The sequence below is a fragment of the Mesocricetus auratus genome, unplaced genomic scaffold (assembly GCF_017639785.1).
Source record: "Mesocricetus auratus isolate SY011 unplaced genomic scaffold, BCM_Maur_2.0 Super-Scaffold_100055, whole genome shotgun sequence".
NCBI classification, from domain to species: Eukaryota; Metazoa; Chordata; class Mammalia; order Rodentia; family Cricetidae; genus Mesocricetus; species Mesocricetus auratus.
In genome coordinates, this window is record NW_024429232.1 from 3,418,406 (window position 1) to 3,520,564 (window position 102,159).

A 102,159-nucleotide genomic window follows, 5' to 3' on the forward strand; every position below is an offset into this window, starting at 1 on the left:
GGCGCCCCCGGGCCAATCGGAGGCCCAGCCCTGCCGCCTTCATTTGCCTATCCCCATGGCAACCGGGAGCCCAGCTGTCAATCTCCTGCGGGAAACAGCTGTGGGAAGGGTTGGGGCTGGGCCGCGGGCAAGAGGAGTGGGCAGGGCCCCCTGGTGGCCGCCACGTGGGACTGCACGGCGGAGGGTGCGAGACCAAGCGTCAGACTTTTGCCACCGGCCTGAGTTTTCCAGGATCGCACAGGCGGAGTGCGGTGAGGCTGAGGAGGCCCACGCCCAGGGGACTCCCTCGACGTCTCTCTCGGTTCTGCTAGGGTGGCCTAGCTAGCTGTGTCCCGCACCCAGCCCGACCGGCCTGGAGTCCCCAGAACGGGGACCTCTAACCATCCTGACACCGGTGACTCCGAGCTGCCCGGGAACGCTGGCTATTTTTATCCTGTGGTTGGGACGGGTTCAGGAATTCGGTCAACAAAGTTGCTGGCACCTCAGGCGGCGGCGGGTTGCACGGTGGAACCGCAGGCCTCTGACCCACCGGTGTGGTAGGTGGAGGGGACAGACGCCTGTGGGCCACCGTAGGGCTAGGGGAGCAGGTCTGGGGGCTAGCAGAGCAGAGGGCCCACCGAATGCCGTGTGGCTGACAGGTCTGGACACCTGCCGAAGAGTTGCCAAGCAGGGCCCACAGGAATCTCAGACCAGCAGCCCACTGCTGCAGTTGGGAGGCACCTTGCCGGGTGGTACGAGTTGGGGTGACAGGTGGAAAACAGACGGCCACTCTCAGTCCCGCTGAATGTCTCTACACACCCACTGGGAAGCAGAATCAGCACGAGAAATACAGGGAACGAGGGTGGGTGACAAGGAGAATTCCCATGACTCGGAGTGGGGTTTTCTCCTCTCGACTATCTCTATTGCTGTTATACTTAACTATTAAAAATAAAAATCTTAAATGTAAATCTTTTGGGCACAGAAATAAGCCTGGAAGGATGTTCACAGGATACCTACCCCAGGATGCCATGATGCCAGCAGCCTTGCCTGCTCCCTCTCTACAGGTGCCGGCTATTTTATTGGGGGACTGTCTGGTGGCCAGGGGCCAACAACTCCCAGCTCTTCCCACAATGTCCTGTGGTGTCCTGACTCTCCTCCCTTTCATATTCCTCTGGGCAGGAGAAAGCAAACAAGAGCATGAAGAATCCCCCCAAGAGTCTCCATTCAGCCTCCATTCAGGAGGCTTCGGGGGCACATTGGTGAAGCACATGTCTTGGGCTCTATAGTGCTGAGGTGGTAGCCTCTGCCGTTTCAGTATAATCATGTCCAATCTACAGATGAGAAGACAGTCCAAGACGACTCGTACTGGGTGAACCTGTGCAAAGCGGAGTCTCACCAAGTGAGCCAGAGTGTCACCTGCCTGTGTCTCCTGCAGCTTGGCAAAAGGCATGGGACCAGAGGACTCTGTCTGAGTCCCAGAGCTACAAACCCGGGCATTGCACCCCGTCTGGCCTTGGGAATATGGAGGAGAGCAGAGCGCAGAGGCGGGGGACTGGCATCGATGGCCTCCTCCAGGCCCCACTCCTGTGTTCCGCCTGCCACAGCAAGGCAAAGGAAAAAGAAAAGCCAGGTGTGGTGGTGCACACCTGTAGTCCCAGTACTCAGAGACAGAGACAGGCAAATCACCGAGATCAGGGCCAGCCTGGCCATCAGAGAGAGTTCCAGGACAGCCAGGGCTACACAGAGAAACCCTGTCTCAAAAACAAAACCAAAAAAATGAACAACAAGAAAAATTAAAAAACAAAAAAGGGGGGGAGGCAAAAGAAAGCTGACTCCCTCCCAGGGTGCCATGGCCATTACAAGCTCAGCACCTCAAAAGTGTGTTCAGTCACTGTTTCGGGTGTCAGGTCAGGAACACAGGCAGGGCCTGGCAGGGGCTCCTGTTGGCATTTCCCAGGCTGCAGTGAACTGTGGTCCCGTTGAGGACAGGGTATTTTTTGACTCTAGGACAGTTGCTGACTTGCTGCTGGCTGGAGGCTGCCGGGTTGGCTGAGTGAAGTGTGAGAAAAGGAGACAGGGAGCCTCAGAAGTGAACACAGGGAAGGGTGAGCCCTGCATGCAGGGGAGGGAGCCTGGACGGGGAGGGGCTGCTTGGCAGAAGAGCCAGGGCAGCTGCATCGAGGGCAGACCTGTGAGGGATACTGAGGAGTCTGGGAGACCATGTGTGGCCCAGGGATTCCTCAAGGGTTCTGCATAGAGGGGAACCTGACTGAGGAGCGATGGGGAGTTTGGGTGCCCATCATGCCACCCTGAACAGCTAGTACCGCCTACCTCCTGAGACCACCCAAGGCTGCTGATTGCTTTGGGGTTCGTGTACCCGATACTCAGCTCAACAGCTCCAATAACTACTGGATGGCACCAGATGGGGGCATGGTCATAGTGCAGGGCATGAGACACGGGTAAGGCATGAGACACGGGTAAGGCATGAGACACGGGTAGGTGGGATCTCTGAATATCACCCATTAGAAAGCGCTCTCCTATATACAAATGTGACTTTAACTCATGGGAACAGGGCCCCTGGATGAAGCAGGGACTGCCAGACTCGCAGAGCTGAAACTACACTCCCTGCCCCTTGTTAGGGAGGATCTTTCTACGTAGCACATTCTGGCCTGAAACTTCTTTCCTAGGCTAGAGATGCAGCTTAGGTGGTGAGTGCTTCTGCCGCACATGAAACCATGGGTCTGGTCTCCAGCACCTCGTCCGCTGGGCACAGGCTGTCATTTCAGCCCTCAGGATATGGAGACAGGAGGATCATCTACATACTGAGTTCAAGACCAGACTGGGATAGATGGGCCTTGTCTCCAAAGCACAGATTCCATCCCACAGGCTGCACAATCCTATGGCAGCTAAGGTGAGGAGGCCTCATTGTGACCATCAGCATTTAAAAAGAGGGACTGGGCCAGTCAGTGAAGTGTGTGTCCTGTAAACATGAGGATGTAAGTTTGGATCCCTGGAAGCCATGCAAAAAGCTACATGTGATATTATATTTGTAATCCCAGAGATGCCCAGACAGGAAATGGAGAGAGGTAGATCCCCATAAGCTTGCAGGCCAACTGGCTTGGACTACATGGTTATAGACTGAGAACAGATCCTGTCTCAAGCTAAAGGTAGAAGGCACCTGCCTTCTAACTACAATATGCAAACACCACACACACAGACACACACACACACACATCATACACAGACACACCACATCACACACACACACACACCCCACCACACACACACACACACATCCCACACCACACACACACACACACACATCCCACACCACACACACACACACACATCCCACACCACACACACACACACACATCCCACACCACACACACACACACATCCCACACCACACACACACACACATCCCACACCACACACACACACACACATATCCCACACCACACACACACACACACACACACACACACACACACACACACACACGCGCACGGCTTAAAAGACCCTGGTTTGCTTGAAGATCCCAAGCTTCCAGTGAGAGCCATTGGCCTGGCCATTGCTCTGCCCCATCCCTGGCTATAACCCAGGTACTCTTAGCGGATGCACAAGGAACAAAGGGAACCAGTTGGGGGACAGTAGCCAAACCAAGAAGCCCACTGCCAGCCCCCAGGTAGTCAGGCCAGTGACATGTCCCAACCCCCACATTCCCATCCCTGGTCTCCATGGCTTGTTCCAGATATACAGGAAATACACCTCCAGGCACTCTCTACTCTTGGGCCCTTCACTCAGAGGAAGCGGTATCTGGAAGATGGGAAGGCTCCTCAGCTAGGAGGTGGCTAGGTTGTCCTGCTAGCCTCAGGGAACCAGCTTCGGGGCTCAGAGTTCCTACTGTGCGCCTCTGTCCAGCAGGTCCTACCACCGGGAGCTGCTCAAACACACCCACGTCTCAGTTCCTTGGGACGTGAATCATGTGAGGACCAGCTGCACGCTGACCACTCTCCCATGAGGTGGAAGACCTCTGGCCCATCATCCACTGTGGGCTGCGTGAGCCTCTGTCAGGGGCTTGCGAAGTCCTGGCCATGGTAAAGAGGGTGAGGTAGGCCAGAAGAGCAGTGCCCCAGCCCATGCCAGGACTAGTACGCTCACGTGCGGGCATACTTGCCTAGAACCTGTGGAGCCTGAGCGGCTAGCCGTGTCCCTTTGCCCACCAGCGGAGAATCAGCATAGGGCGAGAGGCGTTGGGCAGGGCTGGTGAGTGCTGTAGCCTGGCATTCTGCAGCTAGGTATACCCAGGGACAGGAGGGAGGGAGACGTTTGCCAGACTTGCTTTTCAGTGTCTCACGGGAGGCCCCCTAATGGCCCTAGTTGGAGCTTCATTTCAGCGGGTCTGGCCCTGAACATCCTAGCCAAGTCCTCTGCAACTGGTCCAGCAATGCGCGCCTCTCCCATCCCTCACACCCATCTCTGCGGGTGCTCATATGGGGGCCCTGGGTAAATAACGAGGGAAGGCAAACTGAGGGCCAGTTAAGGGCCTGTCCGCTTAAGGCCAAGACTGTAGGTGGCACAGGGCAAGCCCCAATGAGGCATCTAGGGGCCAGAGTGGCACCAGGCAAGAGCACCAGGCTGGTTGGACTTGCCAACAGGAGGAAACCCACCCTGGCCCTCCAGCTCCAGGGCTGCAGTATCAGGGGACTCTGATCCATCCACTGAGGGGCGAGTCTCGGGCTTTCTTCTGGAATGGGCCAGGTTCAGAGCCCACTTTCCTACGGCACTCTCCACGGCAGGGTCTCCATAACAGCGATGGGATGGTGAGGACTACGTGGCTACTTGCCAATGCCGGACGTTTTTGTGGATAAGCAAGCTTTCTCACCGAGGCCTAGGTGAGGAAACATCTCCTTGGCAAGGGCTGTGGTGGAGTGTGAAACCGCACACCTATACTTCCTATAGCCTCGAGGGCAGAGGTCTTTACCACCTGTGTGTGGGCTGGGCACCAGGATCCTGATGGACAGACTTGGTGCAGCAAAGACTGAGGGGTTTGGGGTACTGAGTCACAGTGGGGAGCTGTAGTGTGGTCTCACACACTACACTACAGCATGGGCAGGAGTTGACCTATACAAACATTCAGTACAGACACCAGGAGGCTGCTGGCCTGCATCACTGGAGACCTGTAAGCAAATCCTTTGATGGTCCATGCCTCATCCTTGGAAGGGGCATCTGAATGACCCTGTGACCAGTTTTCCCTATTCAGCATATATGTGGATGGATCAGGATCTCAACCCAGTCTGCTGGAGACACCTGCAAAGAGGAGGCTTCCAAGAGTCATGCCCCTCCCCAGGGCAGTCAGGCCTTCTCATGCCCCTCCCCAGGGCAGTCAGGCCTTCTCATGCCCCTCCCCAGAGCAGTCAGGCCCTCTCATGCCCCTCCCCAGGGCAGTCAGGCCTTCTCATGCCCCTCCCCAGGGCAGTCAGGCCTTCTCTTCCTCTGCCTCAGTTCCAGCTTGTCCCACGCAACATCAGATTATGCCCTGCAATCCAGCAAACCCCATTTGTGTTGACTTGGCCAAGGGGAAAGGCTGCTTCCAAGCCTCTGAGCTACACTAGAGTTGGTTAGAGCAGAGGGCCCTGCTTTCCAGTAGGCCTTTCCCCTTACATGTCTAGGGTCCTGTGGTTGCGTGATAGTCAAGACAGGCCAGCCAGACACAGGATAAAACCTTTATTGCTGAACATAAAATGCCAACCGAGAAGTCTGGCCAGTAGCCTCTTCCCTGGGCAGGAGTCCTGGATAGGGAGGGCTGGGGTACAAGTCCTGTGGCTATTGCCACACCCACCACAGGAGACAGACTGGGGTGAATCTCACATGGCACCCTGATGGGTGGGGAGCCAGGGACAAGTCCTAGAGTGAGGCTGAGTGCCTTGGAACAGGGGAGGGGCAAGGAACGGGGAATGGACAGGACCTTGGCTTGAGGGAGAACAAGGCTTGGATATACAAAGGTCTCCAAATGGGAGGAGCTCTGTGTCCCTGCATGTAGCCCCAGCTGGGCTCAGTGGCAGGCTGCTTCTCCTCAGGAGCAGCGGTGGGTAGAGCCTCCATCCTCTCCAGGGGTGAGGGTCTGAGGTAGGTGCGGGTTGATCCCCAGGGAGCCTCACAGGCGAGGTTTGATGTGCAGCGGCTTCCCTATATAGAGAGCAAAGGTCAAGCACCAAGCCACTCCAGTCCAGAAAGAGCTCCCCACTCCAAGTTTCTAGCTGAGGCCCAGGACAGGGGAAAGTACCAGCCCAGGCCTGCCAGCAAGGGTCTGCCAGCAGCCCTTTGTCCTCCAGCCCTCGTCTACCTCTTCAGCCCCTGCCACCAGCCAGGCCCTGAGGAGCAGAGAGGGAAGGGGACCTGGGGACTCTGCCAGGCAGCCCCTGGACAGTGGGTGGGCCCACAGGTGGGAGCCACAGCACTCTGCAGGCTGAGCTATAAATACTGGGTGCGTGCAGACAGGCAGGCACACGCAGCACTCACACCTGGGAGCAAGGCTGCCAGACACAGACAGGCGGTGTGCTTTCCACACGGCAGTGAGGAGCGTACAAGCAGGCGGCCCCAAAGAGGTGGGGTAAGTAAGCCCGATACAAGTTGACAGGGTTGGGGGTCAGGGAACAGAGGGTCCCTGGAGCAGCACATTGTGAGGGCTCCTGCCTGGTGAGTTTTCTTTTCATAAATGTCTGTGTCACTCTCCTAGGTGACAGTGTCCTGCTGGCCACAGCAATTTCAATGTGGCTATGTGGCATGGCCACATGCCCCCTGTAAGACCTCTCATGGCGGGGTTCCTTTCTTCAGGGCTTTAATTCCATTCACTGTCCAGACAGTCAAAGACAGGAGTGAGGTCCAGCAGCTGGGCACAGGTCTTAAGATTCAACAGCCTGGGTCAGGTTAGCCCCCATTTGTCCTCTGGGTTGCTTCAACAGGCACGGCTTCCTGCCAGAGACTGTACCAGGCTCAGCTGCCCCTGCCCTGCAGCTCCCTTCCCAGCTGAACGAGCCTTGTGAGCTTTCTGGAGTCCTTTTCTGGTCGGCCCAGCCTACATACACAGTGTAAGCACCCTGTGGCTCCATTGGTCCCGGGATTAACTTTTAGGTTCATGATTTTTAAAAACACAGGGTCCCCAGCTGCTCACCAGCCAGTGGCCACCTACATGGAAGGAACTGTTGCCCCATTTAGGTTCCAGTTGGGCAGGGGCCTAGTGTCAACCACTCTGCACCCAAGAAGGACGGTGTAACCAGGAGGCAGCCCCTCCAGCAGGCGCTTCAGCGTGCTCAGTGGGGCTGTTAGAGAACCCTGCAGCAAGCATCTTCCATTAACGTTACGGCCGTGAAATATGACAATAAAATGATAGCCGTATGGTCGCAAATTTGCAGCCCGCCGAGCTGCGTGGGGTTTATCGTCACTCAAACGCGCAGAGAGCTGTAAAATGTTTACAGAAAGGGTCGTTTGCAGCCATAAAATCCTCTTTTCTCTCCTAAACAAGGCTGAGTGGAGCCATTTACCAAGCCCCAAACGCTCATTGGGGAGAGGGAACATCTGTTCTCTCCAGGAGTGTGCGGTGATCTTCCAGAACAAATTAACAGAAATGGGTGCTTTCTAATTAAATCAGCCCTCGCTGGGGTGGTCTTCAAGGCGGCCACTGCTGCGCTTGCTCCTCACCGGCCTGCCCTGGGCACCTGGTACACTGACTCCCAGGTTCACCCAGAGATGCCATGTTGAAGTGCATATTTAAAAAGACCCAGGAGGGAGGGGTTAGCATGCTCACCTGGGTCCTTGGTACGGGGGCTCCTGGGGGCCTGGGGCCCAGCCTGGCCTCCTGGGCTCAGGGAGGAATGCAGGGAGATGAAGGATGGCAGCTTGCAGAGGCTGCTGGAACCTGTTCCTGAGCCTGTCCCACCTGTCCCAGAGGTGGCTTCTTCCTGGTCCAAGGATGGGGTGGGGGAGCTAGCAGAGCAGGAGGAGGAAGGGGAGGAGGCAGCAGTGGCCTTTGAAGACAGGGTAGAAGTGGAGGCTAATACCCTTGGGGAGGGAGGTGGGGAGGCTGGGGCCTCAGTTCTGGAGGCCAGATCACTGGACATCTGTCTGGCGGGACGCTGAACAGTAGAGAGCTTCCTGCACAAAAGAGGGAACAAAAGGGAGGGTGGGTGACTTCTCCAGATATCAGAGAGGGTGCTTGTCAGTTATCTGCACGGCACCTATCCTATACAGGGCTTTTAGCCCCTTACCTCCATACCCTAGCGGCCAGGAGGCATGTCTACACAGATCTAAGCAGGTGTACAGTCCAAGGACCTCTGACCTGAGGCAGATGGAGCTTAAGCCTGTAAGATTCAGCTCCATTCCTTACCTTCTGGGGCCGAGGGTCCATCTGCAGGGAGCCCCTCAATCCACAGGAGATGGGCACAACTCCGGTACCCTGCCCTCCAGGGGCTAGTAGGGAGTGGGCTTCTGAAAGCTTCCATGCATGGGGCTGTTTGTGACTCTGTCCACATTCAGGGATCTAGAATATTTCCTCCAACTGAGATTCCCTTTTGGATCTAAAGGCCACAGTGCTGGGATGAGACTTTACCCCAAAGGGTCCTAAATGCCTTTAGAGCAGGGACGGGCCACCTCCAGGTCACACAGACTCACATATGCAGCACCCATATGATCTGTCACCTGAGTACATGGCCAGCTGAGGCCCTGCTTCTGGGGGCTCCATCACTGGGCCCTGGAGTAGAAGGTGCAGCTGTCCGCCGACCATGTCGCTTCTGGTTACGATGGAGCAGCTGGCACTGGGCACCACGGGGACAAACACCCCTGCGGGCAAAGTCAGGACACAGCAGCGTGTGCTTCTTCTTGCACTGGAGGAAGAAATAACAGTTGGTGGGCTGAGCAGATGCTACAGCTACACACAGAGAGGAGGGCCAGATGCACACGGTGAGAGTCCATGACCCTGTAAGCTGCCCATCAGGTCTCAGGGTCAAAGGCTGTTTCTGGGATGACAAGGCCACCAGGCTTGGGCTGTTCCACCTGCACCTGTACTAAGGGCAGGGCCAGGGCACCTGCCTGGGGATTCCCAGAGCCTGAGGCCAGGCCACTGCTGGGGCTCTGCCTGTCTGCTCTGTCTGTCTTTCTCTGTTCCAGTGGGTGTGTTTGGAGCAGAGAAAGGTAGGTGGGGCTTGAGGCCTCAGGGGACCTCATGGGATAGGGTTTGGGCCAGAAGCCCAGGCTAGCAGGCAAGGCAGGTCGGCTGAGGCCGGGCATCACTGGGTTAGGGCTGGGCCAGGCACTCAATCCATGACACCTGTCATGGGGCTAATTATACCAGAGTAGAGGGTAGGGGGAGGGCATGCCAGGCAGCAGGTGTCCCAGGCCAAGGTTTAGACTCAGTTCTGTCCAGCAGACTACATTAGGGACTCCAGAAGCCTCTCTGCCCAGTATACAGTGGCTAGGCCCAACCAGGGGGAGACCCAGAGATGCTGACTGGTACTCAGGGCTCCCAAGCTCTACTCTGTAACCCAGCTGCTACAAATCCTAATGCTCTCCAAGGAAAGGGTTCCTGCTCCCCCAACGTTTGGATGGGCACAGCTTGGCAGAGTGAGCCAGAGTCTAGTTAATCTTGGGTATCCAAACTATACCTCCTATTGGACCAGGAAACAAGAAGCCCCAGGTCAAAATAAGACGCCTCACTGAACTCGCAGGATTTGTCAAGGGTTAAAAACTCAAAATCAGCCTGGTACCAGAGCAGCGCATGCTAAACCGTGGCTATAGAATGGTAGGCCAGCAGGGAATAGGACTCACAGTCTTAGAGCCACATCCCCACAGGCCTTGTGACCTTCCTATTAGAGGTACCCTGTAAGAGAGGGGGTGTCCCCTGCCCTGCTTCCAGCAACTAGGACGAAGCCTGGCAGAGGGCCTTACAGAGTAGGACACACAGGTCTCAGCAGGTGGCCAGCTGCAGCTGGAAAAGCTGGAGAGAGTACGCACCCTAGTGTCACTTCCTCCTGTGATGTGGGTGCCCCACCTGCTCGGCAAGCAAGTGCAGGCAAGGTTCCTTCCTTCACAGACTCACTTACTTACTCCTACAAGGAATGGGAACTCCTGTGCACTAGGCCCAGCCAGGAACCTGGGGCTTAAACTCAGGGCAGCCTGACAAACAGAGAGACTAAAAGCCACAATGGCCAGAGAACAAAGTAAAGACCTGCTGTCAGCATGCATGTGAGCCAGGGAAGGTGTGTACAGTGTGAACAGCATCCCACAAACTTGTTTATCAAAGCCATAACAGACCAGCAGAGCTTGGCTCAGAGGCAGCCTTGACCCTACTGCTCTATACTGTGGCCCACAAGCACCCAAAATGAGATGGAATGTAACAGACACACTGCAGAAATCAAACAGGATAGACTTGGCAGGGAAAAAAATGTAAAATATGGAATTCTACTTTCCATTGATTATCTGTTAAATTTTTTTGATTGAATGAAAAACAACTTTCACTTGCCCCCCTTCCCCCAACACATGTGCATTCTTCCCAGAAAGTGCTAAGCTGGTCTAATGCTTCTGAAAAACAAAAAAAAACTTCTAGGAAGAAAGGTGAAGATCTTCCTTAGATCATCCAAGAGCTATGATGAGAAAGCATATGATGCAAGGAAATTCCTAGGTAGCAGAGATGAGGCCCACCTCACTCCCAGACCTGGACACGGGCCGCTCACTGATGCAAAGGCCTGACCAGCAATATAACCAAGGATCTGGAATTAGGCTCTCACTGTTACATAACCAGGTGAACTACAAGTAAGGAGGCATGGAGGAGCACTATGGCAGTACACCACCTTCTGTGGAGGACAGTGCAGTCCCTGGAGCCCTGGAGCCTCAGATGTTTGTGTAGGAAAGAGGAACCAAAGAAATGTGAAGGAAAGAGGTAAAACATAGCAGGAACTAAAGTCAAGAGCTCAAAAGGCTTCTCTTCGCTTAATTAACAATCAGGCAGCAGGGGACGAACACTGAGGCAATGCTAGTGCAGGAATAAAGTGAGATGCTGAGGACTCACAGAGACAGGAGATGGGGCAGGGCACAGCTCAGCGGCTCAGTGTAAGCCATGGTGTGTGAAGCCTTTGGCTCTGTCACCTGCACTCAGGGAGAAAAAGACCTATATCACATCAAGAACGAGCCTCATGCCAATCAATCTGAGTACACAGGTGACATCGACAAGTTCCAGAACGACTGACAAGGAATACAAAAGTTGGATTTTCTTATTGCCATAAAAGAATTTCAATCAGTATTTAAGAAAGTTCCAACTCAAAGAATTTAAGACACAACCCCTCCCCCCAGCTGAGGAGCAAACCCAGGGCCTTGTGTTTGCTAGGAAAGCGATCCACTACTAAGCTAAGTCCCCAACCATACATGACACAATTCCACTTCATGAACAAATCAAAGCCACAAAGGACCACAGTCTATGTGGCCAGAATGGGGGAGGGGTGTGCTTGTCATGAAGAGAACATTGAGGCCAACAGGACCTAAAGAAGCTGCATGAAGAGGCACGAAACGACCAGGACCACAAGGAAATCAACAAACAAAAACAACTAAACAAAAGACAAAAGTTAAAAGAACGACTGGGGGGTGGCAAGATGGTCCAATGAGTAAAAAGTGATTGCCCTGAAAGCCTGATGAATTGAGTTCAACTTCTGGAACCCACACAAAGGCTTGGAATGCGAGAGCTAAATCCACAGCTGTCATCTGACTTCCACACATATGCCATGACAAGTGTGGCCCCCCTCACACACACGGCAATAATAAATAAAAAAATAAAATAAAATAAAATAAAAAGATCACTAAGCATGATGGCTTAAACGTTTAACCCCAGCAATCTGAGAGCAAAAGCAAGCAGATCTCTGTGAGTTCGAGGCCAGTCTGGTGTACACAGTAAGTGCCAGGACAGCCAGGGTGGGAGATGACTTGCTGACTAACAGTGAGTACTGCTCTTAGAGAGGACCCAGCTTTGGTTTCCCAGAACTCATGCCAATCAAGTCACAACTACCTCTAACTAGGTTCTAGGGTATCTAATGCCCTCTTCTGGTCTCCGAAGACACCTGCATGCACATGGTACACTTCTCCACACATCCACAAATAAACAAATGGTTTATACAAGTTAAAAAAAATAAGAAGGTTGATTAGCAGAAATTAGTATATTACAAGGCTTACTAAGAGGACAAAGTCTTAGATCATCTCCATAGAAATGAATTATTTAGTAAAATCCAACCTTAATTCAAAGTCAAAATTAGGCAAATTAGTGAGGGAAAGAAACAAATTCTTACTAATAAAATATCTTGCAGAACTGACATGGTGGCCCACACATTTAATCCCAGGACTCAGAAGGCAGAGACAACTGTATCTCTGTGAGTCTGAGGCCAGCCTTATGTATGTAGTTGAGTCCAGGACAGCCAAGGTTACACAGTTAAGACCCGTCTCAAAACAGTAAGCATGGCCAGTGAAGTGACTCACGAGCTAAGGCGGTTGCCACCAACCACCAACCCTGATGGTCTCAGTTTAATCTCTAAGACCCACATGGTGGAAGGAACGAGAACCAGCTCCAACAAGTTGTCTCCTTACTTGCACTTGTGGCAAATACGCATGCAGGTACATACACACGTATAGGTGCACTAAATAAATACTGTAAGAAAAACCCCTTAGACTAAACCAATAAAAACAAACACATTGATCCTGAGAACGCCCACCCCAGGTCTGCCTCTCCCTGCAGTGCTCACTATGCTCTGGTCCAGCGTGGTGGCTCACTGATGCCCAAGACAGGGACTGTGCCCACTCATCTCCTCCCTCTCTCTCCAGCTTCATTTAGGATCCTCAGTGAGGTAAGAGCACTGGCTGCTCTTGCAGAGCGTCTGGGTTTGGTTCACAGTACTCACATTGAGGATCACAACTCCAGTTCCAGGGCTCCAATACTCTCTTGTGGCCTCAGCAGCCACCAGGCAAACACGTAGTATACAGGTACATACAAGCAAAACATTCAGACATAAAATAAAAATAAATACATCTGTTTTTGTTTTTTTGAGACAGGGTTTCTCTGTGTAACAACCTGGCTGTCCTGGGACTCACTCTGTAGAGCAGGCTGGCTTCGAACTCACAGAGATCCACTTGCCTCTGCCTGCCAAGTACTGGAATTAAAGATGTTCGCCACCACTGCCTAGCTACAAATAAATCTTTAAACAAGCAAACAAAAAACAAACTTCCAAAAAGCATGCTTGGTGGAGAGGAAAGGCTGGGAGCTCCCACTGCTATAATCTACGTATACTGCATTTTTTTTTGTTTTGTTTTTTTTTTTGTTTTACGAGACAAGGTTTCTCTGTATTGTTTTGGAGGCTGTCGGTCCAGCCCGACCTCGAACTCACAGAGATCCGCCTGCCTCTGGAGTGCTGGGATTAAAGACGTGTGCCACCAACGCCCGGCCTCGTATACTGCATTTTAATCAGCCTCACTGATTAAAATGCCACTGTTTAAGAAGAAATAGTTAAAACTACCATCACAGATATCATGTAGGAAGGTTGCAGGAAACAAAATCAACATAGAGACTGGTTTTTCTATACACCAGTGAATAGTGAGAAAATAAAATTTAAAAATGCTTTTGTGTGTACGTGTGTGAGTCTGGACTGAACCAGGGCTTCACGTATGTGAAGCAAGAGTTCTACCACTGAGTCATAGCACCAGCCCACTATATCCTACTTATAATAGTCACAACATCATTTTAATGGTGGAAAGTTTACCATGATAAAGTGATAAAGGCATATGTCCATTCTCACTGCCCTGACCCACAGATTCAACAATTCCAACCAGAACTCCAAGTATGCCATGTGTGATAAACCAAGTGTGCCAGGTGTGATAACCTGACCGGTGACCCCAACACTCAGCAGATCGAGACAGGAGAACCCAAAGCTTGAGGCTAGCCTGGGGTATACAGCAAGAGTCTAAACAAAAAACAAAGCACGAGGCCTGGCAGTTAAGAGAACTTGCTGAGCAATCGTGAATACAGAGTCTGGATCCCAGCAGCCATGTAAGTCAGGCATTTCACAAATGCCTGTAACTCCAGCTCCAAGGAACCAAACGCCTTGGTCTTTTCTGCCCCCATGCACATGTACCTGCTTATCAGCTGTACACATACCACTCACCAGACATATCCACACATAAATAAGTGAAATAAAAATACTAAAACAGAAAGAAAGAAATCAACAAGCAAACCGAACAACCAAGTGTCTTTTTAACTTGACAAAGTGAATCTCAACTGTACTTCCAGGCTCAGCGGCACCACGACACCTGCCCAGCCTGTGCAGAATGAGTGAGCGAGTGAACGAGGGGAGTAAAATATACTTTTAGAAGAATGAAGGTAAATAATAATAATGAAAACCAGCTGGTTGTGGTGGCACACTCCTTTAATCTCAGCACTGGGGGGGGGGGGGACGGGACGACACGGGACCAGAAGCAGGCAGATCTCTGTAGGCTCAAGGCCAGCCTGGGCTACAGAGCGAGTTTGAGGCTGGCTAGGAATACACAGTAAGACCCTGTCTCAACAGCGACAACAGCAGCAACAACAAAAGAAACAAATCTATAAACATTAAAATTAAGAATCTTTGTTCTTCAAAAACTTTCTTTAAAAAGATTTATTTATTTATTACTTATACAGTGTTCTGCCTACATACCAGAAGAGGGCACCAGATTGAATTGTAGATGGTTGTGAGCCACCATGTGGTTGCTGGGAATTGAACTCAGGACCTCTGGAAGAGCAGTCAGTGCTCTTAACCTCTGAGCCATCTCTCCAGCCCCACCACAAAAATTTTTTAAAAATGAAAAGAAATAAAGCCGGGCGTTGGTGGCACACACCTTTAATTCCAGCACTGGGCAGCAGAGGCAGGCAGATCTCTGTGAGTTCGAGGCCAGCCTGGTCTACAGAGTGAGTTCCAGGACAGCTTCCAAAGCAATACAGAGAAAACCTTGTCTCAAACAAACAAACAAACAAACAAAAAAAAAACACACAAGAAAGTAAGATTTTTTAGGAAAGAAAAATTTATTCTACTAAGGAAATGATAGATTATGATTCATGCCACAGTTATATACCTTGGATATTTTAGAGAAACTTTGGCTTTTTAGAGAGGCTTTGGATAATTTGAGAGAGAATTGGATATTTTAGAGAGGCTTTGGACTTTGAAAAAGACTTTGGATATTTAAAAGAGACTGAACCTTTAAAGTATTGAAAGTTTAAAGGCTGTGAAACTTTAAAGTTATAGTATGTTTATATTGTGATATTAATGTGAGATCTTGGAGATGAAGAATAAGATATATTATTGTTTAGTAGTATTGTATTGGTATGTCAAATTGACAGGGGGCTAATTATCCTGGCTAGTTTATGTCAATTTGATACAAGCTAGAGTCATTTAGGAGAGGGACTGATAGGGGATGTCCTTCTGCATGCTGTTAATATATGTTTTTCTTATTGACTGATAAATAAAGCTGTTTCAGTCAATAAGAGAAACGTATTCATAGCAGGCAGAAGGACATCTCCCATCAGGGACTCTCAACTGAGAAAATGTCTCTGGTAAGATTTGCCTGTAGGAGCTGGAGAGATGGCTCAGCAGTTAAGAGCACTGACTCTTCCAGAGGACCCAGGTTCAACTCCCAGCACCCACATGGCAGCCCCAGGGCTCTTGACACCCTCACACAGATATACATGTAGGCAATGAACACAAAATAAAAACAAATTTTAAGAAGATTTGCCTGTAGACAAGTCTATAATACATTTTCTTGATTAGTGATTGATGGGAGAGGCCACTGTGGGTGGTGCCACCCTGGGCAGGTGGTCCTGGGTTCTAGAACAAAGGAGGCTAAACAAGCCAGTAAACAGTGTTCCTCCACAGCCTCTGCTACAATTCCTGTCCTGATTTCCCCAAATGATAGACTACAAGCTGTATGTTGAAATAAACCTGTCTTAGGGTTTCAATTGCTATGAAGAGACACCATGACCACAGTAACTTTTAAAAGGAAACCATTTAATTGGGGTGGCTCACAGTTTCAGAAGTTCAGTCCACTATCATCGTGGCTGGTGGCACACAGGCACATGGTGGAGAAGGAGCTGGGAGTTCTAATCTTGATCCACAGGTAACAGGAAGTCAGCTATGACACTGGGCATAGCTTGAGCACAAGAGACCTCAAAGCCCACCCCCACAGTAACACACTTTCTCCAACAAGACCACACCTCCTAACAGTGCTGCTCCCTTTGGGGGCCATTTTCTTTCAAACCACCACAAAACTCTTTCTTCCCCAAATGGCTTCTGGTCATGGTGTTTCAACGCAGCAATAGACACCTAAGACAAATGCTGAGACGTGAATGTGTGCCAGCCAGGAGACAGGCGTGAGAGCCACTGCAAGGGCTTAAAGCTGCATCGCCAACGTGCTCCAAACTAATGAGACAGAAAATGTCAACAACACAGGAGGGTGCAGTCAAGCCAATAAACCTTAGAGCTGAAAGTACAATGACGGAAACAAGCTCAGCAGTGGGCAAAGGGGCATAACTGGAGTAGAGATTAACCACAGAGACAAAGTCACACCAGGGAACTTGGAACTGCTTGCTAACACCTAACTGTCACGAAGTAAGACACACAAGGAAGAGAAAACAACTTGAATTCAAGAAGCAGAGTAAACCCCAAACTGGACAGACCAAGAAATCCTCCTAGAATACATGATAATCAGACTCATAAGAGTTGAAAACAAAGAAATAACCCTGAAAGCAACCAAAAGAGAAATAGTATACTCCCATAAAGGGATGAAACTGCCACGAAGAGAGAAACTGCATAACCTTCTTTGAGATAAAAATAAAAAAAATACCACTAAGCTAGAATCCTTTTGCTTGTTTTCAAAGACAGGGTCTCATCATGTAGCTCTAGTTACTTGCAGCTTGTTATGGTAATCAGACTAGCCTACAATTCATGGAGATCAGTCTCCTGTTGCCTTCTGAGTGTTAGAATTAAAGGTGTACTCCACTATGCCCAGCTCTCTGTTTTTGCTTGAGCTTTCTACATTACACTCGAAATGAAAGTTATAGCATTTAGTGTGCTTTTAATTTTTGTTTACTTTGTTTCAGGCAGGGTTTCATTACATAGCCAAAGCTTTCTTCAAGCTAAAGGTGAGGCTCCTCGAGTGTTTCAGCCTCTTGAATGCTAAGATTTCATATTTGACCCTACACACTAAATATAAATGGCACAAATTCACTAATTAAAAAACATATTGAGCCAGGTGTTGGTGGTGCACACCTTTAATCCCAGTACTCGGGAGATAGAGGCAGGAGGATCTCTGTGAGTTCAAGGCCAACCTGGTCTATGCAGCAAATTCCAGGACAGGTTCCAAAACAATACAGAGAAACCCTGTCTCAAAAAACAAAAACAAATAAACAACAACAACAACAACAAAAACAGATATGGGCAGAATGTACTTAAAAAACAAAACATGAGTTAGCTATCTGCTGTTTACAAAAAAAAAATCACCTCAAATACAATGAATAGGTAAGTTAAAAATAAAATATGGAAGCTGGGTGTAGTGGTGCACATCATAATCCTAGCACACAGGAATTAGAAACAAGTGGATCTCTATGAGTTCAAGGCCAGACTGCTCCAAGCCAGCCAGGATTACATAGTAAGAGTGTGTCTCAATGTGTGTGTGTGTGTGTGTGTGTGTGTGTGTGTGTGTGTGTGTGTACATATCTACACAGACATATATAAATATATAGAGGAACTGGAGAAATGGTTCAGTGATTTGGAGTATGTGTTATTCTTCTAGAAGATCAGAGTTCTGTTCCCTGGCGTCCACGTTAAGTGGCTCACAACAGCCTGGAGGATCTAATGCCCTCTTCTGGCCTCAAGGATAATGTATTCATGCAAGTGATGCACAGACATACATACAGGTAAAATAGTCAACATACATACAATAAAAACAAAATTTCAATACACACACAAGCACACACATGGGAAAAGGCTAGATCATAAAGAGCTGGTCCTTCGAAGAAAGGAATGGACATAACTCAATCTGAAAAGGAGGCTGATCGCTGGGCAGTAGTGGCGCACGCCTTTAATCCCAGCACCCTGGAGGCAGAGCCAGGTGGATCTCTGTGAGTTCGAGGCCAGCCTGGTCTACAGAGCGAGTTCCAGGACAGCCTCTAAAGCCAAACAGAAACCCTGTCTCGAAGAAAAAGAAAAAAAAGAAAAGAAAAGAAAAGGAGGCTGGAGAGCAAAGAAAGCAGATGATGGGGGAGGTCCTTCTGTATATATGTTTCTCTTATTGGTTGAGGAATAAAACACTGTTGACCAATAAGGCAGGAAGATGGGTGGGACTAGGAAATGAGGAGAATTGCGGGAAAAGTAAGAGAGTCACCATGTAGAACACAAAGGAGCAGCAAGTTCAGCTCCTTCTCCAGTAAGATAAGAACACATGGAAATACACAGACTTATAGAAATGGGTTAATAGGGCTGGAGAGATGACTCAGTGGCTAAGAGTACAGGCTGCTCTTCCAGAGGTCCTGAGTTCAATTCTCAGCAACCACTTGGTGGCTCACAACCATCTATAATGAGATCTGGTGCCCTCTTCTGATGTGCATACATACATGCAGGCAGCAGAACAGTGTATACAATAATAAATAAATCTATAAAAAGTCAACTATTATAAAAAAGAAATTGGTTAATAATTAAGACAGAATTGGCCACTAAGAAGCCCTAGTCATCAGCCAAAATTTTATAGTTAATATAAGTCTCTGTGTGTTTATCTGGGGCCCAAGGGTGGCGGGACCAGCCAGGACAGAGAACTCTCATCAACAAGCAGGGTCAGAAGGCCTTATACAATGATTTAAGTTGACTGTCTAAAGGCACATGGTCCACCTGGCATGCTTGCACTTGCCTGTAATCTCAGCACTGGGAAGCAGGAGCATAAGAACCGCCACAAGTTGGAGACTAGCCTCCTCTAGATAGTAAGTTCTAGACCAACACAGACACCCTGTCTCAAAAAGCCCAACCTAATAAAGTAAAACCTAAAATGAATATATACCAAAGAACTTTTTCTTTAAAAAGAAACAAACCTATTTTATGTGTATTAGTGTTTTGCCTAAATGTATGTATACCATATGTATGCCCAGTACTTGCAGAAGTCAAAAGATGGCATCAGATCCCCTGATCTGGAGTTACAAATGATCATGTGCCAGCCTGTAGGTGCTGGGAATCGAGTCCTCCGAAGGAGCAGCAAGAGCAGCTGAGCATCTCTCCAGCCCTACAAAAGAGCCATAGAGGGGAAGACCCTGAGATGGTCCCCACAAGTTACATTAAAAAGGTGGGCACAGCAGCACGCTTGTGATCTCGGTGCTAGGAAGGCAGGGACAAGAGGATCCTCAGGGCTTACCAATGTGGCCAAGTCCTGAGCTCCAGTTTCAGTCAAAGGTGAAGAGCAACTAAGGAAGACACCTGATGTCAATCTCTGGCCTGTAAGCAAGCATGTACACACATGCACATATGCCAGAACACACATGCACGTGCATATGCATATATATAACAAGCACACAAAAATTGACTGACATGAAGGAGAGATGAACAGTCATGAAAACTTGATGCCTAGGGGCTAAGGATGTAGCTCAGGTGGCAGAATGTTTGCCTACCATGCACGAAGCCCAAGCCACACAACTCAAGGCAGGGTGGCACACACCTGTCATCCCAGCTCTCTGGAAACAAAGGCAGGAAGACCAAATGTTCAAGATCATCTTTAGCTACATAGTGAGGTAGTAGTCAGGCTGGGCTATAAAACACTGTCTCAAAAAAAGAAAAGAGAAAACTAGACAAAAACTCAGAAAGGATATAATACAGAACTCAAAAGCATCTTTAGGACTAGCAAGATAGTCAGTGGGTGAAAGAGCTTGATGACAGAAGCCCGGCCACTTCAGTTCAGTTCAGGTCCGAGAACCAATGTGAAAGAGGACAGTGAAAGAGTTGTCCTCTGGCTTGCACACATGCATCTCAGCCTGTGCACCGCCTCCACATCTTATGTGTGCATATGTGTATATGTGTACACACCTACATATATACATAGTATATGCTCATTCATACACACACACACACTAACACAATAATAATAACAAAGGAAACATTTAAAAAAAATCTTTCAATAGCAAAATCTGTTATGGAATCACAGAATGTTTGACCCAACAAAAGACAACATTTTTTACCAGGGTACCACAGCACCTCCTTTTTCCCTACATGGTGATGTTTGTTGTGGCCTAATATTCTCACACAGCATGAGAAAACTGGCACTTGTGGTCCAACATGCTTTGAAGCACAGATGGGGATAGACTGTAGCCTCACCCCTGGGAAGCAAATAAATGCAAAGTTTGAGTTTAGCCTTGGCTACCTGGCAAGATTTTGTCTCAAACAAATAAACAAACAAAAAAAAAATGTGATTTAAAACCCTTACATAGGGCTGGAGAGATGGCTCAGTCATTAAAGGCTAGGCTCACAACCAAAACATAAAACCCTTACATAAATGAAAATGTGGCTGCATTTACAGGTGTAAGTGCAAGCCGTCTCTAACTGAAGATCAGCAACAAGCCACATATTTTAGTCAGAAAACAGCAGCTAGGAAGGGAAGCTGGGTCTCAAGGCTTGCACTTTCCCATCTGGTTAAAAAAAAACGTCAGACAGACCATTCTCTGAGCCATAAAACAGGCCCAAAGAGCCAGGTTTTGGTGGCGCACGCTTTTAATCCCAGCACTCAGGAGGCAAAGGCAGTTAGATCTCTGAGTTTGAGGCCAGCCTGGTCTACAGAGTAAGTTCCAAGGCAGTCAGAGCTACCCAGAAAAATCCTGTCTCAAAAAACCCAAAACAAACAACAAACCCTTAGAGACTGAAACAGCTGGGGATGTAATGTAGCTTAGTGTAGAGCATTTGCCTAGCACGGGTTTGAGTTGAAGCTGGATGGGATAGGGGCAGAGAAAAACAATAAAATTAAACAGAGTATATTCTTTACTATGAGGGGATCCAATCAAGGTCAGACAGTCAACAAGAAACATTTCTAGATTGCTGGAAATGGAACTGCACACTTCTGAACAACCCATGAGTCAGAAAGCAATAGCCACAGAGACAGAAGCCCTGAGGGAGAGAGAGCACCTCAGTGCTAGGCACACAGCTAACTAAACATGTGTAGAAAAAGGGAACCTTCCCAGTACTCTAAGCTCCCACTATAAGAACCTAGAGGAAAGGGACAGAAATAAGAAATAAAAGTAACAAAAAGCAATGAATTTGAAAAGTGAAAAACACCACTAGAGAAAAATCAAACGAAACAGCAGAGCTGTTCTGTAAAAGGACCAAACGCACTTCCAGAAAACACACTTTCAGTATCAGGAATGAAAAGCTCACTAACACATAATTAGGAAATACTTCAATTACACACACATTTGACAACTTAGATGAAACTGATTGATTTCTAGGAACATTTTCTACTGGCACAGACTATTCCAGAGCACTTGAGTAAAAATACCTCTCCAGAAAGAGCCTCAGACTTCAGACCGTAGGCTTCACTGGTGAGTTCTACCAAACCATTTAAAAAAGAATTAGCACTGACTTGTTTTTCTCAATGCTCCTAACTGGAGAGAAGGACATATTTCTACACTTCTCCCACAAGATCAGCATCACCTTGCTAGCTACCATCATGCTCAGTGACAGAAAACTAGAGGAGGGATGCCCACTTTTATTCAGCACAGCATTGACTTTTCAGCCAGGAAAACTATAAAAAAAGATTGATATGGGAGCAGTAACATTTTGTCTGTCTTCAGATGACAGATCTTATGCTTTAAAAATCCCAAGGAACCCATTAAAAATTATCAATGTTAACAAATGAGTTCACAAGATGAGGTGGGGAAGATGCCCTGTTTATGGAAATATGAAGCTGACCAGTCACCATGGAACAGTTTGGCAGGTTTACAAAAAGACAAATATAGGATTGACATACGACCCAGCAAGAAAGTAAAAGCAGATACTTGCATGTCAGTGTTCATTATAGCATCACTCCTAACAGCCAAATGTGGCACTAACCCATGTCTTGCAGACATGCAGGGACGAACAGAAGGCACCTGCATGCATGTGATAGAATATTCCGTAGTCATAAAAAGGAATGAAGTTCTTATACATGCTGCAACACGAGCCCTGAAAACACTATGCTAAGAGGCACAGAGGAACAAACACTGCCTGACTTTGTCACATGAAAACACCTAGACAAGGCTGCCAGTAGCTGGGGACAGGAGGAGATGGCAGTTGCTTCTTAATGTCTGTGTAGCATTTCAGTTTGGATGCTGAAAAAGTTTTGAACTCCTACAGTGGTGGTGATTGCAGAGTACTGTGAATATTTCTTTACTTCTGAGACAGGTCTTGCTGTGTGACCCTGGCTGGCCTGGCACTCAGTATGTAGACCAGACTGGGCATAAACTTGTATTGACCTTCCTACCTCTGTGTCCCAAGTGCTAGGATTAAAGGCGTGTGCCCTGGCTCAATACTGTTAATTAATGACACAGGTTCTGCCTTAAGAATGGATAATAAGACAATAAGCACTGCTATATATGTTACACCACAGATGGTCCGCAGTTCTGGGATTCACACTCTGGGCCTTGCTCAATGCTAGGTAAGTGCATCACTATGCAGTCACATTCCAGCTTTATATCACATTTTTCTTTTTCATTTCATGCTAAACCAAACCAAACCAAACCAAATCCAAACGTGAGCAATTAGGGCCTATTTCTATGGTGGGGTACTTGCCTAGTATGCTCAAGCACAGGCACTCCAAAGAAACAAAACTGATACACCAAGAGCCGTGACCTTAAGCAGGTAAGCACTTCGTGAGCTATATGCATCTCAGCGGGCGCCATTTCCTCTCAGGCCTCACGTTCAGAGGGAAGGGAAGACAGGTTAGGACATCACGTGAGGAATGTCTTCACTGCATAAAGACACATGGTAAGCAAATCAACAACAGCAAGTCCAGGGAGGACATGGCGGCCTGCACAAGAGGCAGTTACCACAGGGCTCTTATTACCATCTCAGCCCCATGAGAGAAGCAAAGCCCTCATCTCTAGAAAAGGAAGTCCCTAGTGGTTAAGACCTGTGCAGGTTGTGGCTACAAGTGGCAGGGCAGGTGGGACTGGAGTCTGATCCCTTACCCACAACCACCTCAGAGGTACCAAATATGAGATCTCTGTGGCCATGGATGGAAGACAGGCCCTTCAACACGGGCAAAAGGGAAAGCTGCACACAAAAATACTGATTGAAGGATGCCTCCTCACAAGGCACAGGTAATATGTGGCAACGGGCAGGAAAGCCAAAGATGCTATGGGAGACTCAGGGTGCTTCAGTAGCCAAGGTTAGGGGACAGATTAGTTCAGACAACTGAAACCAATAGTCAGGAGTCCTAGATGGGCCTAAGCACAGCAGGGGACGGCAGAGCAAGAGGCTTCAAGTGGAGAGAGGGGAAGAAGCTGGAGCACACAATCCCCCCCCACACGCACACACACAATTCCTACACACATGCGCACACACAACCCCCCACATGCACATACAACCCACATACACACAATCTCACACACACACAATCCCCACACACAGGCACACACACAATCCCCCCACATGCACGCACACACACACAATCCCTACACACATACACACATACAACCCACACACACATACACACAATCCCCCCCCCCACGAATGGATGGTGCCCCAAAGCACACATATACCCCAAGTGCACAGGTATACACACACACAGAGAACAGATTCACCAGCTTTGTGCCCTGGGGGGGCATGTTCACAAAACCCTCATGATCTAAGGAGATACATGCTGAGGCAAAGCTGGCATCACACCAGTCAAGTGATCAAAGTGCACCCTAGGTCACAATCAAGAGCGGGAGGAAGTATCACAGGGCCACGCTTGCCACTTCCTACTCTAGTGTGAGGCTACACAAGACCCTGACAGTGAGAGGCATTCATTCTACAAAACAGCCACCAGCCTGCCATCCCCACTCCGTCCTCAAGCCAGGAGAGTTGGCCTTCCAGCTGGCAGCTGAGTGCTAAGATCGGGAGCAACCCCATAGCCCCCAGAAGAGGAAGGAGGAGAGACTCAGTCCCAGCCTAAATTATTCAAAAGGAAAGGGAACAGGCCTCTTTAACAAGCCCTGGCTTTATGAAGCAAGGTTAACAGTTTCACTTGATTCAGTGGAATATTATAAACTCTCTAGGGCCCATTTGAGGACTTCTACTTCAGGCACAAGGTGACGACTCAGCACTTTTTATATTATTTAGAGAATAAAATTAACCCTCACAGGCCCAGACTACTACCTCCCCACCCGCTGGATCTGGCCTGCTCAGCGCTTTCCCCCATATATAATTACAAGCTGCTATCCATCATGCGGCAGGGACGCAGCGCTGACACGCAGAAAGGGACACAGTAAGCACTTCCACTAATAGAAGCAGGACTTAAATATCGCTCTGATATCTTCATTTAAATTGGAATATTTTACAATAATCAGCTGCAGCCTCCACGAGGTCCTGCCCCTCACCTGGGCCAGTGCCCAGAAGTGCCCCTGCCAGGGCCTGCCAGTCCCCACCTCCCCGGAAGGGCTTCCTTGCCAGGGATGAGTGCCCTTCAAGGTGACCCGACAGCTCCTGTCAAGCTCATGTTGTCAGTAGCAATACAGAAGCATCAGTAGCTCAGGAAGTCTCAAGCCACTTTGGTGGGTGGACAGGATAAAAGACAGAAAGCATCAAAAGGTCCAAGCAATTTTCGAGGGCTGTACCAGGTAGGATGGGGCACATATACACGATATGACACTCTAGGGCCAGTCTGCCACATGGGCCTTAAGGGTTCTTGGGATAGGGGCTGGCCTTGCACCGACATAGCCCACACTGCCTGCCGGCTTTGGCTGAACTTCTCTGGCAAAGCTGGGAGTGAGGGTGGGGATCCACAGACAGGAAAGACAGCAAATGAACTTCCATGGGCCCCCGAGTTGTGTATCATGGCTTTTCTTTAGGATACCAGGGACTAAAGGACCCTCTCCAAGAGTCCCTAGCCATGGTCAGGCTCACCTCAGGCACAGACCCCAGTATAAGGAGCTCAGGCTTGGGAGGCTTAGAAAAGAGAACTAGATCCCCAGGCTCTCCTGTAGCTGTGCAGTTGGTAAGATCATGTTGGCTCAGCTATGAGGAGTTTCCCATAAGAGCCAACAGGTATGACTGAGCTGCCTGGGCAGCCAGATAGGTAGTCCTGGACATCTAGGAAGAGGCAGCATCCCAGTTACCCAGAGATATGGTGCTAGCCCTCCTAACCATCTCCTAACCCTAACTGTTCATTGGGTACCTCCAGTGGGATCTGTGATCCAGCCCTGGGTCACCCGTACCTGCGGCCCTCTACCATAGGTGAGATGCAAGTGGGAGCTGTTCACACACACACACTCACACACACACACTCTCTCTCTCTCTCACACACACACACACACACACACACACACACACACACACACACATCTCTGACATCTCTTTCAGTCACTACTGCACTTAACCCACAGCAAAGTCCACAAGCTTGCTACACTTCTGAGTCATTTGTGAGATGCATGGGATTACAGTAGTCTTACCTAAGGCTGCAAGACTACAGAAACGATGCAGAAAGTAAACTGCTCCACAGCCTGTCCCGTGCCCACCTTCAGCCTCTCACCTTTGCACCCAGTGGGCAATAGCCTTTGAGAAAGTCACTGCAGACCTCAGCCTTGCGGGACACGTACACGTGGCTGTAAGGACAGTTGCTGTTGCTGCAGATCCCCTTCAGAAAGTACGAGCACACAGGCATCTGTGGGAAGGGAGAAAGGTGAGGGCCCCAAAGTCTATACTGCACCACACCCACTTTAAAGTAAAAATACCAGGACTTGCAGGCCCACAGCTGGACCACCACCCCTCAGATCCTTCCTGAAGACCCTCTCCACAGCTTTCCGAGGGAGAAATGGACACAAAGATGGGTGTAATGGCATACACCATTAATCTCAACATTTGGGAGGGAGAGACAGATGAATCTTTGTGAGTTTCAGGTCAGCCTGGTCTACATAGTAAGCTCAAGACTAGCCAGAGCTGTATAGTGAGATTCTGGGGGGGAAAACAGAGCAAGCCAACAAACAAACAACAAAAAAACCCCACAAGGAATGAACATACAATGCCAGCCACCAGCAGCTGAGCTCCAGGAAACCACTTCCCACATCAAACCTCTGCTTCCCTTGTCTGCTCTAACTCTGCCCTAATGAAGATACAGAGCTAAGCACTCTGCAGCAGTGGCTTTTCCTAAGTGTGTTATTCCCTACACGTGCACACAGTAAACAGAGTTCCTAACCATCAACTCAAGGCCTGGTATATATTGGGAGCCCTGGGACATGGCCCTGCTGTCTAGGCAGGGCAGACGTGGAGCTGGACATCCAGTGCACCAGGTCAGGCACTGGCTACATGGTAGCACTAAGGCCTAGCCAATCAGTATGCTGGGTCCTGGAACAGGAAGTCTGGACCCACCCTGGCAGCTGTGGGTAGACTCAGGAGCTAGATACACCCCTTGCCCCTTCTCAGCCAGGAGCCCTGATGACTGCTGGCTACATCTGCTACTTGTTAGCACCTTGTGTGCCTGGAGGGGACAACGGGAACCAACCCCAAGATGACCAAAACCTACAGCACTGAACTGGGGTTGAAACCACCAGGGAAGAGGCTACCTCTGAATTCTCCAGGCAACTTTGTTCCTTCCCCTTCCATGGGTCACCCATCAGCCCTTCCTGCACTGTTTGGAGAAAGGGCACTGGCACTGCCCTTGCCTAGCACATCCTGCTCAGCCCGGGAGGTCACTCAGATCTTAAAGTGCACGTCTCAGCCTGCTGACAAATGTCCCACACTTGACTAACAGTGGTCTAAGGAGTACTTTCCTCACCCAAGGAATCCATGGCTTTACAAAGTCACTTTTTGGGGGCAAGGTGAGAGAAGGGAAGGCAGGAACCTGTCTGAGGGAGGCCAGGGAACATGAGGCTGGGGCAGCAGCTCTGGAGTAGGGAGAGGAGGGGAAATCAAAGAAACAAAGGGTGATTTACTGAGCAAGAGTTTATTTTTAATTGTCTTTTAACTGCAGTCGCAGAGGGGAGAGGGGCTGGGGGCCCTGTTTGGGCTGGCGGTGGTGAAGCTGTAGACAATTCCCTTAATGTGGTTTTTGATATAGAGCCCAAATTAGCTCTAATAAAAAGGGATAATAAAGCCAACTCTTGCACCAAACAGAGCTCCTCCTGGCTGTCAGAGCGGGGCCGTTACCAAGAGGAAACTGCGTTCTCATTTCAATTAACCTTGTTTGCACCCCGCCACGTCCACACAAATAACAATAACATTAATTCAGGGCGCTGGTGCAGCCCACACATTAGACAGCTTGGAGTGCGCACGGGATCTGGAGCTGGCGCTTAATGAACCTGAAACTCGACGTGAATTTCCAAATTGCTCACGACAGAGTTTCGAAGCTCGATTAGGGAGAAAAATGCTGATTCTCCCCAAGTTTCTCAAGGGGAAAAGCTGTCGGAGCAGCAGCAGGCCTTACCCACCCGCCTCCTCTGCACTGTGGCCTTAGCCCCGGGCCCTTCCTCACACTCGTGGCCATCTTCTCAGAGGCCAGTGGGTATAGATAAGGCCAGGTGGTCTGTGGCCCTGACTGCAGGGCTCTCCGTCCTTCCAGACTAGGGCACACCTGGGCATTGCAACCTGGGCTCTTCTGATCACTACTCAACCCATGATGGTCTTGGTCTTAGGGCAGGAGGCAGGTAAGACCTTGGCCTCTGCCTCTAGGAGCATCTATGAGGCTGACCTCCCCTGGCCATGTAGTGGAGACGGAAAGCAGCTTGGCATCATTGTAGGACTTGGGGCAGTGGTGACGGGAGAAGGGAGACTCTTGTGTGTGATATGTTGGGAGCTCAGGTTTGGGGCTGCTTCCAGCAGGAGGAAGAGGCAGCACAACACAGCCAGTACATTGGAGTAAAGGGTAAGCTGGAGGAGTTCTTGAGCTCATGGACACTGGAGGCAGGAGCTGCTAACTTAAGACCAAGGAAAACTATGCAGTACAATCTGTCTGGAGGCAGGATGGCACCCAGGAATGCCTGGAAGAGCAGGCCTGCTGACAACACAGCACTCACCTTCTCCTTGGACACATGGTGAGAGAAAGGGCAGGACCCATCTGTCTTCTTGCATGTGCCTCGGACAAATCTGCAGCATGGGATAGGAAGGTTTGTGGAGGGCTGGTGCCAGGTTTTGCCACTAACTCCCCCCAAGTTGTCAGTAAGGCTGGGCAGGGCACCTGGTGCACACGGCAACCTTCTCAGGGTCATGGATATAGGGGCAGCGCTCGCCACGGTTACACCTGCCAAAGCGGTTGTAGTACATGCAGTACTCTCTCTTCTTCTCTTTCTTCTGCTTCGCCTGCCGGATGATGGCCAGGCTTCGCTGGACGGCCCGGCTGTGCACAGGGAGAGGTTTGTGAGCCCAAGAGTGAGCAGGGAGCCCCTACCTTCCCAGTGTCAAGGGACGCACCTGGCCAAGGAACGACTGCAGCTGGTGGCAGGGTCCAGTCGTCCTGCAAGGGAAAGAACAGGTCGCATCAGGCCACAGCCCAACTGTAGCCCTACCTACCCTTCGCTGGCTGATTCACACCTTCTTCCTGACAAACCATCTTGGCAAAGCCCTTTCGATCCCCCCCCAACTTATCTCAGGCATAGATGCTCTTTCCAGGGGCCCTTTCCTCGGGGACCACAGCATCAAGAGTGGGGCACTGCTGGGCCTTGTGTGTGTCTGGGTTATCTTGAGGGTGGCAGCCTTGGATTCAGCATGCCAGGGACAAGGACTGGAACAGTCTGCCAGCCCCTGATGTCTCCTATCAGTTAGGCTCCCTAAAATCAACTTGGTGCTTGTTGGTTCCCTACTGGGTTCCCAGTTTCCTGATCCCTCTCAGTGCCCAGGTGACTCACGAGGCAGGTCCTTGGGCTGAGGTAGTGAACTGCCCATGGACATGTCTCTCTAGGCTACCAAGGAGGCTACCACACAAATGGCAAGAGGTGTAGAGCCTGTGAAGGAAACAGAGGGGGGCTGCTTATACCAGGGCAATATGGGCCTGGCTGTATAGGAGAGAAATTGGTTTTTTAGACTTAAAAGATTAAAAAGAAAGAGGAGGAGCTGGGTGTTGGTGGCGCGCACCTTTAATCCCAGCACTCGGGAGGCAGAGGCAGGCGGATCTCTGTAAGTTCGAGACCAGCCTGACAACCAAGGGAGTTCCAGGACAGCCTCCAAAGCCACAGAGAAACCCTGTCTCGAAAAAACCAAAAAAAAAAAAAAAAAAAAAGGAGGAATGTAGGAAGAAGAGAGGAGGGGAGGGAAGGGGAGACAAGAGGACGGGAGGAGTGGAAGAGAACAAGGAGGGGAGGGGAGGAGGGAAAAGAGGGGAAGACGGTGGAAGGAGGGAGAGGAAGACGGTGTCTGCAGACAACAGCGTCTGTGTCCAGCTGCAGCTTGTTACTTCAAAGCTGTAAATCTCCATCTCATAGTCCTCAAACTCCCAAACACCAAAATCTAATTGGCCTTTCTGAGGTGACCAATATGGCATGAAGACAATAGGATGGGAATGGGGCTCCCTAAGAACCTTGAGGCAGCCATGTGAGGGCTTGCCCAGGCTCACCACCACACAGTTTTGCCTGCCTTTTAAAGACACAGGCCAACCCCAGGATCACAGGATGGCAGGGCAGGGCCTGCTCAGGATGGCTTCCCTGGTTCCTCAAATACACACATGACCCTTCCCAGACCAGATCCAATTTCCTACAGAGCAGCTGCTGAAATGGATACAGCATTAAAAGGCACAAGTGACATCACTCAGAAATTCTGAGGACCTGAGGTGATGACAAAGCCATCTAGGTTTTAAAAGGGGATGTTCTAACGTGCCCGAGCCCACATGCCCAGGCCTATTATGCTCAGAATGCCCGTGACTTGCTCCTGAGTGGCACTCCTCACTTCTTGTCCCAGACCCGCCACAGCCCTTCATGCCTTACTGGTTGGAAACTCATACCCTCTCCCCGGGCACCCTGTAAGCTACTTGGCCCTGAGAGCTCCCCACACCCTTTAAAATCCTCTCTAGACAGGAGTGAATGGTAGCTGAACCTTGGTACCTTAAGGACTTTAGGCCCAAGACAAGACCAGGCCTGCTAGGGAAATCCTGTCTGCTGCTAGGAAGTGCCTGAGCTATCTGTTAAATGAGCTGCAAGGCCGGATGTTACCCACCTGGAGTTCTGTGGACTCTCTGGTCAGAGGCTGCCCCACACTTAACCTCAGTGCCCTTGGGTTTAAAAGAAGAACCCATAGGGTCCCCATGGGAAGTAGGGGATCTGTTACACAGCTATGCAGGCTCAGGCAGTTAGGGGCATAAACTGGGGCCTCGAGGTAGGGGCAGGGAGCTGAGGGCACAGGAAGGACTACAGGGTCTGAGGAGGAAGCAATAAAAGGAAACGAAGGGTGGCAAGGGCCTTAGGGTGTGAAGAAGCAAGGAAGTATTTAGGGTGGGCTTTATTTCTAGCCGAGGACACCTGTCCTTAGGGTGGCAGTGGAGTACTATCCAGGTGGCACAGACAGACACTCACACCTGCCAGTCTTTGTAACCAGTGACGTGCAATGTGATAGTCTGTCAATGAGCACTGGTTCCCGGGCTGTCGCCCAGCCTGCTGCTGACGCTGGCACCATCTGCTCCCAGCTAGGGGCACGTGGGCATCACGTGCCACCTGTCAGGACCTGGTAGGGAGCAGCTTTCTCATCTTTCCACTTTCTGCCTTTAAAAACACATCAGTGTGGGGCTCACGGTGGGAGCTTTGACAAGGATGGAGGCACCTCTCCAAACGCTCTGCAGTGTTAAAAATGCACATAAAGTAGCTGGCTTGAAAAAACAACAGCCAGAGGTGCAAAAGGCTCAACGGCACAGCCCTGACCTGGGAGCACGAGGTGCTGCTTCTGCTGTGCGCTCTGGAGCACTTTCACTTCCTGGAGTTTCCCGAAATAAACCCTGGCTCCTGCAGCTCCACCCTTGCTTAGTGTCCCGTCTGTTCCCTGGCCCTCAAAGGGAGCTCATCTTTCGGAGAGGTCAAAGCCTCCTCAGGACTCGGCTGGCACTTTGGCAGAGCCACCAAGCAGCCAAGCTCAAGTATCTGTCCCCAGGTCCACTACTGAGCTGTCTAGCTGCTCCCAGTGAGCTGGAACGAGGACTTCCTAAAAGCCAGGTCTACTCAGCTGAGAGCCTGCAGGTCCAGGCAGGGTACATTCAGCAAAGGCACCTAGAGCTGCAATCTTATAAAGAAAACCAAAATGGCAGAGGAAGTCTCAGTGAGGAACAACAATGAGTACGGTCTCCATGGCCTGGTGGCTCTGCACCCTTAGAGCGCAGCTGACAAGGCTTCCTTGCGTGCCCCTCTAATGTGACCTCCTGGTACCCAGGGAGGGGAAGGCAGGGCACAAATAACTAGTTACAAAGGGCCAGGGGTGGCACACGCCTTTCATCCCAGCACTCAGGAGACAGAGGCAGGCGGATCTCTGTGAGTTCGAGGCCAGCCTGGTCTACAGAGTGAGTTCCAGGACAGCCGGATTGATCTACATAATAGAAGGACCTGTCTCATAAAACAAACAAACAAAAGAAAAAATTACAGAGCCCTCACTTTCCTAGGAACATATAGGTGGCTAGTCAGCAACAGAAAACTACAGATCATACCTGCCTCACTTTGGCCTGGAGGCCCTCAAGAAGCCAGAGATAGATAGCCCTTTGGTCTGAGACTTTCGTCCTTCACTTAAGGGACTGTCAGGCTCTTTGTGCTCTCAGCAAGTCCAGCCAACCTAGGACACAGATCCCAGGCAAAAGTACAGGGCAAGGGTGCAGGAACTGGGCCATCTGAATAGCAGGTACACTTGGGAGAGTGGGCAGAAGCTCAGAAAGCCAAGAAAGCCATGGCTAATGCTGACTCAATCCTTGAGGGCCTGGGGGTAGGGGGTGGCCAAGAAAGGAGTTGGTGCCCCACCCCGCCTATGAAGGGGTTGTACTTTATTGTTGAAGTCAAAGGTTTGCTGACACTAGAGAAGGAAATTTATTTCTTTAATTATGACTAGTGTAAGTGGGCCAGTCAGCAGTAGTGCACTGTTGGGAGCAATCTACCTTCCTCGCTGTTGGGTGAGGTCATGGGGGGGGGGGGGGTCCAGGCAGCAGGTGATATCCAGCTCACTCATCATCTCCCCTGGCTCGGAAGAAAGGGTGTGGCCTTGGCAGCCTGTGTCTTTCAATATGCCCCACATCCCATCCCAAGGAGAGAAAAGGGCAAGTCCCAGAAGGGTCCTAGAGTAGCTGCCAAGGCGTAGGTAGGTAGGTCAGGGCCAGTGACAGTCCTGACTGGCAGCAGTTTGAAGCCTTGGCAAGAGCAAGGACAGGGGTAGAGGTGGTGGTAGAGAGGCACTGGGACTCCTACCCTGCTCTCATCACATGCTCCCTTAGACAGCTGGGTGAATGGACACAGGCTCTAGGTGGCTACTGTGGCACTGGGAAACAAGGCTGCAAGGGCTTATGGGAGCACAGATTCCCTCTCAGTTTGATCTATAGCAAAGAAAGGGGGCAAAAAGTCCAGCCCCAGAGTAGCGGCGATAGAATGTTCACCGAATGATGATGTGGAAGCTCTGTGTGTGGGAGACAGGCAGGCAGAGTCTACAGAACTTAGTACTTGGTCCCTGGATCACAGGAATAGACATACCTTCCCAGTGAGAGGTGACAGGAAAATAGCACAGCCCTCTTTGTACCTTAGAGCCCATCATCTCCCAGGGAAGGACACTTGACTATGAGAGGCCAAGATCAACACTGCTGCCTGCCTTGACAGAATTTACACCTCTCCCTCCCCCACATATGAGGGACGCAAGAAGCTCGGGTGGTTGGTATAGTCCCCTGCCCTTGGCCCACCCAGTCAGACACAGTGCAAATCAGGGCTCAGCACAAGATGACTAGTCCCAGTATCTGAGGACAGGACCGCCTGGCAGTCACTGGGTGATGGTGGTCACTTTAGGGAGACGAGAGGGCTTATTTCCCAGCCCAGGTTCAGTACTAATCCCAAGCCTGGGTGCTTAGGAGGCCTGGAATAGGAGACAGTTTTTAGAATTTGAGACAGAAAAGCCACAGGAACAGGAGACTACAGTGGGTACTGATGGGGAAGTGGAGACCCAAGGGCAGGTGAGCGTCAGGGCGGGAGCCCAGGCTACTCCCACAGCTCTCCAATGAGTTTACCAGGCTCTTCTACCCCAAAGCACTAAGTGTCAGGGACGAAGTTCTTTGGGCCTCTTGTCCAGAGCATAGCATCTGGACCTAAAGAGCGGCTCTGAAGCCCAACCTGGCAGGGACACAGAGGAGCTGGCTGTCCCAGATGGGATCATCCTTGTGTCTTCATGCCCTGGGATTGCCCTTGGCATTGCCTTCTCCCTGGTTGACTTCTTCTTTCAGCCTCTCTGCTGAGTGACTAGGGCTGCTGGGCACAGCTGAGCCTCTGAAATCCCACAGCAACCCATAATCTTGCCATGCTTTTTGATGGGCAAAGAAGAGGGTAAAATTGGACTGAAACCAAAATACTTTTCTAGTTAATTTGTACAATAAGCACATCCAAAGCATTTCCTTCTCCTCAGCCTGTCCCCAGGCTGCAGGGGCTTGCAGCAGTGGTGGTGCCTGCCTCCAGATACAGTTGGTGAGGCATCACCAATGGGATTAGGGGTGCTGTAGCCCCAGGTGTTCACTCACCCAGGCATGTTTACCATACTGGCCCATCCTTTGTCCAAAAGTAAAACAAAGGTGTTCTTGCACGGTCTCCCATAGAAAAGCTGGGCTGCTGAGCCAAGCAGGAGGCAAGCATCACTCAGACTCCCAGGGGACACTAGGGCTGCAGGGCCTCCCAACACTGCCCTCACTCTGGCTGCCCCTTCAGTTTCTCAAGAGACAGCTCCTAAAGTCCTGTGCCTATCCAGTTCTCTGGGGGCACCCACTGCTCAGACCCTGGCCTTGTCCCCTTACACGGCTATGCCCACAGCTGAGAGCCCAGACAAAGGAAGACACTCTGGCATTCAGTCAACACTCAGTGCTTATCCACCTCGCCAGCATCCCATCCCACCTGGGCGAAGGACCCTGCTGCCATCACTGGGCCGGCTGGAGGTCTTGGAGAGCTTGTTGGCAGACACCTTGTAGAGAACACCTCCTATGCAGCGGTAGCCTTTGTTGCGCCACTGAGGGGAACCAGGTGTGGCTTTCCCACCTCCAGTTGGACGCAGGCGGTTCAGTACCAGGGACCTACAGAGACAACAAACTGTTTATTAGATATGACCCAGAATAAGCTATAGATTTGATGGTCAGTGGTAAACCCAGCCCAAAGCACTTGCTGTATGGGATACATTATAGCTGGGTTTGCTAGGTGTCTATGGTCCAGCTGCCAGGAGACTTCTGTCCCCTTACCTTTCATAGAGATCCTCCCACAGCAGTAGCAAAGGACTTCTGACACGGAGTCCCAAGGCACAGTACTATACAAACTGGCTAGAAATTCACGAGCGCCCAACAGGCCACAGAGAGGACTGGCCTCTTCCAATACACACCTGTCCTTGCAGATTGTCTCCTAGCCTGGCCACTGGTGAGTGTCTCCATCCTAGGGATGGTCCCTGGAGCACACAAGAAGGCAGGTGTTTGGGCACCTGTATTTTGAAAAGCAGTGCAGGGCCCTGGCCCCTGGGCATCAGCATATGACACCCACTTGGGTTTCTGCCAAGGTTGGTACAGACTCTACCTCAGGACAAGAGAGGTCATGAGATCAACAGGGACTACTGCTCATCATACCCTCCTCTTCATCTACTGCTCAGAGAGCCTTGCACTGAGAATGTATGAGGGCAATCTTACAACCTCACCAGGCCCTCTGTGTGGGATAGTAATTGCTGTTCAAGAGGTAAAGGCAGCTGTAGGACTGGTGGCTTGGAGAACAGACCTGAGCAAGGAAGGTCTTGGGTCTCAGAGGCCACCCTACTGCTCCCCATCCTTTCAAACTTTCAGGTCTACCAGCTACCCCAGAACCCCTGGAGACTCAAGCACTATACAAGCTGAGGAAGGACCTTGATGTGACAGCCCTTGCCCAGTTGTGATTTGAGCAGATTGTGCTCAGGAAGGGCCTGGTGCCCCAGCAGCTAGGTTAAGCCCACCAGGGCTCAGCATGCAGCCAATCTTCAAGATACATTTTGGTGGTATGTAAATCAGACACCACTTATCACATGATCACAGCCTGCATGCACTGCCCTCTAGTGCCAAATGTGAGCAATGGGCACCAGTTATGTATCCAAAGAGTACACAGAGGCCTTCATAACAGAAGTCCCGCCCCCTCCAGGGGACAGCTAAAATGGAAGGTGAAGGCAACATATCCAGCCTGGTACAGGCTGTGACCCTTCTCTCCCAGATCCCACAGGGTACTCTCACTGGCTCCCATGGCCGTGTCCTAACCAAGTCTAGATCCTGAGGGAAGCAAGGTCTGAAGTCTCCTGGGATCCCAGAGCTGTAACAGACCCTTCTCCAGTCTACTAGGGCCAAGGAGGTATCCTTAGAGCTGAACTGTAGAATAACAGACAAAGGGTGTTTGCTAGCTTGCCTTGCCAAGACACCTGAAGCACTGCCCACCATGGCCTGCCCTGTCACTCGGGGAGCCACGCAGAAAGAAAAGCACTGGGGGAAGGGCAGCCGTGCACTTGGGCTCAGCTAGCATTCTAACATTCAGCACCACAGCCCCTTTGAGCCTTGGTCTCTCCTCTTGCAAGCTGGGATAACTCTTGCCAGCCAGTGGCCTCAGAGGGCTCATTAGTGAGATAATGTGAGCAAAGCGAGGCAGACATCAGGGACCAAAGCTGCGGTGTAAGTGCAAACACAGGGTAGGGAGGCCACAGAAGGCACTTAACCCAGTTTCTCTTAATTAAAATTCAAGCTCACAAACATCAATCTGGGAGGGAAGGAGTCCTGCCGAGAAGCCAGGCTGCAGTGATGGTCTGCCTGGCCCTCATTGCCCCACCGAGCACACCTTTCATCAGTCTTCTACTGGGTACTCTCTGGGTACGAGACGGGAATCCTAGGAAACTGACCTCCAGGATCTAGTCTATTCGACTTTGTACCCTTGGCTTTCACTGGGTATGAGGAAAGCCTAACCAAGAGAGATCTACTGTCAATCCTGTCAGTCCTAGAGGCTCAGTGGTATGTCCTGACCTCAGTGCCACGGCCACATCACAAAGGATGTTCGGTTTAATTGCAAATCCTCAGTTAAAATAAACTGGTACTAGAGCAGTAGCTGCTGGAGTTTGTCCAACATGAGACTGGTTCCTAACTACCCACAGGGAAGACATTCCTGCACCCACCAGTCTGGGCTCAGAATAGCACTCTGAGGAAAAGGGGGCTGGAGAGTACCATTCTGCAGCAGGGACCTCTTACCTAGCTTCTGGCCACCCTACAACTGAAGCTAGAAGCCAGCTCTGGTCCTTACCAGAAGAACTGATAAGCTCCTGACTGAGATCCATGCAGGTTCTCTTTTCATAATATTTCTCCCAAGCACTCCAAGATCTCTATCCATGTTATACAACATGAGCAAGTACACAGCCACCAGAAAGAAATATGACAGTAAGAAGACAAGAAAACAAGCACACTCATGCTCAACTACAATGTGGGGCCCAGGCCTTTGAGAGCATGCGTGATGCTCTTCCTCCAGAGGCATTGTAGGGGCTGTGTAATGCACAGTGAACTCTGGATGTGACTGCCATCCTCTTCTTCCTAGACGGAGTCACAGGTTAAAAGTGTGTTGCAGCCACAGACCTAGCCAGGCCCAATAAGAACTGCGGGGCTCCTTTACCTCTTCAAGCACTTGCCCAAGGAAGCCTGCAGCCCCTCCTTATATATGAGGGAGTCTCAAGTTGGGGACTGTCAAGGGCCTGCCTCCAGGAACCAGGAGTCAGGAGAAAGCATGGGGCTCAGGCTGGGCTCGGATGCCTCAGCCCAGACCTGGTTGTCACCGCCTTCACCCTCAGAAGAACAAGCCAGTTTTTTGTGATTGGTCATCTGTGGTTACAATTCTTCCCAAGACAGTCTTACTTATTCCACATGCTTATTTTGCCTTGCTTTTGAGACAAGGTTTCACTGTGTAGGCCAAGATGGTTTCAAACAAGAGACAGTCCTGCCTCAACCTCTTGAGTGCTGGGATTATACCGCCCCTGGCTTGAAATGTTTAAATTCTTATGATCAGGAAATACCCCTTCATCCCCTTCTTTCTTCCTTCAAAAACTACTCAATAGATGGTGACAGCAACTGTGGGCCATCTGTTCTACTTGGATAAGATGCAGGACAGCAGGCCCTCTGTTCTTATCCTAGACTGTGTGTGCAAATGCCTGTGGATCCAGGACCTGCAGAGAATGGGGACAGGTGCTACCTGCTGCTTTGCGCCTTGTGTGGAAAAGGTACATTTGGGTGTTGCTATGGATGAGAACTCTAGGAGATCTGGCTGGACCCCGGGGCTTAAGAGGTCAAGGCAAAGGCCTGTCCCTCACTCATTCACCCACAACCACTCCTGCCAGCTCCCTGGCTTTGGAAGCCGCAGCAGAGGGCGCCAGGTGGGGCCTTGTAGCTTTTTACTGCCATGGGTGTCACAGCACTCCAGTAAATTGTTACCCTAATGGAGAGGACAGCCTTTGGAAACGAACTGTACAGAAAAGAAGGGATAAAATTAATGAGATAATAGCAGGGCCAAGGACCCTGCAAGTGTCTGCCCTCACGGCACGGCTCTGTAATTCCTTTTCTGCAACGGGAGCTGCAGATCTAAAGGCTTCTCCCATCCGTCCGGCAGGCCCATGCCGCCAGGAAATTTCATTAACGCTGGAAAATAGGAAAGGTATTAAGCGTGGATAATGAAGGCCAGGGAGGGAACAGTGCCTTAAGATAGTCTTCTTTCTCGCCTTTGTAATGGGAGGCATGAACTTTCCCTTCAAATCCATTTCTAATCCATTTGAAATACTACAGCAAATTATCTTTCCTTCAGCCCGAAAGCGGCCAGCCAATTTACTCCGAATAGAAGTGACAATGCCCCAGGATTTATCACCATAACCTTGACTACACCAGGGTGAGGCTGGGCCTCCCCTCTTCCCCTTGGGGGGGGGGCCACAAAGGATGGGGAAGGGGAAGATAACATTTTAAATGAAAAGCAGTGATAATGGGGAGAAAGACACACACCTCAAAAGTAGTTCCTTTCTTCTGTCTTTTTTTTTTTTTTAAGAGAGAAAAAAAGAAGTGGTGTGTCTACTCTCTATGAGCACTGGAAACTTCTAAGCAGACAATGTCTGGGATAGCAGAGAGGCAGTGATGGGGCTGAGGGTAGTTGGATGGCTAAGCCTGGCCCTTCCCTGGCTTGTTAGGGTCTGGGCACAACAGAACGCTACAACACTTACGTCACCACCAGCAGCTCACAGCTCAATGGACAGACATCTCTTCCTAACAACTGCCCACCTGCCCCTCCGTGGGCAGTCTTCCAGGCAGCCTGGCCTCCGCAAACTAGATTCAAGGTGTCATTCTCTTGGCTCTGTAATGTCCTCATCCATGGGACCCTGACATGCAACACACCCCCTCTCTTAGAGACCAGTGTGACCAGTGTGACCAGTACAGACCCAGCACAGGTGGTAAGGGAGCAGGCACCCTGGAAAAGCAGGGACCCTGCTCTGGGCAGAGCACAGTAAGGTGGCATGCAGAGGCCCAGGCCACAGCAAGTAATTCTAAACTTGGAAGCACACATATTCTAAGTCCGATGCATCTTTGAGCCACAGAGGCTGAGATCAGAGCTGGATCTCTACAAGGACTGCTAAAGAGGGAGGAGAGTTATCCGGGCAGCTGGGGCATGGAGGTGGGACGTGAAGCCCATTTCCTCTCAGCTACCAGACAGCACAGACAGTCCACGGGCAAACTGAAGTGACGACAGTGAGAGCCCCACCCAGAACCCTCCTGTGCCTCCCAGCTCTGCTCTGGCTCTTGCTGCTATCTGTCACATGCCAGACTAGCCGGTTAAAAAGAAACAGGCAGCTGGGGAAATGCCTCCATCTGCAAAGCACCTGACATGCAAATATGAGGAGCAGAGCTTCATCTCCAGCAGGCATGTAAAAACCCAAGTGCAGAGGTGTGTACTTGTAATTCCAGTACTAGGGAGGCACAGAGGACAGATCCCAGGGGCTCACTGGCCAGCCAACTTAGATCACTTGGTGAGATCCAAACCAGTAAGAGGCCTTGACTCAAAAACAAGGTGGGCCGGGCGATGGCAGCACATGCCTTTAGTCTCAGCACTCAGGAGGCAGACAGAGGCAGGTAAAATTCTGTGAGTTCAAGGCCAGTGTGGTCTAAAAAGCAAGTTCCAGAACAGCCAGGAGTACACAGAAAAACCCATCTAGAAAAACAAAAACAAAAGCATGCGGCGGATGGCTCCTGAGGAACGACTCCTAAGAATGGTCTCTACCTTCCATGTGTATGTGCGTATGTGTACACGCTCACACCAACATACCTCTCCCCAGCGAGAAACAAACAAAAGCCCATGTCTGCCTCCCTCCTCTCATTTGTTTATATTGCTTTCTACTCTTACTGCCTGTCCCACCTCTGTCCCCCAGAACCTTCTGCCTCCCAGACCTCTCAGAAACAAAGGCCTTGCTACCTTTCCCTCCAATCCCAGGCCTCACCCATTTGTCCTCTGCTGATATCCTAGGGTCCAGTCTGGCTTCTACTGGTTCAGGTTAAGGATCCCTTCCATCTCCTCTTTCCTGTCCATTTGTTTGAAACTACACAACTGAAAGCCCCTCCAATTCTTCATCCCATGTATTTCACAAGAGGTCCATGGGGCTGGGCTCTTGAGTCCTTGCTGGTCACTGCCTCCATGTTCCACCTCTAGTCTAGAATTCCAGTTACCCTAGAAAGTATTGTGGCCCCCTGGTACCGGGTCTTTGCACATGATGTCCCTCTGCCTGAAGACATGATTGGATCTGGGTCCAAGCTCAGGCATTATGTCCTTGGGGAAGCCCCCTTCAATACCCAGTGAAGGTGAGACACTCCCAGCCTAGGAAAGGTGTGGATTCTACCTAGCCATTTGTCTGTTATTCAGGACTCGTAGAGGGCAAGGGCCATGCTCTGTGGAATGTGGGCAGCTCTAGAAATATGTACGAACGGACATATGCCAGATATGGGGAAAAAGGGTGTGGGTTCCCAAGGCCTCTCAGGAAGGGCAGGAACCAGGATGTATCTGAAAGCTCTGGTCAGTTTCAGGCACAAATAATGGGAGACAGACAAGGAGATCTGGCAAACAAGGTACCATTTGTACAACAAAGGCTGAGCCCCAAGGAAGCATGGGCTAGAGGGAAGAGGAGGCTCAGGTACACACACACGGGGGCAGAGCAGTGACCCCGACACTGCAGCCCAGAGAATGGCAGCATGTGGGGCCAGGCTGCCCACGCTGCTGGTGATGGAACAGGAGTTGGGCAGGCTGGCTGGGGAGCAGAGAAAACAACCAGGAAAGCATTTTTCAGGAAATGGAGCACGGTTTTTGAAGCTTGGAGCTGAGCAATTGAGATTGCGCAGTCAGCAGAAGAGGCAGCTTGCACGGTGAATCCCCAAGTAGGTCAGGCGGAGCTGCCGTGACAAGCACTAAACTGCTTAGCAGGGCTTTCCACCAGAAACTGACGGCCCCACCCCAGCCATTCAGCTCAGGAGAGTGAGCTAGTATGTGTGCCTGTGTGTGTGCAAGTACACGAGCACATGTGTGAGTACCAAGCAATACAAACACTCTTTCCCCCAGAGCTAGTCCTACCTAATGGTTTCAGTACCTGCACATCTTGGACAGGGCAGCACATGAAATGCTCTCAAAGAGAGAAGCCTCACTCAGCAGGCTTATCTCTATGACCTGGGCAACCCAGCATCTCTGGTTCCCAAGATGGAGACGGTCCTGGGGAGAAGACTACCAGGGCCACAAAAGACAAGCAGAGCAGTGGCATGAAGGTGGGGGTAATTAAGAAGACTTATTATTCCTGGGATACAGGTACCATGTATGAAGGAAAAGGGCAATCTTGCCCTGAAGGGCCACAGTGAGGGTTAGGATATACATGGAGAAGGCTGACCATATAAACTGTACCTAAGGAGAGAGGTCAGCCTGGGGCAGGTAAGGCCATTGGTAGGCAGGGGATGCAAATGGGTGGCTATTGGTGAAGGAGGTGAGAAAAAGTTGGCTAATTAGAGCCGGATGTTGACCCATGAACAGAACTCCAAGGAAGAACTCTGCTATGTCACCCAAAGACTTGTCAGGGTATCGCTCCTTGAGGGATCCTGCCCCCCTCCCTCCCTCCCTCTCTCTCACATTAATGAGCAACAGTGATTCAGGGGCACCCCTTGCCAGTCCAGCCCAGTGGTAGTGGGTAAAGCTAATTGCTCTGCCTCCATTACAAATGCCGCTGACCTATTATGAGGGGCTGGGCGATTTTATGTACTTTATGTGCTCACGTCTATTCAATTGGTATTTCGATCAATGGATACATTACAAGCTTTCCCTTTAAGAGCCTAATAAACAACAAGATGGAAAGTAAAATTCTCCATAAAATGACACTTTTAAAAATCCATTTCAGCTGAAGCTATTGGTGTTTTGTATGTTAGCTGCAAAAAACAGGTATTGCTAAGCCTTAATGGCCCTACTCAGAGTGCAGAGTTCAGCAACACGGGTAAAGAGGCTGGGGCCCAGTGGCCAACACAATTATCCTTGGTGGTAATGGCTGGTATATACCACAGGCAGTGCCCTCAGGTCCTCTGCAACTGGACACCAGTTTTCCTACACTGTCAGCCCAGACTCACTCAATACCAATGTGTCAGCTGCTGAGGGGAATGGCTAGGCCCTCAGGTATCCATGGGTCATACTATTTAAGTAAACTCACAACATCACTCTTCCACTAAGCCATGGTAAAACCCCTCCAAGACTGTACAGAGAATTCAGCTGGCTCCCTGTATGAGGGGAACCTCGCTAAGAAGTGGCCAATATACCAACACCAGGGAAAGACCACAAGATTCAACAACAAAAACTCATTAGAGTTAGATAGATGAACAGGTAAACGTATATGAGAATCAATATCCTTCCAAGATGCTAGCAAAGCCCAGGCGGACTAATACATATGGAAGAAAGAGTAGAGAGAACTCGGAAGAGCTTCACAGCAGATGTGTCTGCCTCACCTGTGCAGGATTTCATCCATCCCAAGGCTGAACTCCACAAACAAAGTTCTCTGTCACCTCAAGACATGTCCAACAAGGCTGAGAGCAGCTTTGTGGGCAGATGCCAAGGAGCCATTTGTCAGGAGCAAAATGGACAAGTCATGAGAGACAACGGCTGCACACAGCACCCTGTACAGCCGGAAGACTGCCTGCCCCACAGAAAGCATGGGTGTGTCAACAACAGAAACATGCTTCCTCCTGAGGCTGCGCGTCCCAGACCCAGGTGCCACTGACTGGTCTCAGGAGAGGCTTGCCTTCCTGGCTCCAGACAGTGCCTTCCCGCTGTTCTTACCTAGCTTTTCTCCAGGTGTGCAGCCGTGTCTCTTCCTTTTCTTATATGGATTAAAGCTGAACATGTATGACCCCCGTTAACTTTACGCATTCCCAGAGACCTCTTCTCCAAATAAGGTTACACAAGGGTCAGAGTTGTACCTTGTGGACTCCAATGGAACACAATCCAATCCACAGCAAGAGGCAAACAGAAAGAACTCTCTAGAGCCTGCTGCATGTTTCCATTACCAGGAGAACTTCAGGACAGAGCCTTGGAGATCAGACTGCTGTAGGTAACAGGGAAGGTAGTCTCAGGGAAGGCTGTTCTACAGAAACTGGTGCACGGAGTCTTAAGAGGGAGAGAAACTTCACAGCATAGAAAAACAGGCCCTACTGGCAAGACTGAAACTGGGTAAATGGCAAAGGTGACAGCTGAATACTCAAAGGGCCCTAGGAATCCATGAGAGATGGGCAAGCCAGAGGCAAATGAAGAGTAAGCAATGTCGAATTAAAGAACCAAACCAAAACCCAGCATTCCCATTTCTCGTGACAGTGGGCAACAAAGACAGGGAAGAGCAGCGTACAATCTCATCTGTAGGACACGCCCACCCCCAGCTCTCAAAACTAGACACAGCTCCACACCAGACCCAACAACAGCCCAGCCCATAGCACTTGCCAGAGCCAGGGCCACTGTCACCCTATGAGAGTACCCTGGGGAAGACCACAGGAACAATAATGAAGAATGGTGACCTTAAGGTCAGGCCTGAGGCAGAGCTCAGCTGCCCAACCAGCAATGGAATGGTACCTCCTTTAAGATTTCTTAGGTGCAAATATCTGAGGACAGCATGGGGTCTGGAATCAGTTGCTCCATCACTCCTAATGATGACATACAGGGGCTATTCTAGCACTCATGGCCCTGCTGGTCCACTCTGCCAGGATTACCCAGACCTGGGACAAACAACCAGGAGGGAAGAGCTAGGACAGTGTCCCTATAGCTGAGACTCGTGAGACCCATAGACTAGGACTGTCAGAGCTGTCCCTCCAGCTTCTGCTCAGGCTCCTGCTCAGGCTCTATGGTTAAGCCCTTGCCCGGCCCAGGCCCGACCTCCCTGACCCAAACAAGGAGGGGAGGAGGGACCATAATTTACACTCCCCACCTATGCTTTATGGCTTTCTTAATTCAGCTCCTGCTACTATTAATGTAGTTAATGCTGAGATTATATCTATTTTCTGGCGTCAGGCAGAGATTTATTCAAGCCATTTTTCCGGTGGAGGCTCCCACGCTGTTAAATCAAGCACCTTGCCAATTAAGTGCTGACTTGGGAAGTGGACGCAATCTTAACAGACATCCCACTGCAAATTATACAAGGGACTACAGCTCTAGGGAGGGGCAGGCAGACACAGGCACCTTGCTGACTTGAGGAAAGCCCCTCAAGAGCCTGGACCTGATGTAGGCAGTGGCTTGGCAGGAGCTGGGGTCCCAACATGCCCACCACCTGCAGACTAACCAGGGTACCTGGGCCTGCTCCTGGTACAAGGAGGTCTCTCAAACTTCAACTCCGATTTACACACTAGGTCAAGGGTCACCAGCAAAACACACATCAGGTCTCCATGAGCCTCAGGGGCCCAGGCAACATGTGAAGGAAGCACTGAGACTTCCACAGCCATAGCAAATGCCAGGCAGAGAAGGATGGGGTGGAAGACAGAAACCAAAGGACCGAGGAGAAGGCAGCTCCCACTGGAGGTCTGTTACCTAGGCTCGGGGTAGAGACAGACTGTCTCCCACACCCACATCTGAGAACAGAGCATTACAGGGGTAGATGTAGATGAGAGGCTGGGAGGCAGGTGAAAGAGATAGGACAAAGGAGGGCCTCACCCCGACCTGACAGCCCATGGCCCCTATGGAAGCATCTGTCCTCCTGAAACTACTGTAATGACAGAGATGCTTGCCCTGGCCACCTTTCTCCCCAGCATGACAGACACAGTGGGGTCCTAGGGTGAGCCTACCCGGATCCTAAGTGAGCACCTGGCAGGGAGCCCTTCAGATAGCAGCTATCATGGGAGGGAACCTATCCCTAAAAGTGCCATGTTTCTCAAGTTCTAAGGCAAGGAAGGCCATCACTACCCACCATCCCAACACCAGGCCCAACCCTGAGGTAAGATCAGCTAGAGGATTGATATATAGGAAGTTAGATAAGGTATTGATTATTTGAATGACATTTTACTACCACCTCTAAAACCAGGATAAAAGAGGTATTTAAAACAGCATTTAATGATGTAAGGCACCCAGGTAGCACTGAGTGACAAAGATACTTAGTTTCTCCACTTCCTTCTGTCATGCACATGCAGGACTGCTCATGAGCCCAGGCACCACCTGCAGTGGCACACGGGCTAGCACAAGTGCTCACTAAAGTGAAGGAAGAGCCTTCAGGGTTTCTTAGTGTCCCTTCTTACCAACCATCCTCGGACAGAAGGATGAGCCTTCCAGCTCTGTCATTAAACCCTTCACGGTGTGGTCTGTGGTTATGCTGTGGCAGAGTCTTACCGAGGCCCTCTGGTCCTGCCCCTTCAGGGTTCACCCAAAACATGTAGAGGGACACGCATCCACAAACCAGGACGAGGTAAGGTCATAGCTGTGTGATTGTGACATTCTTTATCATAGGCCTATCACACTAGACAGAACTGTCACACAGGCCAACAAGAGGATAAGGAGGTCAGTCACCTTTATACCCTCTAAATCAGATTCTGCCACATGGGGCTCAGGAACAGGACCAACATCCAGTGCCTTGGAAACTAGCCTTGATCTGGGGCCCACATGTTTCTTAATTGGTACAAAGAAGATACTATTATCCCCCAAACCCTAGCCTTGTGCCACCATCCTAAGGAGTCTGTCCATGTGCAATAGCTCTGTAGTAGACTAGTCCATTGGAAGGGAAAGCACTGAGCTGCAAAGGTTTCTCCAGAAGGCTTGAGTCCAGGGCAGTTGAGCTATCCCTCAGGCCTGCATTCAAGGAAGCAGTATCTGGGGCTACAGAATCCATTCATGACAATTACCCTCTGCTGGAAGGCCTCTCGCTCCTTGTGGCTCCTCGTGCCGGGTAGCAAACTCTGGAGAGCACCTATCTCTCACTCACACATGGAGCCTCAGGGTCAAGGACAGTCTCACACAAAGAGGCAAGAGTGAAGGCAGAGACAGCACATCACAGAGGGACAAGAGCCATGGAAGAAAGGACAGCACACGGAACTCGCAGGCTGTCACAGAGCACACCAGACTGAGACTGCCTCAGGAGACAGACATCACAAACGCCAGCAAGACACAGAACCCACGAGAGACACCCGTGCAGAGTCCTGACCCGGCAGAGCGGATGTGCAGGTACTGCTTTTGGATGGCTCGCTGTCCTATCAGAGGGAAAAAGAGACCATGGGTAATCCAGTGAGGCAGACAGATGACTGCTGCCTGCCCTGCCCTCCTTTGGCCCCACAGGGCACCACAGGGCTCACAATGGGGCCTGCATATTCAGAAGCCTCTTGGTGCTGGCCTGTACCCTTCCCTGTCTCCCCTCAGACAGTCTCATCACACTCTAGCCATCGCTTTAGTTTCATGCCAGGAGCCCTGAAAGCCTGGTAAAGCAGCAGTGACAGTGTTGGAAGAGGCTGTCAGAGGGGTGTGTGACTCTGGAAAGGGAATCCTGTAGACCACAGCCCTGTCCTGCTCTTCCAGAATTTGAGAGGCAGCTGAAGGACAACTCAGGCTCTACTCTTACGTGGGAACACAGGGGCACTGATGTCTCTGAGGGAACTCTCAGTCCACAACATTCTTGCTCTGGTCCTTGGGCCATTCTGGAGCTCACCCAGAAGCTATCAACTTAGATGTAGAGTGGCCAGGCAAAGGAACAAAGCTGTGTGCAGAAGCTCCAGCTGGCTTCCTGCTCTGAGGCCAGAATCTCAGAAGGATACCTGCTAGCAAAGCATGGCATGCATGCACTGCCTGTAAGAACAACAGTAACCAATTCAGCCAGCAGCACCAGCTGGGGGCCCTGGCACCCAAGAGCTTCCTCCTCAGGAGCTCAGTCTCAGTCTTGGATCTGTCCCACCAGTTAGCAAGGGCTGGGTTTAAAGATCTCTGAGAAGGGAGAGATGGCTCGTAGTTGAAACCTTGTTGCTCTTGTAGAGGACTGCAGTTCAATTTCCAGCACCTACAGGGTGGCTCACGATGGTCTATAACATCCAGTTCCAGAAGATCTGATGCCCCCTTCTGGTCTCTACAGCACCAAACATGCAACTGATAAACAGACATGTAGCAAAGCACCTTGCACGTAAATTAAATAAAGTAACAATAAATAAAAAGATCTCTGAGAAAGTATCCTCCCTTCCTGAGAGTCCCATACCCTCAGGTATATCGCAGCCTGTGTTGTTCAGAGGCTAGCTGCGGCCCTTACAAGATGGCTCTCCCGCCCATCCCTCCCTCAATGGCCTTGAGAGCATGGGCCTCAGTTTTAGTTGAAGCAGCAGGTGTCTGGCTCAGGGTGCCACTCAGCCTGGCAGCCCAGCACCACAGAGGACCCAAGCTCAAAGGTCTGCTTGCCTCAAACTCAAATAAGTAACCAAGGCATGCTTTGAAATGACTTCCAAATTAAGAGTTGCATCCACGCTGTCAAGCCCCTGCTAGCAACTTCTGTGGCACCTTCCGTGCAAAAACGTATCTCAGCCCATTTATTAGAATGATGAAGGCAAAGGGATCTAAAAATTGCACTCCTTCCTTAATGAGCAGCCGAAGGGATCGGTAAGCATAATTTCAGAAGCCAGTAATATTTTATATAATCGCCGAGTGGTTTAAATTGAAAACCCCCAACTGAATCAATATTTACTGCATTGAAACGAAATGAATAGTAATAAGTCACTAAGCTCCCTGTCCTGTTTCATAAAATAAAAAATTATAAAAATGAGCACAGGCGCAGGGAGGCCATCACATTAACTTTTACAGCACTTGGGGAGCTGTAACTGCCTGTTCTCATAAAATAAAATTCTAAAAAACCTGCCAGAAGAGGTCTCCTACAACACCACGTGGGCAAGTTTGGGGGGTGGGCAGAGCGGGAGGAATGAAGGCTCCAGGACTCATCCTCGAGAGCCCTGCCCTGGGCAGAGAGACCTCTTGAGCTCTCCTGCTGCAGCTGACACCACCTGCTGCTGCTTAGTTCCTTCTGCACGGGGACAGAGGGGCCACCTTGAACGCAGCTCCTGTTCCCCACAGGCAATACCCTGCTTTGGTTTCTTTACCCGCTCCTCAGACTTAAGACTATGTGAGTGTGAGGGAGCCACCTGGCAGTGGTGCAGACAGGCTCCAATCAGACTCACTCAGGCCTGCATCTCTGACCAGGCTAGGCAGGGACAGAGGGAGCTGGCGGGGAATGGGATCCAGTAAACGTTCCCTGAGACATAAGCATGGGACTAGGGCTTGGAGCACAGCGGTGTTAGCAGACGGCCTGCTTGAAAGGGGAGTGTGTGAGGTACACTTTATGTGAGTGGGCATGGAACAGGTGACAAACGGGGGCAGGTGGGACACACAGAGGAGGGCAAGCACCAGAGCACCAGAATGAGGTCCCTAACGTCATAACCTTCTAGTTTCCTGAGCCCCAACCAATCCATGAGGCTGAGTCATAAAGGAAACAGCAGGGGGAAGGGGAGACATAGTATTGTAAAAAACCTAAATGTACCCCACAGCTCAAGAGTGAAAAGACAATGGGCCTTGACCAAGCTGTGAATAAGTGCTCAACATCATGGTCACCAAGAGATACAGTGAGACTCTGCCACACACTGAGAGTAGAAATTAAAAAATAAAAACAAAACCTAGTAACATCAGGTATAAGGCGAACAGAAAGAATCCTCCCCTTTGCAAGGAAGACTAGGCAATTTCATGTAACCCTGAATGTGTGTCTTCTCCACATTCCAGTGATCCCCCACTAGAGGAAAAGGAAACTCAGGTGTGCACAGGTGCTTGGCAGCCTTCATTCTCACCTCTCAAACGAGAATCAGCTCAAACGTTCACCCACGGAAAATTCACATCCATATGGAATAAGCGAAAGAGATGCCACAGGATAAGTGTAAATGGGCCGGGCAGTGGTGGCGCACGCCTTTAATCCCACCTCGGGAGGCAGAGGCAGGCAGATCTCTGTGAGTTCGAGGCCAGCCTGATAAACAGAGTGAGTTCCAGGACAGCCTCCAAAGCTACAGAGAAACCCTGTCTCAAGAATCCAAGCCAAGAATACATTCCTGACCAATAGCAAATTTATACCTGATTCCAAAAAGACATCCATTCCACACAACACCTGGGACCTTTACCCTCCAAGTACCTAACGACAGAGATCAAGTTGGACCTCAGATGTCCCTCCTGCCTAGAGACTTGTGCAGGATCATAAAGACAGGTCCTCAAGAACGAGTTCTGCTGGCAGCCTTTATCATTATTACAGAAGCACCGATTAATATTCTAGGTATCAACTCCAGAGTAGCCCTCACTACTGTTCAAAAGGCACAAAGGCAATGCAGTAGAAATGGGCAACATGAAAACAATTGGTAGGCTTAGGTAAAGAATATATTAGAGCTCTATATTATTTTTGCACTTTTTCTCTAAATACAAAGTATATCAAAATAAAAAAGTTATTCAAAGAAATTAAAAGTAAGAAACTAGTTAGGAAAGGGAACACATGAGCTATGAACCAAAAGCAACTTCTCCCTTCCTTTGCTGGGCACTACTGACATAGAACAAGGAGGCAGCCTGTGAACCAGAGCCAAGGAACAGATTCAGAAAAACTCCAGTCCTAGATCAATGCCCAGCCCAGCTTTTGGACCTGCTGGCAGCCATTTATAGCCACCTCACCTATGGGCAGTGCACAGGTGTCAGCAAGGGCCCTGCACGGGACAGCAGCTGCATAACCCCATCCACAGATATTATACACACCACGTCACCCTACAGCAAGAGTTGCTGCCACTCCAGGGCCCCATATTTATCCTCTAAGGCCAGACTCCTCTGCTACTGACCCAGCTGAGCACCTGCATTGTTACTTCCCTGGCCTCCCACAAGGGTTTCCTAGGATCTACCAATCTAGACTGTGCCATTTCCCCTACCAAGAAGTCTCTGCTATACCTATGACCTTCCACTCACCAACAGGCATCACAGCTTCAGAGAAGTCCTGAGAACTATACCTAGGTCCGGCTGTTCCTCTCAGCCTAGGGACAATGGCATGCTCGTGCTGGCCTCTCCTGGGCTGTAGCTTCCAGGTAGACAGGGCCCTTCAATAATTACAGAGTGAGGGAGCCCACAAGTGATGATGAAACAAAAGAGCAAGAAAGAAGCCACCTGGGCTGTTAAGTCAGGCTGGCAGGCACTTCAGTCTCCGAGCAGGAAGGAAAGCCTCATTCACCTGTGGCCTGCCTACAAAAATCCATTTGAGGGGTCTTAAAAGAAAAGGTCAAACATCCACAAAGTCAAAAGTAAAATATGGGTGCCAATCAGGTGAACAATCCAAACCACATGATCACCATTCTATGCTACTCACCAAAGACCCCGTTCCCTCAGAAACCACATTACTGGACACTCCTCTCCTGTCATCCTGGCCTTGGTGAATCAGGAAACCTCTATACTTAGGGATGCTTACACCCGAGATCTCCTGACCTAGGGTAACAACGCTTGCATTCTGCCTGTGTCTGTGTGTCTGTGTGTGTGTGTGGTGTGTGTGTGTGTGTGTGTGGTGTGTGTGTGTGTGGTGTGTATGTGTGTGTGGTGTGTGTGTGTGTGTGGTGTGTGGTGTATGTGGTGCGTGGTGTATGTGGTGTGTGGTGTATGTGGTGTGTGGTGTATGTGGTGTGTGGTGTATGTGGTGTGTGTGTGTGTGTGGTGTGTGTGTGGTGTGTGTGTGTGTGTGGTGTGTGTGGTGTGTGTGGTGTGTGTGTGTGTGGTGTGTGTGTGTGTGGTGTGTGGTGTGTGTGTGTGTTTGTGGTATGTGTGTGTGTGGTGTGTGGTGTGTGTGGTGTGTGTGTGTGTGTGGTGTGTGTGGTGTGTGTGTGTGTGTGAGTGTGTGTGTGGTGTGTGGTGTGTGTGGTGTGTGTGTGTGTGGTGTGTGGTGTGTGTGGTGTGTGTGTGTGTGAGTGTGTGTGTGGTGTGTGTGTGTGGTGTGTGTGTGTGGTGTGTGTGGTGTGTGTGTGTGTGGTGTGTGTGGTGTGTGTGGTGTGTGTGTGTGGTGTGTGTGTGGTGTGTGTGTGGTGTGTGTGTGTGGTGTGTGTGTGTTTGTGGTATGTGTGTGTGTGTGTTTGTGGTGTGTGTGTGTGGTGTGTGTGTGGTGTGTGTGTGTGGTGTGTGTGTGTGTGGTGTGTGTGTGGTGTGTGTGTGTGGTGTGTGTGTGTGTGGTGTGTGTGTGGTGTGGGATGTGTGTGTGTGTGTGTGTGGTGTGTGTGTGTGTGGTGTGTGTGTTTGTGGTATGTGTGTGTGGTGTGTGGTGTGTGTGGTTGGTGTGTGTGTGTGTGTGTGTGTGTGTGTGTGTGTGTGTGTGTGTGTGTGTGTGTGTGTGTAGGGGTCTTGTCTCACATCCCAGTACTAAGGTGAGGAAAGGGCTTCAGGAGGCTGCAGTGGCTCCAGATGGACAGCAATGCTTCCTGCAACCACTGCATTCACTATACGCAGCGCCACCCTAGGTATCCTCCGTCTTCTTTCCTTACAACCCTACTAACCACCCCCTCCTTCACAGGGACTGGGCACTCATACAGGAGTGTCAGGCACAGAGTGAGGCTCAGAGCTACAGCCCAAATGTAAGCCACTCACCCTACTGACAACACGCAAGCCACCCGGGTGAGGTCCTCACAGTCAGGTCCACCCTGAAGTCCAAAAGCTGCAAACGCTGAGGGACCCAGCCGAGAAAGCTCCTGGTCATAGGGAAGGACGCCTGGCAGTAGAAGACTTGGTCACCCTGAGACAGGGGGACAAGGTGGTCTGCTGGTCAGTGGCACTGTAGTAGCATCAGACCCTAAGGCCAAAGCAAGGCCTAGACTTCCATAACAGTTAGTTAGAGAGGCCCAGTTCTGCCCTTGGGGGAGGTGGGCTATCTTGAGGGAGCCTACCTTTTTCTCCACCACAGCCCAGAACTGGAGACACCTTTCATCTGCAGGGGGGGGGGGCAACCCCCAAGGAGGGCTTGCAGCAGTGCTGCCTCACTAGCAAGTTGCTCCTCACCTGGAGGGAATAATGTCTATCCTAATACCCCACTATGTCCCACACTGGGCTGACCCTTGGAAGCCAGCTTCTTTCCTCTTAGCAGATATTCTAAACTCTTTTCCAGGCCACAGAAAGGTCCTCCTGCTGCTTCCTGACTGCCATCCCTACTAAGACTAGGTCCCAACAGGCCTCTAACCTAATATACCCTTAGCCCCCTGGCATCTAAGGCCATCAGTGTCAACAGAAGCCCGTACTGAGCTGAGCTAGGGCCTTTGCAAACTGCCCTAGTGTATACATAGTGAACCATACATCTGTCTGCTGCCATGGATGGAACATTGCAGCCCTAGCTCTAAGAAATATTATTTGGAGTAGGACATTTGGGAGGCTATTAAAAGTCAGATTGGGTGCTGAGGACCGAGTCCTCAGGATGGGATGAATGTCCCTTAAGTAAAGACTAAATGTTCATGAGCTGTCTTCTTCTCCCCTTATATGAAGATGTCCCCCAGTAAACCAACAGTAAGCCCTCCCCGGCCCCCACTATCTGTCTTCACCCTGATCTCAGACTTTGGCCTCCAGAAGTGAGAGGCAAATTCCTGCTTCTGAGCAATTCACATGGTGACACTTTGTTGTGGCAGCCCTGGCAGTCACAAGACAGACCCCTGCACAGAGAGCAGGCAGGAGGCGGAGCAGGCTGGTCGCTGGCAGCCAGGCTAGGGTGCCCCTGCTCATTAAGGAAACACATGGAGACAGCACAGGAGCCAGCCGTGCAGCGGAGCTGCCTCCCACCCTTGGCTGAATCCTCTTTAATGAGACGTCACTTTGGGAGACGCGTTTCAGAGTCTTTCAGAATCTTGGCCTAAACCTCGTCAAACTGCAGAGATTACTTAAGATTTACAGCACGGGCACAAAATAAAATAAAATAAGGCAGCCAGCAAGCAGCAGCTCTGTGACAGGACCATTTGTAGTTGAGCTGGAAAAGCCTCTCGATTCATCTACTTAAGCACAGTGGCTTCTGTTTATTTCACACTTTCATGTCAAATGAATTTGCAGGGAAAAAAAAAGTGACAGGCAGTTTAGGGATATAAGTCACATTTCAGCTTCAGTTCAGATTAATGAACTTGCTGAAAGCCACAAGGACACAGCAAATCTACAAATCTCAGGGGAAAACCACCCACCATGCTGTTGTGTGCCTCTGTTCTGGGATGGCTCCTCTCTGAGGCCCAATTCCATTTCTGCCCCTGTGGCTCAGAAGCTGGGCCTGCACTCAAGGAAGACAGAGATTGGTACCACAGATACTACCCTCAAAGTCAGAGTCCTGTGCCAGAATGGACTGTGGTCCTTTCTCCTTCTGTCACAGGCCTCTCTGCATTCACCTAGCCAGGGCAACAGATGAGTTTGCCAACCACAGGCTCGATGGGCATGCCCATCCTCAGACACCCAGAATGGGAGGACCTCAAAAGTCCTACGGGTACCTCAGCAGCCTCCCAGTCTTCTGCCTAGACAGAGTCAAGCATTAACCAACCAAAAGAGTCTGAGGCCACTAGCTGACTTCCAGCATGTCCAGCCCAGATTGCATCAACAGCAGGAGGACCCACATCCCCTGTGAGTACTGTCAGCACATTCCTGCCAGTTTCTCATGACCTTAAAGGAAGATCACCTCACAGCATAAAGTGTGTCCAGAGAAAACAGATGGTGACAGCTCCCTTACACTGCCACCTTAGGCTTCAAAGAAGGAATGTATAGAACTTCCCAGAAGGGAACAAGATGGTCACCCCTGCCTTTTCCCCAGAACAGTAGCAGTGCTAACAGCCCAAGGTGCCCAAGGCTTTCTGCCTCCCCAGGAAAGCAGGGAGGAAAGAACACAGGCAGGAGGCTCCAGGATGCAGCAGGGAGGCCTCACACAAGTTATGGTGTTCTGGTCACTGGCAAGCTCTGCTTAGGATGAGGCAAACAGCCTGGTTTCTGGGCTTCTGAGGGCCCACCGCCACCCTGGAGCCTCCCTGCCACTCACTATCCAAGTCTTCTATACCTGCTATTCCATTTCTGACATGCCAGAATGAATAATGTCATTTCAAGAGCATATTAGGAAACTAAGACTTCAAGCAAGAAGTGGCTTACCCAACCAATGTCATTTAGCAAGCTACCCTCTCTAGAGTGACCAAATCTCTAACCATAGTATCTGCAAAGAGTGAGAAGAGACCATCTCCCACCCATGCTGAACCACCCCACGTATGCTTCACCAGTCTCCAACTCTGTCCATTGGAACTCCCAAGATTGCTAGGGCTACCCACCAGGCCCTCCAGGGACGTCTTCCCTCTCTGGGTAGGAGGCAACTCTGGGTCACGGTGAGTCCCAGTAAACATCACTGCTTTCTCTTTACTGCAGCAGTCCTTGGTCTGTGGTGAAATGAATTCGACACCATGCCAATCCCTCCCATGGCACAAGGAGACCTGAGAAACCTTCAGAGTTAGCTACACTGAAGCAAGCCTACCAAATAATCACTGTGGCCCCTGGCTGTGACAGGGCACAGGCAGCAGAGAAGCAGACACCAGTTTCCCCACTGGCCCTAGAGACAGGATCTTTCTACTGCTTCAATAAACCAAGCCTAAGCGTATGCGGTGGACAATAGCAGGTCAAATAACTAGCTGGCAGCCACTCTGCTGAGCAGGCAGCCTCGCCAGGGCGTGGGTGACCTTGGGTAAGGATCTGCTGGCCATCACTCTTTCCAGGGTCTCATAAGAAGAGAACCGTACCCCTAAGCTTAGTTCCTTCCCCAGAAGAGTTCCAAATATCTGACAACGGCTTAGAAATGACTAGGGTGAGTGGTCAAGAAAGAGTGGAAGGCCCCTCTACACACCCTCAACAACTGCATCCACCCTGGTAAGCTGAACTGTATCTCTGAGTACACTGAGGCCTGGAGCCCACATAAATTCAGACACCTATGGCTATGGGACCTGAGCCACCAAAAGGCAATATCCACCCCACCTCCTGCCCACCCACACACAGTTGAACACTACCAGGTACCACCTTTGCAGGATAGGAAGTTTATATAGGAGAGAGAGCCCAGCTGACAGGGCTGCTCTTTATCTCCTAGTCTCCACAGGAGACTGTACACCCATAGATCTACAACAAACAGCTCCCTTTATAGGACTCTCTTAGCCCACCGGAGTCTGTTTCTACACAGTGACTCCTTTAGGTCCCTCCTAGGAAGCCCTGCTGAACTTAAACCTGGAGCCTGCTTAGCTCTCCAAGGTTGGAGGGAGACGATGGCTGGGTCCCCAAGGAGCATTACCTTGTGCCCCATCCATGCCCCATGAAAGGAGGAATGCAGACCTAATACTAGTTGCAGGAGGGGGAGGTTCTCACTAGCTGAGAATCAATAAATCTGAACCTCATTCACGATGATCTGGGGCTCTTATTAAGTAAATTAATTTAAGTTAATTTAGCTCGATCATGACTCCCGATCACAGTGATTTAGTGAGGGGGAAATTGCATTAGGAAAGGCCATGCTCACCAGATAGAGGAACGGAAGAAAATTAGATCCACTTAGCAATGTGAATTAATATGGAAATAGCAGGTGTAAATTTAACCTTATCGTGAGAGTAAAAATTATCTTCATAAATTTGTAGAAACAGCCCCCAAGATACGTATAAATCTATTTAAAACAAAAATATTACAAAAGTGCAGTAAAATTAATTTAAAATATACTTCCAGCTATTGCCTCCAGAAAAGTCAGCAACAGCGCCAAGCCTGGTGTGGCCAGGAGTAAGAGAGGAAGAAGCCAGTGGGCTTACCCGCCATAGGCCCTAGAGCCAGGCAGGGCTGTCCACATGGTATGATGCACCTCTGGTATCAGCCTTAGCCCTCGAATCCTCTGGGTAGCCACAGGGACAATGACAAAGCAGCACTATAGGCAGACCCTGGAATGTACTGTTCTACAAGTAGCCTGCCCAGAGTCTCTAGACCCAAATCTCCCCCAGGGCAAGGCTTTGGCACCCCTTGCTCCCCACCTATCTCACTGTGTCTGGAGGTAGGACACTTTCACCTAAACAAAAGAAATAGGTGGGGAACAATGTCCCAAAAGACCCAACCTCCTCCTGGGACCAGAGGGAAACCCAAGAATGCCATATTCGGTGTCCCCACCCTGCAGTCTGACACAGTAGCTACAGCAAGGCCAGCGCACCCTGTGAGAAGACCTACATAGGGCAATGGGAAACCCTACATCACCAAGGTTCACAGTTAACACGTTGGTAGTTTTCAGACAGGCAGTTCAGGGCCTGGCTTCTCTCACTCACCAGAGATTTTTCAGCAAGGACACCCATGGGCAGCTTATGGGCAGCTCATTGAAAAGGGCCCAAATATGTTGGGGCAGTTGTATCCATGGTGCATGAGGTCCCACAAATTAGACATATGTACACATGTATCTGTGAGCATGCAGTATTAACAAGCTGGCCATGGATACGGTATACAAATTGCTAAACTGAAAAAAATTTAGGCTGTTTGCCAACCAAGATGCTGTACTCTATGCAGGTCCTTGAGGAAGCTGAGGTCCCAGAGGCCCTAGGCTTCAGTCTTCCTCCTTCAATGCCTAGATAGTAAGCTAGTACCTGACGGGAGATGTCCTTCTGTACATATGTTTCGGAAGCTCTAGCAACAAGTACTCGGGTTTGAGGAAGCCTAGATAAGGTCCTCCTACCTGGATAGTGAGATTCGCCGGGCCCGCCAGGAGGGTAGAGATGAGGGGAATGATGGAGCATTGAGGGGAGAAGCCGGGGTCTTCTTGACAATGCGGTATCGGGTCTTGATCACCTTACTGGAGGGTGGAGTCCTCAGGGGCACACTGGAAGCTGCAAAGAAACCCCAGGGTTAGCATGGATCAGCAGGGAGTCAACAGGGGCAGGGGCAGGAAGAAGCCCAAAGGACCCCAGACTATGTTCTGAGTTAATGGAATCTCTGTCGCCTCCTGCCTCCAGCCTCCAGCCTCACTCCTTGCACACACACAGGTGTCCCCAAAGAGCCTGGCAACTAAGGCTTTCTTTCTGGGGTAGCTGGTATGGCCTCCAGGAGAGCCTAGAACATCCGTCACAGCCATCCTAACAGGATGTGAATACTGCATGACTGTTCTCAGTAAGAGCAGAAGCCCAGCAAGCGGATTCCCAGGCAACAGGGAGACCTCACAGTAAGAGTCCATACCAGGAACCCCAGACTCAAAACGCCAGGGTTGGTCCCAGAGGCTGGAATAGACAAAGTCCTGCCCCTGTGCATGGGAGGGGCCCCAGAAAACTCACATTCTCTCCAGCACCTCCCAACACCATGCCCAAACAGATTTATGTACTTAATCACTGTTTTCATAACATTCTGTGGGGTGACATCCACGATGGCTTCTTCTTGCTGAATGTTTCTTGCAATTAGCAGGGATCTGTTTTGCCCGAGTTCCCTTCCACTTGATAGCCAGCAATTTCTACATAGCTTCAAGGAATGCGCCTAATTGCCCGACTTTCATAATGTACAGCTCTAACTGCCCAGATAATTAAAGCTAACACGGCCGCCTCTCATGGCTGCTCCCCTCTGGCATGAGACACAGGGCCCTAAGCAGAGCTAAGTCAAACATACCCAGGTGGTCTGACTCCCTTCACTCTGTGCTTAGCTTCCTCCTGCTCCAGGAACACTCAAACACACGTGTCTGTGCCTGCTCTGTATTCAGACTGTGAGTAGTTCTGAGTGACCCAGCAACTGTGACAGTTGCTGAAAGAAGTCTGCTGGAGACCAGAGACCTCCCACAATTCAGTTTCCTGAAGCGCATAGCCACATGGCCCTAGAAAGGCCAAGGAAAAGATGAGCTCACACTCCCACAGTGCCCACATCTCAACTGTCCTTCCTCATTTAGAGGTCAGCAAAAGCCCCTCCCTCAGGCACTGACTGCCTCACTTGCATCAGCTACAGATTCAACCAGGGCTTCCGTCAGCACATATACAGAGTGTCTCAGGGTTACCTGGTCCAACCTTCTGGGTTGTGTTGGGCTTGAGTGACCCTCAGAGTGACAGTGCAAGAGCTATCTGGTCCCAAGAAACAGAGGCAAGATGCCAGCCAAAGTGATGCCATAGCAATATCTAGATGATTCATCCCAGCTACTCCCTCCACCTGTCATCATACCCTACTCAACAAGTTCTCGTTTTCTTTTCTATTAAAAAAATCAGTAAGAATGTATCACATTTATGTGTAGGTGAATATGCACAAGCATATGTGTCAAATCAGTCACGTGGAGGTCAGAAAACAATTTATGGGATTCTCCTTACACCAGATGGGCCCCAGGGATCAAATTCAGGTCCTCATACTTAGCAGCAAGGGCCTTTACCCACTGAGTCATCTCACCAACCCTCCCCACCTCTCTCTCTCTCTCTCTCTCTCTCTCTCTCTCTCTCTCTCTCTCTCTCTCTCTCTCTCTCTCTCTCTCTCTCTCTCTCTCTCTCTCTCTCTCTCTCTCTCTCTCTCACACACACACACAGAGTTTTTAAATTTTTATTCTTTTTCTGATTTTCTATTTTTTTCTCCCTGTCTGGTTCTCAGTGTTCCATTTTGTCTGTCACAATCTTTCTCTTCTTCGTGTCTACCCTATTTCCCATCTCATAGTCTGTCTCCCCCAAGTCTCTAAGAACAGCAAGTTCTGAGCAAGGAGAAAACAGGAGTTCAGGAACCAAAGCAAGAAGCTACATTAGAGGTGGAAAGATGACTCAGCAATTAACAATACATCTGCTCTTGCAGAGGACCTAAGTTTGGTCCCCAGCACCCATATCAGGAGCTCATAACCACCTATAACTCCAGGAAAAAAGCACTTTCCTGGCCTCTTTAAGCACCTACACACTTACGTGCACATACTCAAACACGGACACACAAAAAAAATATATGCTTTTAATCCTTGCACTCAGGAGGCAGAGGCAAGCAGATCTCTGAATTCAAGGACACCCTGGTCTACATAGTGAGTTCTAGACCAACCAGAGCTACGTAAGTGAGACCATGTCTCAAAAAACCTAAATAATACATCTAGCCAGGCAGGAGTAGCGCACAGCTTTAATCCCAGCACTTGGGAGGCAGAGACAGACAGAACTCTGTGAGTTTGAGGCCAGCCTCAACAGAGGGAGTTCCAGGACAGCCATGGCTGTTACACAGAGAAACCCTGACTCAAAATTAACTAACTAATTAATTAATTAATTGTGATGCATCTAAGAGAAGTTGTCTACAGAGGGAGTTCCAGGACAGCCATGGCTGTTACACAGAGAAACCCTGACTCAAAATTAACTAACTAATTAATTAATTAATTGTGATGCATCTAAGAGAAGTTGTCTTATCTGTTATTCTGTGATCCTCACTGAATTACCAAAGTGAATCTGCAAACTGGAGCACTGCCCCTATAACCTAACATGTTTAGGACGCAGGGGACAGCCTGATATACACAGTGGGTATCAATACATAAATGTTTGTTGAATTGAATTTTCAAGGTCTTAGAAGCAAGGAGAGGCCAACAATCAATATGACTTGTTCTGACTAAGAGCTCAAGAACACGGGCATCTTGTTGTCAATAACCCAGAGATGACCTCACTGCCTGCAAGCCAGCTCCAGGCTCCTTGCTTCTTCCTGGCATGAGAATGTGGCCTACTGGAACATCCCTTTCCTACACGGGAAGTCTACAGTTAGGCTATCTGAGGCCAGCATTCCCAATAGCCAGGGGCATGTCAGCCAGAGCAATGCTCAGGGATCAACCTGCTTGTTCCCATGCTAAGGTCAGTACACAGAAGGCTCCAGGGCTCCCAATAACTAACAGCAACCTCTTTGTCCAAGCTCTGCTCATGGGTCTCCTAAGTCTGGGCATTGCTACTGAGATACAAGTCCTAAACCGCACCCACAGCTTTGAGCTACAAAGCTCAGTTCTACAGCCCAGCATACGCCATGGCAGAAGCTAGGACTGGACTATGTTGGAACCATAGCCTGACAGCCTACACCAGGTCAAAACGGGCTCTGCTCCTGTTCCCTGGCTATCTTTTCAGTTAACATTAACTTTCCCTTACCCAGCAGATGTTACCTCCTCTAGGGACTGAATTCTAGGAAGGCTCTCCCCCATGCAGCAGCTCAAACAGTCAGCACTTGAGTGGTAGCACCCAGGCTGAGGTCTCTGCTATTCTCATTCCTCCTGCTAGCAAGTCTAGGATCAAATTTCTTAACTAACTTCCTATAGTTCACTTATTAGTGCCCAACTGTCACATGAAGAAAATACAAAGTACTCAGGCCCCCTGACTTCATAATACTGTAAAGCAAGGTAGGGTATTTTCACATAACATCACCCCTACCCCACTCCCAAGAGACAGACCTCTCATGAGAGTGAAATGGTTTGGGGGGTTCACAGGGAGGATTATGAAGCCAGTCCACCTAATAAACGGAGCTGCATGCCCCTAGTCTGGTCCCAAACTACTCACAGTTCCTAGCCTTTTCCACATAGACAGCTTAGATATATTCATGACAATGACCCTAGGGATATAGGGCAAATTGTCAGACAGATGGGCTGCAAGAATGAAAAAAACAAAACAAACAAACAAAACATCACGAAAAAAAATCCCGGATGCAGTAGCCAGCAGGAGCAAGATCAGCTTAAAGGAGGATGGGCCCCACCCGAGTAGATTGGGGATAAAGACTTAGAGCCACTGGGCAGTCAGACTCACTGTCAGAAAACAGCTTGGGTCCTCCTCCCTGAGAACACAGGTGGGGGCAGCCCACCCCGCCTTGCTGGCTGAAGGGTTTTGTGTAGATAATCATGTTATTTAGATAGGATGTTGGTTTAATTCCCTTCATTACAGACTCCCAGGGCTGTAATTTTTTTCTCCGCATGATGTATCCCCGTGGCACGCTTCACTCAAATCAAGCCCCTTGCGTCTTTATTGCCTACGCTGCCCTAGCTGTGTTATCAGGCTCACACATGCAGCCCTCTCCGCCCGCCGTCCAGAGGTCACTTCTAATGACTAATCGAACTCATTAGCTTTCCTAATTAAAAACTTTACTACCGCAATGGAAGACAAACTACAAAAAAACTGCTGGCGTCATATTTGAATGGGATATGAGTCCCATCTATCAGCAGGGCTCCAGCTCCTGTCCGAGGCTGAACTCTCTGGCTCTGAGATTGAACACCCTTACTCCCAGGCTGGGGGCTGGCCAGGAGCAGCTCAAGGGTACCCACCCTTAAGAGCCTGGCTGTACCCTCACCCAAGGGCATACTATCAGGAGGGAAGAAGGGAGACCACTCAGCCTGGGTTGTCAGTTCCTGTCCAGCAGCAGCACTGCTCTCTGTGTGGCTCCACCACAGACTGCAGAGTGCTCTGATGGTGTTACGAACCTTCAAAGGGAAATGACTAGGAAGAAAAGTTGCTAACTTTACAACCAGCTCATAAATAGGATGATATGGGAACTAGCACTTTGTGCCAAGAAACGCCTAGGGCAACCCAGGAAAAAGCTGCTTCCACGCCTCTTGCTCTAGCCAGCTGAAGATCCAAGGCAAGCATCCTGGGCACATAAGCTAAACAAGCTCCCTCAGGAAAGCAAAGGACACTGAGGTGGAATCTTGTCCCATTCACTGGAGCGGAGAGCCAAAAGACTTCTGACCATGCTCAAGAGTGGTATCCATCCATCCTAGCTGGCGCCCCACAAACAGGCAGTGAGACAGCAGCAAGCTTCTGTTGAGGTGGCTAGCACAAGACAGTAGGGTCTTCAGCAGAATGAGTTCTGCCTTAAGAAAACATCACTCCATTCCAGCCAGGTCAGCTAGGAAGGAGGCCAGAGACTGGCACCCAAGCGCAGAATGTGCTAGGGTCAACCATCAGGCAGAGATGCCCCTGGAACAGAGGCGGGGCCTAAGGGTGTGACCTGCCTGATAGGACTCTGAAAATCACTCCAAGTTGTTGGCAATGAAGATGCCAAGGAACAGGCAGGCAGGGGTCAGATCAACACAGAGGAAGACTCCAACACTCCAGGATGTATGAGAGAGGGCAGAGACAGGAAGCAACATGGAACTGGCTTCTCAGAGCTGTTATAGTACCACCTGGATTGAGGACTCTTCATGGTTGAGGACAGGGGACCAAGCCACAGATCTACAGGGCTGAGAGTATCCTGCCCAATCAGACTCGCTATCCCTAATTCTGTATGATTCAACTTCCTTTGTATATTGCCTAATCTGCTCTTTATCAATAGCTATCCTGATACTTTTTCAATATCTTCAAACTGTCGATACCCTTCACTGGCAAAGACAACTCTAAGATGTCATCATGTATCATCAGCTCTCCCAGAAGCCTCATGGATTTCTACTCTGCTCCATAAACCACGCTTCCTTCCCACTCCACTCATAGGCTAGCTGTCCCGTCTGTCCATCAATAGCATCTTCTTCCATTGTCCCCACCTCATGACCAGCATGGGCAGTCCCTCACCAGCTCACAGTGGCACTGGCTAAATTTCCACATCCAACTCTCTTGTTAGTGACAGTGGTCTAGGGCGTTGGTGGCGCACGCCTTTAATCCCAGCACTTGGGAGGCAGAGGCAGGCGGATCTCTGTGAGTTCGAGGCTAGGCTGGTCTACAGAGCGAGTTCCAGGACAGGCTCCAAGACAATACAGGGAAACCCTGTCTCGAAAAACAAAAAACAAACAAACAAACAAAAAAAAAGACTACTAGTGACAGTGGTCTAAAGGGTCTCCCCCCTCTTATCATAGTTTCTGATGAGATGCAGCTCTAGGCCACCTCAGGATCTGTCCTGGTGCAACTGGCCTTGGAGAAGAAGCATGAGGTACAGAGCAGCAACCAACAGGAAGCAGTCTGACCCCCTTCACTGGCACAGACAAGTGGTAGTGAGCTACAGCACACAGAGCCTGCAGGAACACGCTGACAGAGATGGGGCCATGTCTTTCACCTTGGCCTGGCAAGTGCTCCCTTAATTATCTGACCCAAGACTGCCACACGCCTTCATGCTCACCCACCTTCCCAGTAAGTCCTTCTGGAAGCGTCTGTCTACCTTCCACACTATTCCTGCCACCCCATACCTCAAGAGCTGTGCCTAAGTCCCCACAGCTGCAGAAGGGCTCCAGGGTCAAGGCAGAGTCATTCCCCCATGAGAGTAGACTTCTCACAATTAATTGCCTAATTAGTTGTGTTACAATAGATGGTGGTCTGGTGCCATACGTACACACAGTGGGCAAGACAGAAGACATCATTTCAGACATTCTAGAGCAACTTTCCAGAGAGCCTGGTTCTGAAGGAGCAGAAATGGTCACAGACTACAGCTACAGGCCAGGAGCAGAGAGGCTTCAAGAAGCAGGAAGTCTCGACGGGGGTACCCTATTCCCTGGTAGAAATGGAGAGATAAACTAGAGGTTGCCAAGAATCAGGGCATACTGGCCAGGTACTTAGCAAGTACCTGACAAGTCAGGCCCATTCTCAAGCCTGGATGTTGAACTCATGTAGGAAAAGGGCTGGAGGGCAGGTCCAGCAGTAGAGGGGCAAGAATGGGCCCATTGCCTATCTGGGATGAGCACAATCCAGAGAGCAGTGGCAGTGAGAAGTCCTTTGTGCTCAGTGGCTTCTGGGCAGACTCTCAGCAGCTGAGACAGCACATGGGAGTGGGATATCGTCTTATTCCATCCAATTCCCACATCCCAGAGGCCCTTGTCTCTTCTGCTGCAGTCAGCAGGTGCTCTGGGGGACACTAGTCCTGTCCAGACTCCTGCAGAAGGACTGCATGTCACCTATAGACAGGCATACGAGGCCAGCACTCAGGTCTGTCTCTGTAGAGCCAGCGTGGTGTACTCCACCAGCACAAGGCCCTGTCAGACAGCCTCTTCCCCACAACTACTGAAGTGTACTCTTGGGAAAATGGCCACGAGATTCTAAACAGAACATGCAGCAACATTTCTGAAAGGCCTCTGCTCCTCCACTTAAAACTATGACGCACATCTGAGCTCTCTGCAAACCCCATGAGCCTATAAAGAATATAGTCCCCACTAGTGCAGCAGGAGGAAGCAGAGGCCATGTCAGCAGGGCTTTCTGTCTCTCACAGAAAGTAGGGTGAGCAAGAGCTGCCCCTGGGTGAGAAGGTTCTTCCTGACTCGAACAGGATACCCTACCCTATGAGGCCTGGGGGTGGGACCTGAGATATTTTATGTTGTAGTCCATATTGTGGCCAGGTGGCATAGTCAAGAGTGACCAGAGATTAGAACCATGGCAAGACCTAAGCAAAGTGAGGACTGTGGAATCATCCACGTCATGACCACAGCAGCCACCTCAGCCCACAGCTCATCACTCTTGAGGAACATAGGTGTGTGTGACCATTAGTCTCTGAGGTAATTGAGAGGAAAGTCAAACAAGGTGGGCTCTAACACTCATGTGTCATAATGGAGGAGAAAGGATCTAAAAGAGACTATTCTACATGGGGATCCCTAAGCCATCTAAACCCATCCTGTTCTTCCCATAACACTGTGGGACCTTCCCTGTCAGGTCCATTTCTCTCCTTGTCTGCCATACCAAAGCTTGCTCAGAGTCAGATGTCCCTGCCCCAGGCGCTGCCTGACTGTAACTGTACATATTGACTGCCTCCTGAATAGACATGCAAAATACACACACACACACACACACACACACACACACACACACACACAAACACCATATAATTTCCATAGCTCAGTGACTAGCTTTCCAAGAATGATACCAATAACTCCTATACAAGGCTCCAGACTTCATCCTACCAGCCTCCTCAGTTCTGCATCAGACCAAGTTATGTGTAACTCTATACTAGAGCTGGGACATTCTGCCCCAGGGCTAGTCAAAGGAAATAACAGCTTCTGCAGAAGCCAGCCTTGAAGCCCTAAGCTTGTGAGCAGACCTGGGGAGGAACATCTGTGTCTGGCACCAACAGTCAGGTTCCTACTGACACCAGGTAAAGGCAAAGACTGACCACACATTCTCCCAGGCCAGAGGCACAGAGGTTCCTTTGTGTGTGTCTCTCAATCTTTCTTCTCTCTGACCATCTCCATCATCACCTCTTGTCCGTGTAAGAAAGTATGCAGGTAAGCTTGGCTGCTTCAGGGTATGGCATCTGCTTCTAGAGAACTGAGGCACATTACCAGGCCCCATCCTCTCCACCCAGCAATAACACACACACACACACACACACACACACACACACACACACACACACACACACACACACACACACCATGGATATACTGCTTCCTACCTACTACTTCATACCACTATATACCCAGACAGAAGAAGGGTCGGTTCTTGGAGGGTCCCATGAAGAAGCAATATCAAAGCAAAGCTAAAGGCCTGCCCCTTCCCCTGCCCCCCAGCTTCCCAGGTGCCCTAGACCCTCAACTATTTAGGGAGGCAACAGCCAAATGATCAGACATCCCTGTCACTAGAAGCAGAGTTCTCTGCCTTTTACACTCACAAAAAACAATGCCAATCATATGGCAGAACTGAAGGTCATGGAAGCCCTTCAACATACTGATAAGACGACAGCAACATTTACAAGTACTGAGAGCAGCCTGCCTATACCACCTAGCAGAGGCTCAGCACACAGGTCCAGCTCAGGCCATGTGGGCACCAGACCAAACAGCCTTTGCAGGAGCCTCTAAAAGATACATAGGGCACTCTTTTACTCTTCCTCTCCATCTCATCTTCTCTCTTACTCGCGTCTCTCTCTCTTTTACTTACTTTCTCTTACTCTCATCATCTCATCCTCTCTCTCTCTCTCTCTCTCTCTCTCTCTCTCTCTCTCTCTCTCTCTCTCTCTCTCTCTCTCTCTCTCTCTCTCTCTCTCTCTCTCTCTCTCTCTCAGCTCTGCATGGGTTGGTTACCTCTCACCCCCCTTTCCTTCCCTGTCCACCAATAAAACTCCACGTAGAAAAGAAAAAAAAAGATACATAGGGCTCCTACTATTGCCAGCCTGTCAGTAATTACAGAGGCATTGCATCCTCTGTCCATGACAACTGCTAGGATCATGCCTGCCCGCTTGAACTTGGCCTCCTATACCCATCAACACACTTACACCTATGCTCACGTCTCCATCTACGCCAACAAACTACAGGAGAATTGCTGTCTGTCTGCACACAGGTGTAATGCCAACCTAAACTAGCCCCACAGACTACTCGTACTTAGCGCTCCAATACCTGAGCAGTTTCAGCCCAGGTCTTTAGAGAAAGGAGCTCTACTCACCTACTCTCACCCGTAAGGACACAGTGCATAAGGTTATAGATGTATTATCACAACAAATCCCTGCCCTCCCAACCATCCTCCTTTGAGAAAGAGTCATTCATGTGCTTCCGGAGCCTGTCTGTCCGTTTTCTAAATAAGACAGGATGGCAGCTAAGGCAGGGAGAGACTGGTGAACCCTCCCCGTTGCCACACTGGCACGGCAGGAACTGCCAGAGACCATGCTCTAACAAGCTTCAGATGTGGGATGACTAGAATCTCCAAGTATGAATTTTTATGAGCCTAATAAATCACTCTACTTTTCCTGTGTTTGATGGTTCCCCGCAAATCAAAAGGGAAAAGACATGCCACAAGCAGCCAGATCCTCGGGTCTGGGGGTGGGCACAAGCAGCATGAGGAGGCATCTCAGGCCCTGTACTCTGAGGACAAGGCCAATATGTCCAGCAAGCCCCTTGGGAACAGCAGCAAGACAACGTGCAGGTACAAGTTCATTAGCCTCTAAAAAGTCCCTGCCAGAATCCCAGAATAGTAGAAAAGCATGCCTCAATTCCTTACCAGCAGAGGAGGACTTTACAGTCATATGGCAGCTATAGCAACAGGCCTTCTAGTTTCCAGTCAGAATCTGTACAAGAGACAGGGACACATGTGTACATACACACACACATATGCTCACCCAACACAAAAATAGCAGGAAGACCCAGCCCTGTGAGAGAAGGAGGCTCTCTGATATCACATCCTGGGCCCAGCTCAGGTACTGGGGCTATTTGGTCCCTCAGGTGAACATGGTCAAGTGGCTGTCCAAATCCTCGGGCTCACAGCTTTCATTGCAGCACCATGGAAACAAGAAATCCATCTTTGACAAACATTTACAGATTATCAAATCACAACAGCAGCCCCAGACAGGGCCATAAGTCACCCTAAGCAGCCACTCGCACTGCAGTCTAAGGAGTGGGGCAGCTCGGTGGTGACAGATAACTGCTGTCAGCCACCCTGTCCCCTGTGCAAGATCCGTGTTCTCTGTTGTTCCACACTACCTGGTGTTTAATGACAACACTGTCAGCCCAACACTCAGCCACCAAAGCTGCTGCCGCCTCAGTCTGTCAGAGCCCTATTAGAGGGAAGATTGAGACCCTATTCTTCCTAAAGTCACTCAAGCAACACAAGCTGCTAGTTCCTGTAATTATTGTGCGCTAGTCATCGATCGTGCACGACACCTGACCTGCCTGTATGAAATGGGAGTAGTTTGCTGTGTGACAGTCGCTATAGATTATGGGGGGGGGACCTCCCCTCCCCTTCTAACCATCACTCTATCCGACCTTAAAGGCTGGTGAAGCAAGAAGGGAAGACAGAGCCACCCACCATCAGAGAGGTGCTACCGGCAGGGTAGAAGTAGGCTGCCCTGCACCTCAGGCGGCCTCCCAGGTAGCCCCTGACTGGCTTGCAGTTAACTTCAGGTCCCAGGCTGACTAGAGAATAGGTTTTTCCACTTCAATATTCTACAGGGCCCTGGCCCCAAACACATATAGAAAAGGATCTTCCTTGGTGAAGTCCTGTCTGGATCGTGGATCATGATGACTCCACCTTGTTGATCTGCTGTGACACAAGCTCTAAGTATGCAGAGGCACAATGCTCCCCTGTGCCACAGGACCACCTATAGCCCAAAAACTACAATGTAGCACACACCAAAGATGAAAACCAGCTCCTAACCCTGATGCCCCATCCCTAAGGACATTTATAGTCCCAACTCCTCTCTCTGCCATCCTTGTGATCCTCCCCTCTTCCTTAAGATGCTTATGGCCCCAAGCCCTCTAGAGACCATGCCTGCACATGGACGCCAGTCAGACTCCCAAATATGCATGGGCATAAGCACACCAGAGGACAGGGCCTGCCTGTGTCAGCACAGTGCCTCCAGGCTCTGAGTGAGGTACAGGCAGAATGCTCAGGCCCTCCTCAATTTCAGGGGACAGGCCATAGTGACCTTTTAATGCAGATTCAGGTCCCCTCAATTTCTGTTGGTCACAGCTAGCTACATCCCCAGAACTCCAGGTCCTGTTATGTAAACACCAGCATGATGTTCATGGCAAGGTGGGAGGGGAGGCCAAAGGCCAGGCTACATCTCTGAGACCCCCAAGAATCTGAGCTGCTTAAGTTATTAAATGATTCTACTGGAAGGCCAGGTAAGGAAACAGTCTCAGCTTATCCTAAAGAACCATAGATTGAACCATCACTCAGCTCGTTGTGAGCTGCATGTGACCTTCCCACCAGAGAAGCCTGGCTAGACTCCAAAGTCAAGAGGGTAAATCACAAGCTGTTTGGCTGCTGCCAGATGGCCTGAGGTCCTAACTCCATCTTATCAACTCCCCCCAGAGGGCATGAGCCTCCTGCTCACCACAGCCTGGCCTTCCCTTGGCATCGCTTCTTACTCCCCAAGTCAGAGCCAGGAAAAGATGCTCTAAAAAGAAGACAGGGAACCACACTATAAATCAGCCACAACTAAGGGGGAGCTGTATTCCTCTTTTTAACACTGGGTGACCAGGTCCTTCTTGGCCACTCTTGAGTTTCCTTCTGGCCACCCTGACCTTTTACTACGGAGCAGTGAGTCAGCTGCAAGAGGGGAACCCTTGGAGCTAGGCCTCACCGCCAGGGCCTTTGGGAGTCAGTCACTGAGCCTACACTGTGATCAGCACCAAGGACAGACCCATTAAGCAAGTCAAAGATGACAGGGTGAAGACTACACTCACCAGAAAGCTCTAGATCATGTCACAGCTTCCAGAAAGCATGTTCACCTGTGCTTCTGCACACATACTTGCACACAGATGCACACATGCAAGGCCTGCCCACAGAGCTGACAGTGCAGATTGGGGCCTTGAGAAATCAGCAAGAACTACCCTCAGTCCAGTGAAGACCCCAGCAGACATCAGGGCTCCCTCTCTGACCTCAAATGAAGCCCACTGGTAAGACAGAATACATTCTTTTCTCTGGAGTCTCCCAGCCAATAGCAATGACACCATCTGCCTCAACATCTCCTGGTAATGTCCCCAGGAGCAAAGACAGAACCTCCTAGGGCCTAAGGCCAGGAAACAAAAGAGGCCAGCAAAGAGTGTCCTGGAGAAGAAGGGTAATCAATATGGCACAGTACAGCACCTGTGAAAGCCAGGAATCACTTCTGACCACAGGGCCCTCCAACAACGTAGGAACAGGAAGAGAAGGAGAAAGCATGCTGTGGGCTGGGGAAGGGCTGAGGGGTACAAAGCCCACCAGGTGGCAGTCAACTAGAATCAGGGCAGACAGCTGCAGTGGCAGACTGGATAGATCTTCAAACATACTGACCCACCCCCAGGTGCAGCCCTCAAACACACCCACAGCAACCAAGGGCTGAGTGCTCTAGGGTGATGCCTCCTCTGGGTTAAGGTCACCACAGAGGAGCTGCATAAGTAGCAGCTAATCCTGAACCATCCCAAATCAGTATCAACAACCCAAGCCTTGCCCCCATAGCCCACCTGGCCATGAGACCCAAAGAAGGAACCCCACCCTGGGATCTGAAGCCTAGATAAGGGCAGCACTACCACTGCCCCTGCCCGTCTAGAAGGCAGAGTCTGAAGCCAGGGGTGCTTCTTCCTGGAGAAGTTCCCAAAGAGAAGCCTATAGGAGACAGACAGATGTGACACAGACAGGGCAGGTGAGGTCCTAAAAGGAGTGGAAGGAGTGAGTATTCTAGAATGTATCTCACAGGAGGCAGACACAGCATGAGCTCCTCTGTCTGGGCCTGGAAAACAAGTCTCAGGAGAAAATCCCTAAAACTTATTTCAAGCTTCTTTTTTTTTTTTGGTTTTACGAGACAGGGTTTCTCTGTATTTTTGAGGCTGTCAGTCCAGCCTGGCCTCAAACTCACAGAGATCCACCTGCCTCTGCCTCCCGAGTGCTGGGATTAAAGGCGTGTGCCACCACTGCCCGGCTATTTCAAGCTTCTATACACAGGACTAGACTCTGTAGCATGGCCACAGCTCAGACAGACTTGGTGAACCACTCAGCACTCCAGGGCATTGTGAGAGATAAAACATGAGGTTCTGCTGCCAGATGCTAGATTGCCCAGCCCTTTCCAAAAAATCTTCTCAGGTGGCTAGGGCTCCAGAAAGTGGCCAATGCCACGACATGGGACTTACCCTCTGTTAGGTTACCAGCCCACTGCCGGAGACAGAGTCTCTACCAGAGACTCGCACCCCACCACTTACATGCTCTGCTACTGATGCAGAAAGGGCAATTAAGAGAAAAGCTGCCAGATCCCATCATAGCCCATGCAGCTTTGAATGACTGTAAAAAGGAAACACATAGCTTTAGCACTAATTTACATGATCAGAGCACAAAGAATGACGAGAGAGGCTGGAGGACCTAACCACGGGACCCTCTGCAACCTGAAGTTCCTTCACAGCCCTGGCTATAAGAGCCTGGGCTCTCTGGATGACTATCCCATAGGAAAGGCATCCGGGACAGCAGCGTATCTCATTGGTCCCCCAACCACACTTTAAGGTAAGAGGGGCACATGTGCCAAGGACACAGATCTTTGGCACACCACTTTATCCAATGATTATGTGACACTGGGTTCCCTCGGCATGTCCCAAGTGGGCCCTGGAGCAGGGAAGCTGACACTGAGTAGGTCCAGGGGGAACTCTGAAATCTACTCCCTCAGCACAGCTATGGAAGGTGAAGGGCAACTCCCAAGAATCTGTCATCTACTGAGCCCCAGCAAGCTTCCCGTACTTGGCTGAGACTGTCAGAGCCTCAAGGGAGTTACTCATATAAGCCACTCAGAACTTCAGGGCACACTGTGAGACACACGAGGATTCTGCTGCCAGCTACCAGAATGCTCAATCCTTTCCAAAAACTTTTTTCTCAGGTGGCTAGAACTCAGAAAGCAGCCAAGGAATTATTCACTGTAGGTGACAGGACAGTGGGCTACTTACCAGAATTCTGGTGTCCCAGTTAGATGTCATACTCTCCAAGGAAGAGGAAGAAAGGACACAGGTAAGATCTAGTCAGGCCCTATGTTGAACTACATCAGCCAGATTTACCTGGCTGAGAGATCCAAATGAGACAGGAAGCCCAGAACCAGCCCTCCTCACACCAGCAGAAGGCCAGGCAGCAGTCTGTGACTGATGTGACAGGTGCCTATCCATGGCAGCCTGTGCATTAGCCCCAGGAGATAAGACTAGCCCCTCTGAGTGTTTGCATACAGTCAGCATCTCCACCTGGGCATAACCTCCATCAGAGCAAGCGGGGGCAGAGGAAGCTATGCCCCCTTGCTCAGGGCTGGGCAGCTGTGGGGCTCAGTACTGTGGAAGAGAATAGGAAAGACAGTGACCTGCCAGTCTGCCTGAATTAGATACTTTGTCTTGACTCTGCAGGGACCAGTCAACAGTGGAAATAAGCATGCAGATCATGCACAGGTGCTGGACCCTGAGGAAGCCCCAGAAGCTCCACGGATCAAAGGCATCATAACGGAGATTGGGACCCAGAGCCTGATCTCTAAGGCCAGAGTTCCTTCCTGCCAGGCCTGAGAGACAGACATGCAAACAAAGCCACAAATAACTGAACACTTAATGATCACAAGCTGCTGGATTTACAGTCATCATACCTAGCTATAGATTTTCTTTGTAAATTCCATCAATTTCTATGCATTTAGACTAAATCTTCAATTTAGAAGGTGATGAGCCCCGAAAACCCCCAGCTCTGTGACTGTGGTGCTTTCTTGAACTCTCCTGGCCCTGAAGGTTCTGCCTAATCCTCCTCTTCCTCCTGGCAAGGCCCTAGCCTCCTTTGGAGAATGAGAGCCCTTTACAGCAAACAAGCTATTGTTGGCAATACTATGCCACTACCTTGTCCATGGACACAAGAGAAGGGATGAGCAATCAGAAAATCCACGAAAAGTAGAAGGCCACCATGAATGTCCTCTCCTCTCCAGGGATTCCTATGATGTCTAGATGCTCTGACAGCAGAAAAGGCCCATAGAGCCACACCCACAGATGCTGTATCAACAGATCTTCTCTTGGTAGAACCACCAGAGGGATCCCAGCAACAAGGGAGAGGAAGGCATTCAGTTCCAGATTCCAGGGGGGAAGGTATCATGAGAGGGTGGTCTCCATCTAGGCCACATGTTCCCAAAGAGGATGTGGGCCAGGAGGACTGCAGTTGTCAAAAGGAAGGCCAGCAAGGGGCTCAGTCTGGGGAGTTCCAACCAAGAGTACCACAAATGGCTTTCCAGACAGCCTAATCTAGACTCTGATTGCAGTAACTCTTCAATGAGCAAGTACCCAAAGAGAAGAGAAGAACCAAAGCTGCAGGATCTCCATGACACAGGGCAACAACAGGGCATCTGAAGAGGAGTCCCTGTGAGAATCCAGTATTGGTAGTGTAGCAGAAGCCAGAGGCCTTGAGTCATTCCAATGACTCATTGCAATAAATACTTTCAAATAAAGCTGTTTGGGCAAAAGGGTATACTGTATGACACACCACAGCTTCCACAGGAGGGTGCAAGGGTGGAGGGCAGACATGGAAGGACAGGGAAATGGGTAGGATTGGAGTGCATGATGTGAAATTCACAAAGAATCAATAAAAAGTTAAAAAAAAAAAAAGTACAGTGGCAGACTGAGTGCTCCACTCAGTGCTACAGAGCATGAAAAACAGTTGTGGGGTTCCGGGTTCAACCTGCAGTATAAAGGGTTAAAGTAGTATTAGCATGCTTTCTCCCAGACTTGGACTGGGAGAGTATGACTATATGAAAGCAGGTGAGGTTGTGCATACCTTTGATCCTAGCATTCAGTACTCAGGAGGCAAAGCCAGGTGGATTTCTGTGAGTTTTAGGCCAGCCAAAATAACACTCTTTTCAAATGCAATTTACCAAAACCCCAAGTTGAGCCACAAATCTGCACAAACATCAAATGGTCTGAAATCTAATTGCACACACAAATTGAAGTAAGAAAATCATTAGTTAAAATAATTTTAAAATACCACTTTTGGAGCTGGGCGTTGGTGGTGCATGCCTTTAATCCCAGCACTTAGGAGGCAGAGGCAGGCGGATTTCTGTGAGTTCGAGGCCAGCCTGGTCTACAGAGTGAGTTCCAGGACAGCCTCCAAAACAATACAGAGGAAACCCTGTCTCGGAAAAAAAACATACCACTTTTGCAAATTAAGAAGTATCTTTTATAAACCATGGGTCAAAGGGAAAAAGTCATGTGAAAACTACAAAGTATTTGGAGAAAAACAAAATTAATTAATTTATGAAAAACAGCTAAAGCAGGTCAACAAGACGGCTCAGCAGATAAAAGCTTTTGTTATCAAGCCTGATAACCTGAGGTATCATATGGTGGAAGGCATCCTCTGACCTCCATATGAATGGTATGGTACATGTGTGCACGCTACATACTCACCCCCTTCTCTTCTCTCTCTCTCTCTCTCTCTCTCTCTCTCTCTCTCTCTCTCTCTCTCTCTCTCTCTCTCTCTCTCTCTCACACACACACACACACACACACACACACACAAATGACATGTAATAATTTTGAAAAGCTACAACTAGAATAAAATTATAACAGACTGCACATTTTAGACATCTAAATGGCCTCCATCCCACCCACTGCTTCCTCAGATACCCAGGTTGACTAGATTCTGTGGTAGGTGAGGTCCTAACATGAGCCCCTCCCTATCTGGTCTCATTGCTTACTGACTTTCTAGCCCTGTTAACCCATCCTCATTCTCAGGGCAGACCAGGCTCCCTGGCATGGGAGGCAGAGTGACTTACAGCCTTGCCTTCAGGTACTCATCAGTCATGCCCAGTAGCCATAATGCCCAAATGGAGTTGTGGGGATAGGAAGCCATCCTGAGTTAGAACCAGATGAATCCCACCCAGACATGTGTTTCCCTTTAAAAATAAGAAGACCAGGCATAAAGGAAAGAGCAGAAGAATGTTTCTAGAGACTCTGAGTAAAGCACACCCTTAGAGAGCCTAATCACAGCTGTCAGTCCTAAGGCCCAGATCTACTGGCTAAGCTGAGGAGCAGGAGCAGGTTCAGCTGGCTGCTCATGTCGGAGACACCTTGGCTATAGATTTCAGAAAGTCAGTGTAGGGCTCCAGCACAGGCGCAGGACAGGGTCTCTGTACATCCCTCAAGCAGCAATGGCAGCCTGACCTCTAGCGCCTCACCACACACACAGCCAGCCCAGAGAGTGAGAGGGGCTCCCCACTCAACTGCCTATGCCCGCAGCCCTCAGCAGGCACCAGCGATCCCCATAGGCCTGGCTGTCCCTCAGCCCCCTAGCTGGGGCACTGCCTGAGGAGCCCCCAGTGCAGCTCTGCAGGGAATAATAAATACCATTTCTATTTAGGGTCCTTGGTCAGGTCAGGTCCTTTCATTTCCTGGCAAGAAGACAACAGGAACCCTACCCATCCTAAAACACTGTGTTCCAACTACCCAGCTGTCTTCCATGCCCAGCTGTCTCAGCAGGAAAAAATTCCACGTGGAATGCTCTCAGGCCCATCATGGGCACACCCTTCTAAGCCAGGCAGCTTCCAACATCATTCCATAGAACTCAAGTCTCTCAGCACCAATCCCAGTGCTGCTGCCTCTGCCCCCTGCCCCAGCCTCTGCCTCTGCATGGTTCCAGAGGGAAGACTTCCCCATCTTAGGACAAGTGGGCCTGAGAGAGCCCTTGAGCAGCCTAAGTCATGAACTGGTGGCCAAAGCCAAGTTGTCTGCACATTGTGCCATCACTGTTCTTCACCGGGTGAGACATCTGTACTCGGGGATTTAGAGGAATTGTCTGGGTCCTTACAGCATGGTCTGCCAAACCCATGCAGGATACCCAGGTTCTAGCCCCAAACCCTGAAGAAGAAATAAATACCAGGCAGGGACCCACTGAAGACACAGTACCACAGACAAAACTGCACTCACAGGAACAAGCTGGGGTGGGACTCATCAAGTGCCTCTCCCCACCAGAGGAGAGTGCTCCAGGCTCAGAGCTCTGTCACCTGCCCCATTACAATGAAACTGATGACCTTCCTAAGACCACCCTCCACCTAACTGGGGACTAGCCAACACGAAAAGGTTCCTGGAAAGCTGCCCACCATCAGAGCACAGTCCAGCACTAGAGAGCTATACACAAAAGCTGGCTCGTGGGCTGTGCTGTGACCCCTGAATCTAACCTACACTCATAATACAGGTTTGGGTACGGGCCCCTTTCTTGGTCTACCTAGAACCCTGTCACTGTGTCCTGAAGTCTGCAACACACCACACACAAACTGGTTCTAAGTCCACATTAGGGGCATTTACCTGCAGCTGGCACCCCCTCCACTGGCAGGTAGCAAACGTCGGATGAATACGATACATTGCATCTACATGCTGCCTCTAGGCCTTGCTGACTGTGCTTGAGGACAGACCAGGCCATGGGGGATGACATCCAGGGCAGTTCTTATGCCATGGTCCCTGGGAAAACCCCTGGGTGCTCCATAGTGTATCCTCATGGGAGTCTGAAGCTTCCGTGGGCCCTGACAGCCCAGCAAGAGGCAGCTGGACAAAGCTTAACTCTGCAGCCCAGCAGCCAGTGTGAAGTTAAGCTCCTGAGATCATTAAGCCAGTCTATGCTCAGTGGCAAAGTCATTTAGAACATATAGTAGACAGGCAATTCTTCAACCAGGAGGAAAGTGACAAGAGAACTATTCTCACTTCAGTTTATAGAGCCAAACTGTCCTAAGCCAGAGGGTGAGGAGGCCTGCTGTCTTAGATATATATACAAACTCTAGCCACCCTGATAATACCATCCTTCCCAAGCCAGGAGTCAGAAGGGGCAAGCTCACATGTGTGTTCATGCCAATTCTTATGGAAGAATTAATTAGCATGGTTTCGACAAACGTAAAATTGGAGGCCTCCATCGTGCCTGATAATTTATGCAAGATCCAAGGATCGCTGCGGATGCCTTTCCCAGAGCCTAATTCAGCATTTTCTTTTTTCCCTTATGAAAGCAGGACTACAGATTTAACTGTTCTCACGCCCTTTAACAGTGTTTGCTGTAAAATAGAACAGTCCAGCTGCGCCAGTAAACAACAATGGATCACAGACCCCTGAAGCATTGGGCAGGGCTGCCCAGGCAGCAGCGGCAGTGGCGGCGGCGGCAGCAGCCACACAGCTCAGAGGAACACCACACTGGTCTGAAACACCTGAAGGCTCCTTGATGTGCATAGAAACCCTAGGACCAGTCAACTCTCATTTTTCAGGTAAAAAAAGACAGCAGTGCAAAGGACAAGAAGCTCCAAATGCCCTCAGCAAGACAATGACACCAACCAGCCCAGATAGACTGAGCTACTTTATGTGCACAGTATCTCAAACAAGTTCTAGAATTTGTGGCTAATGTAGCTAATCGCAGCACCCAGCATTAAATGGTGTCTTATCAAGCCTGGCCTCTCATATCCAAATCCCTGGCCCTGAGCCCTTCCCTGTGAGGTGCAGCAAGCTTTCCCTGAGCACCCCGACAAGTACCCTTGGCTCCAATGTGCTTCCATAGCCCTCGTCACAGCCTCTCTGGCCGCCTCAGCTGGGCCCTATGACTAGAGAGAAAGCAGCGTGCATCCTCACTGTCTATCCTGGGTCCTGACTGCAACTCTCTGCTCCCCTACAAGATAAGACCCATGCCTTGGGCTGTGTTGGAGAAAGCAGCCAGCCAAGGCCACCAAGGGCTACTGCCCAAGCCTAGGTCAGGTAGGAAAAGATGCTGTCACAACCAAGCTGTCACTCCTAAAGCTCTGTGCCACCAGTCTGAGCTCTCTGGCTGAACTCCATTCAAAGTCAGCTCTCCAGAAGCCACACAAGCAGAGGACTGGGCACCTGAGAGACTACAGCTCACAGTGCTGCTGTACAGCCAGTCTGTGAGTCCTCTCCATCTGCCACACTCCTGCTCCTAGATTTCCTCAACTGCCCTCAGTGACACAATGGTGAGACACTGCCATCCCACAGCCAGCCAGTGCTATGGAATGTTCACGGACCCTCTACTGGTCCTGACTCACAATGCACACTTGACACGGGAAAGAACAGCACCCCAACAGGTAGACCTACTGTTGCTACTGGCAGGGCAGCTCCTCGCAGACTCTCTCATCCTCAGTTGCTAAATATCACGATGCTCCAACAGTCCTGGGCCTTGGAAAGACCTGAGATCTCCCAAGGGAGCAGCGCCGCTCTCAACAGCTATCAAACACACCACAATGCAACATTTCTGCCATACATAGAGCAAACCCTGCCCAGCCTAAGTCAGATGAGACAGGCAGCCCCAGATAAGCAGGGCTTGCTCACCCAACAAGAGCTCTGAGTTGAGGCCAGGAATTGGCTTCCAACATATGTGGTGGCAGGACTAGAGAGAACTACCTCACAGAGAAGAGAAGTCAGGCTGGAGATGGGCAAGGCCTTCAGAGGCAAGACCTACTGAAGTGGCAAAGTCTAGTGTCTTGCCAGAGTAGGTGGGGTCTGGCAAGGGAGCGGTGGGATCTGGCCATGAATGAACAGGTCCTGGCAAAGGAGTGAGGCCTTCAAAAAGGGGCAGGGCTTTTAAAATACCAAACCTAGTCAAAGAAAAGGCAAGCCTAATCAGAGGCAAGAGCTCCGCAGTACTTTGGCTAAAGAGAAGTGACAGCCAGGATGGTGGCTCATGCCTATAATCCCAGCACAGGGAGGCAGAGGCAGAAGGTTCAAGAGCATCCTTAACTATGGATTTAGCCTAGGCCACATATATAACCTAGGCTTTAAAAGTAAACAGGTGAAGCAAGAAGGGTGACTGAAGCTGAGCACCAGTCTAGGCCTCTCTGGGTGACAGCATGAGTCCTAGGCCGACCTGGAAAACTTAGTAACTAATACACTGTCTCAAAATAAAAAGCAAAGAGATCTGAAGATGGAACTCAGTAGCAGAGCATTTGCTTGGATATGTTCATGGCCCTGAGTTCAATTCCCAGTACCACAGGTCAGTGGACAAACTAAGTGTGAAGCTAAGGAGGGTGTGGATGACCTCCCCCTAAGCCCAAAACTACCTGGCAAGTTGCCTCTTCCCCAGAATAGCTGAAAAAAGTGATTCTGAAAGGACCCATATAAATCGGAAATGCCCATGTGGGAACTCTGTCAGGGGCAGGGAACACAAGGTGCTTTAAGGGGTCAAAGAAGGAAGTTGATGGGCAGGCCCTAAAAAAGGCACAGGAGATCAAGCAGGTCATCAGGCTTGAGCACATTTGTCTACACTGCCAGGAGGGACAATGGAGAAGCTCTCCTATCACAGTATAAAGACAGGCCTCACCCAGACTCTGAGAAAGATTTGTCAGAGCTCTGAGGAGGCTGTCTTCAGGACGGCTAGAAGCTAGAAGGTAGGATCAGCTCCAGAGAACACTGAGCGTCTGAGGGGTTCCCAACCCTCCACAGGTGCCAGCTGTAGGCTGAGGATGATCAAGAGCAGCCCAGTTTGCAGTGAGTTGTGGACAGAATGGGGACTGGGCTGGAAAGAGGCTAATAGTGCTTACACTGGGAGGACTTCCTGAGCATTTCCTTAAAACCTTTGAATCTGGGAATGAGCACCCACCCCAGCAGATTCTCACCCTAGGCAGGACAAGAGCCTTCTGTTGGTGACTCCAAGTAAGTGGTCACTCTGCTTCTTACCTATAAACATTAATAGTGGTTCCTTTTTACCACAAGGTTACCACAGCGGTAAAGAACTCAGCACTAGAGGCAGGTAACTATGCCCAGGAGGTTCATGTAAAAGCCTAGGAGGCGGGTGGGTCTCAGGTCAGCCCACCATCTACACAATATCACAGTGAAAATTCACCTACTCCTTATTATCCAGCCCTCTAGCAAGGCCCAGCAGAGAACCTACCAGACTAACTCTTTACCTAAGAAAGCTCTATTTCCATGGCAAGGACAAAGTTTGTTTGCTGGTTTTTGTTTTATGAGACAGGTTTTCTGTGTAACAGTTCTGGCTGTTCTTGAACTCACTTTGTAGACCAGGCTGGCCTCGAATTCACAGGGATTCGCCTGCCTCTGCCTCCCAAGTGCTGGAATTAAAGGTGTGTACCACCACCACCCAATTTAAAAGGATTTCTTTAATTTATTTCACTATTTATTTATTTTGGTTTTCTCCGTGTAGCCATGGCGGTCCTGGAACTCGCTCTCTAGACCAGGCTGCCCTTAAACTTAGATCAACCGGTCTCTGCCTCCAGAGTGCTGGGATTGAAGGCATGCACCACCACTGCCCAGCTCATTTTACGTGTGTGTGTGTGTGTGTGTGTGTGTGTGTGTGTGTGTGTGTGTGTGTATGTGCGCGCATGCGCCTGGAAGCTGGAGGTGTCAGATCCCCTACAACTGGAGTTATAAGTAGTTGTGAGCCTGACATGGGTGCTGGGAATCAAACTGGGTTACTCTAGAAATACATGCTCTTAACTGCTAAGCCATTGTTCCAGCCCTGCTTTTTAAAGTACTTTTTAATTTTATTTTATTTTAAGTGATTTTTATATGTGTGCAGATATGCACAGAGTCCAAAAGAGAGTGATAGGTCCCCTGGAGCTAAAGTTATAAACAGTTGTGAACCGAACTTGGGTCCTTTGCAAGAGCAGTAAGTCCCAAGACCAAAAATTTAAAACATTCTGTGAGTTCGAGGCCAGCCTGGTCTACAGAGCTAGTTCCAGGACAGCCTCCAAAACAATAGAGAAACCCTGTCTCGAAAAAAAAAATTTAAAACATAGTTATAAGCACCTCTGACAGGTGATGACACACAGCCTGTCTATCCACAATGGCTCTTTCTAGGCAGTGAACAGCTTCGTTAAAAGCCCACAACTTACTGATACTAAGAAGCAACCTAACTTAGGGCAGCAGGCGAAAAGTTGGCTGGTATGTCAGATTAAACAACACCCTATGCACACAGCTGGGAGAGCCAAGCCACATCCTGGGCCTGGGCCATGCCCTTAGGTAAGTAACCCTGGGGGCTCACTCCAAGACTCCCAGGTCCTATACCCCGCACTGACTAAAGGCAGAGCCTCACACAGTAACTACCAGTTGCCACATCCCTCCCCAAATGCCTTTTCTAGAGTCTGTCCATGGAGGCAGAGAACGCACACATGCCTCCCTTGCTCCTTCAGGGCTCTCTCTGGGGTCCCCCCCCCCACCCAACAGCCAAAGGCTGTCCACCAGGGAGACATCACATCAGACTGGAACCTTCCTGACATCCTCAGTCCCCAGGCATGAGCAGCCCCATAGCTGTTGCTGAACAATGCAGTTTTGAATTCAATTAAAGCGATTATCTGTTGTGCCAAATAAATTGTGTACAGCATATATCCTGCGGCACTTTACACCTCCAGGCTCATTATTCCCTAACTGTTTCCTCCTGTTTATGCGCTCTCAAATTAAATTGCTGATAATACGCGCCAAAATAAAAAATGAGCACACCTTGTCCCAAGAAAATTGATTCTCCTTCTCCTGAACTGGCGATTGCCAGGTTTTATATACTCAGTTCCTGGTGATCATTAGTAATTCAATTTTCTTTTTATTAGCCCCCTTATCTGCTGAGCAATATAGTGGCAGCGCTGACCTCTTTCGCACGGGTAAATGTTTAAAATCTTTTCCCTGATTAATTTTGCCAGTTAAGAAAAAGAGGAGAAATGGCCCGGCTCTTAGCCATCACAATGAATAAAGCTTAATGTTGATTGTGATGGAATTTCTAATGCCAGGGAAATTGATTGAACGCGGCAATTACACTGCAAGAGTAACTCGAGGGAGATGGGATCGCTTTCTTCTGGCCGTAGCCTTTTGGTTATTTAAAACAATCCAATTTGCAAGGATAATTATGTATTAGTGTTTTATCTGCCACTTGAAATGAACAGGGGAGTTTCGATACTGGCCCAGCATTAGCAGGTTATTGCTGCAAATTACTTGATATCTGCTTTCTTTCACATAAAGAGGAAATTAGGCAATCAATTACCAGAAAAAGGTGGATGGAGGGATAAGAGGGGCAAGTGCGCCCTCTGCTGGCTGGAGAAGGGGTGGGCCAGAAGTACTCCTGGGCACCCAAAGCCTACTGAGCAGTCAGGGGCCTAGACACCAGGGTTCTGGCATAAAGAGGAGATCTGGAACTAGGGCTAAGCATTTTCTTGGAGGGAAGCAGAAAGAAAAGACCCAGGCACTAGAAAAAGGGGCAGCCCTTATCCACTGACCCCATGTACTAACAGTCACATGAGCTTGGGGGCTGTACCCACTTGGAGAAAGAAAAGTTCCACTCAGCAATGTGGCAAGACCCCAGCCCAGGGAATTAGACTGGCCAGAGCCTTGAACATCATTCAGACTGGGGTTCCTGGACAAACAAGGAAAGGAGACAGACAATAAGTCTTGCAGGAGGGAACTAAGGAAACCACAAGCCAGTTCCTAGAACAAGCCAAATCCATCCAGGCTCCAGCCTAGAGAAATTACTCTTGTCACTCTCATCTCCTTGACCAAAATCCTGGCCAGGCCTACCTCCTGTAGACAGCCTACCCATGTGTCCTCGGCTTATCTGGAGTTGCGTAGTAGTCGTCTCTGGGACCGCAGGCTCAGTATCTCATTTCCATAGCTTTCTGCTTAGATGATGACCCTCCCTTAATCTCATGTGCAAAGCCTTGCATATTAGTCATCCTGACTCACTGTCTACTCCAACCCACTAGCCCAACCCTGCCACCCGATGTTTCCGAGAGCAACAGCACAAGCTGTCTCCTGGCTCCCTCATCTATCCCCTCCCTGACATCACAATCAGAACCCATTCTTTTTCCTTACTGTGGCATAAAAGACCCGCCCTCATGACTTAAGTGTCCTTTCCACGAGGGCCACCTCTTTTCCGACCCTGTGGAGTCTACTGACTGTGTGGCCTTCCTTCTGCTCTGTGTCCCACTGCTGCCTTCACACGCATACCTGAGACATGCTTCCTCTCCTCACTTCAGGCTCCTCAGGAAGCACTTCCAATACCTGCCTAGTGTTTACACCCTACTCTTCTGCTTTCTTGTTCTCGGAACACCTTTACTACCCAAAACTAACTGTCCAGACTGTCCACAAGGGCAGGCAGTCATCCAGCGGAATGTGGCTCAGCATCCCCAGGAACCAGCATGACCGATCTTGGCCCCAAGGTTGCCATCACACGACTGGTGGGTAAGCAGGTGAATGGATGGATAGAAGACTCCCCACAATCCTCCCAGCAACAGGAATACCAGTCACTGTATCTGTCTATCATTATGAGGCTCTCCACTCCCCCACCCCTACAGGAGGCAGCAGCAACAGCTTCAGTAACCCCCCAACACATCCAGTGTACCACAAATGGAGCCACTGAACTCAAGACCCCTTACCCTCACCCTTCCCTGCCCCTCTGCGGGGCTGGGGGATACTGTGTCAGCCCCTATCAACAGAAGACCTTTGCTGTCCCCATAGACACAAGCAAGTCACGCTAACCTAGAGGGCTCCCATAAGGATCTCACAATCCTTCCTCATACCCCTCGTACCCAAGCAATACTAGTAGACTTTCCATCTTCTCCACCCACAGCTATAAGCCTCTTCAACCCATCCTTCTCAACTGCCCAAGGAGAGCCCAGCCATGTCCAGCCCGCCCTCTCTTTAGCCTTTCTCGAGTCCCACCCTCCTCGCACGGTTCCTAACCACTGTAGTAGAATGCAGCCCACCCTCAGCCAGTACCTAACGTCCTCTCTGTCGTACCTTCCTTGGTGGAGAGGTGGGCCCGGTTGGATGGCATGCAGCACAGCCGATGCCTGGTGACCTGCATCAGACCCTTGTGAGGAGTCTTCCTCAGAATGGGGCTATTCTTCCCCCGGAGGGCCTGTCTCCGTCGCTGGGTGACATGGTTTTTGTTGGTGGTGGTAGCTGTGGGGCTACTCTTCTTGTCCCCTGGAAGGCTATGGAGATAAAACACACAAAAACACTACCAACAGGCTCACTGGGTAGATCTGCCCAAGCATCTTCCTCATTTGGAGACAACACGGGTTGCCATACTCTCCAAGTAAAGCAGAGCAGAGTGGTTTCAGCACCAGTCCCTACCCCAGCCCCAGCCCTTCTCCACGCCAGATGAGGCCTTGCAGAAGACTAAGGGGAAACTGATGGAGGACTGCATCCCTGAAAAGGAGCTGCACTCAGGCCTGCAGGCCACCTCCCCAGCATATCCCCCCCAAGGTCCTCACAACAGAGAATGACATCAGCATAAAAACAAATCTATCTCAGAGTCAGACAACTACAAACAGCATGTCTGGAGCACAAAGCCAGAAGGAGTGAGCTTATACAGAGTCTAAGACCAAACTGAAACAGCAGGAAGAACTTCCTTCGGGGCATTCATGGCAAGAAGAGGAAGTGTCTTTTGGAAGAACACTGTCTGATGGCATAGGCAGGCCCTCTCTACCTGGTAGGCAGACAGTATTTTTGCCATCAGCAGCTGATTTGAAGTTTCTGACCCATAACCATATACTGTGGGCTATGATGCCATCTTTCAGTCTCCCACAGCCATGCAAGGGCAGTGATCTCAGAAGTAATACGCACTCACAAAGCAGCACTTCATCCTGGCCACTTGGCCACACCGCTAGGATATAAACCAACCTGCTTCCTCTGAAATGCTGGCCACCCAGCATCTCAGCACACTTTGAAAGTGGTCAGAGAGCCCAAAGCAGGGAGAGCCTGGGGTGCCACGCTTCAACCCCTTTCACTGTCACCCAACACAACACAAATGGTTCAGTGCACCCTTCTGTCTGGGCCAGGACACACTGTCCCACAAAGCCCGACTTCCCGGAACCTAAAGCCCTCAAATAAAAACAGAGCACGAAAGTCCAGGCACACCTGGCAGAGCCCAGCACCCTAGTGCAGCACCCAGTTCACACACACAGCCCACTGCTCCAGTCAGAACACCCGCTGCAGCATTTACACACTGCTACACACTGGATTGGGGAGCTGTTCCCTATTACCTAACCTAGCACGACAGTCTGTTTTTTAACCCAGATCCCCACCAGAAGGGAAACTAACTGAAATGACCTCCTAGTTTCTCACCAAGAGAAGAAAGGATAGGTCTGCCAGTATTACCAGTGCCAGAGCTCTTGCCTCCCCATCCCTGCTAAGGCTCCCATGCAAAGACCCTGAATCACTCAAGCTTTTCCTGACCACACCTTTGTATGAACACTACCTCCAGCCTCAGTCCTACTAGAAGCATGACCCAAAATCACACTCGAAACTCCCAGCTTAGGCCACACATCTGTGGTGCTGAATAGTCCTAACATGGACCTTCTTTTTCCCCAACCTGGAAACCAGGGAGGGAAGACAAGCTAAGGTAACACGACAGCTCCAAATCCTCTAATTCAGGAGCCAAAGCCTTAATGAGTCCTACCCCACCCACTAGACAGGATATTGCAAGATGGAAAGACACACACCTGGTACTGCCCCTCCTCCGGATAATCTTGGTACGGCTCTTTACTTTGTAAGCTGAGAGCGGTGTTTCTCCAAAGAGGGGCTTCAAGTTGCTGGGTCCCACTGCTGGTCTGTCCCCTGGGGGGGACCTGGATGGAACTGGGGAGAGCTGAGAAGTGTGGTCCTTGCTGCCAGCTTCTGACTGCCAACGGAAAGAGGAAGAGGAGGACGCAGAGGGGCTGGAAGCCTTCCACTTGTACTTGCTAGGAGAGGGTCCAGTCTTGGATGATGCAGCCAGTTTCTGGGGCCTGGCCTCTAGGTCAACTTTAGGCTGTGGCTTCTCTGTCTTTCCAGCTGTGCCAAAAGCGGCCTTGTTCACACTCTCCATAGTTGTTCTGGGACTGAGAGCCCTTCGAGTGACCCGTGGACTCTTTTCTGAGGCAGCCACCCATTTGTAGTTGTTTTTCCGAAACTTGCTGGTTCGACAAGATACTAGCAGTGAGGGCTCCCTGACCTGCCTGGCTCCTGTTGCTGGTCTAACTGGAGCCACCACCGAACCCAAGGAAGCTGGATGGTCTGCATGGCCAATATAGGCTCTCTGGTCTCCAATGAGCTGTTCAACATAGCTGGCAGAATGAGGGCCTACTTTGCGGCCCAGGGTCCCACCAGTACGTTGGGGCACAACAGAGGATGGGAAGTGTGCCCTCCTGGCAATTTCACTTTCACTGACCGTCCGACGATGCTCGGAGGGGCTGTCACTAACCCTGCCCACAGACTTCACCACCCGAGGCTTGCCAGGCTCCTTCTGGCAGACCAGAAGGGGGTCATCCACACTGTAACCCACCTTGGTTCTTCCTGGCCTTGCCGGCTGCAGATGTCCACCAGGGAGCTCAACCTCACTTCCCTGCGGTCTTTGGTCACTCCAGGAGGACTCATCTTCCAAGGAGCCCCGCTGGACCCCTGAAGCACTGGTAGAGCCAGTCTTGGATGGTGGCTTGATTTTAATAACCATATTCTGATCTGGACTGAGCTGGACCTGTCTCTCCAGCACATACTGCTGAGGGTCAGGGTGCTGGCTGTCCCCAGACCTGAGGGGTGCCTGCAAAGCATGGTCACTGGCTGGGTCAGAAGATTCCAGAGGTTGGTTCACAAGGGAGTATTTCTTGCGCCACAAAGGGCCACGGTGCGAGGAGAAGCCCCTCCGACTTGGACGAGAGTAGCGGGCACCAAAGTTCCTGCCACCCTGGTAAGTGGGTGGCTGCCACCGAGAAGTAGCTGAAGTGCCCTGGGCAGGGCCATTGCCATGCAGGGTTTTATAGTCATCAATTAGACCTGAGAAGTCAGAATCACAGGCTCAGTTACCTAGGCGGCATGAATAAAAACCTCCTACAACAAAAACAGCAACAATCAAGACTACTACCCCTACCTAATACCCCCGACCCATTCTCCTTCCTGAGCCCCTCACTGACTTGAGAGCGGCCCTAAGTGGCTGGGAGCCATAGGAAGTTCAGCCCAAGCCTCTAGGCTCGTCAATTCCGTGAGCTCTTCGCCATCACTGCTACTTCATTCTTACTTTGGCTGCTTACCCGGAAACCACCACAGACACCTGTAGTGCCTGGAAAAGAAGAGAAGTACCCCACGGAGGCCCTCTAGTTTGCCCACTTATGGACAAGATGCCAGACTGCATCTTAGCAATGGCCTCAGAACTGCCGATTCTGTAACCCAGTGCTTGACAGGCAGCAGAAAAAAAAACACAACCCAGCCCGTGCCGAACCACCAGCTACCAGCAGCATCTCCCACAGACAAGGCCTATACCACCACCACGAGGATTTTCCAGGGAAGTGACTCATGGGGCACCGGAGGAGATTAGGCCGGTTCCCAACAGCCACACACAGGGTCTACCTCAACCCTCACAGGAAGGTCACACCCAGACTGGGAGGCACCTCTGGTCGGGTGGGAGGGAAACCCAAGAAGTAGCCCCAAAGGGGTCGGCCACCTGGACTCCCCCGGCGCTGGCTTTCCAGACCCCTACGTGGTTTGGGTTTATTTTTGTGTATGGGGGGGGGGAATCTTGGAAACGATATTAAAACTTTATAATGAAGACCAACATGGGCCTAAAACTGTTAAGCTGCGGACTCAGAGGAGAACAAGGGGGCCGCGCCTGAGCCGAGGGAAAAGCTCTCAACGGCAATGGAAGGGAAACGCTCCGGAGCCGGCCGGGCCTGGACGCCGGTTGACGCGACCACCGGCGGGGAGGCCGTCGGTCTGAGGCCGGCTCGCCCTCTGAGGCCCGCTCACTCGCCCCGGAGCCCCGAGGGTCTGTCACCCGCGGGCCGCACCCGACCCGGCGGTTCCTACCCCGACCCAGGCCGACCGTCAGGACACCGCGACGGACAGCGCCCGCTTGAGAAGGCGCCCGCGGCGAACAGAAGAAACGAGCGGACGCGCTCCCGGGCCGCGGCCCCCTCACCCTGCAGGAGGCGGATCTGCCGCCGCAGTTGCTCCTTTTCCTCCATCTCCGGAGTCCGCGACGCCCAGCCAGGCCCCCGCGACGTCATCACCGCGCGACTGCCTCCTCGGGGCGGGGCCGAAATGGACGAGGGGCTCGCCTCCGCGTGAATTTCAGGTTGGGATGCAGTGTCGCCCGGGCAACCCTGCGCGAGCGCATGCGCACAGCGAGAAACGTTTCCCCCACCCTACCCCCCCATCATCCTGAAACGCCCGGAAGTGGCGGCGGGGCAATCTGGCTTCCGTACCAATTCCTGCGCCTTACTCCGCCGCTGGGAGTTCCATGAGGGACTTGGAGGAGATGGGTAATAGTTCCCTTGGATACAGGAAGCCCTTTTATTGCCTTATTTTTTTTTTTTGAGACAGTATCTCACTGTGTATTCCCGACTGGGAAAACATAGCTAGGGTACTCGCTATGTAGACCAGGTTGGCCTCGAACTCACAGATCTGGAATTAAAGGCGTGCCCTTTTAACGCCTTTGCTACGGCGGCAGCGCGAGAACATTCTCGCAGAAAAGAATCGGAGGCTGTTTTTGCGGGTGGCAACAGACGTCAAGACGAGAAAATCCTTGGGTGGGGTTAGTAGGAAAGGCTGCAACCTCGAGAAAATAGTGGAGGCGTTTCAGTACTAGAGTTGCCGTGGGATCAAGCAGTTCCACGTCTAGGTGTATAACCAGACAGTAAGAAATACCGACTCTTGTGGCCGGAGAGCCCGCTCAGCGGTGAATAGCACTGGCTGCTCCTCCAGAGGTCCTCAGTTCAATTCTCAGCTACCACATGGTGGCTCACAACCATCTCTGATAGAACCTGGCATGCAGACAGCACTCATACATTTAAAATACATAAATAAATACTTTTTTAAAAAAAGGAAATACCAGTTCTAACACATTTGTACATCATAATAGCTAACTGGAAGCAACCCAAGTGACTGTACACACGAAAGTGAGATATTATTCAGTGTTTTGTTTTGAGACAGGGACTCACTATGTAGACCATTCTGGCCTCGAACTCTCAGAGATCTGCCTGCCTCTGCCTCTGCCTCCCAAGTGCTGGAATTAAAGGTGTGCAATGTTTGTTTGTGGTGTTAAGGCTCCAGGAGTCTGGCAAAGTCCTCTTCCACTGAGCTGTATCTGCACAGTCTATTGTTACCTGAAAAAGAAAATGAAGTCTAGAGCTGGGTTTGGTAGGACACACCTATAAGCCCCAGTATTAAGAAATGAGCCGGGCGGTGGTGGTGCACACCTTTAGTCCCAGCACTCAAGCAGCAGAGGCAGGAGGATCCCTGAGTTCGAGACCAGCCTGGTCTACAGAGCGAGTTCCTGGACAGCCTCCAAAGCTGCAGAGAAACCCTGTCTCAGAAAAAAAAAAAAAGTGAAGGCAGATAGCAGGGCATTTATAGCACACACCTTTAATTCCAGAGCAAGTTCCAGGACAGCCTCCAAAACAATACAGAGAAACCCTGTCTCGAAAAACCGAGAAAAAAAAAAAGCAGGCATAGTTTAGTGTCAGCCTGACAGTGACACAAGCTAAAATCATCTGAAAGGGGGAATGGCAATTAAGAAAATGCCTCCTTAAAATCAGGTTGTAGACAAACCTGTAGGGCATTTTCTTTTTTTTTTTTTTTTTTTTTTTTTTTTTTTGGTTTTTCGAAACAGGGTTTTTCTGTAGCTTTGGAGGCTGTCCTGGAACTCACTTTGTAGACCAGGCTGGCCTCGAACTCACAGAGATCCGCCTGCCTCTGCCTCCCGAGTGCTGGGATTAAAGGCGTGTGCCACCAACGCCCGGCTGGGCATTTTCTTAATTAGTGATTGATGTGAGGGCTCAGCCCATTGTGGGTGGTGGCAGCCTTGGGCCGAAGCCTTGAGTTCTATAAGAAAGCCTGCCGAGGGCAACAGCAGGATGTCCAGCAGGAGCCCTAGTGAGACCCATCATCCATACGGTAGAAACCAGAGGCTCCAAACCAGACCAATGACTCTTTACAATGAACGAATAAAGATAAATGGACAAAGGGGTTCATGGCATGACTCACACTGTGTCACACTGCAGCTTCCGTGATGAGGTTTTAAAGTTTTTCCTTTTTTATCTTTTGTCTCTTAAATTTTGTTATGTTTGGGGGGGTGCAGGTTTGGAGGGCTGATACAAAGGGATGGAGAAGTGAATGGGATCAAGATACGTGATGTAAAAGACATATAGGAAGAGCCGGGCGTTGGTGGCGCACGCCTTTAATCCCAGAACTGGGGAGGCAGAGGCAGGCGGATCTTTGTGAGTTCGAGGCCAGCCTCCAAAACAATACAGAGAAACCCTGTCTCAAAAAACAAAACAAACAAAAAAAAGTCACATAGAATAAATAAAAAGAAAGCCTGCTGAGCAAGCCAGAGGGAACAGGCCAGTAAGCAGCATCCCTCCATGGTCTCTAAAGAAGTTCCTGCCCAATTTGAGTTCCTGTCCTGAGTTCCTTCAGTGATAGCCTGTGATGCAGACGTGCAAGCCAAATAAACCCTTCCCTTCCCAACGTGCTTCTGGTCATGCCAAATAAACCCTTCCCTTCCCAATGTGCTTCTGGTCAAGCCAAATAAACCCTTCCCTTCCCAATGTGCTTCTGGTCATGCCAAATAAACCCTTCCCTTCCCAACGTGCTTCTGGTCATGCCAAATAAACCCTTCCCTTCCCAACGTGCTTCTGGTCAAGCCAAATAAACCCTTCCCTTCCCAATGTGCTTCTGGTCATGCCAAATAAACCCTTCCCTTCCCAATGTGCTTCTGGTCATGGTGTTTCGTCACAGCAGTCGTGACCCTAGCTTGGACAAGTGGCGGTGGTTTGAGTGAGAAAGCCCCTCACAGGCTCATAGATTTGAATACTTGGTCCCTGTCAGGTAACCATACATTTGAAAACCTATTCCACCCTCCATATTTATTGTCTTTAAGATGTCAGCAAATGGCTGCCAGATGTCCTGGCCTCAATGGAGAATGACTCCTATCTAAATGACAATAGACTTGGGCCAACTACTCACTACAGATGGAGGTCCCACCGAGATCCGGAAAGAAGGGAAATTGAAGATTTACTCAAAGCCGGCCAGCAAGTAAGGCAGGAGGGTGTGATTGGATAGGGGTACCAAGTTAGGGGTACCGAGTCAGGCCCCAAATAGAGGGTCAGCCCCCGCAGAGGGGTGATTTGAAGTTAGGCTCCAGCCCTCGCTTGACCCGTTGGGGTCAGGATTGTCAGGGAATTCCTGAGAGCCCATCCCCACAGAAAGCCAGCCAGCACTCTCCTTAAGGTTAGGAGTGAGTGTAATAAATATGGGTGCTACTAGTTCCTACCCTCTTTTAGAGGACCATTTGATCCAATTGTTAAAATGTCAGGGCACCAATATCAGACATAAGACAGCTAAGGACTTCTTAAAAACTATAATACATAAAGTTAGCCCTTGGTTTTTGGTCTCTGGTGATCTTAATTTCCTCGATTGGAACCAGGTTAGAGTGGACCTACAAAGAACTTTACATAAGTGTCAAATACCATACCAATTGTTGCCTTTTCTCTGTGGTGTCTTGTTAAGGATGCGCTTATTAGTGATAATACGGTAGCAAAAAAAAAAAAAAGATCAAAAAAGCTAAAGTTGCCTTCACAGAGGCTCAAGACCTAGAGTCTGTAAGATTGATTTAAGCTTCCAATGCTTCCTCTTCTGAGTACTTTCCCTCTTCTTCAGGGGAAGAGACTGAGGAACATAGATCAATTCAAACTTCTAATGTCCCTTCTTCTGAGTCCTCTCCCTCTTCTTCAGGGGATGAGACTGAGGAACACAAAAAGCCTCAAAAAAAAAAAAAGGCGTCCTCAAATTAAACAAGCTTTAAAAATGCTCCCTTAAGCCTCGTCCCCCTGCCTGTAACCGTAAACGTTCTGGTTCTCTCTGTCTTCATCCTCAGGGCCGGGGTCGGAGAGAACATTCCCCTCTTGGCTTTGGGGAAGGGGAACAGTTAAAGGAGGCAGTTGTGGCGTGTGGGCCTCATGCCCTTTTCAATCTGGCTGTTTTTGGATCCTTTGCAGCCTTAGTTTGGGCCCCCGATATTTGGCAGCGATTATGCCATGTTGCACTGTTGGGGGGGAGATTGTTTGGCCTGGAGGGGTGAATGCCGGGAACCCTGTGGCCAGGCAGCGCATCCCGGCTGCCGATTTCCCTGGTGGGAATTTAGAGGTGCTTGCTGTTTGCTGGCACCGGATGGGCTCTGGGCCAGCAGGTTCTTTACGACCGGACCGTTTGTGTGCAGACCTCAGTGGCTGCTGGCCGCACATTTGGGGATCTTCAAACCACCTTGAGATTGGCTGGCTTGCAGGTGACACCGAGAAGGTACAAAAGGAGTTTTCATATCATGACTCAGATATAGATGTAACACTTGTGCCATCTTTGGTAAATTACAGTTTGTCCATGTTTCTGTAGATTCTTTTCCCACCTGATATTCGCCTCTGCCCACTCTGGTGAAAAAGTAAAATGTTAAGAGCCACTGTTTACAGGCTTTTGCTTACATGGGGGGGTCCCAAAACAAATTAAAACAGAAAACGGCCCCACCTATGTCAACAGAGGTTTCAATCACTTTTGTCTAGATTTTGATATTTCCCCAAAACTGGAATTCCTTAAAACGCCCCAAGGGCCGGCTATTGTAGAACGTGCTCATGGCACTCTGAAGGCCTATTTAGCTAAAGCAAAGAAGGGGACCATGGGGATCACTTTGGCTCCCCTCACTCTACTCTATCACTCATCTTCTATATCTTACATTTTTTAGTTATGGATGCTTCTGGCAACTCCACAGCAGACTGTCATTGGCAGTCCACTGTACAGCAAAAACCTCTAGTTGAATGGAAAGACCTACCCTCAAGTCTTTGGAAAGGACCAGATCCGGTTAGGGTATGGGCCGGGGGTTTGTTTATGTATTCCCACAGGATGGTGAGTCCCTGATTTGGGTTTCGGAGCGTTGTGTGTGCTCTGATCCTGCTGATACACATCAGCCGCCAATAGACCCATTAGGCTTTAATGAGGAACTGGCCTGTCTTGATGCCAGCGGGTCTTCAGAGTCAGGTACACCTAGCTACTTGACTGCATAGTTTTAAGCAATTCATCCATTGCTGATTTTTTCCTAATGCCTTATTGGCCTTAAGATCACCCCCTTTTTTGCCCGACCCTAGGCATTGGCAGGACCCGCTTAATTGATCCTCTTTGGAGCTGGTTCACACCAACCTTCTCAGGATGGATTTGCCTGCTTAGACATTTGTTATAGTCAATAACACTCCCTCAGGAGAAATATTTAATTATTTCCTCCAGGACTGCCGCTTGAAAAGCTGTTGGGATGGTGAAATATCAGCCTTGGTGGTCCGTGTCCCAGGTGTCATGCCTATTCCAATGGAACACTCAGGAGAGAACCAACTCGTCCTCACATCACAGTGGCTGCAGTTTGTGGCCTCCCTATCTCTTAGTTGCCACGGCAGGGCATGCTGAATAAACCCCCAGGGGAGGATGCCTCTACCTGAAGTTCCCAAAATTATATTAATTACAATTGAGCACTTTAAATCTTAATTAACAAATGGACTTAATTGTCTATTCTAACTGAGACCAGGGTGCCTCCCTTTTAGGAGACCCCCTCTTAATGGGACTGCAAAAGACAGGTCTATTAAGAAATGGAGTGGGGCCGGGCGGTGGTGGCGCACGCCTTTAATTCCAGCACTCGGTGGATCTCTGTAATGGGAGGCTTTTTCCTTGAGAGAAGCCTTCCCGCCAGCCTGGTTCTAGAGCCGCATCAGTCCCAAATAAACACACAAGACGCTGTACTAATTATGAAGCTGTTGGCCTTGCTTGTTTCTTACTGGCTAGCTCTGCTTTAAGTAATTACCCCATAATTGTTAATCTAAGTATGTCTCTTACCGGAGAAGTTTCTGGGCTTCCTACCCCATGGCGTTACATCTCAACCCTCCGTATGTTTCTCCTTCCCAGAGTTCTCCTGGACTCCTAGTCCCACCTATCTAGATTCCTATTGGCCAGCAGTGCTTTATTGACAAATGCACAGGCCTTCCCCCCCCCCCAACAAATCTCTGTGAGTTCGAGGCCAGGCTGGACCGACAGCCTCCAAAACAATACAGAGAAACCCTGTCTCGTAAAAAACCAAAAAAAAAAAAAAAAAGAATATTCTGCAGCTTAAAAGTTCTTCCTTTTCTAGTGGTAGGCTCAGTCATATGGCAGACTGCCTTCAACTTCCCATCTCTCAGAGTTCTGAGATAAGCAGGCACCAGCCAGTAGCAGTGAGGAGGGGAACCTATTGCTTCCTGCCTACTGTGACTCTGATGAGCCATTAGCTCACCTCATAGATTTGCTTCTTACATATCTACCACAGAGCTGCACAAGAAGTAAAATAAAAGGATATTTCTTCAGGCTGACTATGGGAACTCACTTCTACAACAAAGCAAGGGGAGTGGGGAAAGTTCTAGTTAAATGTAAACATTTTTTTCTCAAATGCAATTAAATATCTTAAGCAAAAAAAAAAAAAAGAAAACTTTAAAGGGGCAGAAAGATGGCTCAGTGCGTACAGGTGCTTACCATCAAGCCTGATAACCTCAGTTCAACCCCTAAAATCCACCTGGCAGAAGGAGAAAACGGATTCCAGAAAGATGTCCTCTGACCGCCAGGCACACACCATAGCATGGGCATGTACTCTCACACAGAAACACATGTGTCTTACAAGTGAATAGCCTTAGAAGTAAAATGGCCACAGGGCCAAAGATTCGCATCAGTTGTGCTAACGAAGCATCTCCTCACACAGGCAGACACAACCCATTGTCTGAACCCCACCCACAGGGGCTCCTGGGACACCTCCATGCAATGACAGGTACTCTGAGGACTTCTGTGATCATGATAGAGACAGCATGCAAGGTTTAAAAGGCCTGGCTTTCCACACCAGAAGGACAGCCTGAGACTGGGGAGTGTAGGCAGGAGGCTGGCTCACATGGAGGCTTCTGGAATCAAGGTGAGAAGCCGGTCTCAAACAGAACATGTGTATGGAGAGGTTGAATCTATCAGAACCTTCTTTGCTTCCGGCTTCTTTTTTTTTTTTTTTTTTTTTTTTTTTTGGTTTTTCGAGACAGGGTTTCTCTGTGGCTTTGGAGGCTGTCCTGGAACTCTGGAACTCGCTTGGTAGTCCAGGCTGGTCTCGAACTCACAGAGATCCGCCTGCCTCTGCCTCCCGAGTGCTGGGATTAAAGGCGTGCCCACCTGCAGTCTTAAAAAGCACTTGTGCATTGGCCTAGCCTGGTCTTGCTCCTCATAGCCTCCTACAACTGCAACTGCCGTCTTGTGAAGAAGTTAGGGCTGGCATACTGGAAAACAAACAGCACATACTCTGTTATGACTGCTCTGCCCCTCCTCCAAATTTGTATGCTGAAATCCTGGCCCTTTGTGATGTGTTAAGTAGGGTCCTTGGTAGATGAATAGGTAGGTCATCCGGGGAAATTCTGACGATGAATGGTTGGCCTAAGAGAAGAGGCTGGAGAGCTAGCTCATTCACCACTGCTCTTGATAAACCACCAAGAGCCCAACCTTGGAAGCACCTGTGATGCCTAATCTTGGTTGGCAACTTGACTGCATCGAGAACCAGCTAAAACACAAGCATCTGGGCACTTCTTTTTTTTTTTTTTCTTGGTTTTTCGAGACAGGGTTTCCCTGTGGCTTTGTAGCCTGTCCTGGAACTCGCTCTGTAGACCAGGCTGGTCTCGAACTCACAGTGATCCGCCTGCCTCTGGCATCTGGGCACTTCTGTCAGGGTTGTTGATCAGATTATCCAAGCAGGTAGATTCACCATAAGCTTAGGTGGCACCTTCTGGTGGCAGCCCAGATGAGAGGAAGTGAAAGAAAGAAACTGCTGTTTGTCTTCTCTCCCTCACTCCCCCGAAAGCTCATGTACCCTGTTCCTGCGGAACCCTTCACTGATATTAGACCTAGTGTCTTTGGACCTCCAAAGTAGATGGAAGACCAGCAGTTCTCTAGGAATCCTGCAAGCCTTCATGGTCAGTTCTCTTCCTTTAGAGACAGACTGGGACAGCATCTGTTCTTGAAATTCAGCCTGTGGACTGTGAGAAATACGTAAATCTGAGTACGTATTTCTCACAGCCCCAGCTGACTGACACCTGTGTAATGCCACTGACCCCACTAACAAGCAACCATACATGTGAAGCCGATGTTTGCCTTCTGAGCGCAGAACTTGAGCAGTGTCTCAGGAAATAGAGATGAACCATGTCTGCTGAAGCCTACCCAGATTACTAACTCACAGAATTAGGAGCAAGGCTTTGGATGTTGGTTGTTGGTTGGCTGGGTTTTCAAGATAGGATTGCTCTGTGTAGCCCTGGCTGTAGCCTGTGTAGCCCTGAACTCACTCTGTAGACCAGGCTGGCTCGAACTCAGAGATCGGCCTGCTCCTGCCTCCCGAGTACTGAGATTAAAGGTGTGCATCACCACTAAACTTGGATGTTATTTTAAACTGATAAGTTTAGTTTTGATTTATCTGCAGCAAAAACTGATGAGCTCAGCATCTAGGGCTAAGGTTGTTCTCTTCTGTGCTGTGTGAATTCTCCTTGTTTGTTTGTTTGTTTTTTCAAGACAGGGTTTCTCTGTATTGTTTTGGAGGCTGTCCTCGAACTCGCTCTGTAGACCAGGCTGGCCTCAAACTCACAGAGATCTGCCTGCCTCTGCCTCCCAAGTGCTGGAATTAAAGGCCTGTGCCACCAACGCCCAGCTTGTTTGGTTAGTTTTTCAAGACAGGGTTTCTCTGTGGCTTTGGAGGCTGTCCTGGAACTCGCTCTATAGACCAGGCTGGCCTCAAACTCACAGAGATCCGCCTGCCTCTGCCTCCCAAGTCCTAAGATTAAAAAGTCTGGTACTGCCGGGCGTTGGTGGCGCACGCCTTTAATCCCAGCACTCAGGAGGCAGAGGCAGGAGGATCTCTGTGAGTTCGAGGCCAGCCTGGTCTACAGAGCGAGTTCCAGGACAGCCTCCAAAACAACACATAGAAACCCTGTCTCGAAAAAAAAAAAAAAAGTCTGGTACTGAGGTTGCAGCAGACCCTGGACACCGACTTGTCCAGGAATGGGCAAATGTCATTGTGATGGGTACTGTCAGAGTTATTTTAGAGATAGTGATCTTGGCACTTACACTTGTCAAATTGAAGGTAATTGTAATGATATATTATTTGTGATGTATTAAATCTTGACAGAAGATTCAAAAAAGAGAAGTCAACCTCAAGCTATAGAGTTCAGGCAGTGGTGATACACACCTTTAATCCCAGCAGCCAGAAGCTAGTAGGGAGGTGGTACATACCTTTAATCCTAAAAGTCAGGATTAAGAGAGAGACAGATCTCTGTGATTTTAAGGTCACCCAGAACTACACAAGATTGAATCAATCTAAAAGAGAATTACAGCTCACACCTTTAGCCTTGTAGTCTTTCTGAAGGATAGTTTGCCAATACCATAGATACTTTTTAAAAAGACTTATTTTCTTTCAATTATTTGCATGTTTTTGTGTGGGTGGGGATGTGTGCACATGAATGAAGGTTCTCATGGAGACCAGACGCATGTGATCACCCCAGATATGGAGTTATAAGTGGTTTCCAGTCACCAGATGTGAATGCTGGGAGCAGACTTAAATCTTCTACAAAAGCAATGTGTAGCCGGGTGTTGGTGGGGCACGCTTTTAATCCTAGCACTCCAGAGGCAGAGGCAGGCGGATCTCTGTGAGTTCAAGACCAGCCTGGTCCACAAAGTGAGTTCCAGAGCAGCCTCCAAAACAATACAGAGAAACCCTGTCTCAAAAAAAAGAAAGACAAGAAAAAGCAATGTGTGCTCTTAACTGTTGAGCCGTGTCTCTAACCCAGTGATATCTTTTGAATATTTTATTTGTAGGAAACAATGAAGCACATGCAAGGATTAACATCAAGAATATCAAGCACCACACTGTTTTTGAATTTCAGAAATATGTAATATGTTTATAGCTCTTTACAGAAAAGTAACATGGTGTGTGTGTGTGTGTGTGTGTGTGTGTGTGTGTGTGTGTGTGTGTGTGTGTGTGTGTGTGTGTTGATGGGATTGACTCCAGCAAACCTCAGAGCAGGGAAGGGGAGATATCCTAGAATGACTGGGTTCAATTCTCCCATCATGAAGCTTAAAAAGCACTAGGATGGGGGCTGGAGAGATGGCTCAGCAGTTGAGAGCACTGGCTGCTCTTCCAGAGAACCCAGGTTCAATTCCCACCTCCAACCAGATGGGTCCCAAGCCACCCACGGGTGTGCCCTGAGCCTGGCATACCTATCTCCCTAGCACTAACTCCCAAGGCCTCCCAGATGCTGCCTCTGTGAAGAGTGTCCTGGGGGGCTAATCTAAGGGGCAAGTGTCACCGTTTTAAAACTATTGTTATCTGAAGAACATGCCCAGAATATCAGATCCATTGTGTACATGTTATATAAACTACACACTTTGTCCTTCAGAAGTATCGATTCTAGGAGAGATGTTGGCTCAGTGGTTAAGAGCACTGTCTGCTCTTCCAGAGGATCTGGGTTTGATTCCCAGCACAAACATGGTGGCTCACAACTGTCTGTAACTCCATTCCAGGCCATCTTCAGGTCTTCAAGTATACACATGGTACACAGACATACATACAGGTAAAATACTCATATATATAAAATTTTTCCAGGCAGTGGTGGCACATTACTATTAACCCCAGTACTCAGGAGACAGAGGCAGGTGGATCTCTGTGAGTTTGAAGACAGCCTGGACTACAGAGCAAGTTCCAGGACAGCCAGAGCTACACAAAGAAACTCTGTCTCAAAAAAAAAAAAAAAAAAAAAAAAACCAGAAAAAAAAGTGCCTGCTCTCTCGTTCACTGAGTCAGCCTGCACTTAGTTTGGGAGTTTTTACATTCTACTGTCTGTTTGTGGCTCTCCTTCCTGGCCAAGTGGAGGTCCACAGACATCAGTAAGCAGGGGCCATCAGAAGAGCAGGGCTCGCTGCCATGGAGAAGGTCCTTGGCAGGCTGTCCTGTACCTCCTGGAAAGAGGAGGGCAGGAAGTGACTGAAAGAGACTTGCCCTAAGGGCAGAGACAGCTCCTATAGGAGTATACCCACCAGCCCCTACTGCAAGCTTCTCAGACCCACAGAGCTAGTCCTGGCCATGGTTTCTTTATTTTGTTCCTTCCAGTCAGACTCTGTGATACTAGACCCTAGAAGGCTTCCTCCCCATGCGTCTAGGACAATGACTTTCTCAGGAGCCCTGCCAGAGATTGTTGGTTCTCTATGTGCCTGTGTTTTACAGGCCCAGCCATGACACGTACGTAGATTTTTGTAACTGAAGCTATTCAGACAAGATGGCAAAGCCACCTCCACCAACTGCTACTGTCAAGCCACACCCCGGGCTTCCAAGACCAGTCAACTTGGGTCTAAACAACCTATACACATTTCTCCTTTTCTCTCTTTAAAAACTTCTTGCTGGCCTGGAGAGATGGCTCAGAAGTTAAGAGCACTGGCAGCTCTTACAGAGGTCCTGAGTTCAATTCCCAGCAACCACATAGTGGCTCACAACCATCTGTAATGAGATCTGGTGCCTGCTTCTGGTTTCTCTGTGTTGTTTTGGAGGCTGTCCTGGAACCAGCTCTGTAGACCAGGCTGGCCTTGAACTCACAGAGATCCGCCTACCTCTGTCTCCTGAGTGCTGGATTAAAGGTGTGCTCCACCACCGCCCGGCTCCCTCCCCTTTCTAATAAAACTCCCTGAAGCTCTGTCTGCCTGGCGTGTTTGCCCCCACCCACCCGGTTTCTCCCCCTCCCCTCGGTCTCCCTCGCCTGCCCTGGACTCCATCAGTGTTCCCCTCATGCTTTAGCATAACAGAGGGGCTCAAAGAAGAATGGATCAAAGTAAGACAGACTCCAGCGTGGGCGCAGGCTCCTCAAGCAGTAGCCATAACTGACTGTTTTACAATAATCATATTGGATTTGGATGGGATTTGAATTTTTCTTCAAAAAGTGGCCGGGCATTGGTGGCACACGCCTTTAATCCCAGCACTCAGGAGGCAGAGGCAGGTGAATCTTCGTGAATTCCAGGACAGCCTCCAAAACAATACAGAGAAACCCTGTCTTGAAAAACCAAAAAAAAAAAAAAAAAAAAAAGTGGTTAAGTAGCAGGGCGGTAGTGGCGCACGCCTTTAATCTCAGCATTCAGGAGGCAGAGGCAGGCGGATCTCTGAGTTCCAGGCCAGCCGGATTTACACAGAGATACACTGTTTTAAAAAAAAAAAGTTGCTAAGAAACCTAAATAAGGTGGCCACCAGGTGGTTCCTAGGGGCACAAAAGTCTTTGTACCCACAGATCACTATGGAAACCAGAATGTTAAGCTTACAAGGCCTCTTCTCAACGGAGGCGATAAAATGCCTGTTTTTGCACCAAGAAGGCTGGGAGTAGATTTTGTTAATGACCTGGTGACCTTTTGCTCTCTAAAAGGACAGACCTTGCCCACTCTTTGCTATAGAGGCAGATCTCACCCAAATTCCCCAAAGTGATTATCCCAGACTCTTCCCTCCCTAGACCATTACCCATGCTTGGGGAGACGTCGCTTGTACTTTCTGGGGCCTGCTGCCCTCTATGCTCTTGGTCAGAGACCACACTAGATTCTAGACCTTTTAGCTATGGAACTCACCCTCATGGTCCCATGCGCTTTGTAAAGGAGTTTCTATGCAGTCACAGATTAAGTTTATTGTACATCTATAGCTGGACCGAGTGTTGCCTGAAAACCTTTTCCCAAATTGCACTTGAAAGACCTCGGCATCGAAACACCTGGCACCGAACCAAACCCTCTGCCCAAGAACCGGGGCCAGACCACTGGATGCAAATGCAAGAGGTGGTTTATTGAGTACACAGGCGCCTGCGCTACTGCAACTCGGGTGCAGAGCATACCGGGCTTGCAGGGAGCACAATATTTATAGAGTTTTAATGGTTACATAAGTATCAGCATAGCAACAGGCATTTCATTGACTCATCTTGGGGGCAGGGGTAGTTCCCACGGACTAAATTTCCTGGTATTTCCTCATGAAAGACCCCGACACGCTTCAGCAATTATTATCCGGGTCCCATGACTGCTCTGGTGACCACAGATCCTGTTTGACATCCTGCCAGCTGGGCGAGGCACCTGGTCTGGGTTTTTTCGTTAGGCAACAGCCTGGCCATGTTTTTCTTTTCCTAGGGGGCCCTGGGTAGGGGTCTTTCACACTGTGTTTTGAAGAGTGCACTGTCTTCCCCAGATTAGTGCCAGGCCTCAGGGATTTAGTTGCTGAAAAACAAGCCCTGCTCCCAAATCAGTATGTGGTCAAAGACCTAGGAGAAATGCTGGGGCGTGGGCGTGAGGGACACAGGACACTATGTCCTTTCAACCATCCGGTTGGTACTGGCAAAAGGAAGTCAGATGAGAAGGATTTGCCAGGAATGGGCACCTACAGGTGGGCCTGGGTGATGACGTGCCCCCTTCACTCTCCACTTCCTGTCTCCAGGGGGCAGCAGCTTCGACTTTCCATGCTCTCCTTCCTTCAACACCTGGGTCCTTCTGAAGCGACATCGGGACCCAAAGGACCACTCTGGACCCCTCTGAAGCGACATCAGGACCCAAAGGACCACTCTGGACTCCTCTGAAGGCACATCGGGACCCAAAAGACCCCTTTGGACCCCTCTGAAGCGACATCGGGACCCAAAAGACCTATCCCATTGCTCCCAGGGCTGCTGTCTGCTCAGCTCCGCCTCCACACGCAGTGCAGTGCTGCCGACAGTACCCCGCTAAAAGCATCCCTCCCATTCCTAGGTCCTCAGGTCTCAGCACCTTGACCATGCTCCCACCCCTCCACCCCGAGGCTAGCCTCTAATCTAGTCCTGTGTCCCTCTTGTCGTTGGACTTTCTGTGTTCCCTACCCCGTGGCCAAGGTCGTTGGTCCCTGAGGTTTACTGCTGTTACTGGCCCAGCACAACTGTTCCTGGCCCAGTGCCAATCCGGGCGGGCTGTGGCTGCGCCGTAAGGTTCCTTTTCTTTGCACAGCCCTATAAGGGCTCACCTCGTCCAAGGCTCCTAGGCCCTGGTCACAGTTCACCCCCAAAGACCTGTCTAGTTCTAAACTCAAAAGGCCTAACCAGCTATTGCCCAGGGAAGCCTTGGTGACCCCTATAGCCTCTGAAACCCCATAACCTAATGAGAAGGAGGAAGTCTGCCACACAAGGTGCCTGGAAGTTGCAGCAATGTGTTCCAGACTCCTTAACCCTCAAGAGGAACTAGAGGCCCTCACCCTCTGAATGGGGGCCGGAGAGGGGATGGGGACCAGCCCTGCAGATATACAAAGGTCTTCCTTCTATCTTATTCACATCCTGCCCTCCCAGACCAGCTGTCTGGAACCAACCAGCCCAGAACTTTCAGTTTGGGGTTATTATTAAAGAACTGAAAATGTGAGCCGGGTGTTGGTGGCACACACTTAAAAAAAAAAAAAAAAAAACAGCACTCAGGAGGCAGAGGCAAGCAGATCTCTGTGAGTTTGAGGCCAGCCTGGTCTACAGAAGGAGTTCCAAGACAGCCAAAACAGCACAGAGAAACAGAGAAACCCTGTCTCAAAAAAAAAAAAAAGTTGAAAATGTGAATAAGAAATACAGAAATACACACCAGCAGTGCCCACATCCAGGCCAGTGGCTACCCCAGACCACTGCCTGAAGATGACAGCCTGTTTTACCCTCCCTGTGGACGGTTCCTACCAGGGCTCTGAGCCTCAGATAGTCCTGCCTCCCACACACTGATATTCTGAAAAAGTAACCAGGAACTGGCAAGGCCGTTCATTGAACAAAGGCACCCCTTCCCAAGCCTGGGGGCTTGAGTCTGATCCCTGTCACCAACTCTAACCTCAACAAAACCACTGCAACAAAACCACTGATAAAGCCCTCTCTGCACTCAAAAGGCCACTTCTGGCAGGGTGTGGTGGCACATGCCTTTAGTCCCAGCACTCAGGAGACAGAGGCAGAAGGACCTAGTTTGAGGCCAGCATGGTCTA

At 49.9% G+C, this 102,159-nt stretch overlaps 1 protein-coding gene and 1 long non-coding RNA gene across 3 annotated transcripts; one reads left to right on the plus strand and one right to left on the minus strand.

The window, feature by feature from the left end:
- Positions 1–5,694: 5,694 nt before the first annotated feature.
- Zc3h3 (zinc finger CCCH-type containing 3) lies at positions 5,695–87,133 on the minus strand. Its single transcript, XM_005085970.4, has 12 exons — positions 87,037–87,133; positions 84,590–85,898; positions 82,881–83,077; positions 56,601–56,751; positions 34,265–34,440; positions 28,641–28,683; positions 28,408–28,566; positions 28,247–28,316; positions 25,768–25,899; positions 8,680–8,864; positions 7,790–8,136; positions 5,695–6,171 (listed from the first exon to the last, which is right to left on the minus strand). The coding sequence occupies exons 1-12, from the start codon at positions 87,122–87,124 to the stop codon at positions 6,140–6,142; spliced, it is 2,889 nt and encodes a 962-aa protein (XP_005086027.2). The 5' UTR covers positions 87,125–87,133; the 3' UTR covers positions 5,695–6,139.
- Positions 87,134–87,163: 30 nt separating this feature from the next.
- Positions 87,164–101,550, plus strand: LOC121136235. 2 transcript variants are annotated; one of them, XR_005873373.1, is made up of 3 exons: positions 87,164–87,379; positions 89,998–90,152; positions 100,630–101,550. It is a non-coding gene; the product is annotated as an uncharacterized LOC121136235 (long non-coding RNA). The 2 variants fall into 2 exon arrangements; XR_005873372.1 differs by lacking the exon at positions 100,630–101,550 and adding an exon at positions 92,385–92,791.
- The last annotated feature ends 609 nt before the right edge of the window (positions 101,551–102,159 follow it).

Excerpts from the sequence above, each read along its gene's own strand:
- Zc3h3 (XM_005085970.4), bottom strand. The coding sequence starts at position 87,124 with ATGACGTCGCGGGGGCCTGGCTGGGCGTCGCGGACTCCGGAGATGGAG. Across the intron at positions 83,078-84,589 it reads CGGAGGAGGGGCAGTACCAG|CCTTCCAGGGGACAAGAAGA; the intron begins GTGTGTGTCTTT and ends TTATCTCCATAG. Across the intron at positions 8,137-8,679 it reads TCAGCTGGCCATGTACTCAG|GAAGCTCTCTACTGTTCAGC; the intron begins GTGACAGATCAT and ends TCTTTTGTGCAG.